Here is a 111,907-nt window from a genome sequence, read left to right on the forward strand (position 1 = left end):
GTTAGCTGTGCCCTAATAAAATGTGTACTGTCACTTTAAGGCCAGCCAGGTAGAGAATCTCGCGAGAATCAGGAAATCACATGAGATGTGATAACACCCGCGAACCGTCGTCTTCCTAACGCAAACAATGGCGGCGATGTGTATTTCTTGTCTGTGAGAGAGTGTGAAGAGTTGAACCGTTGGAACCGTGTATCACAGCGGAAGTACGTAACCGAGTAAAAGGGTTAGAGCGGACCGGTAACTGAGCCGTCTGTCGGACATATGTGACTGAAGACTTCATGTTTATTTCTCGTCGGTCGAGGGTTTGTTTGTTGTCTCCAGTGTGTCGGGAGCCACCTAGACGACCACGGGTCAGCGTAAGTGGCATATAGTGTACTGAAATCTTAGTTACAGTTACATTTTCAGTGTTAAAGTGTTATTTATGAAGCTGTGTGTTGTTACCTATGTAGAGGGGAAACAGAGAGCCGTGTGTGCGTGTGAGCTGCATCCAGGTGCGGGGTGAGGCTCTCAAGCTATAAGCTAGAGTAAGTGAGCACATGATTTTGTTTTCTGAATGTACTGTAAGTTGACTAAAGGTCACGGTAAAAACATATTTTGCAATGAGATATATAAATGTGTACATTAAAGTTAATTCATGGTGTTTATTAATTTAATTCATGAAGTTTACAGAGTTAACTGATGTGTACTGTCAAATGTGTTTGATAAAATGAGAGTGGCTCAAAAATGTATTAATGTTAATTAATGTATTTTATTTCCTTTTTACATAGGAATAGGCCACTGCTGTTGTTTGTTTTGCCTGTGTTTTGGTTTGTTTAGCTGGTTTTGTACTGAGGCAGTCAGAAGATATCCAGGAAAGACTGGAAGGAATTTGTTTTACTTTTTTCTTATTTGACTGTTATAAGCAAATCTTTCAAAATTAGAGAATTAATGCTGTGCTCGTTTGAAAAAAAAAATATATTTTTGTGTCCGGTCCCCTCCTTCGTTGACCTGGCCACATCAGTGAATGTCATCATATTTGCTGATCAGCCAACGGCTGTCAACCACCTGCATATTGACCGATACAGGTGTTGGGGCAATAAATGAATGCATCCCTGTTACTAATACTGTGGTTTTTATTGTATTTGTCAGAGCCTTTGGTTTATTGATTGCTGTCAGGATGTTAAGAGTTTTTTTTTATATGTATCAAAAAATCCTTTCCAACATGATTTACTGACATTAGCTTTATGTATTTCAACCTCATTGTAAAATCACTAAATTAACTAAGTATGTCTACATCACTATTGGAAAATTATAGAAATATTATTTAAGGTTTGAACCATAAACTAAGTGAACTATAGTTCACCACATGCTGTTTTAATTTTTCATTGAACTGGTTCAATAATCCACCTAATCAAACAAAAATACTAGAATACCATAACGGACACATTATACTCTTCTCCTTCAAATTGTAAGTTTTGTTATTGACTTGTGGATCTCAGTGTTGGAACATAATTTGGCAGACTTATTCCTGTTTAACTGATGAGGGATTTTATATTATTAGCTGAGATAACTGGTAGAGGAACAACCCACACAGCTCATTATTTTTAGGTAACTAGACATTTTCAGTCTCTTTGCTGCTGGCTTTGCACATACTACCAAACCCCAATGCCATGAAGCTAGAGGTCTGAATACTTTGGTGAGAAACAATGAATGGAAAAACAACTGTGACTCACTGACACTCCACAGGGTAGACACACTGGGCTAAAACACTGCCATGTTCAATGAAACCACACCTTTCTTTGCAGAACACAGATTTAATGGGAATCTGTCTAGCTATCTATGATATGCACACACAAGGATAAATCCTTCCATCACATGTTGATATGACAAACAAGAATTAGGTAAGACTTTAGATTACAGATGCAGCCAGAAGATGCTCTCTTTATTTGTTTTGTGTGGTAAATGTGTCTGACAATGAGTGATAAATTCAATGGATGAAACAGATTATTATTGTTTATTATTACCCCCCCCCCCCCCACACACACACACACATAATAATTGTGTGGTAATTGTAATAGCCATGCTATGTTGGAGAACCCCCCTCCCCCTCAATTATTCTTTCTCCGCTAAGAATCCCTGCATTTTCAAAATTCTAACATGCGCACCGTTTAAAAGTACAAATTCATTCTGTTTCATTGTGCCTGTGGGTGTGTTTGTCTATATGTGTGCTTTGTACAATACCATGCAATGCCCTGTGTGTTGTGCTTGCACGTGTGTCCATGGATGCTTTGTGTGTCTGTGGGTGTAACTCTTTGTGCCGAAGGGGATGGGAGCCTGAACAGGCGGGTAGGATTCTATAAATAGAAAGCTCTCCAGCTCCCGGCCTCTTTGGAGAGAGAGACACACACAAAAAGAAAGACATTGCGAGCGTCAGAGGCAGCTGCGCTATGCTGGCCTGGAAGATATAGAACAAACAGTGGAGGAGAGGCAGTGAGCCATGGCGCCACTTCCTGATGGAGGTGATGCCCATAACAGGAGAAACCCCCAGAGAGCTTTATGGCAATGTTTCCCAAGCTGACTGGCTTGTAACCACTTCAAATGAAGCAACGTCTGCATTTGACCTCACATCACAGGTTATGAGATTAGGATGGGCACGATGCGTGAGCTGTTTTAAGAGATAGATTAAAGAAAAACAGAGACCCACACCAATATGTTTTTCCTCACATATCTCTTTAGTCTTCTTGTTTTCCATTTTTATTCTGTTTTCCCCCCAACCTTATTCATTTAGTCTTTAATTTAATCAGTGATTTTGAGTATTTCTAAGTGTATTTGGACTAATTACATTACTTTTCACCCATGGTTCATGTCATACCCATGGTTTCGTCACAACGATTTTAAGCACAATCATGAACAGTATTTCCTCTACTGAATAACCTGCTTTGCTGCTGAGGACAGGATCTAACAAAACTATAGATGTATATGTTCGGACCGTCTGCGGTTCAATCCCCGCCCTTGCCACTTGTATCATGGTCGTTGTGTCCTTGGGCAAGACACTTCACCCTCCTTGCCTCATGTGAATGTGTATGACTGCTGTATGTTTAGGGTGGTGGTCGGTGGTTCAGGGCGCTGAATGGCAGCCACGCTTCCGTCAGTCTGCCCCAGGGCAGCTGTGGCTACTATCGTAGTTTACCACCAACAGTATGACTGTGTGTGAATGAATGGAACCTGGAACCCTGTCAGGCGCTTTGGGTGTCTTGAAAAGCGCCATACAAATCCAATCCATTACATGTGTTAATGTAGAATGAACTCAAAGCTTTCAATCACCTCTGAACTTGTGAATATACAGTGTATATATATATATATATATATATATATATATATATATATATATATATACACACACACATACATATGTATATAGTATATATGTATATACAAATATACAGTATTTTCATATATACTGTATACATATGTATTATATATAGTATATATGCATACAGTATATGTATTTTTGTAATTTGTGCAGTATTGATAAACCTGTAGCCTACCAACCATGCGTTCTCACTCTTGCTCTCTGCGAGTTGACACAAAGACACAAAAGAAAATCTAAAATGATGTGTGTTTGTTTGGCTGGTCACCTATGGTTAATGGATGGTGTCAGTGTGTCTGTGCTGCAGAACCAGCAGAAGCTGCTGCTTACATAAGAAGCAGAGGGGCTGTGCACAGCGCTGCTCCAGTTGCCCTATCCTATCTCTTTAAATGAGACGGAGCTGCTCCGCTCTGCGTGTGTGTGTGTGTGTATGCGTGCGTGTGTGTGTGTGTGTAGGAGAAATTACGAGACAGAGAGGGCCACTCTGTTGTGGAGGAGGACTAGGCGATCGAATACACATCAGATTTTCTTTAAAAAAAAAAAATAGATTGAAACGGTGTTGCAGAGGAGGCTTTGTGTCGGTTTTCTCTACGTTGAACTGATTCTGATTTTGGACCTTGGTGCTCTTCTTGTATCTATGGGCTCGGTAGACGCATCTCTCGCCTCCCGACAGGACATAACGGGCAGGGCTGCGTCCTAATAATTATTTATTTCGCATCCGCTGCGCCGCAACGTTGGGAGAAACGTGATCGTGTGGCTGCGATAACCGCTCGGTGATCATGGATTAATACCCGAGTTAATTTTCTTCTGAGAGGTAAGGGATGCTGCTAAAAAAGGCCGGACGAGGAGGATGTCTCCATGGGTACAGATTGTGTGTATAGCATGTCTGCGCTTGTGATGGATGATGGGCTGGTGGGAAATGGCAGCAGCATCCACACTGCGGTTCCGCTGCTCAGACGAGGCGGAGGGGACTGCGGGGAGATCGGCGTGATGTGGGTGAATGGCGCTGGGTATTCAAGCTCTTTGTGTGCATCGTGGGGCCTTTGGGAGAAGGAGCTGATCAGCCGCATCGAGCTGCGTATTATTAACTAACTCAATGACGTCAGCGTCTGTCAGTGACGCAACCTCCTCCGTTCTCCTTTGCACAGCAATGTGTGTGTTGGCTTTTAATCCTCGTTTTTAATCAGGTGCTGGGTTCGGCTGTTTGTTGTGGTTCCACCCCTGATGTTGGCCAGCTCCTGTCCAGTCTCTGCAGGCTCCACAACAATTCTAAAATTTCCAAGTGTTAAAAATGATCGAGTTAATGATACATACAACCCCTCCCCTCCCCTTTTTTTGTCCTGAAGTGGTTTTAAGGTTGAACAAATACATCTTATGTTTGAAAACCTTGTGATTTCTTGTAGAATTTAATTGAGAGTTTAGGTGGGTATTTGCTGCAAAACATACATTTGTAATGACTGACCCTGACAGTGGTGGTGGGGCGAGAGGGTTATGCTTCCCATAATACAGCTTAATAATGTATTATTGGATCATTCTCTGTAATTGTCAGAATCTCTCTCCACATCTCTTCATTTGAACTCATCATAAGATCACTGAAGTGCTTCTATCACACTTGACAAAACTCCTCCAGGAAGGTGCTCCATGCAGTTGACAAACCTATAAGCTGTGAGTCTCAGGTTGGAGCGTGGCCATTGAAAAAGTATGATTATTGCTGTGTTTATGATTAAACCTAAGCAATTAGTTTTGGTGCCTAACCCTAACCAAACTACGACCACCCGACAACATTCATAACATTCCAAAAGTCTTAATATGGCATACTATATGAACTGGTTTTTATCAAGCTTTATTTTAAAAGTCAAACCAGACTTTATACTGAAGTTATTACTGCTTACCCAACTACACAGCCAATTCAAAACTGTTGCTAGAGTGCAAGGTAGAGCTTCATAGTTTGAAGACTAAGGCCACTGACCAAGCTGCTATATTTATTGAGTTGAGAACTTGTTGATAATAGAAGGCTGAAAGAGGAGATAATACAAGTTAAAGAGGACCAGAAGTAGGTTAATCTGACAAGCCCCCCCCCCCAAAAAAAAAACAAAAACAAAAAACAAAAACACGGAGAGAAGGTGACTGACTTCTTTCAATGAATGGAGGAAATTTCTCAGCTGAAAATAATCTGCTGAGGGGGCAATCGGAGATCATCTTGTCCTGGGCAAAAACAAGACTTTAGGCGGCTGTGAACCTATATCACAATTGTGATCAATTGTTGCTATCAGACGTTTGCAGATTTATGAAACCTGATTCTGGAATGGAGTGTAATTCTCCATCTTGCTAAAGTTTAGCTAAAAAAAAGGTGCTTAAAGCTAATTAAAGACGTTATTGAAGATTATATAAACAAGTACAGTCCAGTTACTTGCTTAGGGTAGAGAAAAAAATTATCTTACTTACAAATTCTAATTAACATTTTGAGTGAGGGAAGCAGCAATTGAAAGTACTTTATAGTAAAGAAATAATGAAAGAATAAAGAATGGTAAAAAATGTCAGTAAATGAGCAAACTGAATTATCCAATTTATAGAGACAATATATCCAAGAATGAGTCTCAGGTGGTTTCGGTGTAGAACATGATAAAATGTGTCAGTTTTACGAATGGAACCCTTGTTGGCATTTCTTCATTGTTGAACACAAAGAAATAGAAAAGGGAATAATATTACATGGCTCACTATAGTGTAAATGCAAGTATTAGGTCTTAGTCTGACCTTTCTAATGTTGCAAATTAAAAAATGACAAATCTTCTTTTTTGGAGAGCCATAATATATCCTTAATTGTATATGTATAGAAAATACATGGACAGAAAGGACAACAAACATAACAATGAAACAGGGTTTCAAACCTGCTTTAAGCAGGCTTTAAGATTTAAACTTAGTCTGGTCCAGTAAATCAACAGGTAACATTAATGTTTAAATATTTGTTGAAATAAAAAAATCACCATAATGTTCATTCCATATCATCTCAACCTCCGCCTTTTTTGAGTTAAATGTAATAATTTTTCAATTCTATTTTTTGTGCATTCCTAGCCTTACCAATTGCCGCTTATACTGGATTACTGGATTAGGTTCAAACAGGCCCGGTTCTAGACTGCCTTGATTGGGGGGGGGCAGTAAGAAATGATGGGTCACCAACTGCTACTGTTTTGAGTGCCATAGGGATGACGTTTTTTGTATGCCTACCAGTCTCTGATGCTAACCCAGAAGTAAGCATCGCAGATTCGCCGTGGTTCCATCGGCAAAGCTCTAATGGGAATTCTTTTTCTGGATTGACGAAGAAAACAAATTCTGTGGCCAACAAATTATTGATGTCAGTCTACTAACATATTTTCTATTTAAGTTTGAAGCTACATTGTGATTGGCATTTTACATTTTAAGCCCACCTCCACCTCCCCGATGTAGGACAACTTTATCAATGCCCAATTATAATTAGTCATCTAATATTAAATGGAATCTAAACCTAAATATTGCGCAACTGGCAGATAGAACTTTTGACGCACGGAAAGAACACACACTTTTGAGCTACAGTGATGCTATAAACAACTGCACCAAAACATGGACATATCAATGCACAACCCCAATGCATAAAAAAAATCATCAGAGCCAGCCGTTCCATAATAAGAATGTCTTGCCATCATTCGTTATCCATGTTTACCTCTTCTAGATGAAGCTGCACTTGATTTTAAAAACAAATCAGTTGGTTTGCAGCATTTTTCACCGTCAGCCTACAGTGCTCTCAGATTTCTCTCTCTCTCTTTTCTCCACTCACCCCTTGTGTCGCTTGATGCCTCGATTTAATTTTTTGCTAGCTTAATCTCAGTCATCTTCCAATTTTCAATCTCTAACTTCCAACAACCACGCAGGCGCGGTCCACTCGATGTAGTCTTGAAATTCCCAGAAGGTATTGCTTCATTTTTAACTTTTGCAAACAAATAATCAAATAAAAAAATTGAGGTAGATTTGTATTATTTCAAACCATGCACGTTTTTGAACGTCTGAATAGGAAATTCGCTACAAAAGAATGCAGACTGATGTAAAAGTTCGTGACTGTAGGGGGTAACCATGACTGTGATCAGAATGTTATTTTAGCAGATGTGAAAGAATTGGAGAGACTAAATTGTCATTTAGCCTTTGAATAACGCTAGACAGGGAAAAGAATGATTAATAAGCCGGCCCCTAAGGACTTGTGGTTCCTCTGGCATCTGCCCATGTTTAAGATTGTCAGTCTGTCACATACATTTTGCCCCACTACCAAATTTCCCAAATTAATCGAGGTAGATATGAAGGGAGGTTGGGAAATTTGGTGGTGGGGCAAAATGTAAGTTTCTTTATAATCTGTGACAAAGCAATTTTGTAAACAGCGCTATAAAATTAAATAAATAAATCTTGTCTGATTGGTTGATGCTATGTTATTGTGTACGACTTTCTCGCGCTTTGGAAAGTTGTGTGTTCCTGTCTGGGTTCCCTGTTTCTCCCTGCCATATGCCAGCAGCCTCAGATTAGCCACTGTTGGAGGCTCTGGCCCCAAGTAACGTTAAACAGTGGCTGGCGGCGCTAACCTTAATTTACAGGTTATGGGGTCCCCTCTCACTAACGTGTGTTGTTTAATCCTGTCTGCGGGGGTTGGTGAGGCTCGTGGGCCAACAGGACTAACAGCGGGGCTAACAAGGGTTGAAAGTTGAAACCCGCTTCACAACCGGTACGTAGCCTGCCCGTGTGGCGCTTCCCATGCCGCGGAGCGGGACAGAGACAAACTCGGCAGCAGCCGCCGATGGGACTTGGCTACTACTAGCAGTTGCTAGCCGACATGCTAACAACTGACAAGCCTGGAGTGGCCATAGTATCTAATGTGATGCTAACTGAGAGAAGCTGCTACTGACTGTATGCACGGTACAAGAGAGAGAGAGAGACACCGGCTCTGTTGGCAGAAGAGCCCGTGGACTGTGATTACTCTGAGCAGCATTTATGGGAATACGTAACAATATTATATCTTTGAATACACTTTTTTTTTTTTTTTTTTCGGAATGAAGCGGGGTCGGTTTGGTGGGGCAGCCGAAGCATTTGGGGGGGCATTGCCCCCTGTGCCCATGCCTAGAACCGAGCCCGGGTTAAAATTTGTGCTGAACATCCAAGAAACATAATTAGCAACCTTCATTCATTGAAGTAGTTGTTGCTGAGGTCAGGTGTCTTTTCATCACCTAACGCCCCACAAACCACTGCTACTGTCACTACACGCTAACTAGGCTACTTGTGATTGAACATAACGGGATGTCACAAAGAAAACGCCAAAAATCTTCCAAAGTCGGACGAACAAAGGCGGAGACATTGAACCTGCTGGTTCACCTGTTGTCCAGGTGTGCAGCGGTGCAACATGGATGAAGCATGGATATTAGCTTGTCCTCCACTGCAGTGGTAGAGCAGCCTTCTCCGTGCCGCGATGGGAAACATAGAACCAGCGGATTTAATCAAATTAGTTTGTACAGCAGGTGGTTGTACCTGACCAATTATGATAAGTTTTATGTTGTTTGTTTTGCGATATGTGAAAATATTAACAATAATAAGTGCGCTAATTTCACAGTGGTTAAGTGGTTCTTCTTCTTCTTCGGGGTTTTACAGCAGCCGGCATCCAAAAGTTGCATTGCTGCCATCTATGGGAGTAGCACCTCAGTGCACTATATCCTGCTCAATAGACCAGCTTCTTTTAAGAATTTAAAAAAACAGCGTTTTCCCCTCCTGCTTGACCCTACTTCTGAAATACTTTTCAGAGATACTTCTTTCAAGCCAATTTCTTGCAATTCTCTGAGTAGATCTTGTCTTTGGCAGTCATAGTTTCCACAAAAAATCAAAGCATGTTGCACTGTCTCAGGTTCCTGACATGAACAAAAGCCATAGAGCTTTTATTGAAGCTCCTTGCACTACTTATAGGCCAGATGTACTAAACGCTCAAGTTGGGTCCACCATCACACCTGCATCAAAATGGCAGCAAGCAGAAGCAAATGTAAACAATGCCACATTGTTTCAAATGTAAATATATGTCACTGATTATAATGAAATATCTATTATGAAATATCCAATAGTTAGCTTGCACTGTTTTCATGTTGTAGGCTCGTTAATCGCTGCAGCATTCGAGCCAGTGATTAATATGGAGCATGAGGCCATAATTGGTGGTTTGGTTGCCTTTACTGGCTCCTAAAGCACGTGCCCACCAATTAACTATTACATTTGTTCGTCAGGACAGTCTTCCTGGACAGTGTATTGATATTGAAGAATGTACCCTAAAACTAGTCTGACTAGATTTAAATCTTATATAAGATTCTGGCACTTGCTACACTACAGTGCAAGAAATTCACTGAGCAGTGCTTGACATTACATTTTTTTGTCTTGATATTTTAGTGCTTAAAGTAAGTCTTCCAGCCCTGAAGTGTTTTACAGGCATGTCCCTTGTATTTCGTTAAAAACAAGATTGTCTGGGGAGCCCCGGATGCAGTGGAGGAGTGCAGACGTGTGTTTGTGAGCTCTCGGTGGTGGTACCTAGCATCTGCCTTTATCCTGATTTAACCTCTCATAACTTTGGTCTGTCTGCAAGAGGCGAAGCCATTAAGAACACTTTGTATGGCAAGCTACAATTTTTGACATACAAAGTGAAAGAAAACTACAACTCAAACTTCACAGCACCTGCACGCTGTAACCACAAGAAACATGGTGGACGGGTAAAAGGAAACATCCTTCAGCAAACTTCTCGATGCCATTCAAGAAACTAGAGACGCCCTCACAAAACATATTGACAAGGAAAACAGCCGACAACAACGTTAACATAAATCGAGTCCTCACTCTCTACGCTGGCGGAACAGGTTGAGGAGATACAGACACGAGTGAGTACAAACGAAGACGATATCAAAGAGACCCGCGACCGTGTTGATGAAATGGGAACTGATAACGCACCTCACAGACAAAACTGAAGACTTAGAAAACCGCAGCAGGAGGTCTAACATTAGGATAATAAATGTTCTGGAACAAGCAGAGGGTCGTGATACCGTAGGATTTTTGGAAAAGTTTATACCGCAAATCCTGGGTAACAATAACTTCACCTCACCTGCTACCCTGGAAAGAGCACACCGCATCGGGAAGAAGTTGGACAGGCCGCGGCCCCTCATTGCCAAATTCCTGAACTTCAGAGATAAAGAAAAAGCCCTTTGACTGGCCAGACGTAAAGGAGAGATGACATACGAGAACAAAAGGATATCGTTTTACCCAGATCACAGCGCAAACCTGCAGCGTAGGAGAGACAAGTTCTGTGACGTGAGGCGGATGCTGCGAGAGAAGGAGGTGGAATACGCGCTGATCTACCCAGCCCAACTTCGCATCAAACATCTGGGAACCGTCAAGTTTTTCTCCACTCCAGCCGAAGTACAACATTTTTTGAAAGAACTCCCAAGTGAGTAGCCTAAAGCTGACCAAAGTGACTGCAGTATACAGTCCACCATTATAGACACTGATGAGAAGGGGTGAGAAGGATTGTGATTCAAGCTACGATATAATAGCCTAATCCTGTTATCTTCAAATGTTCAAAATAACTGGGACCTCGGCTGATGATAAACTGTAGACCCTGTGCGCAGGCTTATGAGCGTGATGTTACACCTCAATGGTAGAATGGGATCACACTTTACTTAACCAACTTCTCTATCCCTTACATATTTCTGCATTATCTCTAATACTGTAAAATACTGTAAAAATACTGTAAAACTTTCCCATATACAAACTGTTATGAGTGGCCAGTTTTTCATTTTAAGCAGTTGCTGGAGCCACCACTGTTGCTTAAGTGAGTTACCTACCTAATGTGTTTTTCTTACAGGGGTTTTATTGGGCAGGTTTTTAATTTAATGTTTTGGGGTTATGTATGGTCTCTCACTAAAGCTCAAACCTTTACTTACACACATATCCAGATTATTCTCATGTCCAGATTCCGTCTTATCATTATACCCATGTTCATTATTTTACCACTTCTAAACTCAATGCAGGAATGTAACCAGACAGCCTTAGAGCTGAAAACTATGATACTTATCCTTCTGAGACATCTATATGAAGAGCTTATATTATGAGTAAGTTAACATGTATATCTTGGAATATAAGAGGGGTCAACTCACCAATTAAGAGGAAAAAAATGTTTACATATTTAAAGAGGCAAAATGTAGATATTGCCTTTATCCAAGAGAGTCACCTCACTGACTCTGAACATTTAAAACTGCGTAGAGACTGGGTGGGTAATGTTTTCTACTCTTCCTACTCCTCAAAAGCAAGAGGTGTCGCCTTTCTCATTAATAAACACCTGAACTTTAAATTAAATTCAGTTGAGATTTTTGCTTGTAGACTGTGAAATAAATAGGAACAAGATATCCTTTGTGAATATATATAGGCCTAATTACGATGCCGTTGTTCTTTAACAATCTGATAATGAAACTGGCTACAATTGCAGGTCAATGTGTTGTGGGTGGAGACCTTATTTGGACCTAAACCCTCTTTTGGATCGATCATCACCCAAAATATCTTCACTATCAAAGGCAGCAACAGCACTAAATCAAGGTATGAAAGACATAGACATGATTGACGTGTGGCGAAATCTTTATCCAAACCAGAGGGATTTCTCTTTCTTTTCACCAATGCATAACACACACTCTAGAATTGACATGTTCTTGGTGCCACTAGATATGATAGCCTTCTCAGATCATAATCCCATCAAACTCTCCTGGATGATTGATACTCCACAGCCCTCAACCCGCACGTGGAGATTTAAAAATTACATGTTGAAAGACCCTCAATTTATTTCATATATGACTACTAATATTGAAATAATTCTTGATGCCAATTCAAATTCCTCCTCACATACCAACATTTGGGAGGCTCTTAAAGCCAATATGAGAGGTCAAATTTTATCATACAGTGCCCACAAGGTGAAAAAAATTAGAGAGAGACGAACCAGATTGGAAAGAGAAAAAACAGGAACTGGATTACATTGCCACCAAAAAAGAAGAACACTTTAATACACTAACAAAAACAAGGATGCAATATGATAATTTATGCACCAACAAAGAGGAAGCAGCTATGGCCAGAACTAAATATCACTATTATGAATTTGGGAACAAAACAAGTAAACTCTAGGCTTGGCAAATCAAAAAGGAAACATCTGATAAATGTATACACTCAATATTAACAGAGGACAGACTTCTTGATAATTCACTATCCATAAATGCAGAATTCAAACTATTTTACGAAGGTTTATATAAAACTGGGCAGGACGCTGATAATATTGGAGCAAAAAGATTCATGGATGGAATAACCCTTCCCAAATTACAAGATGAGGATAGAGATCTGCTTGATGCAGATATATCAGAAATGGAGGTACTCCAAGCCATTAATTCTTTACAAAATAACAACACTCCCAGGTCAGACAGCTTCCCTGTTGAGTATTATAAAGCCTTTTTCAAAATAATTATTGATTCCCCTCCCGAACATGATTAAAGAAGCTCTAGAAAATAAAAAATTACCAGACTCATCGGAAATCACAACAATCACACTGCTTCCAAAACCGGGTAAGGACAAACAGAAATGTGACTCATACAGACCCCTCAGCCTCTTAAATGCAGATTATAAGATACTGTCCAAACTAATTGCTCTCAGACATCTCAGATGTTATACCAAAGATAGATGACCAAACAGGCTTTGTTAAAAACAGGTACGGTACATTACATTATCTGCATTATCAGGTACATTATCTGCGCCGACTGCTCCATATACTGAACACCGCTAAAAAAAACCCAAATCCTATGCTAATAATGTCTATGGATGCAAACAAAGCATTTGACAGGATTGAACCAAGCTTTCTATTTCAGACTCTAGAGGCTATGGGCTTTGGAGAGAAATTTACTCAGTATGTAAGAACACTATTTAATGCCCCCAAAGCTAATATTTTACAAATGACATTCTATCTAACACTTTCTCATTATCCAGAGGGTGCAGGCAAGGCTGTCCAAGCTCCCCCCTGCTCTTTGCAGTTGCAATTGAACCATTAGCCATCGCCATCCGCTCCAACACCTCCATAGCCAGAATTAAATTTGGCACAAGTGAACATAAACTTTCTCTATACACAGGTAATCTCCTATTATATATAACTGACCCACACACATCAGTCCCCCTTCTATTGAAATGTCCCAAAGAATATAGTGCAGTTACAGGGTACAAATTAAATTACACTAAAAGCGAGATCCAACCACTAAATATACAGGACAACAATATTAGGGCTCTCACTGACCCACTGAAATGGTGCAACATTGGTTTCAAATATTTGGGTATACAAATTGGTAAATCAGATGAGCATATATTGAAACAGAACTGTATAAAAGTATTGTAACAAACCAAACTTGACTTTCAAAGATGTATTGATCTCCCACCGTCTCTCATAGGTAGAATTTATACTATTAAAATGAACATTTTGCCTAAGTTTATTTACCTATTTCTATGTCTCCTGATGAATGTTCCCAAGAGTTTCTTCTAAGAGCTTTACAAAATTATAACTCCTTTTATGTGGCAAAGAAAAAACCCTAGGGTCAAACTTATCTCTGTACAGGCTCCATATTCAAGAAGAGGACTTAACTTACCAAATTTTAGGAATTATTATCTTGCATCTCAGTACCCATCAATTTGGATCTGGTTGCATGCAGAGAACAGTGAGGTTAGATGGGTCCCAATAGAACAACGTGAGATTAAGTCTATGCCTCTAAAGGATATCCCATTCATAGGTACAAAAATTTTTTGGCCACACTCAAACAATTCAATAATATTGAACACATTTGCTGCTTGGCAAGAATCTTACTTACTTCTCGACACAAATATTTATTTTCTTAGAAGGGCACCTTTGTGGGGTAATCCCAACCTCTCACACCTCATAGCTGACTCAATGTTGCAGGGGTGGAGGGATAGAGAAATCCAAACAGTTGCTGACTTATACATTAATGATACATTTGCTAACTTCCAACAACTAAATAAAAAATTCAACCTTCCCAAAGATAGTTTCTTCAAATTCCTACAAATTAGAGACTGGGTTAAGGAGAAAATCCAAAAAACATTCTCATATATCCCAAAAGAAACTCCTCTTGAAACCTACCTATGTAACAAATTACATGCATCAAACAAAATGAATAATATCTTCTATATATGGTATCATCAATGGAAAGTTACCTGTTTATGATAAAACATCTACAAAAGGGAAATGGGAAACAGACCTAGGCTGTATACATGAGGAGGCAGATTGGCATCATCTATTGGAACAGGCACAGACTGTACTAACCTCCACAAAACACAGGCAAATTCAATTTAATATATTCCATAGGACATACTACACTCCTTACAGGTTACATAAAATTGACAGCAACATTTTCTCCAGATGTCAGAGATGTAAAGTGAATGATGGTGATCTTATACACATGCTATGGAATTGCCCAATAATAGAAGAATTTTGGAAACGTGTCATTGAATTAACCTCAAGGGTAATAGGAAGTCAAATTGAACAGGACCCAAAACTATGGATTCTGGGGGACACAAGCTCTATTAATGTGAACTACTACAAGAAATACTTTATTTTACTTGCGAGCACTGCAGTGAAAAAATTTATTCTGACTAACTGGAAATCTGAAAATTCACCACCAGTTAGACATTGGATTAATGAGCTTGTGTCCTACTGCACGCCTGAAAAGATATTACACAGTGTGAGAGGAAAGCATGCAGCCTTTGGAGAAATCTGGGGCCCCTTCACAGACATTCTGCCCTCTTTGGACTTGGCTGACCATGGTGGTGTGAGCCTTCATGGACTGGCTTCAAATTAGCTCTCTGCAGGGTCGTCTTGTATAACTTCCTCATTGATGCATTTGTTGTAAGTAGTGTGTTGATTATAAATGATATATAAATGAAAGGAAACTGAGAACCATACAAGGGAGGAGGGTGGGGGCCCGGGATGGGAAAAGTTTGTGTAATATTTCTGTTTTTTATTGATTTTATTATTTATTTATTTATTTTTTCCTTGTTTTCTCTTCGGATGTTCAAAACTCAAAAATCATCATCCTTGTACGGTGTGTCTGTAAGATTATACACTTGTGTATGTTTCTTTTGTAAAATACGACTTTCAATGTATCAAGTTGTAGATGACATCATACACCATTTTGTAAGAGCTTCTGTTAATAAAAACAAATCTTTAAAAAAAGAAAAAACAAGATTGTCTGGCCAAGGTGCGGAAATGTGGCCAATTTGTTACTGAGGTAGTCATTGGCAGAGCTCATTTTTGTTGTGGCCCCCATAATATTTATTGTTAAAGTGCACTGAAGTAGCAGATCACATGCCAACCTAATGCATGTAGTCAAAAAAGCATATATCGCGGACACTTAACAGACAGTAAAAAGATACCAATGTCATATGAGTCTTCAAATTAAAACACTAAAACAAAAAGTGATCAAAAGTCAACATGTATATTTTCAAGCACATTTAATATCCTTAAGTTATATTCTTCTCTACTGCTTTTTCTAATTAGGCCGACACTTAGAGCCTCTTTATAATAAAAACCATGAATTTATAAAATATAGCATTTAATGTGTTACTCCCTAGATAAACTGGTTGTTGCTTCTTCTGTAACAATGAAATTAAAAGGACTATAGACTTGAGTAATGATCTGCAGGGATGTTTTTTATGCCTGCAGTCTGTAACTATGTCTTTGCTTGTCAGATTTGCTTGCAGGACACACAGAAAATAGGATAGATGGCAAAATGATCGCTGCAGATCATAGGCCAAGCACAGAACACCACGCTCTGTCTGAACAGCTCAGTTGGGCTTCTTAAAGGAAGTGGCCAGTGCTCTGCGGTGCCCCTGCCTCCTGTGTGTCCCTTGCAAGTGAGAAAGACAAATGTCAATACAATTGAAAGCCTCACATCAGGTTAGATAAAATTTGGCAGAATATTTTTTTTTACACCCACTTGATTTGTATCACTATGAAATCAGGGTTAAAAATAAGGGAGACTCCAGTGATCGGGAGTGTTAGCAGTTAACGGGAGAAATAATCGGGGTTAAAAATAAGGGAGACTCCAGTGATTGGGAGTGTTAGCAGGTATGCCCCCTGGCGACAAAATAACAATTTGTGCTGATAACATTTGTAAGGGCAGGAAATGGTAAGACTTGACTGCCTTGACCAATGGTTCAACTCTGTTGCTCAGTCACTCAGCACATGATACTCGAGAAAACAGAATTATTGGGTTAGTCTGACTATGATCGGATTTTTAAAATGCATGTACACACCTTAGTCTGACTAAAATCGGACCGGATCGGATTTCTCATAGTCGGATCAAAACACCTAGATAAGTCGCATTACTCGTGCATGTATACGTTCTATCAGATTGGATTCGGATTTTATGTTCTGCGCAGGCTCAAGATTTTTTTCCCGGGGCTGTGAGCCGGAAGTAGAAGGACAGCGGCGGCGTCTTTACTCCGAAATAACCACAAGCAAGAGCACCATTGTGCATCTAGTTTGTGTAATTATCATGTACACCATATACGAAATGTACAAAGATGTAGCTTCGTCTTGCTCTTCTTACGCCGTCTTTCTCAAATGCCGAGGCAGAGTTTGTTGTTGCTGGTGACTTAAAGAGGTCAGCCGGAGGAGGCTCTATTACCACTAGTTGAAATGGGTACAGCGCCACCTATCGTACTGGGGTTTGACATGCTTCGGCCAATAATTTCGATTTTCTCACCGGCATGTATACTCGGACAATTGCAGTTGTCCGATTGAGTAGCATAGTTGAACTATGGTTTTAATCTGACTAAACTGTGCATGTAAACGTACTGACTGACAAACGTATTTGTAGGGCTGGCCCCGCTATTGCGGTCCGGCCAGTAACTCAAATAAATACAAAATTACTTCAAGAAATCAAGACAAGTCAAGGTATATTTATCTGAAGTCAAAAGGTATTCCTTTGAAAGCAGAAGATAATCCATTTATACTAAAAACAAGATCAACTACATTTTGGATCTAAATGAAGGATTATTACACTTGGTAAGTTGTAATGCTGGGCACGGATTTGAGCCTGGTAATAGAGCCCGTATTGATAACACCCATATTACATTTTAGTTTCCAATTTACACATACACATACATGAACGTAATGAAATGGATTTGTTTGTGTTCTATTGTTTGACACTAGCATGTTCACACAGAGACACTGCATTATCTCTGCAGGTTGGTTCGCCAATTCTCCGCTGATGTTTCGCTGTGTAATTCAAACAGAAAGCCGGCGCTGCGGCTCCTAAAGTGGCAAGACAGCATATGTCATGATGATGACGCTTGTGTGTTTATTTCAAGGTGTTTCCCCCAGTGTCCTCCTGTTAATCTTATCTATCTAATCGCTGTGATTTTTTCAGCATCAACACTTAGTTCAAGTTTTTTGCCGGTGACAGATGCTGTTTTTCGGGCAGAAATGTGACAAAGAGTCGGTAGGACAGGTGGGAGGACAGATATTTCTCCATGTATAACTGCAGTATTTTTGCCAAAGACAGTTACAGTGTCTAAGTTACTTTTGTTTGATCATGTAACATTGCTTTGTGGGACAATTCTCTTTATTTTGTTGAGTGAAGGACATGTGCAGTTATCAGACTGTCAGACCGACACGCCCTTGCTCCGCGCCGCTTGCTTATCCATTCACACTGGTTTGGTTCGCCAATACTGTGCCTCTGATACTACCTCCAGAGGCGTATCAGTGACTGAGCGAAATTTCCACCCTCGCCGCCTCCGAGACATTCACACAAAAGAGGAGGCGGAGAATTGGCACAGGATCCCCGCATTCAAACTGCAGTGTGAATGGGGCCAGTGATTGTACCTTCCCACAGCAGCTGAGCAATGGCTTCTTTTGGGATAAGGCAACACCACTTGGACAAATAAACAATGATGTACCCAATGCAGAAATGCAGTACACTATTACACCAGAACTAGTTGCAATATTAATGGTGGTTTGGTATGATTATGACTACATTCACTTGTGTTTATTTTGGCCAGTAACCCATTGTAATATTGGAACATTTTTTTAAATTTTTTTTTATATGTCAGGAGGGGGTATATTTGAATATCGGGGGAATGTGTCCTCCCCCGCATATATTATTATTACTGCTATGATGTGCTTAAATCTGCTGTTGTTCTAGATACAAATGTCAGGTCAAGTGTTGCTTCTCTGTTTTGCACACTTACACTGTACATTGTTTTCGTTCCACTATTCATTTACCACCGTGATAATATATCAATTCTTCAACAACACCATTTGCATCTGTGTTATTGCTCCCCCATAAAGAATAATATGAATTTAAAGGCACTTTCTTTTCAGAAGATCGCATTTTAGGGTCTATTTCATTTGCATTTCTTCCTGTTTGGGTACGTAATTTAAGGCCATGATCATCTCAGGCTTATTCATGTGCTGCTCCCATATGATCTGCTTTGAACATTGTTATGGTAGTGCCCCATGTCCTGAAACTACACTATCTATCAAATTCTATGGACCTCCACGCCCCCTTGGATAGGTCCTGTAAATTGATATCACTAATTCTAAGGCCCACTTCCTCTGTGCACGTCAAATTATACACTGTCCGTCATACAGTGGTCCAGAACAAATCACCTTTATGTACTTAAGAAATTCAACTTTTAGGCATGGTTCAAGTTTTTCTATTGAGACTAGCAGGGCCATTTCCTGAACCATGTCCCTTATGTGCAGTTACATTATCTGCTGCAAACAAGGAGTGTACACACACATCCAACTCAAAAGGGACTGGTGTCAAGTCAAAATGACCAAACTGACTCAAAAAGACTCGAGCAAACCTGCTTTTAATCAGGTTTGCTCAGATATCCCTACTTTGGTGCATTAAATAATTTGGCTATTGGAGCTGTGCAGTGTGTGAGCTGTCTTTTATATGTCAGGGTTTTCATTATCCCCTTTCAAAGATTAACTTGGAGCCATGGTAACAGTCTTCACTAGTACCAACTTGGCAGTTCAAGCCAGTGTTTGCAGGCATTTCCATGGGAGCACCATCCCAATCTTCAGACCCATTGCATTTTGCTGGATTGACCCTGCGGCTGGTCATCTTGTTAGACCCCCCTCTTCAGCCCAGTCTTTCTGGTCTCGACTGCACTGTTCTTTCTAGGACTGCCATTAGATGTTTATGATAAACTGCATTAAAAGGCTTGGCGAAGTCAGTGAATCCTATGCCAAGTCACTTCCTTTCAGTTTACGTCATTGACAAGGCCCTCAAATACCATCAGGTTCTCTGCCTTTGGTGCACGTGATATGTTTTGGCCAATGTTTTGGCCAAGACGCCCAAGAGGGTCCCAAGGATTACTAAGCCTGACAGCCATAAACCTAACCTTAACTATGGAGCCAGAACAGTCTCATAATGGATAAATGCACAAAGAAAGGAATAAATCCACAAAAAAGGACTCACAAATGTATTTGGGGAATTGTGTATATATATGACTCGATACACAAATGCATTTTCAATGCACTCACAAATATGCTTCAATCCATATAGAAGTTAAAAAAAATTCACATATGGAAATAAGATTTGTAAACATATTTGTGATGCGCACACAAATATTTCTTGTTTTAAATATGTGCAATAAAAATTCACAAATGTACAAATAGTCAGTTATTTGCAATTTTCATCAAATACATATTTGGAATTTGTTACATTGATATATGAATTGTCAAACGCGCATTTGTCTCAGTGCTTTTAATTTGTAAACCTCCCTGCATTTGTGTGTAGATTTTTGAGACTCTTCTAGCGCGACTCCGATTCACAAATGCGTTTTTTTCTACAAGGGGGTCATCTGCAGCCAATCAGATGTCTCACTCCTTTACAGCCAATCACGAGTGCCACCCCACGAGGGGGTTTTAACTGACGTCATTACAGCACGCAACGGATCAAGGATGATATGGATCTAGAGTCCAGCCTATGGGGGCTGCCATGACAGATGGCGGTTTCCTGTTTCCGGTTGCCTTGCAACTGCATGACTGACTGCTGCCGCTAAGCTAGCCCTAAACAACTAGCATTATGTCATAAATGCTAAAATGTTTTAAAAATGAGCTCAGGTACAACATGTGCCGTTGTTGGTTGCCACAGCAATTCATGAAAATTGAAGGTTATTTCAGAACATCAACCACTTAGACAAACATGTCCGTGCCCTACACGCCATGCTGAGGAAGGAGGAACGGAGACTAGCGTGGCTCACGGCTTCGACACTAAAATAAATATTTGGGTTTATTAATATCTTCCACAGAATAGCTGCTGCATGACTGCATGACTTCCCTAACCCGGCAATGCACGAGCAGCTGCCTGTCTCCACGACTCCACTTTCCTTGAGCATTATCCACGCTGTATGTTAAGCTTGATTGACACTCTGGCTGGGCACTACTGCTGCTCAGAAATATAAACTCGCTGTGTTTCTTCAACAATACTTTCCCTATTTTGTTACTGTGCAGGTAGTTTAATGCTTCTGTGCTTTTGTAACTGCGTAATTCTCCGCCGTCAACACCTTCAGAAAATATAAGATAATAAACTATGTCGATGAAGCTAACGTCGGGCCATTGCTTCATGTCATCTGCCCACTCCGTGAGAACTGACGCACTGTCCTCACGACTTTTTAAAACATCCATACTGTGTATCCACTTCCGATTTTTGTCCATTTTGTCAATTTCTTTGTGTTAAAAGCCGTTTTTTAGAGCGAGCATGACAGCTACACTAGCGTAAACACAGAGTTCTACCAGTTCAACCGGAAGAGCAAAGCCATCTACCGCTATGAACCATGGGTAAACTCCATTGTGCGCTGTAATGATTAGGGCTGGGTATCGTGGCTAATTTCCTAAATCGATTTGATTTCGATTCATATGGTTCTGAATCGATTAATCATGATTCGATTCGATTCAGTCTGCTCTTAAATAATGAAAATGGCTCAACTGTATTACTGCAAATTGCATTAAGGCATTGTTTCTTAAAGTGCAAAAATAATAACAATGGTTACAAAACTAAAAGTAAACTTAAACTGTCTTGTTTTGTTTTTAGAGTTGTTCCTTTGACCATTACGTATGACGAGCATGTCATCAGTTAAAGACACAAAAGTTAATGGGAATAAATAACTTATTGTAGTTAATATAGAAATATAACTTAATCAAAATTAACAATAACATGGATCATTTTAAGTTTTTCTTGTACAATGTGATGTGATGGGGGTTAGGGCTAGTTTTTAGAGACAAGGCTTTTATCGCAGAAATTCAGATGTTCTCTTACTGTTGTTTCTGATGGATCACAGGAAGCACAGACTGCAGATGCTTTGACATCCCTGCCTGACAGAGACAGTGTACACCACTGACATAACAGATAGAGGAGTGGTAAATATAGTTTCCCCTGTAGCTGTGCATTCATTTCTTTATTATTAACCTGTAGCATTTTATTTAGCCAGGCTGGTGACATCTGAGTGAATGTTTACTTCATCTGTTCCCTGATGGCTTAGCGTGACATTTCCCTGAAACATGTCAGTTTAAAAAAAAAAAAATGTTTCACAGTGCTTGTGTAGCTAGTCTACTTGACAACATTGCTGAATTATGTAATGGATGAACCTCGATAATGCTACAGCAGAGGTAGAGCCAGTTTCCATCTGCTAAGGGACCCACAACAAATACTTTAAAGTGATAAAACATAAGCCAAAAGTGGCTGTATTGAAAAGTGTCCTTGATCATTTACAGACAGTATGTAAATGTTCATGTGTAAGTGAATGTGAAAATGGATGTAGCGGGTGTTAATAGCACAACTGGCTGTCAGGAGATTGGGACAGAGTGATGCTGTTTTGTGTGAAGCCCTGTAGTCAGCATGTTACATAACTGAGTGGTTTGAGCCTGTGAGCTGTCCTTCTACTGCTGATACAGTGAGATCACAGGGAACAGGCTGGATGAGTGCATGGCCACAGCATTCATTTACACTATGATGTGTTTTTTCTCTTGGATACAACGTTCAGCTCTGTTGAATGCAAACAACAAAAGAGAAGCAGCCTATCCCAACAGAATGCTGATAGTTGCAACAGTATCTGACTCAGCTGTTTTCAATCCAAAAATATATGTGATCACAAAGAAACTGTTGATGTTTGGCTCTGGCTAAACCAATGAATTAAAAACCTGACAAATCAAGATCCTTCATCTCATTGCTGCAAAAATACTATTAATCAAATAGTGCCATAAATCAAAACCACTTATTAATTTACAACATTTCAATTAATGGCAAAGCACAACCATAGCTAAATATCACAACATGTTTTCTATGGCAAAATGATGGTCATGGTTTTATTTTTTTGAGACTTATATTTTATTATTTTGTTATACAATACAAATAAAAATGACTTCGAAGTATAAAGCAAATTGAAGAGGCTGCCAGATGACCCAACAGCAACAGCAACAACAACAAAACAAAACAAGAGGCCCAAGTCAGCGTTGGTGTATCTGAAGTAAGACTTCAGCATAGAAGTATGTCCAGTGTCCACTGTACCATTGTCACATGAGGAATCACGATCATTAAATAATAGAATAGTGTCCATAATATAATGTCCGTATGATTACTTCTGAAGCGCCCTCACCACCTTCATCCTACCTATATAGTGAAACCAAAAATGTGACAGGTTTAAAAGAAAAATAGATAAAAAAAATAATAATATACATACACACACATACACACACACACACACACCTGTGTGTGCAATCACATATACACACACATACGTCGCAAGTACAGATAATTTGTTGAGACAGAGGTTGACACAGATAGATGGAATATAACTTAACGACAGTAGGGTAGGAAAAGAGTCTGGGAATTAGTCCATTAGATTGCATGTAATGAATGAAATTGCAGAAACTTTCCCCATTTTTCATTGTATATCTCTACCTCATTCAACAGACTGTATATTTTCTCAAATGCCGCCACCTTACCCAGTTCTGAAACCCATTCCTGAAATAATGGACCTACAGCATCCTTCCACTTTCTCATTATTATCTGTTTGCCAATCATGATGCTTGTCTGGACCCAGTTAGCTAAAGGTTTTACCATGTGGTTGATAACTTTAGGGTTCCCTAGTATGTAGAGTTCAGGACAGAGTTTGTAGTCTGTCCCCGCTATTTCTGAGATATACTTATGGATCTTGGTCCAAAAAGCCTGTACCTTTGGGCATAACCACATGCTAACCAGAAGATGTCTTAATTGGAGGTACCTCCAAAATTGATTATTAGCCAGATCAAACAGCTCAATCAGGTTGCCAAAGGACTTAAGTATGCCTCCTTCACATAAATGACTCAGAGTAAGAATCCCTTTATTCACCCACTCTTTCCAAATTACTGAAGATTTGCCAATTAGGAGTTTAGGATTGTCCCAAATCCCAGAAGACATAGTTAAATATGGGTTTATTTTAATAATACGGGCTACCTTCCTCCAGATTTCCAGTAAATGTATTATGATGGGATGAGATCGAGCATTTGGTGGCATTCTGGCAGTCAAGAACAACAATGGGAGAAACGATGTGCAGATTGACTGTTCTATTAAGTACCATGGAGGAGCTCTTTCTGGGGGAAGCGCCCAATGTGCCGGGTGTCTTAAGCTAAAGGCATAGTAATAAAACAGCATATTTGGGAGACCCAAACCACCTTTTGCTATCGGTTTTTGTAGTTTTCTCAGATTCATTCTAGGCTTTTTGCCATTCCAAAAAAACGTTTTACAAAGTACATAAAATTGTTTAAAGTACTTGGTAGGGATATCCAGGGGAAGAGACTGAAGAATATAATTTATTTTGGGAGAGCAGTTCATCTTGATAATATTAACCTTGCCCCACAGAGAGAGATAAATCGGAGACCATCTTTGCATATCTGTGTTGATTTTTTCTAGGAGCGGGTCCAAATTACATTTCACTATATCACTAAGTTGTCTGGGAATAAGTATTCCTAAATATTTCAATTCCCTTGAGAGGCCACTGGAAAGAGCCGGCTTGAAATAACGATTTAGGGCAATATGAAGTCAGTGGGAGGGCCTCCGACTTTGTCCAATTCACCCGATAGCCAGAAAAGCTTGAGAATGACTTTATAATTCGGAGTAGAGCGGGAACAGATTTGTATGGGTTTGTGATGAAGACTAGAGTATCATCAGCATAAAGCAAAAGTTTATGTGTATAGCCTCCAATCGTAATACCAGGAATATCAGGGTCCTTAAGAATTGCCGCAGCTAGGGGTTCTATTGCTAGGCAAAAAGCGGTGAACCCTGCTGGGTCCCACGGCCGAGTCTGAAATAAGAGGAGGCCACCCCATTAGTTTGAACAGCAGCCTGAGGTGCATTGTATAATAGTTTCACCCACTTCAGAAATGTCTGTCCAAAGCCCAAAGTCTCCAGCATCTGAAAAAGATAGTGCCATTCTACACAATCGAAAGCTTTTTCTGTGTCAAGGGAAACAGCTACTATTGGTGAGTTATTGTTTCTGACTGTCCACATTACATTTATCAAACGCCGAATATTGTCAGAGGCGAATCTATTGCAAAGAAATCCTACTTGGTCAGGGTGTATTAGGGTGGAAATGACTCTATTAAGGCGATTTGCAAGGATTTTAGAAAGTATTTTGATATCAAGTGATATCAGAGAGATCGGCCGATAGCTTTTACAGTCAGTAGGTTCCTTGCCTTTTTTCAATATAAGGGTTATCAGGGCCTGACACAAGGTAGGGGGCAGTGTTCCCAGGCTAAAGGCTTCATTATACATTTGCAGCAATAGTGGAGTGACCTCCTCCGGAAAACATTTGAAAAATTCAGCGGTGAGACCATCAGGTCCTGGTGCTTTGCCTACTTTTAAAGTCCTAATGACCTCCAATATTTCACTGGCTGTAATTGGGGCATCCAGACCATCTCGCTGATCAGGATTCAGTGTAGGGAGATCCAGCCCCTCCAAGAATTTGATAATTTCATCTTGTGTATCGGAAGCTGATGATGTATACAGTTTCATGTAGAATTTTTTAAATGTCTGATTTATATCAGCTGACTTTGTTAGGAGAGCTCCTCCCTCTGACTGAACAGCGGTTATTGTGGCCATGGACTCTTGTTGCTTAATATAACGTGCTAGTAGCTTCCCTGCCTTATCCCCAGATTCAAAATATTTTTGCCTGACTCTAAAGAGTCCAAATCCCACCTTTTGTGAAAGTATATGATTATACTCATATTTCAGTTTTGTGAGCTCTCTCAATTTCTGTGGGGAGAAGCTCTGCTTCAATTGTTGCTCAGCCTCTTCCACTTTTTTCTCCAGATCGCCCATTGCTCTCATATTCTGTCTCTTCTTATGGGATGAAAACTGAATTACATGGCCCCTTATGAATGCTTTGAAGGCTTCCCAGGTTGTACCTGCTGATGGGGAGGAGGGAACATTTGTTTCAATAAAAAGGTCAATTTGAGTTTTTTATTGATTGCTTTGAAGGCATCCTCTTGCAGGAGAGAAGAGTTGAATCTCCATCTAGTAGATTTTTTTACATTGTCAACAGGAACCAAATTAAGCGATACCATAGCATGGTCGGATACTAATGCTCCCAATAGTGCACGATACTGTAAATGGAAGCATTTCTTTAGAAACAAAGAAATAATCAATCCTTGTGACTACGCTGTGCATTGCTGAGAAAAATGTATAATCCCTTCCTGCAGGGTTAAACAGCCGCCATACATCCACAAGACCCAGGGCAGAGCACAATTTCTTAACTACACTAAGCGACTTAGGTGGCTTAGCTTTGCTGGGGCAACTCCTGTCAAGGACTGCGTCCATTACCATGTTCATGTCCCCTGCCCATATGATTGGGTAGCTGCCCATATCCATCAATTTACATTCCAGATTGGCAAAGAATCCAGGAGCATCATTATTAGGGGCGTAGGTGTTTGCTAGTATCAATGTTCTCCCCTGTATATCAGCCAGGATAATAAGTATCCTCCCCTCTATGTCCTTAATTTCTTTTAAGCATTTAAATTGTAAATGTTTATTTACTATCGTTATGACACCTCTACTTTGACTTGTGCCAGCACTACAAAAAACCTTCCCCACCCATCCTTTACACAATTTATTTGCATCTTTCAGAGACAAGTGGCACTCCTGTAGAAACACAGTATCATATCTGACTGATTTCAGACTGTGAAGTATCTTATTCCTCTTTTTGGGGTTCCCCAAACCATTTACATTCCATGTGGCTAGGCGCAAGTTACTATCAGCCGTAGACATAGTAGTATGACAAATATGTCACTGGTACCAGGACTGTGATATGCCTTGGGTGAGCTCTGTAAGAACAAAACTTCATGAACATAACTCTTACACTATAAAATAAAAACTGCGCAAAACTCTGAACATAGCGCATCTTAAAACCCTTCAGGTCCGTGATCTGTCAGTAAAGTAACTCTGACCAACCAAGCCCATCAGCAGTGTCTTTATGAAAACTGCAGCACCTTTAACGTGTGACTGAATTTTTACCTTGTTGTCAGTTAATCAGCCGATGAGCGTAACCCTTTAGGTGTGTGGGCAGGAGAAGAGAAAGTAAAGAAAAGAAAAAGTTTGATCATACCCCTTTAACAAAAGTTGTCCGTTCCTCATGAAATCCATGGCTGGATTCCTGATGAAATCCATGGCTGTCGTCGGGTTCACAAAGCGGCGCGGTCCCTCTTTTGTGTCGATTCTGAGCGTGGCTGGGTACTGTAGAGCAAACTTCACCGCGCGTTGGTGAAGCATCTTTTTGCACTCCCTGAAGGCATCGCGTTCGGTTACGGTTCCCCTGGAGAAGTTCGGGAAAATCATGACTCGTTTTCCTTCCCACCGAATTTCGCCTTTCTCTTGGGATGCACGTAGGATGCGGTCTCTGTCCCCCGATCGCATAAACTTTGCAATCAAAGTACGACCATTAACGTTGCTCCAGGCAGCCGCGGTCCTGGGACCGAGTCTGTGAGCGCGTTCAACAAACCAGCCCCGCGACGGAGTAGTAATATCCAACATTTCAGGAAACGATTTCTCCAGGAATGCGATTGTGTCCCCAGCTTCACAGCCCTCGGGAAAGCCGACAAAACGCAGATTATTACGCCTGCTCCGGTCTTCCATGTCACCTATCCTGTCACGAAGAGCTTCAAGTTCGGATCCAGTGGCCGGTGGATTAGCCTTCCGCTCGGTTTCTGCATCCTCCAGGAACCCGAGTCTCCCTTTCACGTCGCTGATTCTCGCCACGATAGTTGACAATGTCTCCTCCATTGATGACGTTGCTTTGCGTATCTCCCCCAGACTTTGCATCTCACCAGAAATCTGTTTCAGAACCGTAAAAATGCTTGCAATGTCCACGGCTATGTTTTCTGATGGTTTGTCGCTGTTTTCATTCTGGCATGTTGGTGAGCCGAAGTTAGCATCTTTGCTAGCTCTCACTTGGCCCCCAGCTACGTGCCTTGTATATGGTCGATTTGTATTCTTTTGCGTGCCCGACATTACAGCCAAGTATATCGCCTACAGTCTAACTTGTAATTCAAGGAGTAATGCCAACTCTGAATGTGAATATCGGATAAAAATAACAGACACTGCAGTGCAGGGCTCGGCTAGGCAGCCATCATCTCCACCGTGTCACGTGACTCCTGGTCATGGTTTTATTGATTGCCCTATTGCTTAAACAAAAACTATGTAAGATATCTGAATTCAAATGTAAAAAAATGACTAGACCTTGTTCTGCCTGCACTTCAACTCTAACAAAATTGAGAGTTTCAGAGATTAAGGAGGCCGTCAGGGAACAGGACTAAATGTAATGTACTGTGACTTGGTTGTTAATTCCTCCAAAAGCACACACAGGAATAAAAGCAGGAGGGAACATTGTTAAAAAAGTGAAATTTAAAATGCAAAAGCTCAAATTGAATTGCTGAAACTGAAAGCTTAAATTGAAGATGCCAATGGAAATGTGACAAGGGAAACAACGTGAAACTCAAAATAAGGAATAGAAAAGATTAAATGTAAAAACTTGAAAGTACTAACATTTTTTTTCATTTGCACTTATTTTTTTTGTTTTGAATAATATTTTTATTACATTTTCTGACATAAACACAGACAACAAACAACAAGGCCACAAAAAACAAATCTCCAAGTACTTGTTTTATGATATACACAGTGCCATACACTCAGAGAAAATCGTCTCCCTATATTAAAAAAGTGAAAATATAACTGAGCGAATATGGGAACCAAGTATATGTACATACACAAATATAGACATTCACACATAGACATATGGAAAACGCTCAGTCCTATTACAATTACAATTGACAGCGATGCAGCAAATACAAATCTGCAAAGAAAAAAGAGTAATAAAGAAAAGAAAATAACAATATCAATTTGAGAGAATTTTTTTATTTAAATAAAGAGTTAATGAAAAAATAATTACAGGTAAATTAAAGTCCAGCCTTATGACCCAAAAACATCAGTTAGCCAGTTTTCCTCATTGCCATCTATCATCCCTTTTAGTACAATGGTTGTCAGTCTTTTACCTGCATATTTAAAGAAAGGGGTCCAAATCCTACAAAAATCATCCATCTTACATTTGAAACTATATGTTAGGTATTCCATTGGTAGTAAGTCAAATATCACTTTGTGCTAGCCCCTAATTGTAGGTGGAACATTATCAATCCATCTAAGCAATATATTTTTCCGAGCAGCAAATGTGAGAATACTGAGCAGCCTTCTTTGATGAGACCCTTTAATGTGACAACTAGGCAGGCCAAAAAGCAGAACCTGAGGATCAGCATCAAGCTGGACATTTAAAATCAAATTAAGTTTGCTAACAATTTCACCCCAGTACTCCTCAACATGGATACATGTCCACATACAGTGCCTATAGCTTCCCACCTCTACTTGATATTTAGAACACTTTTCAGACAAACCTGAGTTCATACTGTGTCTGAGCTGAGGTGTAATCTGCAAGCGATGTAATATTCTAAACTGGGTCTCTGGTTCTGTTACATATGGAGATCTCTTTAGCTAACTGCCATATTTCCAATTTCCATTTGCATCGAAGATACCCTAAGTTCATATTGCTAACAGAGTCATAGGCGGAAATCCCGGGGGGGACAGGGGGGACATGTCCCCCCCCTCCAGTAAAGCTGTCCCCCCCCTTGAATAATTTGAGACACAATTAATAATTTTTGAACAATGCAGTAGCATTTATTGAAAGCACAATATAAGCGGTGCTCATTATAATCGCGCAATAATGTGCTATTTACATCTTTAAAGATTTAGTCGCCCCCCCCTCCCATTCTTACAAATGGTTGAGTCCACCCCACACTCTTTCCAACGGGCGGAGCTAGCAGCTGCAGCAGCGTGTGGATGTAGCCTGCTACTCACACCGTGCTTCGCGGGGTAAGAGGTCTATACCACACAGACATAGTTACATAAGTTACAACAACACACATCCCATTTACTAAAAGCGCCAGGTCCAGGCTGTCTGCAACATTTATCCTGCATTGTTCAAAAGCCTACTCAATTACGAGTGCTGTTAAGCTAAGTTAAAAGCTACAGATAGTGAAAGTCACAGACAGAGAGGAGAGGAGAGGGAGAGGAAGAGGAGAGGACAGGACAAGAGCACTGACTCTCTAGCTGTACAACAGAATACATACAGTTTTGTGGCATAGTTGTCAGATGTTTGTTGACAACACAATAAATATATATTTTTGAGAAATTGTTTTATGTTGGATTATTCTTTAAGGTATTTCCTTTAGTTTTGAGATTGTTGTAAAGATATTTAATGGACTGTGGTGGAAGTTAGAACAGTGAACAAAGGTATTATGTCAGATGTGTTCACATAAAGTGTATTATTGCCACCTTCCACCTAATACCATTGTTTTGTATTGCTGGGTGAATAAACAAGAACTTGTATACAGGTAGGGTAAGGACTAATACAGTATAATGCAATTACTGTAATTATCATTACTTTTGATAACATTTTTTAAAACATTTGATCTGAACATGCTGACAGTGCAAGAGTGCAACACTGCGAGAGAGAGAGAGAGAGATAATATCATAATCTGATATCTTTCATCTGGAAAAAGGCAGTTATCTGATTATGAGAAATCTGATAAACAAACTTAGATGTTTGCCTGATAATTAGTTTATTCATTGCGTGTCCATGTTAATTTGATTTCAATCATTTTGTTTTAAATCTAGACATGTGCAGGTGGACTCAGCCAGTGCTAAGAAAGGTCTTCTGCCTGCCTGTTGGAGAGATAGAGATTAAAGTGTCAAATTGCGGTAAAAGATGCTGTATAAAAGACAGGTTACAACTTTTATTCCTTGTCCCCCCCTGGAATTATTCTCTAAAATGTTACTGTTTATTGTCCCCCCCAACTATGACTTGGGATTTTCGCCCCTGAACAGAGTTGAGCTCAGCATATCCCCGACCGAGAACTGCTTTCTTGCCTCTACCAAGGAGTAAACGTTCCATCTGTGATGTCTGACAGTCAAAGTCATACCTGCTTTGATTCTGAATGAAGCTGTGAATTTGCACATACCAGAAGAAGTGATTGCTGGGGAGACCATATTTCTGTCGGATTTGTTCAAATGTAAGCATCACTCCTTTATCAAATAGTTCTCCTAGAGTTAAAATCCCCCTCTCCTCCCACATCCTTAAGCCCATGTCTGAGCGGGCTGGGGCAAAATCCATGTTCCCATATATCGAAGCTAGCGAGGACAATATGTTAGAATGACCCTCTAACTTTATTATTGCTTGCCAGGCTTGCAGACTTGTTGTAATTAAGATGTTCTTGTCCCCAGCATTCCTAGATTTCTTTGAGTCCTTGGCAAATAAAAGACTTGAGAGGGCATTACCTGCATTTGCCGATTCCAGATCTAGCCACACCGATTCTGGGTCATTATTAATCCACTCAGCTATGAATCGAAGCTGTGCAGCCAGCTGAGAGAGCCTAATATTTGGGACAGCTAGGCCTCCCTGCTCTACAGACATTTGCAACTTGGCCATTTTTAGTTGTGGTTTCTTTTTGTTGCAAATAAATGAACTGATCCAGCCATTTACCCGTCTAATTGTTTTATTATTAAATAAAATAGGAACCATTTGAAAGTGATAAAAAAAAGTCTTAGTAGAATATTCATTTTGAGTAAAGCAATTCTACCCATCATTGATAGTGGAAGAGATATCCATCTGTCCAAGTCATCACATATATGCTTTAACAGAGGTTCAAAGTTGGCCTTGTACATTGCTTCTAATGATGGGGTGATGGAAATCCCAAGATAAGTAAAGCCTGTGGGTGACCATTTAAATGGACAAGAGCTGGGCTGAGAAGAGTTGCCTAGCGGCATGACTTCAGACTCAGAAACATTTATTTTATACCCTGAAAATGTACTAAATTGATTTAATACCTCCAAAACAGCTGGTATAGATTTTGCTGGGTTAGTTATAAAAAGCAATATATCGGCAGCATATAAGGCTATTTTATGATCCTTCCCAACAACTGAAATTCCAGTGATATTTGGGCTGTTCCTTATAGCTTCTGCAAGGGGCTCGATCGCTATAGCAAATAACAATGGGGATAACGGGCCCCCCCGCCTGGTTCCTCTGCCCAAAGGAAAGTAGGATGAAAGCTGGCCATTGATCCGAACAGCAGCCAGTGGTCTGTTATACAACAACCTAACCCAGCTGCTGAAAGCATCTCAAAGCCCAAAGGCATTTAAGGTGGAAAAAAGAAAGTGCCATTCAACTCTGTCAAAGGCCTTTTCGGCATCAAGACTTATCACCATATCGGACAACTTCTGCTGATGCGACAACTGAATTACATTTAACAACCTTCTCATGTTGTCACAGGAGTTCCTGGCAACAATGAACCCTGTCTGATCAGTGTTAATAATGGAGGGTAAAACCTTCTCAAGGCGCCTTGCTAATATTTTAGATAATATTTTTAAATCAACGTTTGGAAGAGTAATAGGTCGATATGAAGGACATTCATCAGCTGGTTTTCCCTTTTTAAGTATGAGACTATATATTAGCCTCTGTAAGTGATCTAGGTAAGGAGCTTTTATCAAATGATTCGTTTAGCATCTCCAAAAAAGTACCCATAAGCTCTGAATTCAAATCTTTATAGAATTCACTGCTAAGGCCGTCAGGACCTGGAGACTTCCCTGATTGTAAGGTCTGCAATGCCTCTAGGACCTCCTGCTTTGTAATTGGTCCATTTAGCCCCTGTTTTTGTTCCTCTGTTAGTTTAGGTAAAGTAAGCTTTGACATAGGGGCGGCTGTAGCTCAGTGGGTAGAGCTGGTGGACCAGTGATCGGAAGGCCACTGGTTCGAATCTCCGGCTCCCCTGGGGTGGGACTGAGCTACATGCCGAAGTATCCTTGAGCAAGATACTGAACCCCAGAATTGCTCCTGATGTGCAGTTGGCACCCTGTGGGGCAGCCACTGCAATCAGTAAGGGTCCTGCAATGAGCTGGCGACTCATTCAGGGTGCACCCTGGCCTACGCCCAGGAGTAGAACTGGATTTGGCCCCAGTAAGCCCCGCAACCCCTCAGGGGGATAAAAAGCAGCAACATCCCGCAACCCTCGCGGAATAAGCGGAAGAGAAACGAACGAACGAAGCTTTGACATAAACCTCCAGGGCTCTTCCCTGCTATAAAATTCCCTAAGTAAGAAGAGAAATAGTGCTCTTGTAGCCAACATTGCTTTCATATTAATATCAGAGGGGTATTTTGCATGTGTCTTCTCCAAATCAGCAAGTCTGCCTTCTAACTTTCTTTGGGCTTCTAAAGATTTACGTTGTTTACTTTTCACATAAGGCCTCTAGCATAAACCTTACAGGTTTCCCATAATACTGATGGGCTTATATCTGGGGTTTTATTTATTTTGTAAAATATGTTAAATTCTGATTTAAAATAAGAAATGTATTTAGGATCACTAAGTAAATGCGAATTGAAATTAGAAGAGCACTGTTTCTCTGTAAAGAGCAATTGTAAAAATATTGGGCTGTGATCAGAAATAGAAATAATTCCTATATCGCAAGACACAACAGACGGAAGCATTATCTTAGGGATGAAACAATAATCTATTCTAGAACTACTCTTATAAGCATTGGAAAAAAAGTGAACTCTTTAGAAGTAGGATGAACAGTTCTCCATACATCAATAAACCCAAACTCCTCACATGTGTCTATTAATGCTCTGGCTCTTTTTGATGGGACCTTGGGATCTGCAGGCATTTTTTCAATAAGCGGGTTCAGGTGGCAGTTGAAATCCCCACTCACAATACAACATTAAGTTTCAAGTTCAGCAAACTCCAAGAATGCCTTTGTGACAAAATCAGGGTGATTTGGAGGCGCATAAACATTAAGAATTGAAATGTATTTCCCGAACAGCAGACCCTTAATTATAATGTATCGTCCACTACTGTTTTAAACACAAGATTGAAGTTTAAAGCGCAATTTCTTATTTATCAGGATACATACCCCTATGCTGTTTGATGTATAGGATGAGAAAAAAGTCTGATCAACTCAGTCCCGCTTAAGTTTAAAATGTTCTAGATCCTTTAAATGGGTTTCCTGTAGGAGGGCGATTTCCACTCCCTCCTTTTTAAGAGAGGTGAGAATCTTCTTTCTCTTCACTGGATGATCAATGCCCCGTACATTCCAAGTACAGAGTTTAATACTAGGCATGTTCATAGTTAATTTAAGTACATAGCATATCTTAAATTGTTGCTACTCATCACTGTCACACATTTATCATTATCCATAGCCCACATCCAGCATGTCTTTGGGTGCATAAATAGTATACCAACGGGACTGAGCATGCTGATACCATGTAGCAAAACAGTGGCCATTCCTGGAACAAAACTATTTACACTTGGTCCTTCACATACCGTTCTAGAACCTCCAAACTTGAGATCACACCACAGAGAGCAAGTTCAAACCCTCCTTTCAGGTGGAGGACCCCCTGCCTAATAGTGATGGGAATGGCAGTTCTTTTTACTGTACTGAATCTCTAGAATCCGTTCATTAAAATGATTCGTTCAAAAGATTGGTTCACCGAATCGTTCAGTGCTCTCCAACTCCCTGAACTGTTAAGCAGCCAAACGATCCGTCATTCAGTTCATGATTCAGCCCTGAGGTTCACGTTTACTTACTGAGGGACGGTGCGTTCACGGACTATAGTACACAATCATTCGCGGGAGACGCAGCGCTGCTTTGAGTGGTATACATGTACTAAAATTATTACATGGTGAAAGTGTCCTCTGTGCACAGTAAAATCAATTAACATGATGTTACACGGATGTTAGCAACACAGCGCTAGTTTTAGCAGTACGGTTACTGAGCGTGAATCAACTCCTCTGCCCTAAGTGAGTGACTGACTGACACAGCGCCACTTTCGGCACAGTACGTGAACGAGAATCACGTCCTCAGCGATGCAAATCATGAGTGAGTGACAGCGCGAACATGATTCACGTCCTGGTGTCCCTCGTGAACGTCCTGTTGAGGATGTGAATCACGTTCGCGCTGTCACTTGAATCAGCGTGAACGTCAATCACGTTCATGAACGTGACGGCAGGTCAGCCTTCGTTTGCGAACGACCTGCTGAGGACGTGAATTACGTTACCTGCTGAGAATCACGTTTGCGAATGTGAGTGACTTTTACTGTGCAGTAAAATCACTTAACATGATGCTACACGGATGTTAGCAACACAGCGCTAATTTTAGCAGTACGGTTACTGAACGTGAATCAACTCCTCTGCCCTGAGTGAGTGGGTGAGTGACACAGCGCCACTTTCAGCACAGTACGTGAACGAGAATCACGTCCTCAGCGACAGTTCTCTGTGTGCAGTAGGTTCGCGAATCATGAACGAATCACAGTGCAAACGTGAATCACGTCCTCAAAGTTCTCTGTGTGAGTCGCGGCAGTTCCACTCCCCGCCGGTGTGCTCGCGGCTGAGCTCAACTGAACTGAGAAAGGAACGAATCAGTTCATGAAGTGATTTCGTTCACTTCATTCACTCAAAAGATTTGTTCGTTTGAACGACATGTTCGCGACCGACACAACACTACTGCCTAACGCTAAATGCAAGCACACTCCCTACTTGTCTGGCACAGTAAGTTGTAGTAGCGGTGGCTGAAAATATAGACAGACACTATCCCTACCACTCAAAAGTGACAATGATAATAACCATTATATAATTCCAATAGGAAACTAAGCTAAAATAAAATAGAAAGACAAACACAACTGGTAGGGCACTGGTCCTGATGGCAGTGGCAGTGAGAGGCAGGTCAAAACAAAAAGTTCAGACCTGCCTCTCAAGTCTGGTATCTTTCAGAGCATTTCGTGAGCCTCATGCTTCCTTAAAAGTAAACATAAACATACACTGTGAAGCATCACGTAATTTACATGGGAGGTAATTAACGGATGTGGCGTGAGTAAATACTGCCTGTGTATTTCTAGATGACGATACAAAATAATACCCACTGAGATGTATTTCTTTCTTCCTGAAAGATATATCCCGGTCTGAATCAAGAGTCTTTCCGCGGGGGAACATATTAGGAAGTTACGGTGAAAGACGGGCTCTGAAACCTCCAGGTAAAGCGCCGGGAATTAACACAAGAAAGTGGCTCACCTCACCTGCGCATCATTGGACAGCTACAGAGAGTCAACAAATGCTGAGGCCTCTTCTGGAGAATGAAAGGTTTTAACCGTATCATTCACTGTAATCCTGAGGGAAGCGGAGTAGATCATGGCATAACGAGCTACCTCGATGTCCTGGAGCTTCTTCCGTACCTGGTCGTATTCACGTCGTCTTTTCTGTGTAGCAGCAGCAAAGTCCAGGAAGAAGTGAATCCTCGCTCCGTCCTGTCGGATGTCTTTGAGTCGTCTAGCCGCATCCATCACCCTTTGCTGGTCACTGAAGTTGTGAAACCTCACTATCACTGCGCGTGGAAATCTTTAAGTCTGGGGACAGCGGAGCCTTTGCGCCCTTTCCAATTTGACTCAGCCCACTTTGGTATCCAGCTCTAGGAGCTGGGGAATCCAAGACTCCATAAACGTTGTTGGGTTTGTCCCCTCCAGCCTCTCTTGTAGGCCAATAATCCTCACGTTTTTGCGTCGACCTCTATTCTCATAATCGTGAAGCCGCTCTGTCAGCTCCCTCGCTGTTTTTTCCAAAGCTAGCAAGCGCGGATCAGCATCAGTAGACGCATTTTCCACCGCTAAAATTCTCTGTTCCGCCTCACTGACATGGTCAGTGACTTCTTTCAAACTCTGAGAAATATTTGTGGTGATATCGTGCAGCATCTTTTCTAATTTTTCGTCCATCATAGTGACAATATGCGCTGTCATCTCTTCAAGAGCTTTGGTCAGACCCGGATCAGGTGCCACGCTAGTATTAGCTGCTAGCATAGCATCGTCGTCTTGAGGGGAGGCCACAGGCATATCTTTCTTCTTCGAAAGTTGTTTAGTAGGCATTTTACCTGCAGGTTTGCTCAAAAATTGTTCCAGGGACATCACCCAGAGTAGTCACTCCGTTTTTTCTTGGGATTGAACGCCACCAAGAATAAAAAATGCAAATATTGCAGGATAAGTGTGCCAGAGCTCCGACAAAACGTGGCTACTCAGGTGCTTGCATCACCAGAAGTGAAAGTAATAACATTTTTGTAAAGCACAAGGAGAAATAATCAGACAATCACAGCAATCTGTCATTTTTAGTAACTTAAGTGAGAGATTTTGTTATAAGCTATAGCTGTCACTGTAATAAGTAAAATATATAAAACAACAACTAAAACTCTTGAATTTATCAGAAAGAATATCTTTTCTTGAATTGTTGTGCAATGATGTAATATGGTTACTACTACAATTAAGGGGTACAAATAGTTTTGGAGAGGAAATTCAAACCCAGAATTATTATATTTACAATATTAATGAGGTTATAATACAAACTGAGAAATGATTCTTGATCCTTAAGTGAATCAACAAGCTGTTCTTAGAGGAAGATAAGTTCCCAATACACTGTTTGAGGCTAGGAAAGTGGAAGGGTCCGCCACATATAATCAAAGTAAACAGTATAAATTGTGCTGTCCTTTAAGATCAGTTTATCAGTTTGTTCAGTTTATTCAGTCATGAAGACAGAGACAGTTTGTTTGTTTTGTTTGTTTAGTCACAAAAAATGCAGATCTTTCTCTGCAGATTAACATTCTTCCCAAAACTACATCGTGCACCTTTAAATTAAAATCTGAAAATCTTAATGAACACCAAAACATCCACACTATTACATTTTCATTTTTAAATGGTGTTTTAAAACAATCAATCAAGATGTTTTGACTTCACATTTGGGAAGCTGTCATATTGTCCATTTTTATTTATTGATTTAAAAAAATATTTTTTTTTACAGTCAGTGATCAGTGGCCTGAAAACACATATGACACGACCATTCAAGTACAGTGAGCACATGCAGGTCCGAGTAGCCAGAAAGTAAATTGACAGAACAACAAAAGGAGGAGGAGAAGAGTTATGAGGTGGGGATGACTGTTCTTCAGACTAGTATCCTAGATGATGCTTGAAAAAGAATAAATAACACTGTGTTTTTGTGATTCTTTCCCATCATTCACAATACATGATATATTTGCAAACATTTATCCAGGACAATTGTTGTTGTTTTAATGTTTATGTTGATCAACAACCATTATCACACCATGGCGGTGATGTGTCTGGGGCCTGTTTCAGAGTGCAGGTGAACTTAAATCTGAACTCTGATATGAATACATGTAAATGTAGAGTATGATTTTTATCTTTAAAAACAGGAGTGGAGAAAAAAACAAGTAGACACTATTACTGTACATTTTGTTATAGCCTGGCCACATTCTTCATCTACCAGCCTTGAATTTCTTTAAATGATGAGAAGTGCTAGAGTCCTACCTTATTTAGCCTACATTAGATTTTCTTTATCAAGTGAAGATGAAACTATGAATCAAACATTAATAAGAAATACTTTACCTAAAAATATTTAGTCAAAATATATTAAGATCATGTAGAAGCCTTTATTAAAAATATTTTAAACCACATTTGATCCACTTTTAGGATCTTAAAGGCTATTCAGCAGCACCACAATTGCCTCAGAAATATTCCCACAATCTCCTTCATGCTCCAAATGTTTCAGTGCAGGGAACAGTTGCCTTAATATTGGCTGTGTTATTAGAAGGACACAAGATGTTATTCTGAGCTGAGGATGAATCACTCACTGTATATTTATGATGAATGGGATAAAACCACAATGTCCAGAGGTGGCTGTCTCTGTCCTACATGGTTGACAGATTGATCATAAAGGCAACCATGTTAAAGCTAGGGTTGGTAAGTTATTCTAGAAGCATTTTTTTTAATTTTTTCCCCCATCCAATTGTCACATTCATACATTCAGCCTATATCAAATGATTGGACTGTCTACCTACATCTGCCTGCGCACACTCTGCCCTTTGCCCTTATTGCATATGAGTGGAGTTTTCTACAGGACCAGCTGGATGCATTTCTAAAGCTATTGGTGAGCTAGTGGCACAAGAATGGCAGAGAAAGGGCAGCCAAAATGTCCTAAACAATATACAAACTTGACAGCAGTAAGTACTAACATTAGCAATGTCTGTTTTTTTCAGTTTATTATGATAATGTTAGGTGTTTTTCTACATGTGAGTGAGATATGACTTAGTTGGTTATGGCTAGCCAAGACAAGCTCCCAGTACACAGCCACTGAGCCTGTTCTTCAGCAGCCTGATAACTCAGTAGCACTATGTATACAGCCCCTGACCCAAAGAACAAGTGAGCAGCAGTAACAGACTGTCATTAGCCGCTAACTAAGTAGCACAAAGCACACCACCCCTGAGCCCAATAAAAGAGCCACTGCTGCAGCAACACACTCTTTTGGAGGGTTATATTAGCATAAAGCACACACATGGAGTAAATATTGAGCTTGGATTGGTCATAATGGTTATTTTGCTTCTGTTTACATGATTGTGGCACTTCTGCATTTAACGCATTAGCCAGCGAGAGCTAAAGGGCAGACTTTGTCATCAGGCAGTGTGCATTTATGTGTTTGGCTTTGAAGAGAGGAAGTTGGACTTTTTCAGTTGAATACTTCAAAAATGTTGCTCTTGCCAGTGTTTTTCCCAACCCCAGCTCTAAAAATATTCCTTGTATGACAAACTTGCATCTGTCAGGTATGTAAACTTTTGCTAAGTAATGTAAATAGACTGTATACTGTATCTTAGCAATCATTCAAAGCGCTTTACAATACAGGTCAGCATTCATCCATTCTAACACTGGTGCCGACTACCATGCAAGCGCCTGCTGCTCATCAGGAGCGTGAACCATTCATATGCACTCACACACTGAGGTAACATGTAGACTGCAAGAGGCAAGAATCGAATCAATGATCCTCTGAATAGTAGATGACAGCACAGCTGCCATCCTGAGCCCAATATGTGCTTCAATATTGACCATATGAATGAGGAAATGAATAGGTGTTTCAAACAGCTGCTTCAGGTTCAGCACGAGGGGAGGAATCAGAGAGAAACTCAGAGTTTGTTGAAGAGAACCTGTTGGTGCAGGTTAGATTCACAGGGCATTTTATAGCAGTAACTGAACCAGAATTTACGTTGTCTCCCTAACTGGAATGGAAAACCCAGAGTTTCCCCTTATCTCTGACTTAACAAACTCAGAGTTTTCACTAAATCTGCTTTCTGAAGTAGGACCCTGGACTGCAAACAGCACCGCAGTCTTGATTTGATGTTCTATAAAAACAGAAAACCACAACACTCTTCGCTTTAGTCACTCATTAAGATGTCCAATGCAAATGTAGCACTGACAATATGAACAATACTGGCAAAGTTGCTTGTTAGCATAGCCTATTCAGCAAGCTGACTCACTAAGCCTGCAGTAGCTGATATAATTATAGCTGTACTTAAGGAGGTTATTGGAGTTTAAAGATTAAGTATTGACTTAAAGATATGATACTTGGCAAAATCGTGTTGTGCATAAACTTTTTTTTGGTCAGCCATAGCAGATATTTTAGGTGATATCTTAGTAATTACAAGGCTAACAAAGGCTGCAAGCAGCGATGAATGGGCCCTCGCAGTCCACGCACGTAGGGGCATGCTGCTGTTGGGGTGTGCTGCATACCCTGCCCCTTTGTCTTATTATTGCGTACGTTTCTCTTAACTGTCTGTGTTTCAGACAGTGCAGGAAGGAGTTAAATGTCATTTCCTGTGTCCAACATGTGGCGCTGTGACTATGACTGATATCATATAGACTATTGGCCTATGTGTTCAGGGCTGGACTCTTATCAAACATGTGAAGTTTGGTCCAGATAGGAATGAGGAGGCTGTTCCTTTATGATTGGGTGGCTTGCTCCTGCTGGTATAAAATAATGTACGCTGAAGTCAGAAAAACTCTCTGCAATCTACATAAAAACAAAATGGACAACAGGTGAAAAATCCCTCAAATTAATTTGTGGCCAGTTGTGTTTTGATTATTGATTGGCGGTGACGCTGTCAGAGGGTGTGCTCACCTTTTAGTAGCATATCACCTTGTAATGTATGAAATGGAGGAAAAACCTATAAATGTCATGTAAATGGGATGTTTGTCTGAATTCCTGTGTCCAGTAGGTGGTGCTATGGATATGACACAGTATTGATGCATGGAGGTATTCAGGGCGACATCGTATACATGTGTGATGAATTAGGTGTAGTTTTAGGTGAAGTTATAAGGGCTTGATGCTTTATGGTGAAGCATGAAAATGGATTGCACCATGACACTCACCATGTTTGACGTAGGCGAAAGCTTTTGATAACTTTTCATGTTCAAGGTTTGAGGATGATATTGAGTGAATTGAAAGTCTGAGGTGCTCAATCTGTAGGAGGAATTCGTTAAAGAACGAGGCATGAAAATCTATCAAAATGGGGGTGAAATGGGAACTTTGAATCAAAATGGCCGACTTCCTATTGGAGTGACAGTTTGGTCTGGTCATGATACATATGCATACCGTATGTCATTCATGTATATGCATGTAGAAGGCGGGGCTTGGATTTTTAATATTTAACACCTTTCATCAGTTATCCTTAGGAGGGTATTGGCAATAATTGTACCAAGTTTTGTGTTAATCCGACTTACCAATGTGGAGATATAAAATACTTGAATTTAAAGAGTGCCACCTAGTGGTAATTGACCAACATTTTGCACAGAGCCTTAGGGGCTCATGGGGAAGTAGTAGTCTGAGTTTCATGTCATTCATATCAAAATTGTTTTATTCACAAAGACGATAGATTGTAAAATTTTTGGGCAGGTGTGACCTATATTCCAAGTTTGGTGAGTTTTGGGGTATGTTCAGGCAGTGAAAAATGCGATGATTTGGGACAAAAAATCGTCACTACAAAGACAATAGGGACCACGCAGGTGAAGACCTGCTCAGGCCCTAATTAATACAAGCTGAATTTATTATCATTTTCATAAATGTTTAATCATAAATCATGTCATAGTTCCAAAATCGTTTTAACAAGTCTAAACACACACTGTGTTTAGACTTGATAAATAAGTCAAACATTTTCAGTGTTAAGCAGCTCATTGTGGATCTTTCTTTCTTTCTTTCTTCAGGTTCCGAATGTTGAACATGTCCACCCCTAGCGAGCTGAAGTCTCCCTGCGTGACTCGCAACGGTCTGGTCAAACTGCCCCCCAGCCAGCCTAACGGTCTGGGCAGTGCAAGTATCACCAAGGGGACACCTGCTGCCAAGAATCGTTTGTGTCAGTCCTCCTCAGTACCCTCCATCCTACCCCCTCCACCATCATCCCTTCCCTACCACCACCACCTGGACGGCCCTGGCATGCCCAACTCAGCAGCCTCTCTGTTGGGCTCTGACCTGGAGCCTGGAATGCCTCTGGTGGGCTTGAAGCCATCTCTTCGTCAGCTTCCCCCTCTCACTCTACCAAAACCGATGTTGCTGGAGCGCCAGCTTGTTCTGGATGAGAAGCTACTCAACAGATTGCTCTGGTACTTCACCACAGCTGAAAAATGTGTCTTGGCACAGGTATGCAAAACATGGCGCAAGGTGCTGTACCAACCCAAGTTTTGGGAGGGCGTGACACCCATCTTGCATGCCAAGGAGTTATATACCCTGCTGCCCAATGGGGAGAAGGAGTTTGTCAGTCTGCAGGCCTTCGCCCTACGTGGATTCCAGTCATTCTGCTTAGTGGGTGTATCAGACCTGGACATTTGTGAGTTCATCGACAACTACCCGCTGTCCAAGAAAGGTGTTCGCTCAGTCAGCCTCAAGAGGTCGACAATTACAGATGCTGGTTTGGAGGTGAGTCAGGTTTTGTTTTTTATTAATTTCTTGAGAAATTACATCACAGGTAGGTTTACCCCTCCTTAATCATTTTTACTGGTCCTTATTAGCCAGTTACTTGTGACTGTCATTATTATTCTATCATTATTATTAACACTGGCTTATATTTTAGTATGGTTAGTGGCCTCATTTATAGGATGGAGGCTGAATACATTTATTGGTGCACAATGGAGAGGACCTGTAAAAAACACTTAAATTAATTATTAAAGTATTTCTGATTCTGATTCTGATTCTGACACCAGTCACAGTATATATGTGTGGATATGGAACATAGGTAGCATAAGTTGTGATTGTTAACATAGCATGGTCAGCAGCAGTAACAAAACATTGAAAGACACAATGATTTCCTCTTTCCTGCATATTTCTCTCTAATGCCAGTATGCCATCATATTCTATTGCTAGGAACAAAAGAGTTAAGTGTTTCTCAGATGGATATTCATACCTGCAAGGCCAGGTTGCTATTCTGGGATGAGTGGTCTGTTGCCATGGAGAGAGCTTGGATTGTTAGCAATGTAAGCTATATATGGACTTTCCTGTAGTTGGGGGCTGATTTGTGCCTTACCATTTTGTTGCATATTAAATGGGAAAATTGCTAATGCAAAAATGTCAGTTTGACAGCATAATATTGTAAAAATCAATGAAGTTTTGAAATCATTGAAACTTAGCTCTGCATTATGATTTTTTTTTCTGCTTTTCCACAGTAACACAGTTTATTGCTGCTTATTTTATTTAATTCCAGAAGTTTTAATTACAAAGTGTTTTTTTCGCAATGATGGTGTCAAAGTCTTTGTCTTTCTGTAGAGACATGCAGGCCTGAGCTTGTGTAGTAATGTTATAGGCTGTTTCTTTGGTTTTACAAGACTAAAAACAGATATCATAAAAGGAGGAAAGGAAAAAAATGACAACAATTTCTACTGCTTAATAATGTCCCATAGATAGATAGATACAGAGAGAGAGAGAGAGAGGTGATGATGCATAGTAAGCTTTTTAATTATTAACAAATCAATTATTATACATGTATTATTATTATTATTATTATTATCATTATTATTATCATTATCATCATCATCATCATCATTATTATTATTATTATTATTATTATTATATAATGTTGTTTGGATCTTGGATCTTTACTAACCCATTATTTTATTAAGAGGAGAAGAGGGAAGAGGAGAAGTGCCTCTGAAATAAAATAAAGTAGACAGGTAAAAAAATATTTCTGGATGAAATTAAAAAACTGTAATCAAAGATTGCGGTAAAAAAAATGGCTGCGACTAAAAAATACATCTGTCCACTCCAGTGGCCATAATACACCAAAGGATGTAGTCTACCTAATTAGACCTGCCGCATTTTGTGTGTTTTTAAAAATTACGATATATTTTACACTTGAATAAATAATAAAAATAATACTAATTCATTTTATTTAAGAGCGCTTTTCTAAATACTAGAATAGAATAGAATAGAATAGAATAGAATAGAATAGTCTTTATTGTCATTGTACAGGAGAGTACAATGAAATTGAGGGTGCTCCCGCAGCAACAAATAAAAAAAAGCAACACATAGAACAAATAGTAATATAAATATAAATAAATTATATATATAGCTCTTTAAGGTGCTAAAGGGAGGTAGGAGGAGGTAGATTGGGTTTGTTCTTGTCGGGCGGGGGGGGGTTTGTGAGTGTATCCGTTCGTATTTGTAGTTGGTATGGCCCAGGGGAAGAAGCTGTTCGTCAGCCTGCTGGTATGGGACTTTGTTGACCTGTAGCGTCTCCCAGAGGGCAACAGATCAAACAGGGGGTAGGCAGGGTGTGAGGGGTCTCCTGTGATGGCCTTGTTTCTCCTGAGGCAGCACGATGTGGCAATATGTTCCAGGCTGGTTAGAGGGCAGCCGATGATCTTTTGGGCAGTGTTTATGACCCTCTGCACCGCCTTCCTGTCCTCGGCTGTTGAGCCTGCGTACCACACACCCAGACAGTACGTCAGTACGCTCTCCACAGAGGAGTGATAGAAGGCCAGCAGCAGCTTTGTGTCCAGTTTGTTTTTCCTGAGGACACGCAGGAAGTGTAGTCGCTGCTGAGCCTTCTTAACCAGGGCCCTGATGTTGTAGGTCCAGGAGTGGTCTGCGGAGATGTGGGTGCCCAGAAACCTGAAGGTGGTGACAGTCTCCACCTGTTCTCCATTTATCAGGAGGGGGGTGTTGTCATGTCTGTTCTTCCTGAAGTCCATGATGAGTTCTTTTGTCTTTTGGATATTCAGGGTCAGGTTGTTGTCTGAGCACCATAGCGACAGTTCCTCCACCTCGGCCCTGTACGCTGTCTCGTCCTCGCCTCTGATGAGTCCAACCACTGTGGTGTCATCCACATATTTAATAATGCGGTTGGTTGGGTGAGTTGTACAGGGCGTACAGAAGAGGGCTCAGAACGCAGCCTTGAGGGGAACCAGTGCTGAGTGTGAGTGCAGTGGAGTGGTGGGGGCCGAGTCTCACAGACTGTGGGCGACAGGAAATTTCTAATCCAATTGCAGGTGGGGAGGGGGGATCTATAGTTCCAGCAGTTTGGTGATGAGAATGTCTGGAATAATGGTGTTAAATGCTGAGCTGTAATCCACGAAGAGCATCCTCACATAGCTCTTCTTGTTCTCCAGGTGGCTCAGCGCTGTATGGAGTATGAGAGTGATGGCGTCCTCTGTAGAACGGTTTGCCCTGTAGGCAAACTGGTGGGGGTCAAGGGAGGGAGGGAGACAGTCTCTGATGTGCTGGGAAACTGATCGCTCCAAGCACTTCATGATTACAGACGTCAGAGCGATAGGTCTGTAATCATTCAGGCTGTCTATGGCAGGTTTTTTGGGGATGGGGACGATGATAGAGGCCTTCAGACATGTAGGGACGGTGGCATGTGTCAGGGAGAGGTTGAAGATTTTGGTGAGGATCCCTGCCAGTTGGTCTGCACATGCTTTAATCACCGCCCCTGGGATACCGTCAGGACCAGCAGCTTCCTGGGGTTCACTGCTCTTAAGTTTTTTCTCACCTTGTGCTCTTGGAGAGAGAGAGGTGGGGTGCTGGAACCAGGGGGAGGCAGTGACTGCAGGTGTGTGGTGGTGGTCTCAAACCGGGCAAAGAAGCTGTTTAGCTCCTCTGCCAGTGTGCTGCTGCTGTTGGAGGATGTGGGAGCTGGGTTGCCTTTGTAGTTGGTTAGGGCCTGGATGCCCCTCCACATCTGACGCGGGTTATTGTCCGTCAGGTATCCTTCTATTTTGTTCTTGTAGGAAACCTTGGCCTGTTTGATGCCCCTCCTCAGGTCAGCTCTGGCAGTGCTGTAGAGAGCTCTGTCTCCCATCCTGAAGGCCGAGTTACGAGCTCTGATCAGGGTCTGGACTTCCTTTGTCATCCAGGGCTTTCTGTTTGGAAAGATCCGGATGCGTCTATCCTCGGTGACGTTATCTACACAGCACCTGATGTAGAAGAGGACAGACTCGGTGTGTGTCTCCAGGTCCTGATCTTCGAAAATGCTCCAGTCTGTGCAGGCAGAGCAGTCCTGCAGCTGGTTGAGAGCATTTTCAGGCCAGGCTTTGATGGTCTGGGTGGCTGGTTTTGTTTGCCTTCTGAGGGGGGTGTAGGCAGGGAAGAGGAGCAGAGAGAGGTGGTCTGATTGTCCGAGGTGGGGGAGGGGGGTCGCTCTGTAGGCATGCTTGATGTTAGAATAAACATGATCAAGTGTGTTTTCTCCCCTGGTTGCACACTTGACGTGCTGGTGAAATTTGGGGAGAACAATCTTGAGGCATGCTTTGTTAAAGTCCCCAGCAATGATGTGCACGCCATCCGGATGAGCCCTCTGTTGTTTACATACCATGAGCTCAAGCTGGCCGAGTGCTGTGCTAACGTTAGCATGGGGAGGGATGTAAACAACGGTTACTATGGCAACCGTTAGCTCCTGTGGCAGGTAGAAGGGTCGACATTGAACAGACATGGCCTCTAAGTCCGGTGAGCAGTGGGTGTCAATCACTCTGCTGTCCGAGCACCAGTCCTCAAGCACATAAGCACAGAGTCCCCCTCCCATGCTCTTACCGGAGGCTTCAGTCTGGTCGCAGCGGTGAAAGGTGCGTCCTGCAAGCTCCACGGTAGCATTGGGGATATGTGGGCGCAGCCAGGATTCGCTAACAATCAAAAGACAACAGTCATGGATGTGGCGGTTGTAGGCGATCTGTGACTGCAGCTCATCTATCTTGTTCGCAAGGGATCTTGCGTTTGTGAGGAAGATAGATGGTAGCGGAGGTCTGTGTGGGTGGTTCCTAAGCTGATTTAGTAGTCCTGCCCGGCATCCTTGTTTCTGCCTCCTCTCCCTGCGCCGCCTCCAGCGCTTGCTGGACCCGATAACAATCCATGGGGTGCCCGGCGGTCTCGCTATCTCCGGTGGGATGCCGTTGGTCCGTGCGAAGGCACCCGTGATTTCTATTTTTGCCTGAAAACTAATTCTTATCAGGTCTTGGCGACTGTAGATGGTCCGCTGTGGCATGTGTGTGCCAGAAGAACAAAAAAAAAAAAGACATATAAAACACAAAAAAGATGCAAAATAACAGGGAGCTCTAAGCCGCTGCGTCTGGACGTGCTGCCATGGAAACGCAAAAAAAACAACTAAAAAAAAATTCAAATACTCAAAGACACTGTACAGAAAAAGAACATTAAATCAGCAAAACATTATAAAAGAGTACACTAAAGACACATTAGATTGAGCTAAACTTCAAAAGCCATTTTAAAAAGGTATGTTTTTGTCCGTGATTTGAATGTTGGAGGGTCGGTCACGGATGTGTTTTGGGGAGAGAGTTCCAGAGGGTGGGGGCAGCTACAGAGAAGGCTCTGTCTCCCCAGGTTTGGTGTTTGGTCCTGGAAGGTGGAGTCAGGAGGTTTGCATCGGATGAGCGGAGGCTGCGGGATGGATTGTGGTGATGGAGCAAGTCAGTGAGGTAGGAAGGGGCCTGGTTATGGAGGGCTTTGTGTGTGAGGAGGAGGATTTTAAACTGAATACGCTGTGGAACTGGGAGCCAGTGGAGGTTCTGGAGGACAGGAGTGATGAGATCACGGGTGTGAGTGTGGGTAAGCAGACGTGCAGCGGAGTTATGGATGTACTGTAGTTTATTTAGAGTTTTGGATGGTGTGCCATAGAGGATGCTGTTGCAGTAGTCGATTACTGCAGACAACAATAATAAATAGTCTAAATAGGCTCAATAGGCAGAATATGCCCTTTGGTACATAATGTCTACTGTACTTGAAAGATGTATTTTCGGTTAAGGAAAAAAGAGTATATATATATTATATATATATATAAAAGTAATCCTAACATCCTATTTAGTTGTTTATACCTGTCTGGTTTTCTAAGAATAAATAGATTGAACAGGTTCACAGAATCATGCTTTTACTGGTGATGCATGTCTTCCATTGCAATGGACAGTTAAGTGGGTCCTTAAAAAAAAATGAATCATGAAAATATGACTTTGCACTTAAATAATTCATGCATGAAGGGGTTAATTATTTAGTGCCTGTGGCTGATGTGTCTGTAGAATATTATTCTTGGTGTAGCATTTAATGAAACCCTGAGGTATTTACATTCACCAGACACTAAGAATATATGGGCAAACATAGCTGTGATCAGATGATCAAGACTGGGAAGGGACTCAAATACATAAGGGGACAGAGTTTTTGGAATGTTACAGGCCTGAACTCGAAAACCTTTATAGATTCCTCTAACTGTGGCACTACTTTAGATATATTGTAATAGACATTCAATTGGCAAACATAGAGGATGGAAGGATGACAATATCAATGTCCCTTTTAACTCTCAATACAATACAAAAAATATTTTAAAATCCCAAGAGAAAATCAGAAGAGGTGCTGTATATTAACGAGAAATTTTACAAGGAAAGTCATAGGGTCCTCTCTGGGGAAGAGTGGCAAACTTAGCATGGTGGAAATCTACAAGTTTCCATATTTGGAGGACATTTTTCTGGAAGGGATTGGTCTGATTTTTAATTCCCCCCCTCATTTAGACTGTTGGAGATAATGTCAGGCTACAATGCGAGTCATATTTCCGTATGTTGGTCCTGTCCTGTCCTGGCAGTTTACTGAAGGAATGTCCATTAGACTGAAGGGGAAGCATTTAGAACTACTATCCCTTCTAGATTTGATGTTCCTTAGCAGGGGTGCCCACACTTTTTTAGCTTGCAAGCTACTTTTAAAATGACCAGGTCAAAATGATCTACCTATATTAAAAATACTACATATATACTGAGTATACTTTATGTAATACAATGCATAACTGATATCGAGAGAGTAATGTAACCCTCGGTATTGCACATAAAAACTAACAGCAGTAATGCACATAGGTGACAAACAGCCATCAATATTGCACACAATTTACATACCGGGAGCTGGGTTTTCTTGATCACGTTTTTGAATAACTGAAAAATAAACTATCCCCGCATGCGTTCTTTCATGTGCAGTAATGTTAATAGCTCCTCTTTTTCAGTCATATCTGTAAACACCATCCGAATAAAAATGCACTACTGAGCTGTATCACTGGTGTCTGTAAACTCATCTAATTGCAGTGAAAAACACTTGCAGTCGGTGATGTCTCTCCGAAGCTGCTGTGTCAAATACTCGGCCATTACTTCACGGCGCTGTGTAACTGTACTTCTTGATAGCTGAAGAGCTTTGATTGATGATTATATTTCTGGTTTGTTTTTAAAATCCCGAAACAAGGAGTCAGCTGCCTCATCGAAGGCCTCTTTTGTCATCTCTCTATCTTGGAAGTACATCTCATGCTTAAAGTGAAACTCTCGCCAAATACTCTCTGCCCCTAGCACGCCATTGAAAATGATTTTATCCCAAAAACGAAAATATGTTCAATCTTAATAGTGGTGCTTTCGTCGTAATTATGCTTTTAAATGAATGTTTGACTTGGGTACATTCACAAAAAGACCTTTGGTTGCATTTTGGCGAGAGTTTCATTTTAATGATAGAGTGACTCACCCATAATGATGCTTTGTTGCCTGCCTTTGTTTGTGAATTCCGCTGTGTGAAAAACTTATGTTGTCCGATTAACTGTGATTTTAGTTCCCTCACCTTTCTCTTTTTCAGCTCTCTTTTCAGAGGAAAGTCAGTGTTGTACTTTTTATGAACAGTTCGAAATTGCCTCTTAACATTACCCTGTTGTATACCTATGCAATATCCCACAAGAGACAGTAACTCTAACTCCAAATGGTTATGTCAAATGTACAGTAAAGTAAGAAAGTAACATTACAAGTAACAAGTAAAAGTGTCATATTTCATTCTTCAATTGTTATTTTGCATTTATTTAATGATTTATCCTTCTCCTTTCTGTCTTTATTTATGATCTAAATGGTTGAAGTTGAGACTGAAGGAAGAGAAAAGTAAAGTCAAAGAGTCTCTTGGATAATAAACATATCTAGCTCGATGATGAAGCTGATGGAATTTTTTCTTTTGTTCTAGTTTTGTTTTCTTTTTTGTTGTTGCTTGTCTTTTTATTTCCTTGAAACACTTCTTTATTGGGTCAAAACAGGCATGAAGTAAAGTCTTGTCTCGTCTTGTAAATCTTCTGGCTAGGAATAAATGACAAAATTAAAAAAAGGCGTGTAACTACTTAGTTCTCCAAGTATAGTATATGAAGCTTGATTGGATTGACAACAAAACAGAAAGTGAGTGTTTTGTTATTGTTGCTGTTTTTTCTGCAGCACATGCTCTTTCATTATACAGTACACTACCTGGTGTTTAAACTGTAACAGTAACTGTACTGCAACAAGTTGTTTAGACACACAGGTAGGCTGACTCATTAGATAGATAACTAGATAGTGTGCGGGAAAAGGTGGTTGTGAACACAGTGGCACATGCTGATTAAGGCATTGTACAACTGTAGTCACCAGCTTTAAATGTCCCTGGCTGCATCCAAATGTTTGTGCTTCAATGCTTTTTCAGTCTCTTAGACTTTGCAGGCATGTTCCAAAGAAATCTGCGAAATCTGAGGGTTGTCCAAACCCACAGTTCATCCAGTCCACAGGCCTTAAGGGGACTTTCTGCAGACTTCCTGAGTGTCCGCTTGGAGTGCAGACCTCAGTGATTTTATTACCCGCAGTTAATTGCAACATAGACATTAGTTTTTCTGATTTTTTTTTTCTGAACTTACAATACAAAATAACTTATTATGAATGTGTAAATTTATTTTGTTAAAACATTATCATGTATGCCAGAAATAACATTCAACCACATCATGATATAGAAATATGTAAATGTGGAGCGATACAGAGGAACTCAAAATGCACGTTATTATTGTATTCTTTAGGTCAGTTTATCAGTGGCTTATATCAGCTTGCAATCTCAGGAATATTGCAATCCTTTTTTTTTTACCTTTAATTTGGGGAGTCCTTGAATCTTGGACTCTGCTACTTTTCTGATGAGTCAGATAATGTGTATATAAACTTTATCTCTGTGGAAACACATTTCCCTAGCTACATTAGTGGATCAAAGGTCTGCCTTTTATCTTGCAGGTCATGTTGGAGCAAATGCAAGGCCTGATGCACCTTGAACTGTCAGGCTGCAATGACTTTACAGAGGCCGGCCTGTGGTCCAGTCTGAATGCCCGGCTAACTTCCCTCAGTGTCAGTGACTGCATCAATGTGGCAGATGACGCCATTGCTGCTATCTCACAGCTCCTTCCCAACTTATCAGAGTTGAGCCTCCAGGCCTACCACGTCACTGACACAGCAATGGCCTATTTCACAGCCAAACAGGTAGGATGTCAGAACAAAAGAAACCAACTTGGTACTCTACTGTCTATACATTCAGACACCTTAGTTCTTATTGTGGATTTTCAGTATTGTGTTTTGAAGTTGACACAAATTATATATAATTTTCCTCAACATTCTTATCCTTATTCATTAACAGGCCGAGTCATCATAGGTGTGATTGGCAAAGGATAAAAAAGCAGGAAAATATTTGGTGCATCAACCATGATGTGGCAACAGCAAATTCCCGCCCCCCCCCCCCCCCCCCCCCCCCCCAAAAAAAAAAGAAAAAAAAGAAATTTGGAATTTGCATGATTTACAAGAGCCTCATTTTCAGGTCGGAAAAGCCGGAAAAACCTGGCTTGCATGGTTTAACGTTATTTTGCTGGCCTAGAATCTTTCACATAAATGTTAATGGCAACATGACAAAAATGATCAATGGATCACTTGATTATGTTTAAGAAGACCTGCATATAAAAAGGAAAGACAATATTGGCTTTTCGGACATCACATTACTGCATGAAAATATTGAATAATCTCATCAAACCATTAGCCAACCCCAAATTTTAAATACAATTATTTTCTCCGTTGTCTTGTCAGGTCAGGCTATTCTGATCATGCTATGACATTTTCTTATTGTGCAGCTGGCTCTAGAGGCAGTATTTTCTAACCATATCGGGGGAGTTATTCTTATGCGTTAGAATAATGTCACTTGCCAGGTCATGTAAGGGGTAGACTACGGAATTTATTATACTTGTCAAGACGAAAATAGGAACTCCAACTATGTCTTTCTTTACATCTATTCTGTCCCGTTGTCGGCTTCAGTTAAGAAAGAAATAGATCGCCCCACACGTCCAAAATTCTTAGAACACATCAGATAACCTTCCGCAATGATTGCAGGCTCTTTGGTGGAGCTCTGCTTTGAATGAAGTTTCATCGTGACATGAATCAGAGGCACAAAAAATGTTGACAGTGGTGAGCGGTCATGTTTACCAATACCTGACCGATGCGCACCCCACCGTCCAAAGAAAAATAGCGGATTTGTATATATATATATATATATATATATATATATATATATATATATATATATATATATACATATATATATATACACATATATATTTATATATATATACATAAATCCGCTATTTTTCTTTGGATGGTGGGGTGCGCACTGGTCAGGTATTGGTAAACATATAGATATAGATATATATATATATATATATATATATATATATATATATGTATATATACATATATATATATATATATATATATATATATATATATATATATATATATATATATATATATATATATATATATATATATATATATATATATATATACATATATATCATGGTCTGGGGTAGGGCTGTACAAAAAATCTATAAAATATATATATGTATGTATATATATATATATATATATATATATATATATATATATATATATATATATATATATATATATACATATATATCATGGTCTGGGGTAGGGCTGTACAAAAAATCGTTAAAAAATCGCGATCTCGATTCACACATACACGTGATCTCATTTCTACACACAGCGATTCTGAAGCATTTTATATCTCGAGCCGAATCACAAACAAATGCTCCTATTTTCCTCCCGGATTTTTTGAAGCGCCCCCAAACGCAGCACGGCCGCTGCCTCCTCCCTCAACCTGTGGTAAAGCGTCTTTACAACACGTGATTCAGTGGCGGAAGCCCACCTGCAGTTGAGTGTTTGGAAGGAGTGTGAGAAGCCGTTTTTAGACAAGGCAGCAAGCCGCCAATCTGCCCGTCCTGTTGACGGCTAGGTCCGCGGTTTTAGACAGAGGGCGGCAAATTGGGGGTCTGTTTTGGTCCGCCGATTTGCTGCCTCGGACGGTACACTTATTTCCGCCTCGACTGCTAGCTTGTTGTTGTAGCGACAAGCTAGAAACGGTCGCTACTTTCAAATTAAAAGCCCCCCGCTAAGAACCCAGTTCTAAACTCCAATGGGGTGAAATGTAAAGCTCTTATTTTGAAGACAAATATGTTGTCAACTGTTTGCAGCCCAACTTCGGGCTTCACGTCACGTCACCTCTGAGGCGGCTTTTGGAAAAGGAAGAATATTATGCCTCCGTTTTTGAAAGCCGATCACAGCAGCTATCACATATCACCTAGCCAAAGCTACGGCCCCAATAAACACTGTACAACATGAGGTATTAGAGGATGCCCTCTCATCTTGTAGACTAATTTTTTTTTTACTTTTGTAAAAATCATTTATCATCCAATGATAGAACTAACAAAACAAAACAAAACATTGCTTTGGCAGAGGCATAGTAGTATGCCTCTGCCATACTACAATGTTTTTTTTTTTGTTTTGTTCAAGTTCATCAGTGCAATAAACATTTTGTGAAAAAAATCGTGCCAGAGAATAGTGATCTCAATTCTAAGCAAAAAATCGTGATTCACATTTTTTCCAGAATCGTGCAGCCCTAGTCTGGGGGAATACTCGATTCTGATTGGCTGCATGGTGTCCGTTAATCCCTGATATATGGACACCTACTAAGTAGTTCCAGTCAAATTGTCTGTTCACTGCTGTAAATTAATGCGCTAGCTGGCATATCAAATCTAAATATTTTATTTCCAACACTGAGTGCAGTCCGTCAGTCCTTCAGTGCCTTATCCTCTGAAAACCACAGGATGGCGACTGTAACGCACAAGCTGCAGAAAGTACACTTCCCCTCTAAATTTACTGATACGCGAATAATCTCACATCCCGTTCGCTGTTCAACTCTCTACTTCAGGCTGCGGCCACAGTAACGTTGCACACGGCCGATCATTTGTTTGCTAAAATCTTGTTATTGATTTGGGGACAATGACATGACTGTTTAGCTAGCTAGTCTTGTTGATAAACATACTGTCAAATTATATTTACTGTTTGTCAACCGTACGCAGTGTTATTGACTTTGAATCTTGCTAGCAAAGCGTTCTGGCTCATCGCTGAGTGGACTAGAATATCTCCCATTGCCAAGTCGTATCTATCTGGTCCCTCCTATTTACCGGAGGAGTGAACAACGTCTCCGTTGCATAAAAACCTTACGGGACGGTAATGATTGTTCCAGGTATTAGTCAAAACCTCAGGCGTTACCAGGGAAACTCAGTTATGGCTTGTAAACCACTTTATATTTTGATTGTTTAATGCATGAAAATATAAATTAATGGTCTTAATTTCTTTTCTTTGGCAAGTGACCATGGTATAAGTGGGATAATGCCCTTCGAGGTGTCCATCATCAGGAATGAATGGACTTCGCAGAGGCAACGGTTCTTAGGCCTCTGAGTCTTCCATTAATTCCTGATTATGGACACCTCGTTGGGCATTATCCCTTACATATATATGTGTGTATGTATATATGTATGTGTGTGTATATATATATATATATATATATATATATATATATATATATATACATACAATGTATGGTGTAATGGTATATGTATGTATGGTAAAATGGTGCATTTTCTGGAAAAGTTCCAGGGGTGCCAATACTTTCGTCCATGTATACGTCCATACATATGTGTATTTATATATATATATATATATATATATATATATATATATATGGACATATATATGTGTGTGAGTGTGTGGGTAAACGTATATGTGTATTGTACAGTCTGGAGTCACATACATACAGTCACATACAGTTGTATATATGTGTGTGAATTTGGACATGTGTGTGTGTGTGTATACATACAGTCATGGACGATAGTATTGGCACCCCTGGAACTTTTCCAGAAAATGCACCATTTCTCCCAGAAAAGTGTTGCAATTACAAATGTTTTGGTATACACGTTTATTTCATTATTTTACACAAAATTTCAAAAATTGACTGGAAAAAGTAATTGGCACCCCATTAAAACTGTGGGTAAATAATTTCATTTCAAGCATGTGATCTTCGTTTAAACTCACCTGTGGCAAGTGGCAGGTGCTGGCAATATAGAAAGCAAAACTGAAGCCTGTTAGAGTGTATAAAAGTTGACTCAACCTTTGTGTTGTGTGCCTGTGTGTGCCACACCAAGCATGGAGAAGAGAGAAAATTGTCTGAGGACTTAAGAAGCAAAATTGTGGAAAAATATCAACAATCTCATGGTTACAAGTCAATCTCCAGAGATGTTAAAGTTCCTTTGTCAACTGTGCGCAATATAATCAAGAAGTTTATAACCCATGGAACTGTGGCAAATCTCCCTGGACGTGGATGGAAGAGAAAAATTGAGAATGCAACACAGGATAGTTCGAATGGATCTCCCTGAACGTGGATGGAAGAGAAAAATTGAGAATGCAACGCAAGATAGTTCGAATGGTGGACAAACAACCTCAGTCAGCTTCCACACAAATTCTGGCTGTCCTGCAGACTCAGGGTGCAACGGTGTCAGCTCGAACCATACGTCGTCATCTGAATGAGATGAAGTGCTATGGCAGGAGACCGAGGAGAACCCCACTTCTGACACAGAGGCATAAAAAAGCCAGACTGCAGTTTGCAAGAACATACAAGAGTAGGCCTCAATCCTTCTGGGAGAATGTTTTGTGGACAGATGAGACTAAGGTAAAGCTTTTTAGCAAAGCACGTCATTCTACTGTTTACAGAAAACGGAATGAGGCCTACAAAGAAAAGAACACAGTACCTACAGTCAAATATGGTGGAGGTTCAAATATGTTTTGGGGTTGTTTTGCTGCCTCTGGCACTGGGTGCATTGATTGTGTGCAAGGAATCATGAAATCTGGAAACTATCAAAAGAAAGCACCCAGAAATGGTTCGAGACAAAGCACTGGAGACCTCTGAAGTGGCCAGCAATGAGTCCGGATCGAAATCCCAAAGAACACCTGTGGAAAGATCTCAAAATTGCTGTTGCGAGAAGGCACCCTTCAAATCTGAGGGACCCGGAGCAGTTTGCAAAAGAAGAGTGGTCCAAAATTCCAGTTGAGAGGTGTACGAAACTTGCTGATGGTTATAGGACGTGATTGGTTTCAGTTATTTTCTCCAAAGGGCGTGCAACCAAATATTAAGTTGAGGGTGCCAATGATTTTGTCCGGACCAATTTTTGAGTTTCGTGTAAAATTATGTAAAATCTGTCTTTTTTCTTCCGCTTTTTGTGTTGTCCCAATGCACTTAAAGGAAATAAACATGTGTATACCAAAACATTTGTGCTTGCAACACTTTTCTGGGAGAAATGGTGCATTTTCTGTTCCAATATTTTCGTTCATTACTGTATGTATGTGTGTGTGTGTGTGTGTGTGTGTGTGTGTGTGTGTATACACAGTGCCTTGCAAAAGTATTCACCCCCCTTGAACTTTTCCACATTTTGTCACGTTTTAACCACAAATGTATATGTATTTTATTGGGATTTTATGTGATAGACCAACACAAAGTGGTGCATAATTGTGAAGTGGAAGAAAATTGATACATGGCTTTAATTTTTTTTAAATAAATAAAATTTGATTTAAATAAAAAACAGAAAAGTGTGGTGTGCAAAAGTATTCTCCCCCCTTTACTCCGATACCCTTAAATAAAATCCAATGCAACCAGTTGCCTTCAGAAGTCACCTAATTAGTAAATGGAGTCCACCTGTGTGTAATCTAATCTCAGTGTAAATACAGCTGTTCTGCGAAGGCCTCAGAGGTTTGCTAGAGAACATTAGTGAACAAACAGTTGTGGAGAAGTTCAAGGCATGATTAGGATATGAAAAAATATCCCAAGCTTTGAACATCTCACAGAGCACTGTTCAGTCCATCACCTGAAAATGGAAAGAGTATGGCACAACTGCAAACCTACCAAGACATGGCCGTCCACCTAAACTGACAGGCTGGGCAAGGAGAGCATTGATCAGAGAAGCAGCCAAGAGGCCCATGATAACTCTGGAGGAGCTGCAGAGATCCACAGCTCAGGTGGGAGAATCTGTCCACAGGACAACTATTAGTCATGCACTCCACAAATCAGGCCTTTATGGAAGAGTGGCAAGAAGAGAGCCATTGCTGAAATAAAGCCATGCAGTTTGCCACAAGCAATGTGGGGGGCACAACAAACATGTGGAGGAAGGTGCTCTGGTCAGATGAGACCAAAATTGAGGTTTTTGGCCTAAATGCAAAACGCTATGTGTGGCAGAAAACTAACACTGCACGTCACCCTGAACACACCATCCCCACCGTGAAACGTGGTGGTGGCAGCATCATGCTGTGGGGATGCTTTTCTTCAGCAGGGACAGAGAAGCCGGTCTGAGTTGATGGGAAGATGGATGGAGCCAAATACAGGACAATCTTGAAAGAAAACCTGTTAGAGTCTGCAAAAGACTTGAGACTGGGGCGGAGTTTCACCTTCCAGCAGGACAACGAGCCTAAACATACAGCCAGAGCTACAATGGAATGGTTTAGATCAAAGCATATTCATGTGTTAGAATGGCCCAGTCAAAGTCCAGACCCAAATCCAATTGAGAATCTCTGGCAAGACTTGAAAATTGCTGTTCACAGACACTCTCCATCCAATCAGACTAAGCTTAAGCTATTTTGCAAGGAAGAATGGGCAAATATTTCAGTCTCTATATGTGCATCGCTGGTAGAGACTTACCCCAAAAGACTTGCAGCTGTCATTGCAGCGAAAGGTTGTTCTACAAAGTATTGACTCATGGGGGTGAATGCTTTTGCATACCACACTTTTCTGTTTTTTTATTTGTAAAATAAAATTAAAACCATGTATCAATTTCCTTCCACTTCACAATTATGCACCACTTTGTGTTGGTCTATCACATTAAATCCCAATAAAATACATTTACGTTTGTGGTTAAAACGTGACAAAATGTGGAAAAGTTCAAGGGGGGTGAATACTTTTGCAAGGCACTGTATATACACACACACACATATATATACATACATGCATACATACAAACATACATACACAGAGTAAAGAAGGTTTTTGAATTCCTAATTGAATTTGTATCCTAGAAATTTTTTAACTGATTTATTTTGGGATTTAAGACAGCACGGTGTACTTCCTTAATCTAAAGAACAACATTGTCTGCATAGAATTTGAGACAGACTTCCTTCTACATAGACATAGACATATATAGACTTTACCTATTTTGCCATTTATTCATACAGCATAGCCCTTGAGAGTGGTTAGATTGCGAATGGTAAAGCAGATGACAGCATTTTCAAAATGACATCCCATCCACAGGGCTACACTACCCACACTCTGCGGCTTCACTCCTGCTGGGAAATTACCAATCACGGTGTGGTCAACATGGTGCACAGCCTTCCCAACCTGACTGCCCTCAGCCTCTCTGGCTGCTCCAAGATCACTGATGATGGTGTGGAACTTGTTGCTGAGAACCTGCGTAAGCTCCGGAGCCTTGACTTGTCCTGGTGCCCACGGATCACTGACATGGCCCTGGAGTACATCGCCTGCGACCTTCATAAACTGGAAGAACTGGTGCTGGACAGGTCAGTATGTTTATGAGCATGTGCTTCATGAGTAGCCATAACTTTACTCAATGTAGCACTCCACCACCTTGTGCAAAAACGCCTAAGTGACTTGGACCAGTTTAGACTTGGATTATAGGGTGTTTTGGGTTCGGGTTGTTTTAAAGGCAGCTACCCGAAGGTTTACCTATGTTGGGTGTTACAATACCCTAGTTATATAAGCAGAAACCAAATCAGCATTAACATCTCTCTACCTCAAATACACATTTAAAATGACTGACCCGACAACTTTCATTAAACTTTCAATAAATAAAATAAAATATTACTAACACTTGGTCTAAACCACTGTGGTTACACCAGGAATGTGCGTGACTGTCCTTAGCATCACCGACTTTTGCTGAAACGTCCTTTTAATACTTAAAAAGACTACTGCCAAAAGCTTGCTATCTCCATTTCCCAGCTCCATGGCTCTCCCCTCTCACTCTCCTGTCGCTCTGTCCTCTGTCTCCTTGTCTCTCATCCTTTTTTCTCTGCCCCCTACCGGGCTCTTCCTTACCTACGGCCAATTACCACAGGTGACATGCAGTTACCAATCAAATAAAAAAAAAAATGACAATAAAAGGTACAGTCTATTTTTTCACAGTTTACCTTTCTGTTCCTTTTGACTTATCTTCCAAATATTTACAGTCAATCATTTATGATTAATTTGTCTTAATTTCTGAGTTAACCATTTTTCCTCTTGATTAAACCAAATTACTTTTAGTTTAGATGTCTTACTGATTTATTACTGCTCTTATTTAGGAACTAAATTACTGTAATCCCTGATTTCTACACCCGGGCTACAACAACTTAACAGAAACGGACACAAAAGTAGTCTTTAAAATAATTACTAATACCACTTGAACACCAAAATTAGCACGTCTACACAGGTTTTTCAAACTGGATGAACTTGTTTATCTTGTGTATCACGTGCATTAGCACAAACACGACAGGAAAACAGAGAACAGTAGAAAGCAGTAGATCATTTACACCTCATCAGTCTGCATCCAGAGACATAAAGGCGACGGCTGGCTAGGCTGTAGAAACCAGCAACAGCAAGCAAAATTTTGCAAGTATCCATCAGAAAGAAAATCTCATCTCCCTCCCTCAGAGTCAATCATCCAAAATTAATGAAAGTGCACTGGCCGACTATACAGACAACCCTGTAGCTCTCACTAGCCAGATGTTTTAAGCTGCAATTTCTTTACGTTCAATACCGTTTCTTAGACTGAAAAATACATGAACAAAAACTCTGTGTTAAATGCCACAATCATATAAACATAAGCAAAATAGCTGTCACAAATGTACCTTAGTCCAAAAAGCCTACCCAGCGTGACAAGTTCTCCAGGTGTGTGCTTTATGCTATCATTAGCCGCTGAAGGTGGATGGTGCTGCTGCTGCAGCTCTGTTCAGCTCAGGGACTGTGTGATTTGTGGAAATGTTAGCTGTTACATGAGTGTGCTGCTGCTGCAGTGGCTCTTCTATGGGGCACGGGGGCTGTGTGCTTTGTGGTACTTGGTTAGTGGCTGAATGGCAGTCAGTTACTGATGCTGCTTACTTGTTCTTTGTGTCAAGGGCTGTGTGCTTAGTGCTAGTGCATTATCAAGCTGCTGAATAGCAGGCACATTGGCTGTGTGGACTACTGTAAAACCTAATTGTGATTGTTGAACGGAGCTTGTTGAACGGAGCCAGATTTTTAACAAGCCAGCATACTTAACTTTGATACACGTCAAAGAATCATACCTGAAAAGGGACAAATACAGGTAAGTTTTGATTCCATCAAAGCCAGTCGTAGCTAGAGCCATTGAAAACCTGTTACAATTGCAGAGTGATTTGATGCTGAAGTATATGACATTATATATATTAACATTAAAGACAAAAGCCAGATGTTAGTGGGTGTGGACGAAAAGCGTGCAGTGCCTTGCAAAAGTTTTCTCCCCCCTTTACTCCGATACCCTTAAATAAAATCCAGTGCAACCAGTTGCCTTCAGAAGTCACCTAATTAGCAAATGGAGTCCACCTGTGTGTAATCTAATCTCAGTGTAAATACAGCTGTTCTGTGAAGGCCTCAGAGGTTTGCTAGAGAACATTAGTGAACAAACAGCATCATGAAGCCCACACACCAGACAGGTAAGGGATAAAGTTGTGGAGAAGTTTAAGGCATGATTAGGATATGAAAAAATATCCCAAGCTTTGAACATCTCACTGCTCAGTCCATCACCTGAAAATGGAAAGAGTATGGCACAACTGCAAACATACCAAGACATGGCCGTCCACCTTAACTGACAGGCTGGGCAAGTAGAGCATTGATCAGAGAAGCAGCCAAGAGGCCCATGATAACTCTGGAGGAGCTGCAGAGATCCACAGCTCAGGCGGGAGAATCTGTCCACAGGACAACTATTAGTCATGCACTCCACAAATCAGGCCTTTATGGAAGAGTGGCAAGAAGAGAGCCATTGCTGAAACAAAGCCATGCAGTTTGCCACAAGCCATGTGGGGGGCACAACAAACATGTGGAGGAAGGTGCTCTGGTCGGATGAGACCAAAATTGACATTTTTGGCCTAAATGCAAAACGCTATGTGTGGCAGAAAACTAACACTGCACATCACCCTGAACACACCATCCCCACTGTGAAACATGGTGGTGGCAGCATCATGCTGTGGGGATGCTTTTCTTCAGCAGGGACAGGGAAGCCGGTCTGAGTTGATGGGAAAATGGATGGAGCCAAATACAGGACAATCTTGAAAGAAAACCTGTTAGAGTCTGCAAAAGACTTGAGACTGGGGCGGAGTTTCACCTTCCAGCTGGACATTGAGCCTAAACATACAGCCAGAGCTACAATGGAATGGTTTAGATCAAAGCATATTCATGTGTTAGAATGGCCCAGTCAAAGTCCAGACCTAAATCCAATTGAGAATCTCTGGCAAGACTTGAACATTGCTGTTCACAGACACTCTCCATCTAATCAGACTAAGCTTAAGCTATTTTGCAAGGAAGAATGGGCAAATATTTCAGTCTGTATATGTGCATCGCTGGTAGAGACTTTCCCCAAAAGACTTGCAGCTGTCATTGCAGCGAAAGGTTGTTCTACAAAGTATTGACTCATGGGGGTGAATACTTTTGCACACCACACTTTTCTGTTTTTTTATTCGTAAAATAAAATTAAAACCATGCATCAATTTCCTTCCACTTCACAATTATGCACCACTTTGTGTTGGTCTATCACATACAATCCCAATAAAATACATTTACATTTGTGGTTAAAACGTGACAAAATGTAGAAAAGTTCAAGGGGGGTGAATACTTTTGCAAGGCACTGTATACGAGTGAGAAGGTATCTGGCTTCAAAATAATCTCAGCAAAGTAGTCAAATATTTTGAAAATATGTGATGAAGCAAGCAAAATGAGGTCTAATAGAAGAATCTAAAAATATTTACTTATATCACATACCATACAATGTACACTGCACACTTTGTGAAACTGGTATGACTCTTGCTCCTTCTTCACGCCAATACTGTAAAGTTCTTATGCATATAAATAATGTTTCCACTTGAACTTCATGCTAGCTTCAGCTAGCTGTTTATTTTGTAAATCACATGCTGTCTCATGCTCAAGAACTTCTACTACCTGTAATCACATTCAGTCTCACAGAGGCCCCTTGAGCAGGCACGTGCACACATAAGGCTCAAAGGGTGCTTGAGCCCCTGCCCTTTTTGCTTCGTATCATAAAGTGCCCTTTTTGTGTGTTTTTTAATGAATACATAAATTCCTGTTGCGCAAAGGGATGTTAAAAAAACGGTGGTATAAAAATGCCACGGTTATCTAAAGGTACATATTTCCTCGTAATATGGTGTTGTGTGTGAGTGTGAGTGTGAGTGTGTTGAGCCTAAAGCCGCTTCTTTGTCTGCTGCGTCTCTGCTATGTCTCTCTCTACGAACGGTCGCTACTTTCAAAATTAAAAGCCCCCCGCTAAGAACCCAGTTCTAAACTTCAATGGGGTGCAATGTAAAGCTCTTATTTTGAAGACAAAGAGAGAGAGAGCGAGAGAAGCCGCTGCCTCATCAGAACTCCACCACGCACGTAGATGAGACGTGACAATGGAGCGACTTGAAGCTTTGGGAGTTATAAATCCATTAACATAACTTCCTTGTGGGGGCTAACAAGTCGCCTTCCACTCATTCAACGTGCTTAAATATGAGTCATATTTCAGAACTGTGTCCATTTGTGCTTGTAAAGCTAAATGCTTGTTAATGAGAGTTAAGTATCTAATCTGACAGCTGTCTGTGTCGGCTGTTTATCTTGCCACAAATCTTAAACTTCTTCCAGATATCGAGTTTACTGTGACTTTGCTGTTGTAAACATTGTTGTTCTACTAACATCCACAGTAGTAGTCACAGTAGTCATTTCTTGGTTTTGTCCAATTTAGATGTGTAGCATGTATTTCTAGTTTGCACTTGCCCTCCAATAAATAGCCTAATAATAAACCAGTGTTTGATTTCTTTTTAAGAATTGCAGCTGAATTGCATGTCTTCCAAACCTCAGTATTATGACTATGTGAATAAAATCATGTTGACAATAATTTGTTGACACAAAAGAAATGGCAGTTGCATATCACTCACAGCTAAGCAGAATACACAGCTAAGTAGTTAGCTTTCTATAAGTACTTTGTTTACTAATTTTAAGTTAATCTACATATTGTGTTATTACGGCCTGAAATTTGTTTTGAGGTTACATTGCCACCTATGGGTGACCTTCTGGTACCACATATCACTACATCCCCCTTCCAAACAGGCAAACACACCATGAACCATATGAACCAGTGCAACACAAAATGTAGTCTAGCCCATAGACTCCATATGTATTTCAAAATACCATGAATCTCCTTGATCAAATCTAATAATTATCAAACACTGAAATACAGTATTGTTCTTCACATTTTACACAACTGTAACAGTCAATAACACATTATTCCATATCAAAATCAGCACTTTTTTTTCCTTTTTTTTTTTTGTTTTAACAGTGCCAAATTACAACAACTTTCTTTCACATTTTATTTGTTAATCAGTTCACTCTTGATCTATGAGCCTCTCAGGAGGCTTCCTAGGTCAGGTAGACCTTCTGAGTGTCACAGTCATCGGGGAAAGTAAAATGAAAATGCCTTGCTGTTTTGTCATAGTCAATTTTCTGTCCATGCTTGAGTCTCATCCTTTTGTCAGTCAGTTTGTCGTTGTTCTCGTTATCCTTGTGTCTTGAAATGTGTGGAAGTGTGGTGTGCAGCTTGCGATGCATGAGTAGCTCAGCAGGGGATGCTCCACACTCCAGAACTGCAGCTGCAGTAAGGGTCAGCCTTAAGGCCCCTACATACCGCCCAGACGTACAACTGCCTTATCCGACCAATCTCCGACCACTCTGTTGCCTCTCGTCTGACCCGTTAGGCAGAAAACTTGCATTGAACACACCGCTTTGACGTGCTGCCTACTCCACTGTAGCGTGTACGTTCTGCGCCTGCGCAAGATGCAATAAGCCTCCTTATTGGCGCTAGTCTCGTGCCATTAATTCAAAACACGAAAACAGGAAATGACAGAACGAAGTGAGGAACAGAGTGCATAGAAAAACAAAGTGCACACAGTATTGATTCAGTATTCGTCCGACCCGAGAAGACGTTTGTGGACTAAATACTTGGCATATGTGAAAGATGACTATAGTTAGGCTGACACTCGCGTTGTGTGCTCTCGGGCTCGTTATGATACAAAGCCGTCACCATCGTCACTTCGACCCCTCCCACGCACCGCGCTGATTCGCTAGCACACCGCCAATCAGAGAATCCAATGGCTCAGGCGTCCAACAGCCCACCTCCTCAGACTTTGCATGCTGAATCGGAGTCGACAACATCCGCACGGCTCCGAAAGCTTCCGACGCAGCTGAACACACCAAACAGATTTCTTTGTGCTGTGCTGATGAACTGGACAGTTGTGCAACTTCTGGATAGTTAGAATTATAGTCTATCATCAGAAGATAGTCCTTGCCATGCAGATTAAATAAAACAGTGCCTACTTTTTGCCATGGTGCAGTGGGTGGGTCTGCTATAAGCATAGGCTTTTTTTTGTTTGTAGTGACTAGTGCAGTGCTCGTAACAAAAGTGTATTCCTATAAAAAAAAGTGGGAGGTTAAGGAGCTTTTTCATGGATGGCCAAATGAGGCTGTGTTTGAAGGTGGGACGTCAGGGATATTTTGGTTTGTTGTGAAATCCGATATTCCAGGGTATAATTGGCTGTTTTTGACTATTTTTGATTTTGCCATTATATTTCACCTTAAAAACTATTTACTTGGTGTCATTATTTTTAGCACAACCTCACATGTGTGACTGTACAGTTTTTATTTTTTATTTTGACAAACTGTATTAACACAATGGACCTAAAATCACCAAAAAAACCATGAAATCCGAGTAGAAAAAGTTTGATTTTTTTACTGTGAAAACCACAAAAACATATTTACAACAAACCATTTTTTTTTTTACTTATAATGCAAATATAAATAGTTGTTTGCTAAATTTGTGCATACATTTAAAAAATTTACAAAGTTATATGTAACTATTTACATTTAAATGCAGGCAATGCTCAGGTCTGCCTGTGCTCCTTGAGAGCTGCACTGCCTGCTCCGCATTCAGCTTCTCCTCATTCTGACTCATTAAACGAAAAACCGACTCCACTACACACTAAACACGCTACACCAAACACTACATAACACACTAACTACACACTCCAAACACGCTAAATGTCACAAATCTCTCAACTCTCAATATCGCTGTCTACACACCGACTGTCGTTGCATGTCAATCATCCGCCTAGGTCCCTCCCACACCTCCCTTTCCTCAACAACCAAACTTGCTGCTTGGACACTTTCGTGACAAAAGCCCGTTTTTACCGTTTCTTCCTGCACCAGACACAAAGCAAACGTGACGGCAATGTTCGTGAAAAAGCGTGGCGGACATTATTTACCCTAGGTCCGGTTTTGGACGTGCCGATGCGGCCGGTCCGTCGCCTCGGGAGGTGGGCCATGTAGCTAGCGGTTAGCGGCTAGCAGCTAGCTACACACGAACATCCACAGATTCCGATTCCACTTTGTTGTCCGTGCGTCTCCGGATCTCCTCAGACCCGAACAGACTCGGTCCGGACTCGTTTAATCTCATTAATCCACAGCAGTCAGTTTAGATGCACAGAACAGAACGGGACCGAACCGCCGGCAAAATCCTGGTCCAGCTCGCGCCGCTGCAGGTATAAATCCGCTTGTTTCTTCAGGTATGTCGTGGGCTTGAGCTCTGCAGTGATTGGCTGTGGTGCGCATGTGGCCACGGTGTGCAGTGATTGGCTCTGGTGCGCACGTGACTGTGGTGGCTCTGGTGGACTATGCTCGGTGGAATTTGTAATGCATTTATGAAATAATTTATTCACGGTATCATTGCAGTCCAAACAAATGCTTAGATGCACACGCAGCAGCCATGTTGAAAGTCTCGGGTCAGTGTGATCCTTATCCGCAGAGATATTTGACCAACAGACACATACACACACACACACACACACACACACACACACAGACAGACAGAGATTCCGTGCATTTATAGATGTTTGAGACCAGTATCACATTTCTGTATCATCTCCTCTATGTCTTTGTTGTTGCCCAGCCAATAAACTCCTTTTACAATCCCCATGCCCAGATGTCCCTCATGAATACGCTGCAGCATGTCTTGACGCATGGATTGTGGGATGACAATCCAGTTTTGTCGCAGCAGCAGTTCATTAGCCATACACAAGTCCGCACACACAGGGTAGAACCCTCGGCAGTCTCCTTTTGACCAACCATTCTGGATGTAGTGGGACACTTTCTGCAGCAGAGAGTCTTTTGCTGTCTCCTGCACAATTCGCTGTAACATGACATCTGATGTTCGGAGTGAAGCATCTGCTAGCACAATTTATTTCCCTGGTGTATAAATGAGCTCGAAGTCATATCGCTGCAACGCCATCATCATGCGCTGAATTCTGGGTGACATATCATTAAGGTTCTTTTTTCTGATTGATATGAGCGGTTCGTGGTCAGTCTCTGCTGTAAAGGTTGGCAATCCATACACATAACTGTGAAACTTTTTCCACACCCAAACACTAAGCCCAAAGTCCCTTTTTCAATTTGGGAATAGCATTGCTCGGTCTCTGTCATCAATCTAGATGCATATGATACAGGTTGCTATTTGTCTTCATGCATTTGTAGCAGTACAGCTCCCAAGCTATCTTTTGAGGCATCAGTGGATATCTTTGTTGGCTTTGATGGGTCAAAGAATGTAAGGACTGGCTCTGAAGTTAGAGTTTCCTTTAATTTTTTCCACATCTTCTCATGTCGAGCAGTTCATTCAAATACTGTGTATTAGCAATTCCCTGACGCATGCTGTCTTGGAGGTAAGATTAGGAATGAATTTACACAGGAAGTTGATCATTCCCATGGCTCTCAGGACACCGTTTTTGTCACAGGGGGCAGGCATGTCCAATATGGCTTGCGCTTTTGACTGGTCAGGTTCCACTCCTTCACTTGTCTCGTATGGCCATCTCTGTGACACCAAAGAGACACTTGTCTCTGTTTAGTATTAGTCCATTCATTTTGACTCTCTGTAAGAGTTTCTCCAGTCTTTCATCATGTTGTTGACATGTTTTTCCCCAGACAACCAAGTCATCTATATAAACTCTGGTGCCGTCAAGACAATCTATCATGGACTCCATTGCTCTCTGGAAGATCTTTGGTGCTGATTTGATGCCAAATGGGAACCTCAGGAAACAGTAACGTCCAAATGGTGTGTTAAAGGTGGTGTACTTGCTGCTTTCTGGGTCCAGCCTCAGCTGCCAGAACCCATGAGAGGCATCTAATTTGCTAAAAAACTTAGCACCACACATTTTACTCATTATCTCTTCTTGTTTTGGGATCTGATAATGCTTGCTCTCAATATTTTCAGTTAAATCTTTGGGATCAAGGCAGACTCTTAAGGCACCTGTATTCTTCTTTTTGACACAAGTGATGTAGTTGACCCAGTCTGTGGGTTCTTCCAATCATTCAGTGACACCCATTTGAGTCATTCAAGCTCTTTTTTCAAGCCAGCTCTGAGTGGTGCTGGCATTCTCCTTGGGGCATGCACGACAGGCTTGGCATCATCTTTGAGCTGAATTTTGTAAGTGCAAGTTAATGTCCCGTGTCCTTTGAAGACAGAAGGAAACTTCCACTATGTCTGCACTTCCCTTACACTGTTGGTGTTCCTGTCTTTTGTCTTGCTTGACTGTTTTAATATTGTCAGTGTTGATCTGATAGATCCTCTTTACTTGACCTAGGTCCTCAGATGCTTTGTCTCCTAAGAGTGACTCGTGTCCATTCCGCACAATGGTGAATAACAGGTTATGCTGTTTGCCTTTTGCCATTACATCAAGTCTGCATTCACCTTTTGTTTGTATTGGCTGATTATTATAAGGCTTCAGGGGTGTGACTTTTTCTGTGAATATTTTAGGCTTCTCAGCCAGTCCATTCAAATCTTTCTCACTGCTCAAATTAGCTTTGGCCCCAGTGTCAATTTTAAATGTTGGAATTGCACCATTAACTAACAGTGGAGCAGTCCATTTGTCATCTGTCACTGTACTTACAGTCTCACCTGAAGCATTTATTCTCGAGGACAGTGTGTTGATATCTTCATCACGTGACACCATCTTTATGAAAAATGTTTCACTCAAATGATTGCTGTCATCTGTGTCCTCCTTCACCAGGTGTATACCCTGTTCCTTCTTCTTAGAGAGACACATTCTGGCAAAATGGTTTTGTCCTTTACATTTTGCACATGTTTTTGCATAGGCAGGACATTGTCTAAGTCTGTGTTTTTCACCACATCTCTTGCAAGTGAACATCTCCTTGTCATTGTTTTTAATTCCTAGTATCACTGCTTTTAAATTTGTTCTGTGGCTTTCCTTTCGAGAACACGGCGTTCACTACCTCATTTTATTGCGCTGCTCTGTGAGCAGGCTCTCTGAAAGTCAGTACCTGTTGTCGTGCAAGCTCACTCACTTGATGTATTTTTATAGCACTGTCCAACATAATTTTTTTTCTCCCTCAACAGTTTCTCCCTGAGCTTCTTCTCATTTGTTCCCAAAACTATTTGATCTCTTCTCATAGAGATCACCGAAATTACAGGACTGAGCCTTAATCTGAGGTCGGTGAGAAAATTATCAAATGACTCACCCTGGTGCTGCAAGCGTGAGCAAAAGACGTATCTCCCGTACATTTCATTTTTCTTTGACACGCAGTGCTCGTCAAAGTTCTTTAAGACCTCTTCAAACTTGGCTCCGTCTTTGGGTCGAGCAAACACAAAGTTGTTGAAGAGTTCAGTTGCCTCTAGGCCGGCGATGGTGAGCAGCATTGCTATTTTCCATTCCTCCGCTCGTCCATCCACTCCGACCGCTGTGGAACTGCTGTTTGAATGCACTCCAACTTGTATCAACGTCTCCAGTCAGCTTCAACTGACCTGGCAGTTTTACTGCGTCCATTGTGTTGCTTCTTTTTCTTTAACCCTGTCCTGGTACCATGTAAAGTTCTTATGCATTTAAATAATGTTTATGCTTGAACTTTTTACTAGCTTCAGCTAGCTGTTTATTTTGTAACTCACGTGCTTGCTGTGTCTCAATTCAGAGTCTGCATCCTTTGAAGGACCCGGTCTTTGCGGCCTTCAAATGCGAGTCCTTCGGAGAGACCTCGTTAACCCCGTCAGCCGTTAAATGGGACCGTCTAAGCCTTTTGAGCACTTCCTGGTTGCGTCACCAGATGTTTTACCCTTACGTCACGATTTCTGCCGCCCAGGCCTGCGGAAGTGATGATCTACGCCACATTTTGTCGCCATTTACTCTCTTTCTTTCTTATTTTTCAGGCATGCAAAGAATCTTGGGATATGTGAGGCCACGAAGGATAGTTGCCTTGCATCCTTTAGAAAGAGGGAAAAGAAGGCTGCATTTGTAGGCTGCATTTGGCAGAGCCTTTGGATCAGGTGGCACCTGAAACTCTTCACCATGTTGACATGGTGTAATGCTTTGGATTGCTGCATTGGCTGTTCTGATATTTGCATTTATGAGCAGCTCATTTATGAGCAGGTGCAGGTGGAATATAGTAGATTATAAATATGCCCACTGGGAGGTCGTGATATTGACATAAATGTTAGCATCTATGCCAATAGAGAGTACTGTAGTTTATTAAAAGAGTGAGTTGTGAGAATGTTTTGCACCCACCAGTGTTTCTCATTGCAATGAGGAAAAATCTAACTTATTAAAGTGAATTGTTGTGCATTGTGTAAATTTGTAGGTGTGTGCGGATCACGGACACTGGCTTGGGCTACTTGTCCACCATGTCATCATTAAGGAACCTCTACCTACGCTGGTGCTGTCAGGTAACACGCAAACACACACGCATGCACTGATAATAGAGTATATTGATGCAAATTTTACCAGCCGTTTGGGAACTTTATTTGGACTACTAAAGATGTCATTGCAAAAAAATAAATAATTTTATGCTATAATGATTTATTCAAACAGTGATGTAATGGTCTTCAGTTAAAATACGGTGTGTGTTTATATGTGTGTGTGTGAATGCAGGTGCAAGACTTTGGGCTGCAGCATTTGTTTGGAATGAGGAGTCTTCGTCTACTGTCTCTTGCAGGTAGGATTTATGGCAACGTCTCCCCCCCCCCAAGACATTACTACTCATAAAAGGATACCTGACCTTCCTGTATTCTATTTACACGAAGACAAAAGTTGAATATAATAATATGTATATAATTAGCCTTAATATATAAAAGCGTGTGTTGATCTTGCATGCATTACGTATTGTGTAATACCCTGTAAGTAAGCAATAACATGCAGTTTATGTGTATACAGTTGAGTTTATGTGTATATAGGTTAATCTAGTGTTGCGGTAACTGATGTGACTTGAAATGAATCCATAAACTCAGGTAGTCTTTCAATGTCAATAATGTTGATTCTACAATGAGATGTTGACAGCTCATGTCAAGGACCTAAACAACAAACATACTATTTTACAGAAAATGTGGCCCCTGTGCAAACATTAGGTATGAACTCGATTTTATTAATTTAATCTATTTATACAATTTAACCAACTGAACCATTTTACTGTGTAAGGGTTTGTTCTGTTCTGGAGCCCTTAAGTGCCATCTAGTGCCTGCAATTCTAGCAAGTGGATTGCTTTTGTATACACGCATTTTGTATTAAAAAACTGACCAACAAATGTCAAATATGCAAATACTGAATATGTTCTCATAGATGGTGAATACACTTAAAGCTGCATTCTGGTGTTTTGAGAAAAAAGTAGATAACCAAGATGGCGCATTCAAAATAACAACAACAACACAAGCCCTGATCTGTTCTATTTCTGAACAATACAACTAAATAACAATCACGAGTTCCTCATGCAGATCACAGTATATATCCAGAGTAACAAATACTATTCCTCATATCGCTGTAGACGAAGTTACTAGCTAATCATCATCACCATGCAGCCCATCTGAAGCATGAGTAACAGTATTTCTCTAAACCAATTCAACCAATTCAGAGCGTCTTGAACACAAACGTTATAACTGCCCGGTCACTTGATAGACACTTTTGCTAACCAGTAGCCATAAACACAAAGTTAAAGACTGGAGTTAGCATACAAGCTAACAGGCTAGATTTAGCAACATGCTACGTAGCTCGACTGCAACATCGTACAGCCATATGCGCTTTTGTGAGTATCATTGGAACCGCTGCCACCTTGTGGTTAAAACATAGAATAAAGCAGGGGTCCTTTCTTGTCCAGCAGAAAAGCAACTAACTCTGCATCGCTCTTAAGTCCTTAGAAATCCTGCTCCCTCTACCTCTGAAATGACACTCCGATATTTTTCCTTGTTTTCTCTTTTTGGGTCGGTCCAATTCAATGTTTTTACACTGCTTTTCTTCGTCAGTCTTCTTATTTCTTCTCGTTGACGTGAGCAAATGCGGAGCATTTTTCGGCTCTATTGTTTTTGTCTGTTCTCCGCCATCATTTATAATTTGGGCATGAAAGTATCTGACCAGGTAAGAGAAGGGGAGGGGGACTGTGCCTGTGCGGGGGAAGGGCACTGCCAAGTACATGCATGAGGGAGGGGGGCTGCCAGCAGCGTATGCACAAGACACTTCTCACAAACTCTCCTTGGCTCCTTGATTGGTTGTATTTAGCTGGGAGCGGTAGATTCTTGCAAATCAAATTACAGCCACTGGGTGGAGCCACAGACAGTGGAGTTTTACACAGCTGACCTGCATCAAAGTCTACTGTCATATCATAATGACAATTTAAGCAGATATAACCAAAAAAAAGTTACAGACTTACAGACTAAGGGCAGTTTGTCTAATCAGTATACTGAATATCTAGACTGCTGATGTGACAAAACAAGGGTATTTTTTTAACAATTCACTGACATTTTATAGAGCAAAGATAAAGTAATTAATTGACAAAAGTGAATAATTCTATAGTTGTGAGTAGAAACACATACACTACAGATTGACTTGGCTGGATCAGCAACCTTCTTACTCAGCCCACAGACTTTGTCCCTTTTGCTGTGTACCTGCAGGCTGCCCCCTGCTGACTACAACTGGTCTGTCAGGCCTCATCCAGCTGCAGGAGCTGGAGGAGCTGGAGCTGACCAACTGCCCTGGGGCCACTGCGGAACTCTTCAAATACTACTCCCAGCACCTGCCCCGCTGCATGGTCATCGAGTAAGACCACTGACCCATCCCACCTACCTACTGACCGACCGACCGATTGATCGTCATACTTCTACCTTCGCCCTACTTCTTCTTCCTCATTCTTTTCTCAAATGCTAGCCAGGAGATTGACCTCATTACCTGCCCCCCACTCGCCCGTCTTCCTCCACACCCCATTGAGTAGACTGACCCATAGGCAGACAAAGAGGCGGGAAGACAGATGATGGTAGATGCCAGACCAGAGGATGATGGAATGGTATTTGAGCTTCATTTGAGATGATGCTGGAGTGAAAAGCTTGGTGTGACGTCTTGTCTTACAGCAAGTTTCTTTTTCAGATCAACACAAGGTTTTTGTTTACAAGGGAGAGCTTCTCTAAAGACGCTGATGATTATTTTTGCAGCATAGAGGAATAAGGAAAAGCGAAATAAAGACTTTTGTGTTGGAGCTGATATGGTGTAACTGACACATGCTCATACACTGTAAACACACTCACACACATACTGTATATGGTAAGTGAACAAATGTAAGTCCTGATGACCATGAGTACTGACGTTTCTATTGCCACCACTATGTGTAATATAACTGCTGTTATTTTTTTTTCTCAGAAAATGTCAAAGGTCAACTTTTCTCTTGTTTAGAGAGACACCCTACGCCAGCTGGAGAAACAAGAATCATAGAGAACTAAAGATACAGGTCAGGAAGTAAATGACAGGGATGGGACTTCTCTCTCACTTTTTCTCCCTTCCTCGTGTGTGTGTTATGGACTCACAGGTTTGTGTCTTTTTGAGATAACACCATGTTTTTCCATCTCTGTGTCTTAAAAAAAATCCAGAAAATAACAGTTTACAGTGTTTGATTTGATTGGCTCATTGTTTCACATTTTCCCCTCTTTTCTTCATTTCTTGACGATTTAATTTACAGATGTGGATGATAAGTTGTTGTAAACTGTGAATGTTGTGTTTGTAAAAGGATGATGTATCACTGAGGCAGTGCAACATGAACAAGTCACTCGAATGGAAATCAGTGTGCAGAAAGCATTTGACTTTAATGCTTAAGAGTTTCTGCTGGGGATACAATGCATTTCTATCAAATGAGGAAGGATAATAGCATCAAGATTAGAAAATGAGGGAACTGTGGGACTCAAACTGACAGTGATATATTTCTGGACTCAAATTAATAAATTAACTTAAGTATGGAAGCCAGGTGGTGGTGAGGTAGCTTTGTCTAATTTACGGGACATATGGTTTAGGAATTTAAGTCTTCTTCTTCCTTTTTTTGATCTTATTAATATAAACACATGTTGACCAGTGTGTAAATTTGGACTTATGTGGTCCTAAATGTGGAATTTCATTTTGTGACCCCCCCTTGGTAAGGTAACATCACATCTGAAAAGGGAGAATAGGGGATTTCAGTATTTAATTCTAGAGCAGTTCTTACAATGCCCAATTCAGGCCAGGGCCCTTGTTATGTGGCACTTTTAAAACACAGTTTAGCTTGTGGAAATGTTACTATTTTTTCTACTAAACCAGAGCTTAAGAAAGTTATGAAAGGCTTTTTTTATGTTTGAAATCATGTTAAGCCTTTGCTTAGGTCAAATAATTGATGTCAATTGAATCATGTAGCGGCGCCTTAGTCCTCAACCCTACAATTGTTGGCTACTCTAACTCTAAATTTTGATTTAAGATTTAGATTAATGGGACATATTTGATGAAACAACAACTGACATGAATGGTTTTTAGCTAATTGTGAACATCCTTTAGCAGTAGCCTTCATGGCTTGTTCAGTCCCCTTTTGGGGAATCAAGAGAAAACCAGCCTATCCAGGATCAAAGACAAACACAGGTGTACATAAACACTATCTATCTATGGTTGGAATAAGTGCTGTGTATTCTTACTGTGCATGTCTCATGTGGGACTAACATTAGGTGACAGAAACATGGCAGTAGCAGAACAGAGATGGTCTATGGCCAATACAAGTTTCTTGTTTAGAGATCTTAAAAGATTTAGGGATTGTTTAACACCTTGGTATTCGAAAGGCTCCAAACAATAAGGTGTTTGCTCAAGTTTTTGAATAGCAAAGCAGGAATCCACAGAACCAGATCCGTAAATATTGTTCCCAGGGCACAATGTGCGTTCATTTGAAAACTACATCAACAGGCGGAACAAATGCATAAACGAACGAATGAATTACATGTTCTTCATGAAGTTGTAAAAATATATCTTCTGCTGTTATATTTTCACGATATTAGGCATTTCACAGCAGGCAGAGTCACTTTGCATATGTTAAAAAAGTGATTCTGATTAGATGCTTTGGGGCCATATGAATGGTGAAATTATTAAGAAACACAAAAAGTTGTAGGAAATCCTGTTTTTTCTTTCACCTCAGATTTCCGCACACATCCATAAACTGAGCTGAGCTAGGCGGAGCTTTGCATTAAACATACATTTGTACTGCTAAACCGATTAAAAAAGGCATCTGTTAGTGCGTGTGACTATGAGTAAGAAGAAAAAATAGTAAAGTTTCACACAAAATATTTATTCACCATGGAAATAAGTTAGTTGTGTTTCTTTCCCACAATTCTCTGATATTAAAAGGAAATGAATGAGCCAAACGGTGAGCTGCTTTTTGCCTGTTGTGTGTCCTTAGATGTGCTGACTGCCAACTGAAGGGTCTTGGATCAGTATCAGTCAGTATTACATTGTGCCAAATGCATCTGCAGCAGCGCATAAAATGTGGCTGGTTGCCTGTAGCTGATCACTGACTTCACTAAACAGACTGAGTGTGTACTGTATGGATATGGCAGACCATGCATGTTGTTAGTTGGTCTGCGTTTTTGTTCATGAAGGGTCAATTTAGAGGTTCCTCTGAATCTCTTCTTTGTACATATTTATTTATTTATTTATTTATCTATTTATTTCATTAAGTTAATTTTATTAAGTTGTGTCTTATTTACGCGATTTATTTATCGAGAGACATTTTTCAAAGGATTCTGTTTTATGGAACTTGCTTCAAATTTGGGCCTGAATTATCTTATGCATTGATTACTGTTTTTTTTTTTAAATCAATATGATTATTATTATTTTCAACATGTCAGAAGCCTAAGTGAAATAATCTACCTATTACACATTGAACATATACCACCATTAATATCATTAAGACTGACTTAAAGTTTTTAAATCCTCAGAATACGCAAGATTTTTCTCTGTGCAAATGTGTGTCAACTTGTACTGCTGTCGGGTCAGTCATTAAGAATATGGTGATAAACATTGGTGATATGATATATTTACTGTCATTGTCCTGAATGTGGAAATACAGAGTATGATGTATACCAATCATCCACAACATTAAAACCACTGACATGAAGTGACATGCAGATCATCTTTTTACAGCAATGTTCTGCTTTGAATGCTCTTGGCATTCATTTGGATGCCACTTTCATATGCTACACCCACCCAAATGTCCGATCCACAGGGGCCCAACACAGTACCTCCGAAGGGTGTCCTGAGGTGTCTGACACCAGGTGGTGGTCCCTCAGTGAATCAGATACTCGATGAGATTGGGATCTGGTTAATCTGGAGGTCAGGTTGAGCTATTTTTTCACATGTCCCATTACTGAGCAGTTCTCACATTGTTGTGGAGTGGACTGTCCCACTGATGGGGGCACTGTCTTTGAGGTGTGTACATGGTCTGCAGTGGTCTTTGGCTGGCTGTTGGCTATCAAAGTGGCATCCGCACTAATTCCAGGACTGAAGGTTTCCCACCAACACATTACATTGTAAAAATATCACCTGTTTGTGGTTTGAATGTGGTGGCTGAACGGTGTAAATAGAGACATTTGAGATGTGAGATTGACCTCTGTCATGGCTAAGCAATGTTTACACTGTTGACTAAAATGACAAAGGGCAAGATTTCTGATCTGATGATGTGGAGGATGAGAATTCTGTGGAAGCTTTTTACTGGCACAACTATTGAAAATGAGACAAACAACATATTAGAAAAAGTTTTGATTAATCAAGCTAGCTTCAGCTCTAGCTGTTTGCTCTTAACAAACAAGCCTTTTGGTTGGCTTAAGAATTAACACAGCAGTCGTGCTGATATGTTGATGTTATGAGTATCACCTGACGGCAACACTTGCAGCACATGATAGGTGTTCACTACTGTGCCATCTGGAGATGAATTTCATCATGTTTTGTTTGGCCAGGTCATGGAATTATCATAAATTAGCAGCATCTGATCGAATTCTTTTAAAGTTTTGTTCTTCAAGGAATTGACATTTTTTTTATGCTGTTCTGTGGACAATAACAGTATGATCACCACAACCTCTTGTCATACAGATTACTTATAGATACATAGTGAAAGAAAGAGGCAAAGTATTTTTAATTTGTTTGCAAGATACAAAGTTATGGGTAATGTATCTATTTGTGGCCAAGTACTGTAAGGTTTATGACTGTATAACATGAAGATGCTGAAACAAAGTAAAAGGTTTTAGTAATGTCATCTTTCAGACACCTAAGTTACATGACATGTAAAAACCTGAACCAAGTCAAAAAAACTGGACCAAATAATAGTGTATATGATATTTGGTATATTTGGTTCAGTTTTTTTCAGTTATTTGAAAAACTTGAAAAGAGGGTGATGGGCGATGTTATGCTACAGTTTACAGATTTGGTTGTTATGAAATGGTAATTTTGTTAAAATAAAGGTAAAGAATTAACATCCCTAATAATGTCTTCATAATAATAGGACAATAAGACAGCTCAGATCAGTAGCAAGGGAAAATATCTGCTGCTACACCACCAGACTACAGAGCAGCTTCTGTGAGGTGTGAGGCAGTGAGGTCCCCCAATTAGTCCTCAGCACTTCGCCATAACCAATTGTTTTGATTATCAGAATGCGACCCAGTGGCAGCCATTAAGAAAAAGTATGTAGAAATCCTCTCACTGATAGTCTTCTGTAGGTCATATTGAAAAATCAGCAATAAATTGAGTTGTTTCGTAACCAATTAAAATGTCCTTGTGTTTCACAGTAGATAAAGTAGACAAACGAGTGTCAGAGAAGCATGAAACATTTTTCATGCAAAAAAAGTCATTTTAAATGCCAGTGATGCAGAGTTGTCAGTTAGGATTTGATCAAAGTAACTGCTCCCTGCTCAACTCTATCACCTGAAAAACATACATTTCAAAATGTGTTAAGCACAAACAGCTGTTCCTGTATACTCAAACCCTGAATTAGAATTTGACTTTTAACACAAATGTGTCTTTGCTCTTTTACTGTTTTTGCTTTTAATAGGCTTCTAACCGATTAAAATGTAAGTTTACATATCATGAACTCTGACATGCACATGCATTTCTCAGCTACAAACAACTAACAACAAACCTTTCTAAGGTACATTTTATAAGGTAAATAATTCCTGTCACTTCTTTTACTGTCAACAGTCTTGGTCTACATCTGTCACCATTTTGTTACAACCCTTGTACAGCACAACTTTAAGCAGTAAAATAAATACGAACAGTTTACTGATAATGTTGAAATGGGTAGAATTTGTGTGCTCTTTCAGCGTCACTTTAGTTAAAGCCCCTGTACGGAGTTTTTAACTGGATATGCAAAAGTCTCTGGTTTCTGCTGATGTGTCTGTGTTACCTACAACAGCAAATGAGCCCATCAGTGTGAAGATACGCTTTTTCTAAGTAGTCTAATTCTATACTTCTGAAAGGCCTTGGTCGGGTCGGACCACTGACCAAACGATTTACGGCAGTCAGACCGGAACTGACGACACTCAGCATATCTGTTTTGTTGCTACGCTAGCCAGTGCTAACCGAGCTAAAACTTTTGTGATGGCTGATAATGAGACAATGAAAAGAAAAATAATTCGAACCGAAGACCAACGAAAGGCCGAGAGGGAATCCGATCAAGCTAGGGCTAAACACGAATAAACATGGGCGATTCCTTCGAGAGATGGAGAGAGTTGCAGGGCTTGAAGGGATTCAAGTCGGTTCCAGAATTTGCCCGATTCCTCCTAGACAGGTATGTAAATTTTATTTCATTTATGAAATGTATTGCGGGACGTAGTTTACAGCAATACATGAATTTATACGGTTACAACAAAGCTGGCTAATGTTACCACTAGATTAGCTCTTGATACTACACTCGTAAAAACGACAACAAACGTCTTAGATCACGCATCCATTTCAGCTGTGTGTATCAGCCCAGCCGACCTGCAACGATGCATGGGTAATATCCTCTGTCATTATAAATGATTCAGTTTCTTACTTAGAACAAAACATCCATCACAATCACTGTGACTTTGCTGTAACGCTAGCTCTGTAGCACCGTGGGTAATATTTATAGCTGGGAAATTGCAGTGCAACAGCAGCATTACACACAGTGACAATAGTGCAGTCTTTGCATGTTTAGCCTATGTCACAGACATCACGGTAATACAGTTAGCTTACAACGTAAGATATTATGTTGGCAATGCTACTACAGTTTTTTCCAATGCTGGGTTATTCCACTGACAATAAAATATTACTAAGGTAAGTTGACAACTAAACTAAACAGTTCTACTACCGAGTTATCTAAACTGTTGGTTGTAGGCTTACTGAACTTAGATGTATGTCTGTGTAAATTCTCATTTGTCCAGGTCAAGGCATGATTCAATTACTTAGAGAGAACTTAGATACAAGTTTTAACATTACTTTGTTTCACCGGCGGCATATTATATTACATAGAAATACAAATAGACACATTACCTCATCCATATGCACGCTGTAGATAGCTGCTAAAAAAAAAAAAGTTTTCAAAGCAAGTCCCGTCTTCTTCCTATGGAACGCCAACATGGTCACTAACACGTGAATTTCAACACGTAAACAACACGTAGACAACACGTAAACAACAAGTAGACAACACGTAAACAATGCGTCAATTTTTCACGCGTTGTTTACGTGTTGTCTACGTGTTGTCTACGCGTTGTTAACGTGTTAACAACATGTTAACGACGCGTTAATTTCACGTGATTGTGAGCCCTTTGGCCACTTGTCCAGTTTGAAACGGGTGAGAGTCTTGAGTCCTCATTGGCTCCTGAGCTGTTGGGTTAAACCATTTATGTAAGCCTGGGGGGGTTCTACCCTCTATTTAACATGATAAGAAACCTCTTAGTTCTTTGCCATTGTCTTTCTTTATTGTGTAGCATATAAAAATAAAACATTTGGGTTGCAGTTTTAGAACTTTATTAGTTATTACCAACATTAGTTATTAAATTATAAATTATCTTTATCAGGATAAAATTGCCTCATTTTGCTCCACTATAGTGGGCATTCTAGCTTTAACACCATTCATCAAACGTTAATTTAATATCAATAAAAACATTTAAAAAAAATTATGGAGATAGTAACTGCAGTGGTACTCAATGAATATCTGTATTTGGAAAACATGGAACTTTACTCTTTGAGCATTTGAATGTAATATATGACCAGCAGGGGGCATACCATACCTTACTCTTAGTCCTGATTAACTGTTAAAATACAGGTTGATAAGAATGTCCAGATTGTACGGAGCCCCTTAAGGGACATGGGGGAAAAAAGATGTCATATTTGCGATCTTGCAAAGATTTTGCGAGATCCCACAAAAGCTGTAACACTTTGCTGGTCGTTCGGTAAAGTTGGAAAGATATTCACAGATTTGAACTTCCGGGATCATTAAATCCAAGTGAAACGTTTTTCAAACACAAATGATGCCTCTGTCCCACCATAATAGCATAGACTACGAGCTACAAGGACCAAAACCCCGATTTTTTACTAAAATAAGCCGTCCTCCAAGCTCGACGGACAACATCGATCTCTATGCGCAGCCGGCAGCCGGGCGAGTGCGCAGGGAACGGCCTTAAGCGGTCATTTGGACCTCTGGATTTAAACCCTATAATGTCTCATATAAATACCCAACTGAGTGATGAATGCATTCATTGTGTCATGATATTTAAAAAAAAAAAACGAAATAACACCAAAGTCTACATTTTAACAAGTTTAATTATACATGTATCGATATCATAGTAAACCGTAATTATTGCTATGTACACAATGTTTTAATAGAGAAAACCCAGAACAAGAAAAAACAATTAAAAGTAACTTATTTGATTATGAAGCATTTTATTTTAACACTTAATATATAATAAAATAAATAATGATAATCGAAAAAGCTGGAAACGAGCTGATCTAAAACAAACACACACAAAAAAGAGCCGTTTCGATCACTTTGAGCACTCCTTGAATATGATGCGGGCATTGATCCCAGCCAGGTCGAGGATGTTATAGAAGACCGCCACTGGCCATCTTCGCTGACACAGACACGGAGGCAGTGCCGGTCCGCTGCAAACGGAACCAAACACCAGACACTTGAAATGCCACAAGCGTGTGTGTGGTAACTGTACGAGAGCGGAGGTAATGTGCGGAGATGTGACCAGTGATCACAACGGCTCTTGTTTGTTTTAGATCAGCTCGTTTCCAGCTTTTTCGATTATTATTATACTATTATTGTTTTATTATATATTAAGTGTTAAAATAAAATGTTTCATAGTCAAGTAAGTTACTTTAGTTTTCAATTTTCTATGAGTTTTCTCTATTAAAATCTTGTGTAAATATGCAATGCATTCATCACTCAGTTGGGTATTTACATGACAGATTATAGAGTTTAAATCTAGCGGTCCAAATGACCGCTTACGGCCGTTCTAGTTGTTTTGAATTCTGGCCCTTCTGAAGTCCAGCTGACACTTTGGTCACAGGGGATCCGCTGTGTGACAGCGGAGAGTCAGCAGCTGGATTTTGCGCTCACGGTCAGTAGTATTAGTAGGTGTATAGGCAAACAAACAAACAACAACGACCCCGACCATTATTCATTGTATTATTATATTTGTGGGAAGTTATTGCAATAAAGATTTTCACGTCCCCACAAATAAATCATTGCAAACGTAATAGTTATTACATGTGTAGGAAATAGCATGTTACGTTTATAGTAGGCAGCGGCTCTTACATTTGTGGAAAATGTATTACATTTGTGGGTTTATAACATTGAATGCTGCAGATTTTTTTACGTTTGTGGGTTTATTGACGATGTTAAATGACGATATTTGTCTCTTAATACCTACAAAGCCTCCTGCAGGCCTGATGCAGATAGTCAATGAAGCCAAGAAATTATAATAAGGAATGTTCTACCTGCTCTTATAGCCTATGCACACAGCGCAGGTCTTATTATAGGCTGTAATATATAAAAAATACTCAGTAGGCCTATAGTGAGGGAAAATTAGCTTTATTTGTGATTAAAATATGACAATGAGGACCCAACGATTGGCCTTCCTTTCCTTCTCAAACTATGTTGAAATTGCATCTTTAAACAGCCAAATTTTCGAAATTTCCCCGGACCCCGTTAAAAAAAGACTATCTGTGCCAACATTTACAAACCAGATCAGATTAAAGTTACTTAGAATTATTTTTGTAATTTTCTTTAGTAAAAATATATAGTTCTGCTTTCTTCTTGACTCGGGGAGTGATGTCACGTGTGCCACAAGTCACGTTTTCAGCACGAGCACAACTCACGTGTAACACCACGCAGCGACACAAACACAAACAACAATGGAGGGAGGAGAGAGATGCGCGTTTTCTAGCTGGAAATACAGTCATTATTTTGAGTTCCTGTCAGCTAAAGATGAGAATTGTCTTTGCGAGATCTCACAAAGGTTTTGCGAGATCCGAAAAAAGTCTTTGCGAGATCTCGCAAAACCTTTGCAAGATCTCGCAAAAATGACATCTTTTTTTTTTTTTTTTTCACCCATCATTTTTTTTTCACCCATCATTTTTTTTCCCCCCATGTCCCTTAAGGGGCTCCATAAAATCTGGACATTCTTATCAACCTGTATTTTAACATTTTATCAGGACTAATTCAAATGCTCAAAGAGTAAAGTTCCATGTTTTCCAAATACAGATAGTCATTGAGTAACACTGCAGTTACTATCTCCATAAAAAAAGTTAATGTTTTTATTGATATTAAATTAACGTTTGATGAATGGTGTTAAAGCTAGAATGCCCACTATAGTGGAGCAAAATGAGGCAATTTTATCCTGATTTATAATTTAATAACTAATGTTGGTAATAACTAATAAAGTTCTAAAACTGCAACCCAAATGTTTTATTTTTATAAGCTACACAATAAAGGAAGACAATGGCAAAGAACTAAGAGGTTTCTTATCATGTTAAATAGAGGGTAGAAACCCCCCAGGCTTACATAAATGGTTTAACCCAACAGCTCAGTAGCCGATGGGGACTCAAGACTCTCACCCGTTTCAAACTGGACAAGTGGCCAAAGGGCTCACAATCACGTGAAATTAACGCGTCGTTAATGCGTTGTTAACATGTTAACAACGCGTAAACAACACGTAGACAACACGTATACAACGCGTGAAAAATTGACGCGTTGTTTACGTGTTGTCTACGTGTTGTGTACAGGTGCGAATGGGCTCGTTGCAGCAGGTAGATGACAGCGTCATCAACTCCCAAGTGGGGCTGGTAAGCAAATTGCAGAGGGTCTAGCAGGGCTCTCACCTGTGGCCTCAGGTTGGCCAAAACCAGTCTCTCCAGCACCTTCATGACGTAAGATGTGAGGGCCACTGGTCGATAGTCATTGAGGTCTGATGGTATCGAATTCTTTGGAACAGGAACCAGGCAGGAAGTCGCCCAAAGCACTGGTATTCTCTCCTGACCCAGGCTCAGGTTGTAGAGGTGTTGTAGGACAGGAGACAGCTGGCTGGCACATGTCTTCAGGATCCTGGGGCTGATACCGTCAGGGCCTGCAGCCTTCTGCTGGTGGAGTCTCTCCAGCTGTCTCCTAACCTGGCCTGCAGTCACAGTCATGCGGGGGAGGCTGCTGGTGTCTTCAGTGGAGGACGAGGAGGAGGAGGAGGAGGAGAGGTGCTGCACAGGAGAGCTCACAGCAGGGGAGTGAGGGGGGAGGCGAGGAAGCATTTGGGGCAGTGAGGGTGTGTGGGGATCTGGAGGTGTCAGGGAGATGACAGAAGGCTGTGAGCTGAACCTATTGAAGAATCTGTTCAGCTCGTTTGCCCTCTCCAGGCTGCCCGATGACTGTCTGCCACTCACCTTACACCCAGTGTTCTGCTTCATACTAGTCCACACATCCCTCACATTGTTCTGCTGGAGTTTGGCCTCCAGCTTCCTCCTGTAGGTGTCTTTACAGGCCCTCAGCATATCCCTGAGTTCATGCTGCACTCTCCTCAGTTCTTCCCTGTCTCCAGACCTGAACGCCCTCTTCTTCTTGTTAAGAAGAGCTTTCAGGTCATTGGTGATCCATGGCTTATTATTAGGGAAGCAGCGTACAGTCCGGGTTGGCATGGTGGTGTGTTCACAGAACCTGATGTATTCTGTGATGCAGTCGGTCATGCTGTCGAGATCCTCTCCATGTGGCTCAACAAGTGCATCCCAGTCTGTCGACTCAAAGCGGTCCTGTAGTGCGTCAGCAGCCTCCTGAGTCCACCTCCTCACGCTCCTAGTGTGGACAGGCTGCCGCTGAACAAGAGGGACATACATAGGGGTCAGCAGGACCAGGTTGTGGTCAGATCTTCCAAGAGGGGGGAGAGCTGTGGGACTGTATGCATCCTTAGCATTTGCATACAACAGATCCAGTGTGTTACAGTCTCTGGTGGGGCAGTCAACATACTGGTGAAATGTTGGGAGGGTTTTGTCCAGTGAGACGTGATTAAAATCCCCAGTGATGACAATAAATGCGTTAGGATGCTGCGTCTGTATTTGGGCAACAGCGGAGTGGATGACGTCACAGGCCAGCGCTGCATAAGATGAAGGAGGAACGTACACACTGATGATGATGGCGGACGTGAATTCCCAGGGCAAATAATAAGGCCTCATCCCCACAGTCAGCAGTTCAATGTCCGGGGTACAGAGACGTTTCTTCACATGAACATGTCCGGGATTACACCACCTCTCATTCACGTACAGTGCAATCCCTCCTCATTTCTTCTTTCCGCTGCTTGTCACTTCCCTGTCCGCCCGAACAGTGCTGAAGCCGGGTACCGCCACTGCTGTGGTCCGGGATGTGTGAGTGAAGCCATGTCTCCGTGAAACACAACACTGCACTCACAATATTCCCTCTGAGACTTTATCCGCCCGGCGAGCTTGTTGGATAAGGTCCTGTTGGCCCTCTCCAGGGCTGGTTTAAAGTTATGCTTGAATGAATCGCTGTATGTACTGGTTACTGATAAACCAAGATAGGTAAAAGTGTCCCAAGTTTCTTTTAGTTGATATGCCTCAAAAGACATCTGTCGAGCCTGGTCATTAATAGGGAAGAGCAAACTTTGTAAGGTTGATTCTGTAGTCTGAAGTTTCTCCAAAGCTAGAGATAATTTCTAATGCCTTAGGAATAGAGGTGCAAGGATCAGACAGGAAAAGTACCAGGTCGTCCGCATATAGAGACAGTTGGTGAGTCTGACCCCCCCCAACAACTCCCATGAGCTCCTCGGCACTCCTAAGTGCAACCGCTAGTGGCTCAATGGCGAGGTCACACAGAAGTGGGCTCAGTGGACAGCCCTGTCTTGTACCCCTACATATAGGAAAATAGTTGGAGATTATTTTGTTAGTACGGACCGAGGCCTGCGGTGTAGCATACAGGATCCTTATCCACGAACAAAAAGCCAGTCCAAAACCGAATCTCCCCAGAGTTGCAAAAAGATACTCATACTCAATCCGGTCGAATGCTTTGTGAGCATCAAGGGAGAGCAAAAGGTGGAAAAGGTGGAGTTTCCGGGGAACAAAGGATATCAAAAAGCCTTCGTATGCTGCCAAAAAGCTGCCGCCCTGTAATTAAAACCAGTTTGATCTGGATGTATCACTTTATGCATAACAGACTCCAATCTACTAGCCAGAACCTTGGTCAAGATTTTGTAGTCGCAGCAGAGTAGACTCACAGGCCGAAATGACTCAGTTCATAACAATTCCTTTCTTAAGGGGGACTGAAATGGTGGCCTGGGTCATTGTAGGAGGGAGAGTCTTGCGCTCCAATGCCTCTGTATATATGGTTTTTAAAAGAGGGCTTAATTTGAATGAGAATCTTTTGAAGAATTTAACAGGGAAGCCATCCGGCCCTAGAGCCTTACCGCTCTTCATCTTTTTAATTGCCCGATCAATTTCAGCTGCTGAAATGTTGCTATCAAGATCTGCCCTGTCTTGTCGGCCTACGGTTGGAATCTCGAGACTATCGAAAAAACTGAGCTAACTTAGTGCTGTCACAATTTTCAGTGGAATAGAGGTCCGCATAAAATGTTCTGAATTGTTTATTTATGCTTTTTTGATCTGTGGTTATTCCTTCTGGAGTGATAATCTCTGCTATAAACCCAGCCTCTGTGGATTGTCTTATCTGATGGTTTAGTAGTTTGCTGGCTCGTTCCCCATGCTCGTACAATTCTTGCAGAGATTTAAGATGAAGCTCCTCAGCTACTCCAGATGAAAGGGGTAACGAATTCTGTTAGCAAGCACCATTGTTACTGGGCTATGGTCAGAGATAACGATGCCACCATATTCACTAGACCTCAGCAGGGGGAGGAGTTTCTTGTCCAGCAAAAAATAGTCTATCCTGGAATGTGAATTATACGCTGGAGAGAAAAAAAGAATACTGTCTAGAAACCGGATTTCTATATCTCCATGCATCAATCACCCCATACGCTTGGAGAAAAGTGTTAATAGTCTCTGCTGATTTACTAAGTGTTCCTGGTACAGCTCTAGAACGGTCCATATTGGGATCTAGAACACAGTTTAAATCTCCCCAAGGACTAATTGGTGACCGTTTCATTCTGGAAGGAGTAAGAAAAAGTGAGTAAAAAATTTAACATTATCCCAGTTTGGAGCATAAACGCAGGCCAGTACCACTGGTAAATTAACTAAATGTCCTTGAACAATAATAAACCAACCATCTTTAATTTCTCTTGAATTGTATTTGTTTTACAAATTGCACTTCCCTATGGATGAGAATGGCCGCACCATGGCATTTAGTGGAAAATTTGGGAAAAGCCCCCTCTCTTGAGTCTGGAGTGATCCTTATTAAGCAGGTGTGTTTCAGTTAAGAATGCTATGTCTGTTTGCAGCTTTGATAAATGAGAAAGCACCTTACTACGCTTTACTGGGTGGTTAAGCCCTTTGGTGTTCCAGTAAATTTAGTCTTTAACCGCCCCGAACCACTAACATTAGGGGTCGCCATATTCTGGTATTTGAAGTGACCTGACAGCAGCCTGCCTAGAAACAGCCTGATAAAAAAAGTCTTTTTACAAGTGACAGATCACTGTTTAGACGTTGTGCAATCAAAATTCATAATAAAAAACATGAAAACAATAGAAAATACAAAAACACAGAATCAAACACATCATTCACAGAACTGCATACTCCCCAAGTCATACATTATCGCACAACATAAAAAAGCTTACCTTGTGAGACCAAGTCTCACCAAAACTATATGAATGACAGAATAACATGTTGCAGCTGATCTCAACTGTAATCAAATACAGTACACACTCAATACATTTCCAATCTAGCACCTTATTTATATCCCACTTTATGTGAGTAACCTTAACAAACATAGACAGAGTCTCTGAACAAAACCAGTCATGCATTGTCAGGGCCCTAACAGTTCAAAACCAAAATGAAATATGAAATAAAATTTCTACTGGTACATACTGGACACAACAAAACAACATTACATTTCGGTGGAGTTTCCAAACCGTCCAGTTATGCTAACAAGGCCTTGTGGCCAAAATGAACAGTGAAGAGGTTTAAGGAAGTGTACATTTTAAATCAGCTAGTTATGTGTTATCAAGGCCAAATCAGCCCAAAACAGAAAGTTCTAAATTAGTGCTTTTGCTGACGGACTTTTGCTGGTGATTGGAGATTTTAAAATCCCCTTTGCTTAAACAAAGTCCTTATCAGGATGGCAGTCCGGATACCGTTAGTCAAACAAACCTCTGTATACTGGATGTGGGAAACCATGGAAAGCACGTCACTCTGCTCTGTTACATCTTCAGATTGCACGCTTCAGATTTTCCATTCTGAAATCCTTGGCCTGTTTTGGGTCTTTTAAGCTTGTGCGCACGCCATCCGGCATCGTTATCCTCTGCTGGGTACCACAGGCCATAGCGGATTCCCTCACAGCTCCTTAACAGGCCCCGCACTTTGTTAAACTCTGCCCGCTGCTTGGCTACTGCCTGTGTGTAGTCTGGTTGGATGCAGATCTTATCACTGTCGCCCGTAGTCAGTTGTTCCTTCCTTAGTATTTCCTCCTTCTCCTGGTAATAATGGCATCTGATGACGAAGGCACTCGGCGGGTCACTGTTACCCGGTCTCACGCCCAGCGTACGGTGTGCCCGTTCAAAGAAAGGGGGCTTATCGAGAACAAGCGTTTCCTTCAGGCACTGAGATATAAAATCCATCATGCGCTTCCTGTCCTCCCGTCTTTCCTTTATCCCGGTAATGCACAACATATTGCGGCGCGAACATGCCTCCGAATCATTTCGTGCTTTCTGTGTAGCGATCTCCATCCCCATGTTAGCCATGTCTTGCTCCAGAGCAGCAATCAGGTCGGAGTGGCTGTGGACTGCAGACACAAGGGCGACCACCCGTTTATATAGGGCTTCACTCTTGGCATTAGCATTATTGTTGGCTAGCTTAATTTCTGCAGATTGTGCCTCCGCTTTGGTGAGCAATTCCGTCTTTAATTCGGCCATTGCTAGGAGGATGGCCTCGTGCCCAGGTCCCCGGTTGGGTGCAGCGTTAGGTAGAGCATCAAGAGCAGCGTTAGCCTCTGGGCTAGCCTTGGAGCTAACCTTTGTGTCAGGCGCTTTTCAGGGGTTTTCTGACATTTTCAGTGAGCGTTAGGTCAACATTTCAAGCCTGGTGCGGCGTCTTGGCGTGTGACTCAAGGTCTTTACATTAAATAGCTCCTTCTATATATATCAATAGTGTTGGCAAGGAGCTCAGTAAGAACCGCTCAGACCCAGGTTCGGTGCATATATGACACCAATTAAGAGTGCACATGGGGAAGCGATGTCTCCCAACTCATGCAGAACTTTAACACCCTCGTTCAAGATTCCAACATCGGCAGAAAGAATGGTGGCATCACCTCTCTAAACATTGATTGTAGATGCAAAGGATGACTTGTTCCAACTCCCTCTCAACAACTGTAGTATTGGCATCCTTAAGATAAGAAAGAAAGAAAGAAAGAAAGAAAGGACAAAGCCAAAACATGAAATCAGATTGTGCAATCTGGTGATTTGGTGTGGTGCTTATGTCTTCTTATGATGAAACAGAGTCACTATACCTCTCAGATTACTCAAGTACACAAGTGAACACTCAACAGTAAACTCATCGAGCTGGTGTAGGTTAAGTTGCAGCTCATAAGCTGTTTATTTAGCTTGTAGTACGAAGCCTTGTTTTGATCCGCTGCTCCTGTTTGCCTTGTTTGCCAATTGCTATAAGTAGCTCCTTTCACACAGTGACGCCGAATTAACATCACAGCGATCGTTCGCCAATTCTTCGCCATTGGTCATTCACACAGAGCAAAGCATCGCTGGCGTAAAGATGAATCGATGTGTAATCAGGGTTTGTATACATTTTTCAAGGTCAAATTCAAGCACTTTTCAAGCACTTTTAAGGGTCATCTTCAAATTTTTCCAGCACCATATCGCTGGGGTAAAATATATATCTACAGGAATATATACAGTCATTTTTATTTTTTTTCACTTTTTAATAACAATTATGTACATTGTATTATGCTGTAAACATCTAAAATGATGTTTCATAATAGCAAAAAGTTTAGAAATTAAAGGAGAACACAAAGTTTTATCCAAAAAAATGGAAACCACTTGGCGTTCTTCAGGCACACCTGCACCGAGACATAGAGAGACCTGAGAGCACCCTGTAATTTTCTTTTTTTACATAAATTTGTATGTTTCAAAATGCAGTGTTGGGAGTTACGCATTACAAAAGTAATGCAATTACTGTAATGCATTACTTTTTGCTGTAACGCAGTAATGTAAGGCATTACAAAAAATCATTTTACTCTGTACAAATCCCAGTAACAGCACAAGTTATTTAATGAAACATCTAGAGTGGTGCCACACTAACATTAAGCTAGTAACCAAAAGAAAGCAAACTGAGGATGAGAGCGGAGAAAAAACTAAGCAGCAAAAACATTCTCCCGTTCTGCGATGCTTGAACCTCAAGAAGTGAGGAGACTGTGGCAGAGTATGTTGTCGAAAATATGCTGCCACTTTCAACAGTGGATTCTCCCTCTTTTAGAAAAATTGTGAGCAAGATCCCCGTCCAGGCTAGCAATAACAAGGCAAGCTATCATTGCCACAACATGTTAGTGCTGCTGGGCTACTGACTATAATATATCAGCCAATAGAACAGCGACATAACGTCAATCTGTTTCACATCAGTCTGTATCCAGATAAAACATACAAAAACTTCATAAACATTAGCTAAAGGGCCTTACAATGTAGGCTAATCTTACTTTATTAGAAGTAAGTCATGAAAATGGGAGAAAAGTGAACATTTCCTTTTCACACTTAAAGCTCTTACGTATGTTAGTGCCTGGTGTGACGTTACAGAGACAAACTGAACAGTCCCGTTTCTGACTCTGGCACTTTCAGCTCTGGTGCATCAAATTCGACCTTCTCTTCAGCCATCCTTCTCTACTGCTACCAGTCTGCATGTGTTACGACACACGGACAATCAGGCGCTAACCTAACGAGGTCACTTAACGTGATTAGTGGTGCGTTAATTATTATTTAGCGTGTTATGGTTTAGCTAAAGTTAGCGGTTAACATAAAGTGTTAGTGTGCAGTGTTGGCCTAAGTTACTCAAAAAGTCTTAACTTACATTTCTTGTGACTGGAGAGCGCAGACTCTCCCATTGCACACATCTGCAAATCTTTTTGCAGACCTTGCATGATGCCACTCTTTGATTGGGTCTTTATCTTAACCATAGTTTGTAGTTATCATTTTCAAGCCAACGCTTGTTAAAACAATAGCTTCCTGGCATTTTGTCATCTCCTGCTGTCTCTCTTCGAAAGGGGCAGGGTCACACACAGACCGGCAGGTCGCAGAGAGGAGCAGAGAGGCTCAGCGGAGCCCAGGAGGAAACATCTCCACATACGGATCTCTTACTGATTTTATGTCTCCTTGTAATAAGCAAACTATCCAGTCTGATCCCAATTTTGTGAAAGACAGAGTATATGATATTAGCATAGACATAATGTCAAGCACTTTCAAGCACTTAAACTAAAATCCAAGCACTTTTCAGACCTTGAAAACACAACATTGAAATTCAAGCACTTTCACGGATTTCAAGCACCCGTACGAACCCTGTGTAATTCACACAGAAAGCCATCACTGCTGCTCCTAAAGAGATGTGACGGTACATGTCATGATGATGACGTCGGTGTGTTTTCAAGGTGTTTCCTTGTGTTCACCCTGTCAATCTAAATCCATGGATAAGTAATAAATCAAATCAAATCAAATCAAATCAATTTTATTTATATAGCACAAAATCAAAATCACATTGCCTCAGTGGGCTTTACAATCTGTACAGTGAACAACATCCTCTGTCCTTAGACCCTTGATTCGAGTGAGGAAAAACTTCACATGTTGATGGAAAAAAAAACCTTTTAACAGGGTAAAAAAAACAATGGAAGAAACCTCGGGAAGAGCCACAGAGGAGGGATCCCTCTTCCAGGATGGACAGACATGCAATAGATGTTGCCTGTACAGAAAAGAGCAACAATTCACAGTTTACAAGTTACATCAACAGAAAATCTGATACAAGTTATGTAAAGTGAGTGGATCCAGGAGACGACCGAGCTGGACGAGGCATCACCAAGTGGTGCCCGAGCCACACGACCTCCTGTCCAGCATGCTGAACTGGAAGAGGGCAGGCCACACAAGATAATTAGTAACTGACAGAGAGAGGCATCAAGATTTACAGAAATATAGATATGAGGAGATAGTGAGGCAGAGGTGAGCAATGATCCAGCAGAGCCCGGGGTGTGACGATTCAGATCAGTTAGTATTTCAAGGCAGCAGGAGCCCGGAAATGGTAGATGGTCCCAGGGGGCCGTGGTCCATCAGAAGGGAGCCTGAAAGAGAGAGGGGAGGAGGAGAAAAAGAAGGAGGAGAGAGAAGAGGAGGAGGGGGAGGAGAAAGCTATAGAGAGCGTAGAGAGTGACACAGCTTGCAGCTTGTGGGAACAGAAAACAAAACAAAGGTTAGAGAATGCAATAATGGCATTTAATTTGGATGAATAGAACGAACCCCCACCCTGTCTCAGCCATATCACTCGATGCGCAGAAAGCTTTCGATAGGGTGGAATGGGCCTTTTTATTTGCAACTCTCTCGAAATTTGGGTTTGGGGATAGTTTTTGCAGATGGATAAGAGTCTTGTACTCGAACCCTAAAGCTGCCGTCTTTACTAACGGAATAATATCTCAGTTTTTTGACATAACCAGGTCAACTAGACAGGGGTGCAGCCTAAGTCCACTATTGTTCACAATTTTCTTAGAACCATTAGCTGCATTGATTAGAGCGGAGTCAAGAATTAAGGGAGTTATTGGAGGCGGCAGGGAACACAAATTATTTCTTTATGCTGACGATATTCTGGTACTGAATCGGGACCCAATCAGTTCAGTGTCAGTTCTACTAGAAATTATTGAAGCATATTCTAAAGTCTCTGGCTATTGTTTTAATTGGCACAAATCAGAAGCCATGCCAATATCTCAAACATGTCCAAGCAGTCAGCTAGCTGCCTTTAATTTCAAGTGGTTACCAAAAGGGATGAAATATTTGGGTATAGAATTAGAGCTAGACATAGGGGAGATTATGACAACCAACATGGAAAAAGTATTAGATAAAATCCAAGTTAATTTAGATAACTGGAGTAAGCTACGTCTGACTTTATGGGGTAAAGTAAATACAATAAAAATGGTTGTAGCTCCACAAATAAACTACTTTACTGGGATGATACCCACATGTATTTCTAAACAACAACTAATAAGATATGACAAAATGATTACAAACAATTTCTCTGGGATGGGAAAAAACCTCGAATTCGTATAGATAAGTTATGTGAGTCTAAGAAGAGAGGGGGTCTGTCACTACCAAACATAAAATATTATAGTGTTGCATTTGAGATGTCCAAGCTTACAAAACATTGGGGCGAAACAGGTTCTGGTCTGGACTGGGTCCTGATTGAGCGGGAACTTACCTCCCCCTTTAGACCCATCGAGGCTCTTGCACAAACAGTCAAGCATGAAAAGAAAAAAATGATCAACCCTATTTTAGAACATTCAAAAACGGTTTGGCAAGAGGTACATAAGAGATGTAAAATTTCTCAGTATACCCAAAAATATGCACCCATATGGCATAACCCCAAAATAAAGATAGATAAACAGACTATTTATTGGGCTCAATGGCTAAGAAAAAATATTAGAATAATAGATGATTTATTTGAAAATGGTAATTTTCTTTCATATACCAGATTTAAGGAAAAATTTCAATTGGAGGGCGGTGGCCATTTTTGGAAATATTTACAAATTAGACACTGTATTAAAGAGGTTGTTCCCGCTGGTCAGGATAAGGGTCCAGTTGAGTGTTATTTACAGCTACCTAAACTGCATCATAAAGCATCAAAATGGTATGAAATGTGTCCTTGGACAAATAGTAGTGGTTGCAGTAATCTCAAGCGGATATGGGAGAAGGATTTGTCCTGTACGCTGGATGAAAAAACGTGGGAGGGGATTCTTTCCAACACTGAAAAATACATAAGAGAAGCCAGAGGCAAATTTATTCAGTATAAAATAATTCATAGATATTATTTTACCCCATCAAGACTTAATAGAATGGGTTTACTTAACAATGATCTATGTTGGAAGTGTGGGGAAAAAAGTGGCACACTTATTCATGCATTATGGGAATGTTCTAAGATCTTCCCCTTGTGGGAGAATGTAATAGACTATATGGGCAAGTGGCTGAATTGCGAACTTCCCAGGTCGCCAAGACTCTGTCTCCTTGGAGACAGAACAATGGTACCACACTTAAACAAACATAATTTTGGAATTTTAAAAACTGGCCTAATGACTTGTGCACGGGTAATTTTGAGGTGTTGGAAGGAGCCTCAGGTTCCCAACCTGAATATGTGGAGAACTCAGATGATGGAAATTGTCGCATGTGAGAAAATGTTGGGGAGATTAAACAGTGAAAATGACATGACAAACGAACAGTGGGAAAGTTTTGGCAAAAATATGTCAAGAGAGAACAGCTAAACCATGTATGGATGTATAGTATTGAGATGTATTGCATTAAGGTCATACGCACGACCTGAATAATGGACTGCCCCTCTCATCCAAATATATGTAATTTATTGAATCACCTACTACCTGCCTATGCCTTGTTTGTTTTGATTTTTGTTTCCGTCACCTCCTTTTTGTTTGTTTTACTTGTTTGTATGTATGGTTGTACATTTCATGTTTATAATTATGGAAAATAATAAAAAACTTTAAATTAAAAAAAAAAGAGAATGCAATAATGATGATCAGAATAAACAGATTGTTTCTCGTTAGCAGCACAGTGTAATCTAATACTATAGGAACTCAATTGAGACTGACACTGACCCACTGAATATCATATGGATGCTGTTATAAGTTACGTTTTCACTCTGAATAACATAATAACATAATTACCATCAGTGAACAGGTCGCTGTCTGACTCGCGAGGATGGAGGCTGTTTTCCGACACTTGGCGAGTAAAAGTTTTTTGCTGATGATAGACGCTGTTTTTCAGGCAGAAATATGACAAGGAGTCGGTAGGACAGACGGGAGGACGGATGCTTCTCAAGGTACAGCTGCGGTAGGACGGACGGGAGGACAGACAGGAGGACGGATGCTTCTCCAGGTACAGCTGCGGTATTTTTTTCCTCGTTGCCAAAGACAGTTACAGTTACTACATTACCTTAGTAATGCACCTACTGCACCTACGTTCCGTAACGTTGCTTTACGGGACATTTCTCTTAAATAAGTTTAGTGAGGGACGTGCGCAGCTAACAGACCATCCGATAGACACGCCCTCCATACGTGCAGCCGGCTCATTTATTCACACTGGTTCGGGTTTGCCAATACTACGCCTCTGATACTATCAGACGAGTATTATATATAGAAGTTATTGAAATGTTACATAAATAAAATGTTTGATTAAAAAAATAAATAAAAAATCAAGGTTTGTATCGAACCGTGCAGTGCCAGTCCTGAGTAATTTGGTGCCCTATGCAAGATCTTAGCCGGTGCCCCCTTGCATCGCAGTCAATTTCGCAATCAATTTTCATACACTCACACAGAAACTGCATGTATGTATTCAAGATTTTATTTCTTTTACGTCAAAAATATCACACCAAATAAAAACTGAAGAAAGAAACAAGTGATGAAAATACAATATAAATAAGGCATTGCGCAAACATATTATCTCTCCGCCTCAGAGTGCCGTCTCTCCCTTATATATTGTCAGCCGCTTTGCAAAACGACCTCCAACTCCTTCCATGTTGTCATGTGGGTATTGTGCTCCTGGCTATCCTCATGAGCCTTCAGCAAGTGGCTTGCATTCTTCCAGTCATTTAGTCCTTCCTTATTAAATCTGTATTCTTTTGGAGAAAACATTTAGCAGCAGAAGCAGTGCAAGCTATCATTCTTGTTTGAGTACATCAGCCAGCTTCTTTTGACTTTTTCAGCATTGCACTAAGACTCTGGTACAAAAGTCATGTTGACACTCTCCCATCTTTGTTTTTGGGAAATGTGTAACAGCTTTTTATTTGAAATGGTCCTCTGTGAACTAACTCTCATCTTATGTAGTCAGTAAGAAGAGATGGCTAGTCAGCATCTATTGGTGCAGCCTTTAGTCCTGATGCTGTGTCACTCTGTTGTGCTGAGTTAGAGGGACAGGAGCACCTGATGCTGTGTCACTGGGGTGGTGGCGAAATATTTTAAAAGTGCAACTGAAAGAGAAGAGAAGTATATGTGACCAGTGGATCTTAGATTTTAATAAAAAAACAACAGATGCTTGATGTGTGCTACACATAAGACTAATATAGACTAATAATGAAAATGTGATGAGATTCATTCAACTTTACTGTCATTGCAATGCAATTCAGTCTAACCAGAGTACAAGTGCAGTGTATACATATATTTTGCCTATGAATGATATGGGAAATCTAAGGTGTGGAGTATTAACAGTATTACGCTTTAACTGCACTTTAACACTGATGTAAACTTTAACAAACAAACTGTGGCACAATAAACCAAAGACTTACAACTACACTATTACAAAGGGGATGGAAAACTAATAGCATTTTAACTGACATAAAAGCAGAAAAGACAACTGTAAAATAACAACTGAACAGGCGTAACGTTAACTTTCCGAATGTCCCTGATGAAGTGGAGTTACAAGTGGAGTTACATTAACACACGTCGACTCAGCTATTTATTGATTATTAAACAATGCTGCTAACGTCCGAAGTAAGCTAGCAAGTTAACACTCTGCACCAACAATGATGTTGTTAACAATGCATTAAACTATTAATTTTGTTCGCGTCATCACATTGACATTAGTGTACCTGTATCTTCTTCACGTTTTTCTTCCTCTTCTTTCCATAGTTTCTTTCTCTGGGCGGTGGATGGTTTGGACCTTGTGGTTCTGCTACAGTATCAGTAAATCTCTCTCTTGGTCTTGGTCCGGTCAGATTCAGGCAGCTTGCCACTCGACCCGCCCCCCACACAGAGGACAGGTACAGTGCAACGAGCCAGGAACCCAGAAAAAAAGGCCTCTCCGTTATTTAATAGTCTTTTTTATGAGGTTATGTTGCTGTGGGCTTATATAATATTTCGAAACAATAGTAGTAATGGCAATGTTAAAAAATATATATATTTTTTTATTTTTTCGTTAGTATCAATTTCTTTTCTCCCCCCGTTTTTGGCGCCCCACGTGGATGACGCCGCCCCTAGCATTTGCCTATACTGCCGATGCCCAGGGCCGGCTCTGGAACCGTGGGTCAAATATCGTGATACAAACCGAATCTTGAGTTTGGTGTATCGTTACAGCCCTAATTTTTATGGTTTCTTGGGGCTAAATTAAACAAAGGAGAGGGAGGGAGTCATGCTATGCGGGGTCAAGGTGAGGTCTGAACAAATGAGTTTTGAGTCTTTTGCAGAAGATGGAGTTTGTTCTACCACTGAGGCTCCAGAGCAGAGAAGAGTCGCAACGTCACTAAGTGAACTTTGTTTGCTCTCAGTGATGGCGGAACCAGCTGACCAGCTGATGTAGTAGAGCGAAGTTCTCATGCTGGGGCGTGTGATCTGACTAGTGTTTAGAGGTAGAAGGGTGCAGTTCTGGGCAACCATTGGGATGGGTTAAATGCAGAGTTCCAATTTCATTATGTTGTACATAAACATAAACATGTTGACCTAAATAGTCATTCTTTTTGGTTTTCTTCTTAAATACAAAAACATCAACAATAATGCATCATTAAAATCAGATTAAGACTTGGTTGCACCAACACATATACATGTTTAATGTTCTAAAGATTCGGCATTAAAGCTTCCCCCTCCACCCCGCATTATGATGAAAAAAACGTACCTTTATCCTGTGAGCGTTTTTCTTCTCTTTTCTTTTTCTGATCCAGATGAATAGAGTCGTTTTGATGCCATGCCGTGCGTGAATGACCAGTACTGGCGGCTCTGCACAACACGCCTCACCGCTCCTCGCTTAGAGAGAGAGACCAGATCAGATCCAGATCGCCTTGGCTTGCTTGGAACCTCAGCAGAGGTGCTACGAATAAAAGAAATTGCCAGGTACTTTTCCACCTTTTCTGTCCGGTCCCTCCTCAGATATTGAGGGTAGACTTGTGCGGCCCCCCTAGTGATGCAGGGGCCCTATGCACCCACATATTCCGCATAGAGCAAAAAATGGCTCTGCAGCTAAATAGTTAATAAGTGTACTGAATTTGTAGTTTGCATTTGGAGTTTTTACATGTTGCTACAATGGCAAAAGCTTTTTCTTGAAAAAACTGTTGGTATCTTTCAAACAATGGAAACTACTTCTGGCATTCAATTGTCAGTTTACTATTAGCACAGAATATGACATAATAATATATGTCTTTGAAAAGGAATCTATTTTATTCTATTTGACTGTTATTGATTATCAGGCTGCTAATATCCTCTGGTTTATTTACTGGCAACACATCCTATAAACGACCGAAGTAGACAAACTATTGATGAATATATTCTACTAAGAAGTATGCCATGTGTTTGTCAATTCCTCTGTGCCATAAAACTCCACTGTTGTCCAAAAACAGATCAAGAAGCCACACTATTACACTGATGTTCCTTCATTATCATCAACACACACTCTGTAGTTTGACTCAGTCCCCTGCAAATATTAATTTGATCAAGTGCTGATTATTGTGCCACTGAAAATAATACCAATAAAGACATTATTTCCTCCCTTTTTGTCTAATATGTAATTTAAAATAAAAACCATACATAGACATTCTTGATTTAAAATGGTTTCCTACTGATTATTATTCTGGCTTCCAGAGATGTATGACAAAAATAATTATTAGTACTGATTAATCATTCAAAAATAATCAATGCATAATGCATATGTACTATAACCAATGGGCTATAGTACAGCTGAGGACTCTTTTTATTTTTTATTTATTTTTTTTACGTTATGCCCTGGTGCACTGACCTGTCATCAACACTAAGGGTCAGCAGTTCATAACTCTGCACTAAATGCAGCATGACACTCCCCTGAGGTTTTGCAAAGCTGGCACGTGTTTTAAATTGTATACTGTGTATAGAGATGCAGACATGAAAGATGCTTTCTCTACCAAGTTGCAAACACTGATTAATGCCTTGAAAAAGACTCTGATCACAGGATAAGCTTAGCGTGATGCACATGCACAGTAATCATAATTTTAATACATGCTACTGCTCTCTTGCAAGTGGGAAGTGTTGTCATTGAGGAAAAATACATTTGTAAAGAAAATACATTTATATCATTCTCCTTCTTCATTCTTTCATTTCTTTAGAGCAGCAGATCCACTGGCAGCAAAACAGCCTCACAGCATGACATCACCAGCACCATGCTTCATAGTAGGTATGGTGTTCCCTGGGTTAAAGGCCTCAGCCTTCTCTCCTCCAAACAAATTGCTGCTCATTGTGGCCAAACAACTCAATCTTCTTAGAGTTGTTCTCCAGGAGGTTTATTATTATTATTATTATTATTATTATTATTATTATTATTATTCAAATATTTTTATTGATTTTCACATTATGTACTCACAGTAGTGTTAACCTTTGGCTACACTATATTGAGGTTAGGGAGTTCATCCTCAAAATAGGATAGAAACGGTTGTCAAACTTTGTGATATCTATGGTTAGTGCTCCAGGCAGTGTATTTAAGTTGTTCAAGTTTGAGATATGACATCACCTCCTCCACCCAACGCCTATGAGAGGGAGGCGTGACCTTCTTCCAACTAAGGAGTATCAGACGTCTATAGCCTTGGCCTGGTGCCTTGTTATTTGTGTCTCCTGGGGGACAACCCCAAATAATGCAGACGATGGGTTAGGACTGATAGCTTTATATGAAAATGTACCAAATATACCTGTCCAAAATAGTCAGTTTTGGGCGTAACCAAAAAGTGTGGATGAGGCTAGCTGGTTCCTGCCTGCATCTGATGCAAATCGGGTCTAAACCCGGGTAGAGTTTGGCTAGCTTACTTGCAGATAAATGTAACCTGTGCAGAACCTTAAACTGCAGCAACCCATGACGAATTCATATTGACAAAGAGTGTACCAATGTAATTGCCACCTGCCAATTTACATCTGATATGGTGGTTCTTAATTCTTAAAACTCCAACATCCTTGGTAATCGGTTAAGTAATATGACGGCAACCCTCTGGATATTATCATATAACCAGACCTCTGTCAACTGGGTCCATGCTCAAACATTCATCTAACCATGGACTCTGAGGAGTTGTTAAAGAGAAGTGTGTTTTAACGTAACTCCGCACCTGTAGGTATCTAAAGAAATCTGACTGAGGGATACTGAAGTCTTTCTTTAGCCGCTCAAAAGAAATGAAGTGCCCGTCCTTAAAAAGGTCCTTCACACATTTAATCCCTCTCCTATGCCACAATTGAAAAGATGGGTCTGTGAGGGATAAGGCAAAATTGATGCTAAATGCTAGAATTGGGGAAGTGACCAGAGCTTGTTTATGCTTAAAATGAATCCTAAACTGCGCCCATATCTTCAGGCAGCCAGAAATTATTGCGTTGTTCATCAAACAACGTTTACTTAGGGTTAATGAAGAACAAATTTAAGAGCGAAGCGAAACAGGATTACTCGAATACTGTTCCATTTGGCACCAGACTGGAGAGTCATCATCTGATACATCAGAGACCCAGAACATCAGTTTGTGGATATTAGCCGCCCAATAATAATACAGAAAAATGGATAGAGACAGCCCGCCATCTCCTTTTTGTCTTTCCAAATATTCTTTCCATATTCGGGGTACTTTTAGATATGAGCTTATTTAAGTCCTTAAAAAAGGATTTAGGGATAAAGACTGGTATTGCTTGGAACAGAAATAAAAATCATTTTTACTGAGTTGATCCTTCCGGCAAGTGACAATAGGAGGGTTGACCACCTCTCCATGTCCTGTTTGGCCTTGTTAAACACCATTTTAAAATTGCTGTCAAATAGATCCCTGTACATGTAAGTGACACAAACACCCAAGTAAGTAAAGCTTTCCTTTCTAACAGAGAAAGGAAAGTCCTGGTATGACATCTGGCGTGCTTTGTCATTTATGGGAAATAAAACACTTTTAGTTAAGTTTAACTTATATCCTGAAATTCGCCCGAACTTGGTGATGAGTTTAAGAGCAATTGGTATACTAGTGCATGGGTCTGAGAGAAAAAGGATAGGGTCCTTCGCGTAAAGTGATAATTTATGCGAATGTCCTGCCCTTCGCACTCCTACCAGGTCTTGGTAGATCAGTGGTCTTCCTTAACATTATCGCCAAGGGTTCGATGACAATATCAAATAACTGGAGGCTCAGGGGACATCCTTGTCTTGTCCCCCAGGAGAGAGGGAAATAGTCTGATGTTATCTTGTTCGTTCTTACTGAGGCTTGAGGCGCTGTATAAAGAATTTTAATCCATGAACAGAAAGTAGGAGAACAGAAAGCCAAACCTTTGGCCAAGCCAAACAGAAAGCCAAACCTCTCTAGCGCGGTGAAAGGGTAGTTATATTCAATCCTGTCGAATGCTTTTTGTGCATCAAAGGACAGTATTAGCTCTGGCTCAACATTGTTAGGTTGGTATATAATGTTGAATACTCGACGAAAATTGCTTGATAGTTGTCTGCCTACAATAAAACCCATCTGGATGAATCAGTTGAGGCATAATTTTCTCAAGCGTACCAGCCAACACCTTGGTTAGAATTTTATAGTCACAACATAATAAACTGACTGGACGGTAGGACTCACATATATCCCTAGAGTGATCCAAAGTGACCAGGGATCTAATATTTCCTCACACCTGTTGGGCCAAGTGTTAAAACTCCTGGGAATTAGACACAACCAGTCTTCAGCTTGTCACGCTCAGAGTCAAGGCGCTCTGGAGCGCTTTCATCAAACACTTAAATCACTTTTGCGTGCGTACTGTACTGAGCTTGATGGGGACTGGGAAGATGGGCTCCCTTGGTTACTTCTAGCTGCACGGGAGGAAGTGCAAGAAAGCACAGGGTTTAGCCCAAATGATTTGGTGTTTGGTCATACTGTACGGGGTCAAATGTCTGTGTTTAAGGATGGATGGAAGGGGTCAGATCCACCCACTAACTTAATTGACTATGTCAATAGGTTTAGGCATAGGCTATATACCGCTGGGGAGCTGGCAAAGCAAATGTTGGCTACATCCCAGGCTAAAATGAAGGAGAGGTATGATCGCAGAGCTGAGCTGCGTGAGTTTAGTGAGGGCGATCGAGTTTTGGCTCTGTGTCCATTGGTGAGTTCACCCTTCCAGGCCAAGTTTATGGGTCCTTATACAGTGGTTAAACGTGTTTCAGACCTAAACTATTTAATTTCAACTCCTGGTCGGAGGAAGTCAGCTAAACTGTTTCATGTGAATCGGCTTAAGCCTTACTGTGCTCACTCTCCCAGTGCATCCGGTGCTGACCAGCAGGGGTCAGTGGCAGTGAGTCCTGCCTTGGTAGTTGGTACAGTGGGAGTGGTTTCAGGTGAATGTCTGGATAGTGTTCTTGGGCCTGATGAGGGGGTGTTGTCGGGCCGGTTGAAAAATCCAGAGACCTTGAAGAGTCTTAAAGGGTTGGTTGGCTATTTGCCAGAAGCACAAGCTATGGTATTTGACCCTGGTTTGTTTGGTGACGTGCCGTCCTGCACCGATTGGGTGGCACCTGTTGTGGTCTACACAGACCACAATCCACTAACCTTTTTTACATTCTTTGCGGTGCCCCCATCAGAGGCTGATTAGGTGGTCGCTGTTCCCGCAGTCTTGTAATCTGGACATCTGACACATTAAAGGCCGTGGTTGCAGATGCACTGTCTCGGGCTCCAGTGATGGAGTAGGAACCTGTTCACCTCCTGTTCTCCCTTCCCCTCTGTATCAATTGAAATTGGCCCTTATAGGTAGGGATGTTGTTGTTTTGGGGAATGGATGTTGGAACTGGCAGATTGTAAGTATACTGTAATTATTGTAGTATTTGATTATGTAGTTCTCACTTTGGTATCATGTTTTATGTATTATGTTGTGACGGAGATCCTGTGAGGACCCCCGTCTGATGGGGGGGGGGGGGCTGACGACCCTACCTGCTCTCTCTCCCTCTTCTGACATCAGCAGGGTCGTCAGCAGCATTGGCACCACCTGGACTGTGAGAGTCTGGGTGCTTGTAACTCTCTCCTGGAGCTCAGTAGCAGGCTTGCTCTCCTCCCAGAGACACTTTGTTTGGCATTTGGTTTTGTTTGGTTTGGCATTTGGGTTTCTGTACATCCTTCTTACAACATTACACACACACTTCTCCACTCATGAATTCACCTACACCACTGATTCCACTTACTACACACGCCATGATTAGTTTAGGTTAATTTTTAAAGTTACTTTTTCTTCAATAAATAATTAGTTAATTGTCTCATGTGTGTATCTCCTTGCTTTGTCATGGCCGTGCGGCCCGATTTGTGACATTGTGCAACTTGTTACTAAACTTTTTTAAGTTGTGCCACCATATAAATTATTACAGTGCAGTCTGATGGCACTAGGTAGGAATGATTTCCTGTGCCGTTCTTAAAGGCAGCGGGGTTGAATGAGTCTGCTTCTGAAGCTGCTCTTAAGCTTGTCTAGAGTTATGTGGAGGGGGTGAGAGACATTGCCCATGATCACCAGCAGTTTTGCCTGCATCCTGTCCCCCACCACCTCCTCCAGGGTGACAAGCTTAGAGCCAACAACAGACCCTGCCTTTTTAATAAGTTTCTTTAGTCTGTTTGCGTCCTTCGTCTTGATGCCCGCACCCCAGGACACCGCAGCAAAGAAGATGGTGCTCGCAACAACATTTGGAGCATCCGGTTGCAGACATTAAAGGACCTGAGCCTTCTCAGGAAGTAAGCCAGCTCAGGCCCTTCTTGTAGACTGCCTCCGTGTTTGTAGTCCACTCCAGTTTATTGTCCCTCACCACATCCAGGTATTTGTAAGAGTCCACAATGGCAATGTCTGACCCACATATGCAAACTGGAGAGGGCAGGGGCTTGATCCACCACCATCTCTTTTGTCTTCGCCACATTCAGCTGCAGGTGGTTCTCCCCACACCATTTAACAAAATTGCCGACCAGGTCCCGGTACTCATCCTCCCTCCCACCCTCTACACGCCCCACAATGGCCGTGTCATCAGAGAATTTCTGCAGATGACACGACTGGTTGCTATGGTGATGGTGGCGCGCATGGATGCAGCGGCCCCTCCAGGGATCAATGACAGTGAAAGTTTGGGATGTCCTACCTACCCCAGACTTTCAGCATTCAAAACTTACAGCAGAGAGACCTTATTAAGAATCAGGGTAATGCAGGATGCAAAAACTTTGACGAATGGTTCTGATCTGGACACTTTACGGCGGCACGGGATCTTATCGGAGCCAGCCAACCGCCGGAGGAGAAAGCGGAAGCGGTGCGAACGTAAACAAAAGAGAGGAAAGAGAGCCGGGATCCATGCTAGGCTAAAGGCTAACCCCTCCAGACCGGCAGTACCATCGCTCCTACTCTCCAACGTCCGCTCACTAGACAACAAGTTGGATGAGCTACGTCTACTGAAAGAAACCCACCGTGAGTGGAAAGACTGCTGTGTGTTTGCCAATACGGAAACATGGCTCCAGGACAATATCCCAGATGGGGACATACAGCTGGAGGGGATGACGGCTTTCCGAGCGGACAGAGATGCAGAGATGTCCTGACTGACATCTTCATCATCTCCCTCAGTCAGGCCATTGTCCCCAGATGCTTCAAAACATCCACTATAATACCAGTAGCAAAGAAATCAGTTGTATCCTGTCTGAACGACTACTGCCCCCTCACACTGACACAAATTGTGATGAAGTGTTTTGAGCGGTTTGTCAAACCACACATCACAGCCAGCCTTCCTGCATCACATGACCAATATCAGTTTGCTTATTGTACTAACCGCTCCACAGAGGATGCAATATCCCACCACTTTGTACTCAGTCATCACTCATCTTAATCAGAAAGACACCTACGCCAGAATCCTGTACATTGATTTCAGCTCAGAATTCAATACCATCATCCCCCAGAAACTAATGACTCCTCTTACTCGGCCTGAACACCGCCACATGCCTCTGGATCCAGGACTTTCTGACAGAGAGACCTCAGTCTGTCCGTGTCGGAAATAACACTTCCAGCTCCATCACGCTGAGCACAGGATCTCCTCAAGGCTGTGTACTAAGACCTTTGTTTACTGCTAACACATGACTGTGCATCCAGACACGACTGTGCATCCAGATCATCAAGTTCGCTGAATTAGTCCCACAGTGGCGGGACTAATTCATAGAAATGAGGAATCAATGTACGGGGAAGAAGTTAAACACCTAGAGGGTTGGTGCAGAGAAAATAATTTGGTGCTCAATGTGGACAAAACAAAGGAGATGATCATAGACTTCCAGAGGTCACAGCCAGAGCATCAGTGGCCGCACAGTGGAGAGAGTGGAGAACATTAAGTTCCTCGGAATGCAGATCTCGCAGGACCTAAGCTGGAATAAAAACACCTCAGAGATCACAAAACGGGCCCAGCAGAGACTGTATTTCCTGAGGAACCTGAAACGAGCCTCTCTCCCCACCAGCATCCTCAGGACTTTCTACAGTGGTGTGGTGGAGAGTGTTCTGACGTATTGTATCACGACATGGTACTCCAGCTGCAGTAGTAATAGTTAGGGAGCTGAGAGGGTTATCGGAGTTTCCCTCCCCTCTGTCCATGAACTCTTCCAAAGCCGCTGCAGGAGCAGAGCACTGAACATCATCAGGGATGCCTCCCACCCTCTCCACACATTCTTTGAACTGCTCCCATCAGGAAAACAGTTCCTGAGTCATAAAGGCGAACTAACAGACTTATCAACGGCTTCCTTCCACAAGCTGTTAGATTGATGAACTGCTGATCTGGAGCATGTGCACTGATGCACTTCACAAGCCCTTAGTCATAGTTTTAGTTTTAAATGATTATATTTATATATTGTGTGTTATTTATTGTCTTCTGTTATTGATCCTGGAGAAACATAATCTCATTTTTGTTGTGCTGACTGAAAGCAGACAACATTCGCGGAAACAACGGCGTGCTATTCAGAATCAGAAGAGGCAGAACACCCCTGGCTACACATTCAGTCTTTTACCTTACAGACCATAAAAACAGAACAGCTATGTCATGCGCTGTCATATGTGTCTGCCTAAACATGTCGACATTTCAGCCTACAAGAACTCCATTTCGAACTTCAGAAAACACGCAAGTTGTTTATGTGTTTTGGCTGTGGATAGGCTAACGTTAGCCCTGTTATAACATCATAAATAACTGTCCAATGTACATTGCTTTGGAGTAATTTATTATTACACTGCAGCCTCACAGACAGACACACACACACACACACACACACACACACACACACACACACAGTCAGTGAACAGCAAAGCACAGTCACCATGATGGAGAGAAAGTAAAGTGAATTTCAGTGAATAAAACAATTTATAATAAACTTTTTTTTTTTTTTTCTGTTAGGCACTGAGCATGTTTTTTCAAATATCTAAGACATAGAGTACTTTGTTAAAGTAGAATTCATGACAGACCTTTTGTAGTGGATTGCATTATACTGTACAGGTATCCTAATTAAGTGGCCAGTGAGTGTAAATTAATCCATGTAATGTTATTGTCATGTAGGTTTATATTGTGTCAGTGACAAACAATAGGCTTGCAAGAGTTACAAGCACCAATGGCCGTTAATACCAAAAACAGCAGCTTGGAAGCCTATACAGTAGAAAGGTGCGCACCTTCTTTTGAAAACAATTAATCTTGCCACAGGCTTTGACTACATAAAAAATCTCCTTGACACTGATTTGGACAAGGCAGGAAAATCAGAAACAGGAGAGCTGGAAAGGTCCCTTGCATGTCCGTCCAATGGAGGTATGGATGTCTTACATACCTTTCCTCAAATCAAGAAACTGTCACTCAAAGTCAACATAAGTCCTCCAGCATCTGTAGCCTGTGAGAGACTCTTTAGTCATGCAGGACTCCTGTTCACTGCTAAAAGATCACAGCTTCACTGCATAACCTTGAGAGCCAACTACTGTTGAAGCTTAAAAGTCACTTCACTGAGTGATTCTTTGGGACTGAACACAAATTTTCAGCAAAACACACACACATGCACAAAGATTATGGACAGAGAGACCTCTGTATGCACAGGCCGCCTTGTTTGTGTTCCTCTATATAATCTCTGCCTGCTGAGCCTATTGTGCTGTTTCACAAAGAATTGGCACATTGCTATTGTATGTTTTTGTCTATTTGATTACATTCATGCTCTGATTATTGAAACAATAAATCAGAAGTTACTCGGTGCTTGAGTAGTTTTTTCACTAAATACTTTCTTACTCACATTCGGTTGAGTGCTAGGTTATATGGTCTGTTTTTGGCTGACATCTGGCATTGTGATGGCTTGGTTGTGGCCCACTTTTGGCAAACAGAAGTGGAGCGCCCAAGTGCCATCATTCCATGCGGTATGTGGGCCGGATGAACATGTCAGGTGTGGGCCAGATATGGGCCAGAAGAATTTTGCTATCTGGGCGGTGTCCTCGGCTGTGAACCGCTCCTGGCGTGCGCCTGGCAAATTCGCCATTATAATAGCAATCCGCCATGTAACAAGCGTGCCTGCTTTGAAAGGGAATGTGAGATGACGCTCTGATTGGCTTATTGCACGTTACGCCCAAACCACACCTATGACTAATGTAGCTACTTCAGACCAACCCATTTAAGATTTGCGTCGTGCGCAAGAGTCATTTATCCCGCCGGCATAATAGCAACAGCGCCTGAGATCTGCCCACAAAGCTACTTGCATTTTGCGTTTGATACTTGCGTTTCAGATTGTTAAGATAGAGCCCTAAGACAGTTACTTTTTGTATTATGATTTTTTTGAAATTGTATGTTTAAATATGCAAATGAGGCATTATTCTTTTAAATATGCGCTAATTTGCATACATTTCAAGAACATAAATCTAAACACTGGATAAAGCCGGGTTCAAAATTCTTGTTTCATTTTGTTGACATATTATAGCCAAAGGTTTTTACAGAGGGAATTTTGGATATCTCTTTTTATTACAATATTTTTTACTGTGATTTGACTGCTAATTTGGTCCTTCTCCTGAGTTTTTTTTTTTTTTTCATTTGGTTCTTAATGGTTGCTGTGTCATGGGTGATCCACCCCTGGTTGACTGCCCCTGGTTTTTGTTTTTCTTCACACACACACACACACACACACACACACACACACACACACACACACACACACACACACACATACATGCACACATTCTTGTTGTCTGTCATTGTTTAATAAAAAATACTTTATTTGAAAACCTTCATTTGTATCAGCCATCCTTACACTGATGTCTCAATAACTGTAACCAGAGTTACAAGTGTTTTGTTATAATAGTTAATTGCTTAAGTTACTTGGGTTGAGTTACAGCTCACCTTACTCTTACTCTGTGCACTAACCCAGAGCCATAGAGAAAAATTTCTTAATAGCTCTGCACTTACCTATAGACCCAAGCATACAAGCGTAAATTAGTTTTTATTCTGTAATAGTTTTGATAATATGTGTATGGCTTAATCTTAAATATTCTAGTAATATTCTTAGTCTTAACATGATCATGTTTCACGGTGTGGTCCTGTGGTGGCCACTTGCATCAGAAGAAGTGAGCTAGCTGCTAGGTGAATGCTGAACGGACCAGGGCAGACCTCTGCTACCACGAAGGCAAGCTAATGGCTGAATCGGAAATTTATAAGCTAAATCACGGGAATCAATAATACAGGCCAGTTTCGCTAAAATGAAAATCATGAGACGTCTATCATAAGATGAATGATATGGAAAAAAAAAGTTAAACATGAACACTAAGCTTTTCCCTCCCAAAATGTAAAACATATCTAAGTAATACACAGCTTTTCGTTGTCACCCTTCCTCTCAAAATGTAAAACTGACATTAACAAAAATGTAATAATGCCATAACAGCTGAAAAAGTCCTTGGGTGTGTTTTTTTTAAATATATATTTACTATTCAATAACGCAATCGCTTCTGTCTTTGCCATAGAAGAACATGACAGCCAGGCTGTGTTTTGGAACTATTGGGGCTTACATGAACCACATGACTGACCCGGCGGCGACATCATAGAGTGTCACAACTCTTTCTCTCTATGGCATTGACCATAGCTACGTGCACACCAGAGCCAATTACTACAGAGCTCATCCCCAAGACACACCATAAGAAACAAGCAATTTATACCTGCAGCGGCGTGAGCTGGACTGGGATTTTGCCGGCGGTTCGGTCCTGTTCTGTGCATCTAAACTGACTGTTGTGGATTAATAAGACTGAACGAGTCTGGTCTGAGGAGATCCGGATACGCGAGGACAACAAGCTGGAATCGGAATCTGTGAATGTTCGTGTGTAGCTAGCTGCTAGCCCACGCCCATGCCCCACCTCCTGAGTTGACGGACACGCCGGCGCGTCAAAAACCGGATTTACGATAAATGATGTCCGCCACGCTTTTTCGCAAACATTGCCATGTGTGCTGAATGTGGAGCAGGCAATTCAGCTGGAAGGAGCTGAGGCATTGCCTGCATTTAAATGTAAATAGTAACATAAAAACTTATATAAACGTATACACAAATTTAGCAAACAACAATTTATATTTGAATTATAAGTAATAAAAATGCTTCGTTAAACATATTTGTGGTTTTCACAGTAACTTTTTCCTACTCTGATGTTTTTTTGTGATTTTAGGTCCATTGTTTTAAGACAGTGTGTCAAAATGATACAATAACTGTTCAGTCACACGTGAGGTTGTGCTGAAAATAATGACACCAAATAAGGCAAGGTAAATAGTTTTTAAGGTGAAATAAAATGGTAAAATCAAAAGTAGTCAAAAATGGCTAATTATATCCCTGACATCCCACCTTCAAACACAGCCTCATTTGGCCATCCATGAAAACGCTACTTAACCTCCCACTTTTCGATAGGAATACATACTTCCAATGCAATGCACTAGTTAAAGTACATTTAAAGTAAACTATACTATATATGACCATTAGTTATGCCCACAGAACATAGGTTATGACCATATCATTAGTAAGGCACAAGTAGTCCACTTTGTAATACACTGCGAAATATACACAAAAATATTCCTTCAATATCTCGTCAGTGCTCGTCAGTCATTTATCTTCGTTTAATAACTCTGTGCGACAACTTTGAAATTGGGTGCATGCTTTAAAGGGACACTGTACTGTATATTGCAGTGTTTAATATAAAAACAGATTATGAATTTCTGCATTAGTGTAAGAAAACTCAATTATATAGTATGAATATTTGCTTCGGGTTTGCTTTTTGAACCTGAGGGGTTTTGTCTTTGCAGGAGCAATTCTGAAAGATTTTGGAGCTACGAACCAGCAAGCAGCACAGCCGACTTCAGCACCACCTGACCAGGACATTTAAGTCTAAAAATGCTTTACAATCAAAAATAAACATTTTTGAGGAACACGCATCAGTTTCATTTATTGACATATCCCCATTGTTTACCTTGTATGACTTAGACTTAGATTTAGACAACTTTATTAATCCTTTTGGGAGGTTCCCTCAGGGAAATCGAAGCTCCATGTCACACATAGCACTGTTACACACATATAGAGGATCAAGAGGAGGATTGTTGAGCTGCACAAGCAAAGGCCTCTCGCAACGCACCATCACTGCCGAGGGTTGGATGCAGTAAGACAGCCATTTTCTCCTTCCACGCCACAAACTTGCCCGTTTGGACTTGAGGACATTGAAAGGTGGAAGAAAGTTTTATTCTCTGAGGAGAACAAATTTGACCTGGACGGTCCTGATGGTACCCCGATGATACTGGCATGACAAGGAAGTCCCATTTGAGATGTTTTCTACACAACACAGTGGAGGAGGCTACATCATGATCTGCGGTGCTTGTTCCTTAAATGGAACAATGGAGCTTCAGGTTTGGCAGGGGCTTCAAACAGTGGCTGGCTATGTGGAGATGTTGCAGCAGGCATCCCTCTTGACTGAGGGCACTCGTCTGTGCGATGATGGCTTGGTCTTTCCTGTTGAAACAACTTTTCAACAGGACAACACTGCAGTTCACAACACCCAATCCCATTGAGAACATTTGGGGATGGATGGCAAGGCAAGTTTACAAAAACAGATGTTCCACACCATTGATTCCCTTTGTGAAGCTGTCTTCACCATATGGAGCAACATTCCCACCAGCCTCCTGGAAACACTGGCATGAAGCATGCGTAAACTAATTTTTGAAGTGATCAACAAGAACATTCTGGCTACTCACTACTGAGTCCAATTTTGACACTTTTTGTTACGTTTTTGAGTTTTTTTGGACTTGTGGTCAGAATTTTAGTGCAGATTTTGACTTTTTAAGGCTATGGTCTTAAACTTTTGAAGAGCTGATGAACAGCCTAATTGAGTTTAAATGTAGTTTTCAATAAATTGTATACTCTCTTTTTTTGTCACTTGCTTGTCAACTTGTCAACTGTACTTTTTTATTGACATGTTATGAGTTATCTTCAAGCTTATGTCACTGAGCACTGAGCTTGACTGTGAAAGGTGTGTTGAACAGGAATATACCTGAGTTCAACACAATATGCTGTGTCCAGCGTCTGATTGCACACTAGGACACAAAGCAGTTTAGTCGGTGCTTGCAGACCATCCTGGCTACATTTGTAAACTGAACAACCAACCATTTCCCATGTTTTAGTATACATTAAATATAATACATGCGTAATATGCCATCATTTGTTGTTAGTAGTCAGCATGTCTGATGATTTTCGGTCTACACACTAGAGAGGGAGGCAATTTTGCATGGCAAGCGATAGATAATCAAAAACAAGTTGTTTTTTTTCAACATTTTAATGAGCAGTGACTATTCTGTCTCTTTGATGGGTTCGTCAACTTCGCTGAACACCCTTTACAGAGACCTTTATTTAAACCAAGAGTCAAGTTCT

At 40.9% G+C, this 111,907-nt stretch overlaps 1 protein-coding gene and 1 long non-coding RNA gene across 4 annotated transcripts; both read left to right on the forward strand.

Annotated features, from left to right (window-relative positions):
- Positions 1-3,722: 3,722 nt before the first annotated feature.
- On the forward strand, positions 3,723-78,502 carry fbxl16 (F-box and leucine-rich repeat protein 16). Of its 3 annotated transcripts, XR_003982947.1 has the most exons (8): positions 3,723-4,163; positions 42,128-42,836; positions 51,431-51,673; positions 58,887-59,152; positions 70,542-70,626; positions 70,832-70,895; positions 72,838-73,480; positions 73,577-78,502. XR_003982947.1 is itself a non-coding variant. In XM_030409393.1 (7 exons), the coding sequence occupies exons 2-7, from the start codon at positions 42,135-42,137 to the stop codon at positions 72,984-72,986; spliced, it is 1,509 nt and encodes a 502-aa protein (XP_030265253.1). In that variant the 5' UTR covers positions 3,723-4,163; positions 42,128-42,134; the 3' UTR covers positions 72,987-78,502. The 3 variants fall into 3 exon arrangements, 2 of the variants coding, with proteins under 2 accessions (XP_030265253.1, XP_030265254.1); XM_030409393.1 differs by having other exon boundaries at positions 72,838-78,502; XM_030409394.1 differs by lacking the exon at positions 3,723-4,163 and adding an exon at positions 8,401-8,900 and having other exon boundaries at positions 72,838-78,502.
- A 360-nt stretch (positions 78,503-78,862) lies between these two features.
- On the forward strand, positions 78,863-110,422 carry LOC115576822 (uncharacterized). The gene is made up of 6 exons (XR_003982950.1): positions 78,863-78,995; positions 94,861-94,971; positions 96,720-96,850; positions 97,745-97,913; positions 99,155-99,222; positions 110,296-110,422. It is a non-coding gene; the product is annotated as an uncharacterized LOC115576822 (long non-coding RNA).
- Positions 110,423-111,907: the final 1,485 nt, after the last annotated feature.

The sequence above is a fragment of the Sparus aurata genome, chromosome 24 (genome assembly GCF_900880675.1).
Source record: "Sparus aurata chromosome 24, fSpaAur1.1, whole genome shotgun sequence".
In the NCBI taxonomy this organism is placed as follows: Eukaryota; Metazoa; Chordata; class Actinopteri; order Spariformes; family Sparidae; genus Sparus; species Sparus aurata.

What these genes read in the sequence shown, in the direction of transcription:
- fbxl16 (XM_030409393.1), top strand. Translation starts at nt 42,135, where the DNA reads ATGTTGAACATGTCCACCCCTAGCGAGCTGAAGTCTCCCTGCGTGACT. An exon ending in TTACAGATGCTGGTTTGGAG is followed by an intron (nt 42,837 to 51,430) that starts GTGAGTCAGGTT and finishes TTTATCTTGCAG; the next exon opens with GTCATGTTGGAGCAAATGCA. An exon ending in CCTATTTCACAGCCAAACAG is followed by an intron (nt 51,674 to 58,886) that starts GTAGGATGTCAG and finishes TCCCATCCACAG; the next exon opens with GGCTACACTACCCACACTCT.